Source organism: Hippocampus bargibanti, linkage group LG04, assembly GCF_051943395.1.
Source record: "Hippocampus bargibanti isolate YZ-2025 linkage group LG04, ASM5194339v1, whole genome shotgun sequence".
In the NCBI taxonomy this organism is placed as follows: Eukaryota; Metazoa; Chordata; class Actinopteri; order Syngnathiformes; family Syngnathidae; genus Hippocampus; species Hippocampus bargibanti.
The window spans coordinates 21,351,085-21,470,785 of NC_142737.1; the positions used below are offsets into that span (position 1 = coordinate 21,351,085).

Below are 119,701 nucleotides of genomic sequence, written 5' to 3' on the forward strand. Positions count from 1 at the left end.
TCTTAAAAAAATTGTTTTCCAGAAAGCCACACATAACCAAATAACTCTTTCCAGGTTCTCTACAAAAAAAAGTCAGGAAACAAATAACACTATTAATGAAATAAATAACTAAATAACCCCCTCTGAGTTCTTCACATAAAAAAATCAGGAAATAAATATCACTATTTATGAAATAAATAATAACTAAATAACTCTCTCTGGGTTCTTCATAGAAAAAAAAGCCATGGAACATTAACTTTCTGTTGTGCCATGCACAATCTTAACAGATACAAGTTCAGCTCAGTTGTCAGAGCAGAATCTCTCTGACACATACGAGCAGTCGCTTAAAGTTCTGGTGTTCCTTCCTTATAATCCTTTTGTAGGTTCCAGTAGGCTTGTAGACACCGCTGTTTTGCAGCTCTCTCTCATCAACTTCCCTGTGAAAACCACAAAGGAAGCAGGTTGAGAACGTGAACTAAGTGATACAGCACCTACACGGCAAAATACATTTCACTACCAGTATGGCTGTAAAAATGGATTTTATCCCAGTAGATTTTATTAAGATTTTATTTGTTTATGCTCAGAATGACTCATTCAAGTCAGAAAAATGAGTTTACCTATGTATGTTCATCAGTGTGAACTGTGGGTCTGCATCTGGCTGGTGAGAAGTTGAATGTCAGGTTCCTTTCTAGTTATAGCCAGTCTCAAGCACTGATGCAAATGTTCATCTGTCAATCTTGATATCATCGGAGATTTCAGCAGTTTCATGCGAGAAAAGCTTTTCTCGCGGATATACGTGCTGCCAAAAACTGTGGACATTTTAATTGCGTGTTTTTTGATGTTTGGAAATGTGTCGTTGGGGAGGGCGGCATAGAAGTCAATGAGACTGTTGCGCTTGAATGCGTCTTTCCGAACATCACAGTTCTGTAACTCAGGTCCAGCTTCTTTATGGTTTGGTACACTTGGTCAAAATATCCTCTCCCGTGGTAGTCCCTTTGAGACGTTGGTGGGCTGGCAGCTCCTCGCATATCTCAAAGTTTACGCTAACTCCACGAATAAAAATGAGCAGTTGCGCTGTCTTGCACGCCCGTCCTCTCATCCAGTGCTAATGAAAAAAAGTCACATTCTTTCGTCTTCTGTTGCAGCTGGGCATATACATTCATCCCGATTTCTTCACCGCGTCTGGTGATTGTACTGGCCGACAGACTTACGGCATTATGTGCATCTTTCTTCTCGGGACACATCTCCTCCTTTCTTAACAAACCCTCCGTCCGTGAAAGGTTTGCCGCTGCCGTTTAGCAACCCGAAAGCTGGCCCGAACGGATGCCTTCTTCAGCTGAGCTTGGCGTACAAATGTATTCTGCTGAGATAGTAGTCCACTTTTTCGCTTTGAGAGTTTATCTGCTCGTATTTGGCCTTGCAAGCTATCGTACTCGTCTTTGTGACGGGATTCATAGTGTCGGCGAAGATTGTATTCTTTGAATACCGCCACCGCCTCTTGACAGATGAGACAAACATCCTTTTCTTTGCATTGAACATAAAAATAATCGTTTGTCCACTGCAGGTTAAATACCCTGCATTCTGAATCAATTGTTCTCTTACCTAACCTTTTCGCCATTACTCCGTTCTCTCTTTGACAGGAAGCTTTACAAAAGAAAACGGGTCTGGGACCAAATAGAGCGCCAAACTGAGCGCTCCTGAATGTACCACCGGACCCCCCTCCACTTCCTCAGACGTCACTTTCTTGTGTCGCTTCGCATTGTGACCGACTCCATTAGCGTTCTATTGTGAGCAGGCATGTTTGTATTGCTCAATCACGATTATAAACAACATACATTGATTACATTGATTAAAATATAATAATAATAGATATGCCCTGGAAAGGAGAGGAATGAAGATCAGTCGCAGCAAGACGGAATACATGTGTGTGAATGAGAGGGATGCCAGTGTAAGAGTGATGCTACAGTGAGAAGAAATAAAGAAGGTGGAGGATTTTAAGTACTTGGGGTCAACTGTCCAGAGCAATGGAGAGTATGGAAAAGAGGTGAAGAAGCGTGTCCAGGCAGGCTGGAGCGGTTGGAGAAAAATGTCAGGTGTGATGTGTGATAGAAGGGTTTCAGCTAGGATGAAAGGAAAAGTGTATAAAACAGTGGTGAGACCAGCCATGATGTTTGGACTGGAGACAGTGCCACTGAAGAAAAGACAGGAAGCAGAGCTGGAGGTAGCAGATAGCAGAAACAAATAGTACAGTGTATGTGTTCATTGCTGCCTGTCAGTCAGCAAAAGTTGAGAAATAATTTGTAAAGATAAATGAATGACTCGCAGGCATCATGATAAGAGACTACTCAGCCCCAGAAAATATTCTGCATGAGCTATGGCGCAAACAACCATTCTGTTTGTTTTGTAACTAATCAGGGCAGTCAGAGAAAACACAAAGTTTGAGATTTGGTATACTATGCGGCATCGGAAGAAGTAAATGCTTGGTTATATAAACATCTAAAAAAATTAGGCTTTAGTTTCAATGAAAGAAAGACTGAACATTTTTCATAAATATACATTTTTTTTCAATATCTTGTAAGTCAACACAACATGCTAGGGAATTGGATTGGATTGGATATGCCTTTATTAGTCTCACAGTGGAGAAATTTACATTTCACAGCAGCAAAGTGATGAAAGGAATGAAAGTAGAAAAACAACATACATCATAACCCCATATCATATCATTATCATCACTATATATGTATATATATATATATATATATATATATATATTATCATATCAATCATAACTTTGAAATTATGTGGATCTCCACTCATGAAAAAAAGTCATAATTTTTTTTCATTTTTTTTTTCATAAATACATAAATAAATGTCTTCTGACGTACGAAAAAAAGGCATAAAACAAATGTCAAATGTCCCTGACTGTGTTTATTAACAATCAGCTCACGAACTTCTCCCCCACCAATCACATAGTTGATAATAAACAGCACGCAGTTTGATCACAAGGTTAAAAACAGCATGCTGTTTTGACCCAATAAGGAAGCTGGCACGGGGTTGGATTTCAGGTGAATCCGATGTGGATCACACACAATATGGCAATATTTTTCGAGGAGGATTCAACAGTAAGACAGTCACAGCATGCAGTCTTGTCATTACATAAATGAAAATTATAGAAAAGTTGCTCAAGGTTGAGCTCAACATGTAAGATGAGCTGAGCGTGGAATGACTGTATGATTAGTTTTGAGGTTGGATGTTTGCTTGTTTTTATTGTTTTGTTTTTATCATTTTGAAAAACAAAAAAAATGGTTCTCATTTATATTTTCAAGGATTGCTGTTGTTGTTGGGGTACCAAGGAGTGTTTTTCATGAAAATAAAGTAGATTTAGCCCTTGTTTTATGTGACAATGTCCTTTTGGGGGCAGAAAAAAAGCTCACAGTTTGAAAAGGCTTCACAGGATAGGTGTTTCTTTTCTTTCACATACACAAAATATGTTGTCAAAACAACTGTTTAAATGACTCAAAGAAAAATATATCTAATCAAAAGGAATGGTGCTTAGGGAAGGAAAAGCATAACCATGTACATCAACCGCATTTCCTGAGTAGCTTTTGTTGCAGCCGATGTACGGAAAAGGAAGACTTTTGTATCTAATCCATTTCTACAAGACACAATGGCAGGACAATGCATCTGCTAGAGACAAATATACTCAGGACAATTGTTACAATTAAAAAAATGTATTTAAAAATGAAATGTGTTTTTACTACTATTATTTCTAGACGTTATTGAGTAGGTTGTGAAATTCCTCCTTATGTGTTTTAATGTCTGTATTATATGCCCATGAGCCAAAAAGAATGAAAAAGGGGAACGTGTCAAGTTGGAACATTTTAATGGCATCTGTCTTAATTTCAAAGGAGAATGCTTATTTGCGACATGAGTGAGTTGAGTTACGGTTTGTGACGACTGAGAGAACATATAAGTAAATGCACACCTTAATATAGACACTGTTTCCAGCTGTAATTACTCCTTCACTTCCAAGACATGCACAGAGGAAAAGCAATTCATGTACTAATGTGATTAACTTTTGACCTGGTTTGCATGGTTGTTGTTTTTTTATTTATGTCACAATGGACACCGATTTTTTTCCCCATTTTACTCGGTTGTTGCTGGATAGACATTCCACATGCTTGTTCAAAATCGGTGTGCTCAATAATGGATGAGATATTTATATAGTGCATGTATTTGGCCCCTCGTTTGTCTTGCTCTGTCTTTATACTTGTAGTTTCCAGGTGTTGAAAAATGAATTTCAAACAAGGAAATACTTTTCAGGAATAAGCCTTATCTTGAACATGTGTAGAGTTGACGAGGGAATATTACTCAATATAGCCCTCTGCGTGATCTCGCCATAGCAAGTGTAATCAAGGAAAGCGGGGAAAGCATGGTCAGTATGCCTGCGTAAGGCTGCGTCATCAAGAGGCAGGGTTTAGTTGGGGGTGGGATTTGGCTCCCTCAAGTGACAGATTACAGCGGAGGGGCGTGGCTTGTCCTTGCAGACAGAGAAACACGTGGCGGGGCCAGTCTGCACGAGGGAGCACCAACAAAGAGCAGCTAGCTAGTCTTGAACAGTACACGGGACATCTGCTGCAAACACGCCCGCGCACACCCTTTGCACAGGCACAATCACGTTCGCCACACACATGCGTGCGGTCTCATATGACGTTCAAGCACCCACAATGAAGCACGGAAAAGCAGACAAATAATTATTTTCTAACCACGTGAACAGTTCGATGCAAATTCAGCACATTTGACCTTTAAGTCAATGCACACACACACACACACACACACACACACATATATATATATATATATATATATATATATATATATATATATATATATATATATATATATATATATATATATATATATATATATATATATATATATATATATATATATATATATATATATATATGGATTTGCCTTTATTAGTCTCACAGTGGAGAAATTTATATTTCACAGCAGCAAAGTGATGAACGGAATGAAAGTAGAAAAACAAAATACATGAGCTGCTGGAAAGGCAGCCACTCTCGCGGCGCCATCTTGAGGTCAAAAGAACAAAAAAAAATATGACAGCACATATGTCTGTGTAAGCTCTCAGTCGTACAGGAGTGGTCCATCGATGAGAAGGTTTCTTCAGCCGTCATCTGTGCAATTATAGGTTTCGGACGTTTCGCCTCCTATCCAAGAGGCTTCGTCAGCGAACTAAAGTCTGACTGGTCGTATCGGCCCTATTTATATATCCCTAATGTCCAGGCATGGCGGCGCCGGACACAGCTATGATGGGTCACTACTCTCAGGTTGGGGGGAGCAGAGGACCCCTCCCTGTGACCCCACTGATTGTTCCTACATTCCTGACTAACGACTGGCCTATTTCCCCCACTCCCACCGGTATCACCTCATCAGCATAACGAATGTTGCCTAACCTAAGCAGGCTATTGTATGAACGATCCAAATTGAACCTCACCCCACCAGACCGGTTTAAAGAAGGATTTTGTTGTTTTATAAGAATCGCTTCTTTTACCCCCCTTTCAAACCATCTATGTTCTTTCGCTAAGATTTTAACCTCATTGTCGTCAAATGAGTGGTTGCTAGCTTTTAGGTGCAAATGTACTGCCGATTGAGGCCCACTTGTATTATCCCTGCGATGTTGATAAAGTCTTTTTTTTTTTGAGAATTTGTTGAGTCTCCCCAATGTACTGCTCTTTACAATTTTCATTCTTACAATGTATGGAATAAACTACATTACTTTGTTTTTCATTTGGTACCCTATCTTTTGGATGCACTAATTTTTGCCTTAACGTGTTTATCGGTTTGAAATAAGTTGGAATTTTATGTTGCCAAAGGACTCTTTGTAATTTTTCAGAAACTCCTGCAATGTAAGGTACTGCTACTCCTCTCCTTTTTGTATCTAGAGAATTATTGGTTTCATTCCCTATTCTTTCTTTCTGACATTTGGTCATTTAACAAATGTCAGAAAGAAAGAATAGGCAAAACAGGTTAGGCAACATTCGTTATGCTGATGAGGTGATACCGGTGGGAGTGGGGGAAATAGGCCAGTCGTTAGTCGGGAATGTAGGAACAATCAGTGGGGCCACAGGGAGTGGTCCTCTGCTCCCCCAACCTGAGAGTAGGGACCTATCATAGCTGTGTCCGGCGCCGCCATGCCTGGACATTAGGAATATATAAATAGGGCCGATACGACCAGTCAGACTTTAGTTCGCTGACGAAGCCTCTTGGATAGGAGGCGAAATGTCCGAAACCTTCAAAATTGTTCCATGCCCAAGATGGCGCCCCCCTGTGTGGCTGCCTCCACAGCAGCTCTTTCCCTTTCTTGTCTACTTTTTCCGTTTTTGCTTTGCCTAATTTCGTTCCATAAACCTCCGGAGAGGAGATGGGCATCTTTTCTTTTGCTCATCGCCGTTATTTTTTACTTTTTCATCGCTCCTGTGAACGGGGAATCCACGCGCACGCGGAATCCCATTGTTTACAGTCGAGACCAGCTACTAGCGTGGCGGGCTAATAGCGGACTAGCGGCCGCCGCACCAGACATCCCCGATGAACTGAAGAGGAGGAAACGAGGATGTCGGGCCGGGAAAGATCGCCGCAAAAGAACGAGGAAATCAACAATAAACTGGACTGGACAACAAACACGGATGCCCTAATCAAAAAGGGACAGAGTCGCCTCTTCCTCCTCAGGAAACTGAGGTCTTTTGGACCGACTGCTGTCAGGCTTCACAATTCCCAATGATCACATGTGAAAAAAAAAACAAAAACAAATGGACACTTGTAAATATGGGTTGTTGCAATATATCTAAATGCATTTCTTGATTCTGCACTATGTACAGTCTTGTTTATAGAACGGTTTTTGCACATCTACATTTGCACAGTATACAGTTGACATTTTTATTTTGTTATGCTTAGAATATCTTGTTTTCTATCCTTTCACTCCCACCCCAACCCCATCCCTCTTCAATTGCTGCTGTGGACTGCAAATTTCCCCATTGCGGGACGAATAAAGGTATTCTGATTCTGATTCTGATTCTGATTCTGATTCTGAATTGTACAGATGACGGCTGAAGAAACCTTCTCATCGACAGCACATATGACTCCACAAGAACAACATTTGAGCACAGCTAGCTGTGACGATCGCTCGAGTGCTAGGAGGCAGACCTCGAGCGACGGACTTTTGGTGTTAGGGAAGGACCCGAAATACACGGCGTGACAGGCTTGGGTGGATAAAGAGTCTTTACTGGAAACAGCATCAAATAATAACAAACAGGGATGAGTGAAGGAAGAATAACTGAATGATAGCAGACCTGGCAACACGGACGTGGAAATGGCAATGACCAAGAATACTCCGACAGAAGACGGTAGTGAGCGGCAGACAGATATAGGCAGAAGGCACAATCAGTGAATGACAATCAGCTGTGGGAACCCAGGTGAATGATGATTGGAGGGGCCGTCTCCCAAGAATGTCGGAGGAGGTGACAGGAGGGGCGGGGCGCGCCCCGGATGGCAGCGAGATGTGACAGTGCCCCCCCCTCAAGGGACGCCTCTCGGCGGCCCCCCAGGTTTGGATGGGTGAGCCGCATGGAAGGCCCGGGTGAGGGATGGGTCGAGGATCCAGGCCCGTGGGACCCATTGACGTTCCTCAGGTCCATAGCCCTCCCAGTCGACCAGGTACTGCACTCCTCTGCCCCTGCGCCTGGAGTCCAGTATCTCCCGCACGGTGTAGACTGGTCCGTCGTCCAATATCCGGGGGGGAGGTGGGGGGGCGGGCGTGGGGGCTAAGGGGCTGGTCTCCACTGGCTTGAGGAGGGAAACATGAAACACGGGGTGGATCCGCATGGTGGGTGGTAGCCGGAGCCTCACCGAGACCGGGCTGAGGATGGCCTCGATGGGGAAGGGACCCGTGAAGCGTGGGCCCAGCTTGGCCGAGGACCCTGCCAGCCGAAGGTCCTTCGTAGATAGCCAGACCTCCTGCCCGACCTGGTAGCTGGGTGCTTGCCGTCGATGGCGGTCTGCCACCCGCCGGTTCCGGGATGCGGTGCGTGACAGGGCGTCCCTGGTCTCCTTCCAGACTCTGTGGGCCCGTCTGAGGTGATGGTCGATAGACGGGACCTCCACCTGGCCTTCCTGTGTGGGAAATAAGGGCGGCTGATAGCCACAGGCGGACATGAATGGGGACCGACCTGTGGCTGCGGAGACCAGGGAGTTGTGGGCGTACTCCACCCAGGGTAGGTGCAGGGCCCACGACGCCGGGTTGTGGAGGCACACGCACCGGAGGGCCGCCTCCAGGTCCTGGTTCTTCCTCTCCGTCTGTCCGTTGGTCTGGGGGTGGTACCCAGACGACAGGCTCGCCGATGCCCCTAGGGACCGACAGAAACGCTTCCATACCTTGGACACGAACTGCGGTCCCCGATCCGACACGATGTTAGTCGGAATCCCGTGGAGACGGACGACGTGGTTAACCAGGAGTTGAGCCGTCTCGGTGGCAGACGGCAACCTGGTTAACGGAACGAAGTGGGCCGACTTGGAGAATCGGTCCACTATGGTGAGGACGACCGTCTTGCCACGGGAGGGGGGGAGGCCTGTCACGAAGTCGACGGAGATGTGGGACCAGGGTCTGGACGGAACCGGTAGGGGCTGGAGGAGTCCGGCCGGGGGCTGGTGGGAGGCCTTTCCACGGGCGCAGGTCGGGCAGGCCTTCACGAAGAGGGTGATGTCCCTCCTAAACCCCGGCCACCAGAACCGTTGGGCGATGAGTTGGATCGTCCTGTTGACCCCCGGGTGGCAAGCTATCTTAGATGTGTGCCCCCAGATGAGCACCTCGGTGCGTAGGGGGGGGGGGACGAACAGGCGATCCTTGGGACAGCCCCTGGGGATGGTGGTGGTTCCCTGGACTTGTTGGACTTTTCTCTCAACCTCCCACCTCAGGGCGCCCAGGATGCGCTGGGCCGGCAGGATGTTGGTGGTAGTCTCCTCCCTTTCTGCCGGCTCATGGATACGGGATAGGGCGTCGGGCTTGGTGTTCTGTGACCCTGGGCAGTAGGTGAGAGAAAAGTCAAAACGGGTGAGGAAGAGTGACCATCGGGCCTGCCGTGAGTTAAGTCTCTTGGCCGACCGGATGGCCGCCAGGTTCTTGTGATCCGTGTAGACGGTGAAGGGGTGTTTAGCTCCCTCAAGCCAGTGTCTCCATTGCTGCAGGGCCAGGACGACCGCCAGCAGTTCCCGATTGCCGACGTCGTAATTGGCTTCGGCGGGGCTGAGCCGGCGGGAGAAGAAGGCGCAGGGGCGTAGCTTCTGGTCGGTGGGAGAGCGCTGGGAAAGGACGGCCCCTACTCCGGACTCGGATGCGTCAACCTCGACCGTGAACGGAAGATCCGGGTCGGGATGACGCAGAACGGGGGGGTTGGTGAAGGCACGACGGAGGCGGTTGAAAGCCCCCTCAGCATCGGGAGTCCACCTGAAAGGGAGCTTGGTGGACGTGAGGTTAGTGAGGGGGAGTGCCTTCTGACTATACCCGCGAATGAAGCGGCGGTAGAAGTTGGCAAACCCCAAAAACCGCTGAAGCTGCTTGCGCGTCTTTGGGATCGGCCATTCCACCACCGCCTTGGTTTTGGCGGGGTCGGCCCTGAGCTGCCCCTGCTCCACCACAAACCCCAGGAACGACAGAGAGCGGACATGGAAGTCACACTTCTCTGCCTTCACATAGAGCCGGTTTTGCAGGAGCCGCGCCAGGACCCGTCGGACGTGTTGCCGGTGTTCTTCTGCAGAGCGAGAAAAAATAAGAATGTCATCGAGGTACACAAAAACAAAAACATTGAGGAAGTCCCTGAGCACATCATTAATTAAATTCTGGAATACGGCGGGCGCGTTCGTGAGCCCGAACGGCATCACCAGGTATTCAAAGTGCCCTAAAGGCGTCTTGAAGGCTGTTTTCCATTCATCCCCCTCACGGATTCGGACCAAATGGTAGGCGCTGCGAAGATCTAATTTGGAAAAAATGGTGGCGGACTGAAGGGGCGCAAAGGCCGAATCCATGAGGGGGAGAGGGTATTTGTTGCGGATGGTGATGTCGTTCAGGCCCCGGTAGTCAACGCATGGGCGCAGGGATCCGTCCTTCTTGTCGATAAAGAAAAACCCTGCGCCCAGCGGGGAACGCGACGGCCGAATGAGTCCTGCCGCTAGAGAGGAGTCTATGTAAGTGCTCAGGGCTTCCCGTTCCGGTTGAGAAATATGGTAAAGTCTGGAGTCCGGTAATGGAGCCCCTGGCTGCAAGTCTATAGCACAGTCATACGGTCGGTGGGGCGGCAGGGATTGGGCGTTGTCTTTGCTGAACACCTCCCGCAGGTCGTGGTAGCAATGTGGCACGCCTTTGAGGCAGATGGCCTCGGGCGGGCCACCGCGGGAGGGGTTACGCCCTGCCGTAGCCGACCGCAGGCAGTTAGCGTAGCAGTAGGGGCTCCAGCCCTGAATGGTGGGGCCCTCCCAAGAAATGGATGGGTCATGGGCCTTGAGCCAGGGGAGACCCAAGACCAATGGCGCGTTCCGGGAGGGCATAACAAGAAATTGACGGTGCTCCACATGGTTGCCTGCCACTCGGAGCTTAAGTGGGGCTGTGAGGTGGGTGACCCGGGCTAATAATCGGCCATCCAGGTCGACGATCTCCTTAGGGGGAAGGAGATCTAAAAGTCGGCAGCCCAGCAGGTCGGCCAGGTGGGGGTCGATAATGCACCCGTCGGCCCCCGAGTCCACTAGTGCCCGCACTCTTTGGGAGCTGGAGGGGCCAAATAGTTCACTCTCCAGCTCCAACCGTGTGACTCGTGTCGTGGACTTAGCCCCCAACGGATTCCGTTTCGGCGGGGACTTACATTGGCCGTGGGTCCTAGGCTGGGGGCCTCGGGTGCGACGAGCCCTCGGGTTGGAGCGGTCGTCTCCCCCCCCTATCACCATCGGTTCCCAGAGTCCCTCCTGGGGCTGCGCGCGGTCGCTGCCGGGTGTGGTCGACCGGGGTCGGCTTCGGGGTACCTCGGGCCGTCGGTCGCTCAGCTCCTTTCGCCGCTCTCGAAGACGCTGATCCAAGCCGATGACAATCCCGACGAGGTCGTCGAAGGTGGTGCCGGCGTCGCGGGTAGCCAACTCATCCTTTAGGTCGGAATTCAAGCCGCGACGAAACACCCCCCTCAACGCTCGGTCGCCGTAGCCGCTGCCAGCGGCCTGGATCCGGAAAGCGACGGAGTATTCTGCGGCCGAACGGGCCCCTTGGACGCAGTCGAGGATTCTCCCTTCCGCCTCGACCTCCGTCACTGGATGGTGAAACACCCGGCGAATCTCGGCTACGAAGTCCGGATACGAGGCGCACAGCTCCGGTCGGGACTCTCGTACCGCCAGCACCCATGATTCGGCTTCACCCGCGAGCAGGCTGGTGATGAAGGCTACCTTAGCCTTATCGCTAACGTAGGCGTCAGGATGTTGTTCAAACACGAGCGCACACTGCATTAGGAATTGAGCGCAGCGCTCGGTTTCGCCTGCGTAGCGAGAGGGTTGGGGTAGCGGGGGCGTGCGCCTGCCCACGGGCGGGGGGGGAGGAACAGAGAGGGTGGCGATGCTCTTTTCCATCTCCTTGAGGCGTTGAGCCAGCGAGGTAGTGGCGTGGCGCATTTCCTCAATCGCCTGGGCCAGCTGGCTCGAACGCTCCGCCTCTTGTACAAGGGCGGTAAAATACCTGTCAACGCCGGCGGGGTCCATGGGTGGTCGGAGTATTGTGTGACGATCGCTCGAGTGCTAGGAGGCAGACCTCGAGCGACGGACTTTTGGTGTTAGGGAAGGACCCGAAATACACGGCGTGACAGGCTTGGGTGGATAAAGAGTCTTTACTGGAAACAGCATCAAATAATAACAAACAGGGATGAGTGAAGGAAGAATAACTGAATGATAGCAGACCTGGCAACACGGACGTGGAAATGGCAATGACCAAGAATACTCCGACAGAAGACGGTAGTGAGCGGCAGACAGATATAGGCAGAAGGCACAATCAGTGAATGACAATCAGCTGTGGGAACCCAGGTGAATGATGATTGGAGGGGCCGTCTCCCAAGAATGTCGGAGGAGGTGACAGGAGGGGCGGGGCGCGCCCCGGATGGCAGCGAGATGTGACACTAGCAACCACTTATTTGACGACAATGAGGTAAAAATCTTAGCAAAAGAACATAGATGGTTTGAAAGGGGAGTAAAAGAAGCAATTTTCATAAAACAACTACAGTTTACTTAGGCAAAATAGGATTAGGAATACTGATGAGGTGATACCGGTGGAAGTGGGGCATTCAGGCCAGTCGTAAGTCAGTACAATAGGAACAATCAGTGGAGTGGCAGGGAGTAGTCCTCTGCTCCCCCAACCTGAGAGCAGGGACCTATCATAGAAGAGTCCGGCACCGCCATGTCTGGACAGTAGGTATATATATATATAGGGCCTAAACTACCTGTAAGACTTTAGTTTGCTGACAAAGTTTCTTGGATAAGAAGCGAAACGTCCGACACCTTCAAAGAAGTACAGATGACGGCTGAAGAAACCTTTTCATCGATTTGAGCACATGTTCTTGTTTTTGCAGCAATCACCGTCTAAGGCTCTAAGCTATGTTAAGGAGAGGTTTTGTGCATGAAGACTGGGGGGTAAAGTAAGAATTTAAACAGAACGTGACAGGAAGGTTGGGTGACTCCTCCGTGGCCAAGGAACAAGAAACGCATTATGAAGCACAAGAGATTGGATTGGATTGGATTTCCTTTATTAGTCTCGCAGTGGAGAAATTTACATGATTAGATGGGTCACAGTATGAAAGTGGGTATGAATGAATCATGAGCCGGTGCTAAATTAGCTGGTTTCCGCTTCCTTATTGTCATTAATTTTCATTCACTTTCAAAATTTTTTTCAATTTGACATCAAGTACTCAACTAATTAAAAGGTTACTGAATTTACAAAGAAATGATGTTTACTTGCCATGTTAGTCATGCATAAGCACAGTCTTTATTTTAAAATAAATTACTCAACCAACAAACAAAAGTTCATGATCCCGCAAAATATACAGGCAAACATGTTCTTGAAACATTACCCAAAAGCCCCTCATCTGGGGGCTCAATATAATGTTGAATGTTCACTGTGAACAGAGGAGGGTGGGATCAACTTTTGAAGCAATAGTTTTGGTCAACCCCTGTGCATAGTTTATCGTGCACCACACACAGCTTATGTAAATGGATAAGCTGCTCTTTCCAATGCTAGCTTCTTATCAACAGTGTTTTGCAACACAGAAGTACATGCTGTGTGCTTGAGTGTACAGTATTTGTTTATTTGTGTGATTGTGTGTATGTGTGTGTGTGTGTTTGTGTACGTGCGTGTGTGTGTGTGTGTGTGTGTGTGTGTGTGTGTGTGTGTGTGTGTGTGTGTGTGTGTGTGTGTGTGTGTGTGTGTGTGTGTGTGTGTGTGTGTGTGTGTGTGTGTCTTCTGGCAGGCTAGTAACTAGATTCATTCTGTTTCATATTTCCAATAGTAATCCACACCGAAGAAAACTCCCCCAAAATGTGTTTCAGTTTCTTTGACAACACTGTCACTATCAACTCCTCACGCATATCTATCATAGTAGTGCAAAGGAAGAGCTTTTCAATATAACCAATACCTTTATTCAAACAGATCTCTCCTCCCCCACCAGCACACACTGGTACAGGAACTTCAGAACACACACTCGATCCTCAACACCTCCCACTTTCTCCTCAGCCACCCTCCTCCCCTTATTGAAACCTGTGAACCTTTGCATCCTAAATCAGAATCAGAATCAGAATACCTTTATTCGTCCCGCAATGGGGAAATTTGCAAAACAGACATACATTTCACTTACACAGGGTCCGTCCTTTCTCCTCTGTACATATCTGCGTTAACATAACACTCAGACTCACAAAGACCTCAGTGTCAAGGGCAGAGTAGTATTACTCTCCCCCATCATTCGCTGTGCTTGCATTACTGACATGAAAAGCTCACATCTATCAAACGATCGGCCAACGATGTCTTTAACACCTAGCATAAATACACAAGAATGACACAATGAGCTCACTCTATACTCATGGATGAATGCTTCCTAGTCCAAACAGTGAATGCTGCCTTCTCAAAAGGTGTCAACATTTACAATCATTCAATTTTATTGTTCTTTCACTTCAGTCATAGAACGGTGTCTCCAGTCACCTGGGTGGTGATTCACTCATTTATTAGCCTCTATACCAGGGGTGGGCAAACTTTTTGACTCGCGGGCCGCATTGGGTTCTAAAATTTGACAGAGGGGCCGGGCCAGGAGCATTTGGAGGGAGTGTTTGGGCCGGAAATACTCCGAACAAGTTATGTCCATAATTTATAAAATCACTTCAAATGACTTCGACTGAGCGTATTTTACAAAGATTCCACAGCATATAGCTATAGTTTACGTTTTAAGACTTGCGCTGAATATATGAAGTCTTGTTTTCGAGTTGATGACGATCCCCATGTGACGTCACGTTTGGACCGCCCCTGACCGAGAAAGCGACATACAATGCATTTTGGGTACTTTGTTTGGTCTGAAAACTTCGTGTTAATCCGTGTTGATCCGTGTTGATGGCGAAATTAGAAGGAAAACACATAAATAACGCCATGGTGAATCGTTGTGTGTTGCACCAAGACAACTATTTGATATTCGCTGACACAAATTCCCAGCTGACAAATCAGCCCATTTCCAACGGAGCTTGGGCGCAATCTTCTGCTTTTTCTGGGTGCTACATTGCTGTCATTGACGGCTCGAATTGATATGGGAGGACTCCTAGAATCAATTGCAAACATTTATGCTTTCCTCTTCAGAAGAACAAGAACAAGAAAACATCTTCTCCGAATCTGAAGCCATTGTTTTGATTCTCGAGCAACCTTCTGAAACTGGCCATTTCCGGATTCATTTTGAAGTCATTTTTATTGGTGTTTTTCATTTAACTAAAAATATCAGCCTGCCTGATTTGGGTATTTTAGATGCTATAAAACGTTTTTCTGATGTCAGTGGGAAACAAAAACAAAAAATGGTGCCGGTTGTCCTTTAAATGTAGTATGTACAAACCTCATAGCACAGTAAAAACACTACAACCCAATTTATTAACTGTCTTTCAAATGTGAAAAATATCCCTGATCAGTTAATAAATTTGTCTCAAGGAATATGCAAGATATGGCATTTACAAACTATTTCGCAGATACTTGGAGGAGGAAATGGAAATAGATTAAAATAACATATGCACTGTGATTTATCAAGATTGCGTCTGTTTTTAAGTTTCCATCGAAGGGGCAAAGAAATCAACATTTATTGAAAAATGGAATCACTTTCAACATTCAAAACATATTATTACACAACGAAATATTCAAGCTCAATAATACCTACTTGTGTTAAATTCCGCCAAATCATAGATGGTTTGTTCTGACCGCGCGCTCAACAAACTCCTCACTGACGCTCTCGCCTTCACGCGCTAACAAAACACGTGTACCGTCGCCGAGCACACAAACATAGGCTCCCTGCATTTGAAATTTGCATACTCGGCACGGCAGCCAATCAGAAGCCTGCTTCTTTCTTCCGGACTTTCGCAAGCGTTATAAAGTCGTGCAATTGCATGTCATTTTCCAAAATAGATGCACAGAACCTCAAACTAGAAGAAAGATTCAAAAGAAGCTAACAACATATGTGACGCTACAAAACGTAAATTTACATTAAACCGTGACTGTAAAGTGTACGTGAGACTTATGAAAGGGGCTTAGTGGCTCGTAGGAATCAATGCAAACGTTGCATTGTGCACCACAATGACAATCGACTACTGTAGCAAAATTTACAGCCATACGCATTTGCCGTAAATTAAGCAAGGTAGCATTTGTAGTTGGTGCATTCTTGATTTAAAAAAAAACTTTATACTTTGTGACAATGTTTCTTAATGGGATTGGTCTCATTTTGCTTCAAGTTGGGAAAAATGGGGCAGGCAACTTTTCAGTTATCTGCCCTGTTGTTCGCTAGCTTTTTGTCATGAGTTTTAGACACTGTTTGTACTATAATTTGGGCAAGTTCGGCGGGCCGGATTGAAAAGCCTAACGGGCCGTATGTGGCCCGCGGGCCGTAGTTTGCCCATGCCTGCTCTATACTGTATATGCATATCAAAATAAATGAAAATGGAGTAACTCCATGATGCTGTCACGAACAAAGTACATTTCAGAAGAAGTTGACATCAACAGCTTTAACTTGATTGTTGATGAACTTAGCCATCATACGAAGCAATGATGAAATCTTAAAAGCGGCCCTGAGCCTCTTACACAGATATTCCGCAAGTTAGCCATAAAAGAAGGACAATGAACATGCTAAATTGTTTACAACTACAGTATCAACTTTGCCAAAGAGCCACTGCAGCTTGTCGATTTGTAGAGATCACATATTTCATAATGGAAGTGTGTCAACACTATCAATACTGTATTTCAAATAAGCTACAGTAAAGTTGCCATTCAGACACTAGGAAATGGTTTTAAAGCACCCATAGCTGCCAATAGCCTTGATATGTTGTGTCAGTTTGTGGGAAGATTTCACAATAAACATTGGGGGATGCTTTCGCTGAAATTGTGATGACGATTAGCAGGTCCCTTGTACCTATTTTCAATTCTCCAATGTCAGTATCGATATCCTTCCAGACTGAGACAGACTGAGTTCCACGAATCTAGTTTTAGACAGCATGTTCTGCATGAAGCCACACACACACACACACACACACACACACACACACACACACACACACACACACACACACACACACACACACACACACACACACACACACGCTCATGCAGTGACATACACACCAACCAAACAGTGTTTGTTTTTTTTACAAGGCTGTGCCAGAGGATGCCTTATGTGTGAATGACTGAAGGAGTATGTTGAGGCTTGTCAGACCTGCAGGGCCAACTGACAGACTGCAAGTGAATGGAAGGAACATGTTTTTGTGTCCCCGAAACTTGGCAAGACTTTGAAAAGGAATCTTGAAGTGAACTGGCACATTTTCTTAAATAACTTGGAGTTTTGGTTCTTATATTGTATTTTTTTTTTGTCTATGCAAAAAATGTTGATTTGCTTTACACCTTTTCCCCATGTTTAAAAAAAGTTTAAATCATTCAATGACTGTACTATATTTGACTCAATTACTATTTGTTTCATCAAGATTAGAGCATTGTCATCAAATGGTGAGTATAGTTTTGCTTTTTGAATACTGCTGTGCCGATGCCCATTTTGTGTTTGGGAGCCTTTTAATGAGCATCTTCATCTTTATTAAGTTCATAGAGTTGCTTGTTCTGGAGCCTCAAGGAGACATAAGCCAGTGTCTTCTTGTGCTGGTCCCAAGCCCGGATAAATACAGAGGCCTGTGTCAGGAAGGGCATCCGACGTAAAAGCTTGGCCTAAACAACCATGTGAATCGAACCTCTGAAGATGGAGGACACTGATTCGCTGTGGCGATCCCTTGAAGGGAAAAGCCAAAAGGAAAAGAAGTGAAGCTTCATGAAGGGAACACGCATGATTTGTTGTTTTTTCATGTTTCCCTCCATACGCTGTCAAATGGCAGTTGGATTTGACAAACAGACTACTACTGTAAGTCCAAGAAAGGTTTGACATTTTCGAAAATGTAATTATTTTATCGCATTTGAATAACTTGACCAGTGACATGAAATAGACCACCGTAATCTAGTATCGATGTATTTTAATGAACCCTTTCATCTCACTTTTTTTCACTTCAACTCTTCAAAGAATGTTTGAACTTGATATTCCTTTCAACTCTAGAATAGCAAATTTTAAGTGGGGGGGGGGGGGGGGAGATAATAAACAAGATATTCTAAGACATTCTTTCACATTCAATTGACAGTGATCACATTTCTCTGCTAACATAAACATTAATTCATTTGGAATGTTTCTGGCATTAAATACTGAAAAAAACAATGAGTAGCCCAGATGTGTTTGACTCTCACGGACACATTTTTAACTCTTAAAAACTAACACGATTTTTTTTCTCATATTGTCGAGGCTTTGGGTGTATTTATGTGTGAAAGTAACCCTTTTAGTTCAACAGATGATAAACTGCTGTGAAAAAATGACCACTCTTGTATCTTCAATTCGGTTTTATGAACACAGCACCAGAATGTACAATCTCGACAGGTTACTCAATAAAAAGGTTGTTGTCCTAGTAGGTTGATGACGATAGGACGTGTAATAAAGGCTCGACGCGTTGTGCGCTTGCGCTTGGCGGAACTGTAATCTTGGGCTGCGCGAGCAGCCAATAGCGACACGTTGTTTCACCCGTGACACCATCCGCCACTCCTCTTACTAAAGAAGGAAACAAACATGCACTCAGAAAGAGCAGGAGATCACCAGAGACTGAAAGGGTGGCCGTGACGAGGCCGAGGAAGGGATAACTTAACTAATCGGACCACCCTAGAAACGGACAATCACCACAAGAAAAGGCACGAAAAGGACGCCCAACAGGAACCGACAAGTCGCCTATTTCCCCCACAAACCGTTGGTTTCCCCCTGACGCCTGGCGTGACATTCATCGAATTTCATCAGGTGATTTCCTTGGACTCAGAATTGCTTACTCCTTGAAAAGAGCTGTTGTGAGTTTTTGCTGGGCGTGGTTAAATAAAAGAATATCGTTGTGATCATCAAGGAACGATTGGTTATCGCGACCTTTAACGATGGATTGAAAGGTCAAGTGGAGTGTGCGTGGTGGTCGCGTGTGTGTGTGTGTGTGTGTGTGTGTGTGTGTGTGTGTGTGTGTGTGTGTGTGTGTGTGTGTGTGTGTGTGTGTGTGTGTGTGTGTGTGTGTGTGTGTGTGTGTGTGTGTGTGTGTGTGTGTGTGCGCGCGCGCGCGTTACTGAGGAGGAAAACCGAGCGAAAGTATTTACTCTCTTCACGCGTTGTAAGTGTTTGCCAGTAAAATCGTGAACACTATGCATCCGCGTTAGCAGCCTCTGAACGTGATCGGTCTGGTTTGAGGAAAAACATGGGGGGAGATATGGCTGTGCTTGTTACTGTCTCTTGTGGTTCTACATCGGCCAAGCTGGGGGGATGGGGGAACCAAAACCAGATCATTACTGTTGACAAGTTGAACATTTATACGCCGAATAAACAAGCTAATCCAGACAAATGAGGCGAAGCACTCGAGTAATGGGCTAAAAAGCTATGTACGGCGTTACCAAGTGGTTAAAGTAGTTTCTGCTTTTGGGTAATTCGATGTGTCGTCGATGTTGCCTTCGAGCTATTTTGGTGGGTCTAAGTAATTACTTTTATGGATATATTAATTGGCTGAAATCGTATGAGAAATGGTAGCTGCTCTCAATGTCCAAACAGGAAACAATGAAAATGCAGACAAAGGAAGAAACAAAGGCAACTGAGAGCACACTGTCTAGACACACTGTTTGACTAAACATCATATCTTCTCGCTTCCTGTCGCTCACGGTTTCTATTACAATTCTTTCTCAAAATATAGAATAATCAGGTGTTTGTAACAAAACATTTCTTTCGTTCTGATCTGTCCAATGTTACTCGGTAGTTTTTAGCAGGGCCCGAAATATGAGCTCAGCTTCCTGCTGATACTCTCGATAGTTAATATGAGAGGAAGACCAACCCAGGACTGTGTAAATACGAATCACTAGAATTCGGTCTTTTATGTGTGTTGAGAAAAGGCATTTGTTCGCCAACGCTTTTGTTAAAACTAGTGTACCTTATCAGAAAACATATTTAAATTGTCAATATATCAGTGAATCTAGCAAAAACTCCAAGCTTAGTTGAACGGTCATATTGTGCACCTTTCTGTCTCAAAACGGTCATAGTTTAACATGTCATCACGTCTTTTCCAAAAATGCCTGGCCAGTATGTGTGATTGAGAAATCCTATCCTTTGTTACCATAAGTGCATAGCTTATACGTGTCCAGTCATGTTGACTAAGGTTAGTTTTATACTTAATTAATCCAGAGGCAATTCTCAAATTCTAAGGTACTTCTTATTGATTAAAGTAATTCTATTTTTTAGTCTGGAGGATTTGGCCCTGGGTAAAAGCGCCTCTACCTTACCGAGTTTATGAGGGAAGAATTTTCTTCAGTCAGCAGACGAACACGTGACGCGGAGGCAGGGAAGGTCACCTGTGGGGGTTTCCGAGGAAACCCTTTCCGTGCATAGCATGCACAAGGAAAGGAGTAGGAGGCTGTATTTTAAGAAATTATATTGTTGAAATCCGGAATATATTTGTTGTTGTGTGACATTCTAATACTATTCTGCCAGCCCCTTAGTAACATAAAACTGTCCCAACGCAGTTTGTGACCAAAATATTGACAAGCCAATTGCCTGTTATGTAATGGAACTGTATCAAAGGTAAATTAGAAGGATGTGATACTTTTTGCAGCACTGGGTGATTTTTGTTCTGTATTAGTTGATTAGATCAGAACCGAACACCTTCTAGGCTAAGCCTTCCTTTCTCTTGTTCATTTATCAGGGACAGTTTGAATTGTTTAGTTTGCCATTCCACAATCTCCCTTTGTATTTCATCACTGCAGTCATGTGTCAGTCATGACACATCAGTGTCACTGAACGACATGGTTTGCCAGGAGAACATGAATGTTTACTGGATATGTGTGTAAGGTGGTGCGGTGTTTGCGTCTAAGTGAGGAAGTTTTGAAAGGCCTTATTTGGTAACTAAGTCTCAACAAAGAATTGAAGAGGCTGGAATTTCCATGATTATTTTTGCTGAGAGTGAAACGGCAATGTTTGTCTAATAAGGGTGTGCAATTATTGTAATTAGCACATGGTGATGAGTCAAGTGATTATGCAGTACAAATTAAATTATTAAAGAACCGTATTGACACAATGTTCTATGAAATGGATAAAAGTAAAATGGTGTCACCACGGTGATGGATCATAAGGGGTGAGGTTTCCTTAATGACAAATGGAGCATCAACTCCGTTGAGAGTACTTGTAACTGTTGGCACACTCACTGAAGGGAGGGTGGTTAAGGTTTAACAATGTTTCTTTCCACATTCATCTGATGTATCTGGTTTTCAAAATGATGTATTCACACTGTGTCATTCTCACCTTATCAGCAATGGCCCAAGAGACAAACCAGAGTCCGGTGCCCATGCTATGTGCCACAGGCTGTGGTTTCTATGGCAACCCAAGAACCAATGGAATGTGCTCTGTATGCTACAAGGAACACCTGACGAGACAACAGAACAGCGACCGGATGAGCCCCCTTAGCCCTATGGGTATGTTAAACCACAACAAAATATGAAAAGGTGTACTCTGTTCCAATTTTAGCTAAACGATGTAACCCTAGTGCTCCAAGTAGCTAAAGTTCAGGTCTCTAAAGGAGCAAAAGGAATTGTTTTGAAATTCATTCATGACTGTCCTTCAGGCAAGTGTGTATTTCCAGCACACCCTACTAGCCTCCCACTCTGGTTTTCCACTCAGCGTAATGAAAGACAGCTGTTTTCCTTAATGGCATTATTTAAGGTTACATTCACTTATAAGGTCAACCATGAAAATATTAACAATAGACTACTTCTATAATTTTAAGTGGAGAAAAGGGCATGAAACAGATCTTATTAGCATCTGACTTAACGTTCTAATGAGTTCAATGATCATGTTATGCCGTGAGTGCTGTCTAACGTTATGAAATGTGTGCTCATGTAGGTTCCACTTCTAGTCCTACCTCAGAGGTGTCTGCAATCCAGAGACTAGAAGCTAGTTTAGCCAAGGTTGATGCCCGCCCTGCCTCCTCGCCAGACATGTCTAGGTCGGTACAAAGTGATTTTCTCTTACTGTCTGACTGGATAGCTTTTTCCTCATGTTCCCCTTTTCCCCACACACCTACAGAACTATTCAAGGATCTCTTCCTGTGACTCAACAAATGACGGAGATGAGCATCTCGACAGAGGACAAGCCTGAATCCCTAGAACCTGGTATACACGCAACCGCCCACATATTTGAACAGACATTTGGTGCTCTGGCAGGTGACAGCTCACGCGCCGGCTTCTGTGAGGCCATGTTACATTCCACCCACTAACCGGGGGTGGGGGGTTCTTTCTGCATCTAAGAAAGCAACACTGTCTAAAATTAGACCAGTTTAAAAATAAGTCCACACCAGAAGAATTTTTTGGATTACTGTCTAGCAGAAGCCCACTCAACAGAGTAGAAAGGAGTAATTTCAAGGTAAAGCTTACACGAATTACTGTCTGGCTAACATGGAGTGATGACAAGGAAAATGGTGTTCAATAGATGAAGGATTCAAGTGCATTCAGGTTTTCGGTGTAATTTACTGTGCTGGTATCACATCAAAGAAGTGTCCCAATTCTGCTGGATTTGCAACTTAGATTAGAACGTTTGTCCTTTAAAAAATATATATTTTTTATCACAGTTGTAAACCAGCCTGCTGCCTCGAGCTCAACTCCCACAAATTCTTCGAGCAGCGACGACAGCAAGGATGACTCTTCCAAGCCGAAGAAGAACAGGTGCTACATGTGCCGCAAGAGAGTGGGCCTTACAGGTGCGTGGTGGGAACGGGGTTTAAAGTGGTCTTTCTGTCATTATTTTTCTCAACCGTTGTCAACTTCCCTTGCTTCCAGGATTTGACTGTCGCTGTGGAAACCTTTTCTGCGGTATCCACCGGTACTCTGACAAGCACAACTGTCCCTATGACTACAAAGCCGAGGCGGCCGCCAAGATTCGTAAGGAGAACCCTGTGGTGGTGGCTGACAAGATCCAGAGAATATAGATCATGGTGCAAGTGGCAATGATGAAGATAACACTTTTTTGAAAAAGACTAGAGTGTTTCACCTTTGGAATTGAACACTGGCATTTGTGGCCAAGTGAGGATGGCAAGGACTCAATTTACAAAATGAAAACCTCAAGAAGACATGAAAAGAAAATCCTGTCTTAGGGAGATGCATGAATGATCATTTTGCTTCCCTTTTGTTTCATCCATTTTGTTAGTTTTATCATTTCTTCCTTTCTGTGGTGTGACTTTTTCTTCCCAGGATTACATATTGTCTTAGAAAGAGCAGCCCAGAGTAAATGTCAAACAAGCTGTTCTAGAAAGAGCATCCCAGAGTAAATGTTGGAGACAAGCTGCGCTCCTCTCAACCTATCCAGGCGTACAGTGTGCCAAACTTCTTGCTCACTACTTGTCATGCATCCAAAACCACATCAAGAATTGAGACCCTGCAGGAGGAGTGGATCCCCAAAATGTCGCGCAAGGAGTTCTGTTAGTTTGTCCTTTGCCTTCCCCCAAATTGACCTACCTCACAGCTGCTCTGTTAGCTTTCTTTTCTCTCTAACTGTGTGTGCTATTCCGCTGTGACGTCGACAGAGGAGCAGGGCACTTCTCTTTCGCCTAAGTGACCCCTCAGATCAGCTTTTTATATTGACTGTCAGGTTTGATTGTGATGAGGCTCGGTCTTGTTTCGTTGTGGAGTTGTAGTGCAGGGACAAATACCCATTCCACTTTACTGAATTCAATCCCCAGCAGCAGACATTCAGGGTGAAACGGGCTTGTACATGAGTGACAGGCCGGAAGGAAGGGTGGATGCCTCACAGATCACTTTTGTCTACAAAGAAAATAATTTAAGCCTAAAGTTCTATTTGTCTACAGAAGTGTTTCTAGAAAATATGGTGTCAATTGTGTCGGTTTGCAGGCATTTTTATTTGCTGAGACAATTGTTTATTTTTTCCCCCTGGCCCCATGCATCCTCTCACATATTGATATTGTTCTGATGTTGGCACATGTATTCAATGCATTTGTGCTGTTAGAATATGTGAACTATGATTTTGTCTTTGGTTTTTATTCATTTTAAGTGTGCTAACAGAACATCCATGTGAGCACAGCGTTCGCGCAGAAACTAGGTTTATCAGCACATGTTTACAGAAAACTACAGGAGCATGCCAGAGCTAGATATACATGAAATAAAATTACTAGACTACCACAATTATATGTAGCGTGTGTGGGTGTGTCGGTGAGTGTGTGCGCGCGCACGTCTATGTGCATTTTCATGGCTACCTGACTGTATGTACGAGTGGCTCATGTTCCCAGTGTGTTTCATTTAAGACAACTATACATTGTATATCTATTTTGATCCCCCCCCTTTCTGAATCTTAGTTATATGCAAATTTGTACAAAAAAATGAAAAAAAAAAAAACAACAATCTGTTGATATTTATGTATTGCATATAATCCTGCTGTCCAGCATTACCACACAATAGTATCTTGTAAATAAAACTGTACAGAGAGACATTAACAATTGTTTTGTGTATGCTTTGGTATATGGTATTAGATTGTGTTTCACTGTGCAGAGCACAGTCATGCAATGCCTTTACTGTATTCAAGCATATAAAGATAAAGTTCCAATCAGTTTTCTCATTCAGGCCAGAAACATGCGGTTGTGAATAAAATGACATCACCAAGGATGACTCAGCAAAGTAGGGGAGGAGTTGCCAGGAAAACAATAGAGTTGCACCTTCTGTGTACACTATAATACCTCATCTCAGCTATACCGGTTGCTTAAACGTTGTGTTATCATGGAGCTGTGACAACACATCGAATGACACCGACAAGAGTCATTCAAGCCGTGACGGTGTCACACAGGAAGTGGTAGTGTTGCATTCTTAATGGATGAAGGTCATACTGTATGAACGTAGTGTGTATTCTTCAAAAACAATATGTTCTTTCACACTCCTGTTGGGAGTGAGTTCACAGATGGCGTCACCGCAACAGCTGCTCAGACAGCTGAGGCGTGCTCATGTGGCGTTCTTATCACAGAGAATAGCAGAGATCACATTGTTTGGACACCGGGCGGGGACAATAGAAGATTTGGACAACATGTTAGATAACAGCTTGGATCAAGGTGTTGATTAGAGTCGGGGTCACCAATCTTTTGGAAACTGAGCTACTTCATGGGTGCTAATTAATGCAAGGGATGATCAGTTTGATACCCACTTTTGGGCTAACTAGATAACTTTTGGCGCTTTTAGTTCTGTGATTATTAATACTTATGTTCATATTTGTGATAACCTTAATAATGTTAATGATTTCTAGGAAATCACACCAGTGAGATATTTTTAGAATAGGCCTGCAAGCGAAGAAGTCCTTGGGAGCCACTTGGTGCCTCAAAGCACCATGTTGGCAGACCCTGTGTTTTGCATGTGAGAGAGTTACGAAGAAGATTCAGCACAGCGAAAGTGTGGAAGAAACACTTTGTTAACAGTTACTTGCCACTACAAACAAACTACGTACAGTATTTCGCTTGTGTCACCCTTTTTTTTTGCAAATTTATGAACAAAAAAGAATCACATGTGTTCAAGTCACATGACATCTTTGTGGATGCCCTTCAGTGACACAGCCAGAACCCATGATTCAAAACAAACCCCTTTGGAGAGCTCTGAGAATGGCTGTGCATGTATAATCTGCATCCTATCTGTTGGAGCTTCAGAGCTGGACAGGAGGACCAGCATGAACCAGAATATTTGGTCTAGTTGATGCCAACAGCACCAGCCTGCTCCCTGTTATTAAGTAAACAAACAAACAAACAAACAAACAAACAAACAAACAAACAAACAAACCCAAATAAATAAAACCAAACAACAATTTAAGAGACCATTAGCGGTTTGCTCTTGTCACCATGGCCAACGTCACAGTGCAGAGGTCACGTGTTCAATCCCGGTTCCAGCCATCATGTTCTCCCCAGGCCTGCATGGGTTTTCTCTGGGTCCTGTGGTTTCCTCCCACATTCAAAAACATGCATGACAGGGTAATTGAACATTCCAAATCGTCCCAAGATGTGAGTGTGATGAGATGTTCTTTTCTATGTGCCTTGTGAATGGCTTGTAACCGATTCAGCATGTCCCAATGATAGGCTCCAGCACCCCTGCGAACCTAATGAGGATAAAGCGGATCTTATCATGGGTGGATGGATGGATGGAACTATCAGGGGTGTTGAGTGAACGTGTGTAAATGTGTGTATGAGGCAAAGACATGATTGGGGAAATTTCACTGATTGATATCACCTGCGAAACGAGCTGATCATGTGATACCCGGAAATTGTGAAGCCTTTTTAAGAGCATGCGCAGAATTCAACAAAAACATTATAACGCTGGTTTATTTTTACCAGCGTTGGCATCTTCTTTGGAGAGACTCGTGGCTGTAATGAAAAAAATAATAATAATGTATTTATGAAAACGTTACGTTGCGCCCGGTCACACGTAACTGCAATGCATGTAATGCCATTAGAGGGCGGTATAGTTTGTCTGTGTTCGCCGCACCAGCAGTTGTGACCTCTGACACCGGAAACTAAAAAAATAGTCTGGAAATCGTCGGACGCCTGTGTTAGCGCCGTCTCGCAACGTAACAGGAGCGTGGATTTGGCTGAAGGGGCATCATTTTTACGAGAAATTTTTCATGATCCACGTCGAAGTTTCTACACCGATGAGTCCCACACCCACTTGCAAGAAGAGTGTGTAACGAGTGGTGTAGTAAATTTGAGCCCGTATCACGTTATTTTTAAAACTACACTGAAAGCTAACAAAGTGGCACAATGGCGGATGTTACCGCTCGTAGCCTGCAGTATGAATACAAGGCGGTGAGTATATTTTTGCTGCATCCCTAGGTGATTGAATTATACGTGGGCTGTCATATTTGTTTAACTTGTTTGAATGAGATATTAACTATGCTGACTGAGTATATTGGTTCTTATATGTGACATTTTATGTTAGCATTCCCATTAGCGGTTAGCCTCACTTGGACCAATTCATTGTATATATTTTGAACCACAGAATTCGAACTTGGTCTTACAAGCTGATCGCTCTCTGATCGACCGTACACGGAGAGATGAACCTACGGGAGAGGTGCTGTCTCTGGTGGGGAAGCTGGAGGGAACCAAGATGGGAGACAAAGCTCAGAGAACAAAACCTCAAAAACTGGAAGAGAGACGCGACAAGTTAGTACTGTCATGATACATTTCTTATATTTATGTATATCAGATTGAGTCTTGCACACCATAGTTTCCCACGTGCATTGTCAGCTTTTGATAGATGTGTAATTTATATATATATATATATATATATATATATATATATATATATATATATATATATATCAGCTGTCGTCGGGCACGAGGCGGGGATACCCTGAATTGGTTGCCAGCCAATCGCATATATATATATATATATATATATATATATATATATATATATATATATATATACATACATCAATTTTCTTCACGGTACGCATCAATTGTGTGTGTGTGCGTGTATGTATATATATACAGACAGACACGCACACATTTTTGCTTTAGTTCAGTGACACTAAGATACTCGGTTTCGAGGTTTTAAAACGTATTCAACGTGTATCAGCTCAACATGTTCCTTAATGACAGACAGCGATTTCACATTCTCATACAATCAATTATAACACAAAGAAAATGGAGATATGAAAATAGGTCATCTCAAATTGCACAATTTTCACTGAATGATCTCGAAATGTAACCAAAGACTCCAAATATTTTTTTTTCTTTCCTTAAAACTTTCTGTAATTATTAGAAACTCTCAGATAGATGTATTGTGAGTTCTTTAATTTGTTTTATACATTTAAAATATTATTCAGATCTCTTGTTTGGTCAACTCATTTTTTTGATTGTTCACGCAGGAGACGGAAAAGAGATGAGGACAGACATGATATCAACAAAATGAAGGGCTTTACTCTTTTGTCAGAGGGCATTGACGAAATGGTGGGAATTGTATACAAACCCAAAACAAAAGAAACCAGAGAGACTTATGAAGTTTTACTCAGCTTCATCCACGCTGCTTTGGGAGATCAGGTGTGGAAATGCAACTTTTTGATATCTGAACTTTTGTTTCGAAATAAATGTCCAATAATAATTTCGGAATAAACTTGACTATTGTCTCCCAACAGCCGCGTGATATTCTGTGTGGTGCAGCAGATGAAGTCTTGGCAGTGCTAAAAAATGATAAAATGAGGGATAGGGAGAGGCGACGTGAGGTCGAGCAGCTTCTTGGACCTGCCGATGACACACGCTACCACGTGCTGGTCAACCTGGGCAAGAAAATCACTGACTATGGGGGTGACAAAGATTTGCAGAATATGGGTATGTTCGAAAGAAGCGACTGGTTGTTTTGATCTGGCTGAACTATGTTGATTACGCATTTTCTTAACAAATTTTCACTATTTGTATAGATGACAACATAGATGAAACATATGGTGTTAATGTCCAATTTGGATCTGATGAGGAGGTAGGTTAATCTTGTGAGAGAATTTCAGGAAAACCTCAGTTGTGCATGCAAGTAGTTATGATGTTTTACTGTATTTCTCTTCAGGAGGGTGATGAAGACAAGTATGGAGAAGTGCGTGATGAGCACTCAGATGAAGACAGTGAAGGAGAGGAAGCTGATGTCGGCTGTGCTCTTTCTGCCAATGTAAGTTAACAATCTGCTTAAATAGGTGAGATGAATTCAGCCTGACTGTGTACGCATGACTCTCCTCGTCCCATTTAGCTTGGCGTCACAGGCGATGTCATGACCGTGAAGAAAAAGGATCTCCACCCTCGAGACATTGACGCCTTTTGGCTCCAACGGCAGTTGAGTCGCTTTTATGATGATGCTATCGTCTCTCAGAAGAAAGCTGATGAGGTCCTAGAAATCCTCAAGGTCTGTTAAACCTCTTGTGCTTTGACATCTCCGTGTGTTGTTATTTTTACAAACTCCGTTTTTGTCTCTTTTCTCCAGACTGCCAGTGATGACAGGGAGTGTGAAAACCAGCTTGTATTGCTTCTTGGCTTTAACACCTTTGACTTCATCAAAATCCTTCGCCAACATCGGCGCATGAGTAAGTGCTTTTTGCTCTAGTCTTTTTGTTATTCTGGCATGGAACTATGTGCATAATGGCATAATTAACATTCGTGAGTCCAAATTTAGTTTGCATGCTTTTTTTCTACACACAGTTCAGTATTGTACAATGCTGGCAAGTGCTCAGAGTGAGGCAGAAAAGGAACGAATCACTGGAAAGATGGAGTCTGATCAGGAACTGTCAAAGATTCTTTACCAACTGCAAGAGACAGAGAAGGAGGATATTATTCGGGTAAGGTGTAGCTCTGGATTTATTAGTCTGCAATTATTCTTGATTTATATATTTTGACATATTTTGTTGGGTTTGTATTATTATTATTATTATTACATTCTTTTAGGAGGAGAGATCTCGCAGGGAGAGGGTAAGGAAGTCACGCGTGGATGACATGGAAGCTATGGACACAGGCCATGGAGAGGTAAATATGCAGCAGTGTCAATATACAGTAAAGTCTTGTTATATCGATATCGGATATATCGATAGTCCCGGTTATATCGATACTATTTCTATGCACGCACGGAGAAAATTACATGCAAACAGGGTCGGATATATCGATAGTCCCGGTTATATCAATATTTTTTCGGACTCCCTTGAATATCGATATAACGAGACTTTACTGTAGTTGTACAATACATTGACTTAACATATTATGTTGACAAATACTGTCCAAGGCGTCACATTTACCTAAAAAATATCTATTGCAAAATTACATACTACTACTTAATACTACTTAAACTGGTCTTCTGTACTAGGGCTGAGCGATATATTTATCATATTGATATAAATATTTAAGTTATTCATATTGACATTTACATTTCAGATGTTGACTGTGGATAAGTTCTTATTAAGAAGCTGTTCTGTCCACATCATTTTAGCAACATTCTTTTCATTGAACTCATGGCAATAGTAGTTGTTGAAAAGTTATCAAATATTTGGTACCACTATGGAGATTTTAAATTTTGCGTGTATCCCTCACTCCTAACATGTACAATTTGGAAATGTGTTTATGATAGTTGTCCTTGTCCGACAGGCGGTTGCCCCTCGACAACTGTTGGACCTTGAAGACTTAACCTTCACCCAGGGAAGCCATTTCATGGCCAACAAGCGGTGCCAGCTGCCAGATGGTTCTTTCCGTAAACAAAGGAAAGGTTATGAAGAAGTGCATGTGCCTGCACTCAAACCTAAGCCCTTCGCTGATGATGAGGTTTGGTTTTGCCTGCTGTGCCCCATGTTAAACACTGGAAGAGTTGGATTCTTGCCCTCATTTTCTTTCTCATTGTTGGTTCATTAGGTGCTTGTTTCAATTGAGAAACTGCCCAAATATGCACAGGCTGGATTTGAAGGTTTCAAAAACCTGAACCGTATCCAGAGCAAGCTGTTTAAATCTGCCATGGAGACAGATGAGAACCTGCTTGTGTGTGCACCAACGGTACGTTGAATTAGTGCACAATTGAAGGGATGCATTGGATTCTCCAATCTAGACATTCTTTCACTACTGCTCTCTCTAGAAATTCATTTGGATCTGTTTGTGTGTGTACAGGGAGCTGGTAAGACAAATGTTGCTCTGATGGCAATGCTTAGGGAAATAGGAAAACATATAAACATGGATGGAACCATAAATGTGGATGACTTTAAAATAATCTACATTGCACCCATGCGCTCTCTCGTACAGGAGATGGTAGGAAGTTTTAGCAAGGTAAGCCTTACCACCTTCCAACATAATTCATGGATCATTGTGTTTCAACCATCTTTCAAAAAAAAAAAGTTCAACCACTTCTCCTCCTCCAGCGGTTGGCGAGCTATGGAATTACAGTCTCTGAGCTGACAGGAGACCACCAACTGTGCAAGGAAGAGATCAATGCTACTCAAATTATTGTTTGCACACCTGAAAAGTGGGACATCATAACTCGTAAGGGTGGCGAGCGAACCTACACACAACTAGTGCGCCTCATCATCATTGTAAGTGGTGTCCCTGTGTTTTGTCAACTGTGTTGAAAACGTTTGATAGAACAAATGTGAATGATTATCCTCCGCTTTGATTATGCAGGATGAAATCCACCTGCTTCATGATGATCGTGGGCCCGTGTTGGAATCTCTGGTGGCAAGAACAATCCGCAACGTGGAGCTGACCCAGGAAGACGTGCGTCTGCTTGGTCTCAGTGCCACACTCCCCAACTATGAGGATGTGGCAACCTGCCTGCGTGTTGATCCTGCGAAGGGCCTCTTCTACTTTGACAACAGGTATGCCATACAAGTGTGTAATGGTTAGCTAAGGCCCCCTGCTCAAATAAATATATCACCTGATGCAAATAGTGACATGTGTCGTGTTATCTATCCAGTTTCCGACCAGTTCCCCTGGAGCAGACTTATGTGGGCATCACAGAGAAGAAAGCTATTAAACGTTTCCAGATCATGAATGAAATTGTTTATGAGAAGATAATGGAGCATGCTGGGAAGAACCAGGTATATTTTGTATTACTGTGCATTTGGATGAAAACACTCTGGTGTGACCATTCTCACTTTTAACGAATCCTATCTAGTTGCAAATTCGCCAATTCGTGGTTTTTGTACCATTTTTTTAAAGCAGTTCTGTAGCACTCTAAGATGCCGCCAATGCCCTGGCTTTTACTGGTATCAAGGAAGTACGCTGACATGATATGTCTCAACTATTTGACTTCTTTGTAAGTTACTGAAAAGCTAAATTTAGCCTGGGTTATTTATTTTATATTTATATCGTGTTTTTGCTCTGATCAATTTGAAAAGCCCATGCGGATGGTGGAGGTTTTTGGTATTTGCAGCAGAGCTCGATCTTAATTGCGCCGGTCGACCGCACACCGACGTTGAATCACATTTCACCGGCATCTAACTTTGGTTTCTTTTTGCCAGGTGCTTGTATTTGTTCACTCTCGGAAAGAGACCGGAAAGACAGCCAGAGCCATTCGAGACATGTGTTTGGAGAAGGATACTCTGGGCCTTTTTCTTCGAGAGGGCTCAGCATCTACTGAAGTGTTGCGCACTGAAGCAGAACAATGCAAGGTAACAAGTCCAAAGTATATAACATAAAAATAGCAGCTAATAACTGCTTCAAATCCTTGTGCAAAATTCTGAAGGCCTTCATATTGCCTGGATTGCCCTTTATAGAATCTTGAGCTCAAGGATTTGCTACCTTACGGCTTTGCCATCCATCACGCTGGAATGACCAGAGTGGATCGTACACTGGTGGAAGATCTGTTCGCTGATAGGCACATTCAGGTTCTGGTGTCTACGGCAACCCTGGCTTGGGGTGTCAACCTGCCAGCACACACGGTCATCATCAAAGGTACCCAGGTGTACAGTCCTGAGAAAGGCAGATGGACTGAACTCGGCGCCCTGGACATTTTGCAGGTCAGCGTTGAGGGCACACAATGAAGCAAAGGCACTTCTGACTGGCAAATGACAATGGTGATTATAAATAACCCTATTTCAGATGCTTGGTCGAGCTGGCCGTCCTCAGTACGACACTAAGGGAGAAGGAATCCTTATCACATCCCACGGAGAGCTGCAGTATTACCTGTCGCTGCTCAATCAGCAGCTGCCCATCGAGAGTCAAATGGTGGGCAAGCTTCCTGACATGCTTAATGCAGAGATTGTGCTGGGCAATGTTCAGAATGTGAAGGTAAGTAAGTTGCCATTATGTACACCTCCGCCTACCTTATTATTGAAACAGTCACTGAAGGTTTTGAACATGTGGGTGCTTTGTTTTAGGATGCAGTGAACTGGCTGGGTTACACCTACCTGTACGTGCGCATGCTTCGCAACCCAACACTGTATGGCGTCTCCCATGATGACCGGTCTGCAGATCCTCTCCTGGAGCGGCGCCGAACTGACCTAGTGCACACAGCTGCCAGCGTACTGGACAAAAACAGCCTTATCAAATACGACAAGAGGAGTGGCAGTTTCCAGGTATCCACCTCTGTGTTTCGTTGATCTTTTTTTTGTAGACTGCTTCTAATTGGTCTCTTTATCTCATCAAAGGTGACCGATCTGGGCCGCATTGCCAGTCATTTCTACATCACACACGACTCTGTTCAAACCTACAACCAGCTACTCAAGCCGACCCTCAGTGAGATTGAGCTTTTCCGTGTCTTCTCACTATCGTCGGAGTTCAGGAACATCACTGTGAGAGAGGTATGATGGACTCCGGACAAATCCAGTCACAGTTTTCTGTCTTGATGCTTGGATGTTTACAATGCCGTCTTTTTAGGAGGAGAAGTTGGAACTTCAGAAGCTGCTGGAGAGAGTCCCGATTCCAGTGAAGGAAAGCATCGAGGAGCCCAGCGCCAAGGTAGCTAGCTGTCAGTCATACATGAACAAGGCCAGGCCATAAAAAAATCCAAACCTAGTTTGGGAGGTCCAAAAGACAGACTGCATCTGTTTTCTTGAAACCAATTCTGATTTATCATTTGTCATCATGATAGTCATTATTTTTACTTTTGACAATGTTTTGTCTTTCCACAGATCAATGTGCTGCTTCAGGCGTTCATCTCTCAATTAAAACTGGAAGGCTTTGCCCTCATGGCAGACATGGTGTATGTGACACAGGTATATTCTATTACACATTTATTTAGGTTGTCATGTGTTGCCTGGTCATGTTTGTCCAAGGAAGTACGACCTCATATAACCATTGTTTTTCCAAAACAAGTGTGTTGACATACTCTTGCAGAGTGCTGGAAGGCTGATGCGAGCTATTTTCGAGATCGTTCTGAACAGAGGCTGGGCTCAACTCTCCGACAAAACCATGAATCTGTGCAAGATGATTGATAAGAGAATGTAAATCTTTCACACAATCTCAAGTGATTGTTGTTGATTGGTTTGCAAAGGCTATATACGAATATGTATTGTCATTTCTTCCAGGTGGCAGTCAATGTCTCCATTGAGACAGTTTAAAAAGTTGCCGGAAGAAGTGATCAAGAAGATCGAGAAGAAAAACTTCCCCTTTGAGCGTCTCTATGACCTCAATCACAATGAAATTGGTAAATTTCACCCTTTCTAAATTCTATACTTGATCTCCAGTCAGACTCATAATTGCTGTGCCACCCTCCCCCAGGGGAATTGATTCGAATGCCAAAAATGGGAAAGACCATCCACAAGTATGTCCACCAGTTCCCTAAACTGGACCTTGCCGTCCATCTGCAGCCCATCACTCGCTCCACACTCAAAGTGGAGCTCACCATCACGCCTGACTTCCAATGGGATGACAAGGTAATTAATTTCAATATCATAAACGGCAGATGATTTGCAGCATCGTACACTCGGCCGAAAATGTTTTTATGCGGCATGTTTTAGATTCACGGTTCTTCGGAGGCTTTCTGGATCCTGGTGGAGGACGTCGACAGTGAAGTGATCCTCCACCATGAGTACTTCCTGCTCAAGGCCAAATATGCCCAGGATGAGCACCTTGTGACCTTCTTTGTCCCTGTATTCGAGCCTCTACCCCCACAGTACTTCATTCGCGTGGTTTCTGACCGCTGGCTCTGTAAGCAAATGCTGCTTTTATACAGACTCCGATTTGTGTCATCTCAGGACGCCTTTCCAGTAACTTTTTGAATTGCCGTATTTGTGGTTGTTTCAGCATGTGAGACCCAGCTTCCGGTGTCATTCCGTCACCTTATCCTCCCTGAGAAGTATCCTCCACCCACAGAGTTGCTTGACCTGCAGCCTCTTCCTGTTACTGCTCTCAGGAACTCTGCTTTTGAAGCCCTCTACCAGAACAAGTTCCCATTCTTCAACCCAATTCAAACGCAAGGTACAATAAACATGGCAATGTGGACCGTCTTGAATTGAACCAAAGGGAACATTTTCATTTGGAATTGATCTTAATTCTGTGTTCCTTCAGTGTTCAATGCAGTGTACAACAGTGATGACAATGTGTTTGTGGGAGCCCCCACTGGCAGTGGAAAGACAATCTGTGCTGAATTTGCAATTCTGAGGATGTTGCTTCATAACGCGGAAGGCCGTTGTGTCTACATCACCCCCATGGAGGCACTTGCAGAGCAGGTATGACAGCATTGGAAGGTCTGACAGGACAGTCATTTATGGAATAATTTGGGTTTATATGTCTGGAAACTTTTTTTTTTCAAAAGAATGTTTATATTTCAGCCGCTTCTATAGTTAAGTGTGCCATTGGTTTTGTGTGCTCATTTACAAAATACGGTCCGCCTTGTAAGCTTGTCAATTTTTGGTGGCCTCATTTAGAATCAGAATCAGAAAACCTTTAATAAGCAGCAATTTGAAAGGGGATTGGGGTGGGGGGTGAAAGGATTTAAAAAAGATATTCTAAGCATAGTAAAAATGTCAGAAGACTGGGATGCTTCTTCAATTGCTGCTGTGGACTGCAAATTTCCCCATTGCGGGACGAATAAAGGTATTCTGATTCTGATTCTGATGTTTACTGTAAATGTGCAAAAATGTTTCATAAAAACTGTACATAGTGCAATTATCAAAGAAAATGTATATTGATATATGTAGCTGTATTGCATCAACATAAGGCGACTGTGCTATTTACAGTTCAAGAGTCCTTTTTTTTCCACATGTGATTATTGAGAAGCCTGACAGCAGTCGGTAGGCATGAGCGGCGATACCTCTCCTTACCATGATACCATACATTTATTCGTCCCACAATGGGGAAATTTTGGTTATATCGCTAGTACTGCCTATTACGATACTATTTCTATGAACTGAAGGAGAAAATTACATGCCCGCAGGATCGGATATATCGATAGTCCGGTTATATCGATATTTTTTCCGACTCCCGAGAATATCGATATAACGAGACTTTACTGTATATGACTGGAATCTCTTTCAAGCTGTGCATATGACAATCATTAGTTGTTGTTTTTTTGTTCTTTTGACTTCAAGACGGCACCGCGAGAGTGGCTGCCTTTCCAGCAGCTCATGTATTTTGTTTTTCTACTTTCATTCCTTTCATAACTTTGCTGCTGTGAAATGTAAATTTCTCCACTGCGAAAGGACAAAGCGCAGGCACCTAACTTGAAGGCCAGAGTTGTTTCAAGTCCTACATCTCTTCTTCCCCTCGTTAGGTGTTTGTTGACTGGCACCAAAAGTTCCAAGACTTTCTGAACAAGAAGGTGGTGTTGCTGACAGGGGAAACAAGCACAGACCTGAAACTCTTAGGAAAAGGAGACATCATTGTCAGCACACCGGATAAATGGGATATCTTGTCTCGCCGTTGGAAGCAGAGGAAGAATGTCCAAAACGTCAGTCTTTTTATTGTGGATGAGACACATCTCATTGGAGGAGAAAATGGAGTAAGAATAAAGTCACGACTTAAATTACTTTTTTTTTTTATGGAACATTCAGCATGATTCTGAAACTTTTGTTTTTCAACAGCCTGTGCTGGAGGTCATCTGTTCACGGATGAGGTACATCTCCTCTCAGATTGAGCGGCCCATACGGATCGTGGCCCTCAGCTCATCTCTGTCCAACGCCAAAGACGTTGCTCACTGGTTGGGTTGCAGCACCACAGCCACATTCAACTTCCACCCAAATGTCAGGCCTGTGCCCCTCGAGCTCCACATCCAGGTGTGGAAAAGTTTATGCCGTTTGTCCGGGGCCTGCTTGACTTTCAGGCAGTTAGTAGGAAGTTCAATACTCCACTCTGAAGTTTCCCTTCTGCTGTTTCAGGGCTTCAATGTGAGTCACACTCAGACTCGCCTGCTCTCCATGGCCAAGCCGGTGTATCACGCAATCATGAAGCACTCGCCCTCCAAACCAGCAGTGGTGTTTGTGCCGTCCCGCAGGCAGACTCGCCTTACGGCCATTGACATCCTCACATTTTGTGCAGCTGACGTTGTTCCTCAGAGGTCAGTCTGTCTTCCCATCGGTACACAGTCCCATTCACAGTGCAAAGTACTCTCCGCTCCACACAAAATCAAAGTTCTCTTATGGTTCATCGCAGAATATGTCTTTCAAGGAAGCTTTTAGAATACAAATCTATATCCTATAGCGATAGTTTTTAAAAGTTACAATTGTAGATGGCTTTCCACACACACCATCTTTATTTTTCCCTCTCGGTCCTCACTCCTAGATGGCAGCAGGCAATGCCACAACACCCCGTTAGGATCTCCCATCTCATCACAATATTGTCCAAAAGAAATTGAACTTAAATCTCATATGGAAAAGAAGAGCCCCGGTTGTCAATGCACTTTTCAGTCATTTACTGAACCGTTATGCATTTAAACACAATTAGCATACGGATGCAGGGACCGCTGTTGGCCATAACTCATGCACAGACACTTGCATGCACATTTGCATGCATCACAGCCCCCTCCTCTTAAAGGAGCATAGCTAAACCATGGGCACTGTTATACTACAGTACTGTATTTATATACCATTTGACGGCAATCTTTTTTTCATGTGCTTTATAAGTTTAATAGTTATAAAGCAAGCAGGTCATATTGCAGGTCTTTATACAGTATTGGTCTCAATGAATGTGGGTTCATTGTCATCCTTTAGGTTCCTGCATTGCACTGAGAAGGATCTTGAGCCTTTCTTGGGTAAGATAACCGATGCAACCCTGAAGGAGACTCTTGCCAACGGTGTGGGCTACCTCCATGAGGGTCTGTCTGCAACCGAGCGGAAAATAGTGGAGCAACTCTTCAACTCGGGTACGAACGACCACCGATGCTCTGTACTTTCACCGCTTATTTGCCTGTGAATGTGTCAAGTTTCCTTTGTATTTTGACCTTGTTTTCCAGGAGCTGTTCAGGTAGTTGTGTCATCTCGCTCCCTCTGCTGGGGCATCAACATCTCCGCCCATCTTGTCATCGTCATGGACACGCAGTACTACAATGGCATCATACATGCGTGAGTTCAAGGACAACCGACATCACTTTTTTTGTTTCCTAACTGACATCAGGAAAACGTTTTATAGCATCTAAAATACCCAAAACATGCAGTATGATATTTTTAGTCAAATGCAAAACACCAATAAAAATGACTTAAAGTGTCTAAAATGTACTTCAATTTGAACCCGGAAGTGGCCAGTTTCAGAAGGTACCGCCCCCTTGTTCGTGGTGTCACGCCAAGACGTCTTGCCTTGCTCGATAATCAAAACAATGGCTTCAGATTCGGAGAATATGCTTTCTTGTTATCCATCCAGTTATGAATATTATTCAAATAGTTCTGAAGAGGAAAGCATACATGTTTGCAATCGATTAAATAATTTATTCCCTGTCATTTTGAGTTATCGGGGGGAATGTAGCACCAAAAAGAGACAGAAGATGGCGACAAAGTCTGTGGAAACGGGCTGATTAATTCCTTTTTGCCAATTTTTATGATCCATTTAATTTCTAAGCGCCTTTCAAAACTTGTCAGCGAATATCAACTAGATGCTCGGTGCAACACACAAGGATGTTATTTATGTGTTTTCCTTGTAATTTCACCATCAACACAAATCAACACGAAGTTTTCAGACCAAACAAAGTACCGCAAAATGCATTGAGTGAATGAAAGGACTACTACAATGTGTCCTTTCTCGGCCAGAGGACTCGTCACCAACTCAAAAACAAGACTTCCGCAATATTCAGCGCTAGTCTTAAAACGTAAAATATAGCTATATGCGGTGGAATCTTTATAAAATCCGCTTAGTAGAAGTCATTTGAAGCGATTTTACAAATTATGGACACAACTTGTCCGGAGGCGTCAGTTGTCCTTTTAGATGAAACTCGTGTAATCGTATTAGATATTTGTTGACACAACAACTTTGTAAAAAAAATCATTTCATACTGTCTGTGTGTATTTAAAAGGTCAACGCACAAGATGAGCATATGATGAAATCTGTCATCTGTGTTAATTGTCAATCATTCTTGCAGCTACGTGGACTATCCCATCTATGACGTCCTCCAGATGGTAGGCAAAGCCAACAGACCCATCCTTGATGATGAGGGGCGCTGTGTGATCATGTGTCAGGGCTCCAAGAAGGTATGCGCTTTTTCTTGGACTAAATAAATGAATGGGGTCAACACCAATGAAGCTTGTTTTTTTCTCCTCTTTTGTTAGGACTTTTTCAAAAAGTTCTTGTATGAGCCCCTGCCCGTGGAGTCCCACTTGGACCACTGTCTCCATGACCACTTCAATGCAGAGATTGTCACCAAAACGGTGGAGAACAAACAGGACGCTGTGGACTACTTGACTTGGACATTCCTGTACCGTCGTATGACACAGAACCCCAACTACTACAACTTGCAAGGTGAATGAATATGTGATTGTCTTGTCGATATAGAGAAGAACAAAGCAGGCGAGTGAGCCTTGATTGGAACCCACTGACTCGTTGCTGACCTTGTGTCAGGCATGTCCCATCGCCACCTGTCTGATCACCTGTCGGAGTTAGTGGAACACACACTCCATGACCTGGAGCAGTCCAAGTGCATCAGCATCGAGGATGAGATGGATGTGGCGCCGCTCAACTTGGGCATGATTGCAGCCTACTACTACATCAACTACACTACCATCGGTTTGTGCCATCGTTTTGGAATTCAAATAAATCAATTCATCACGTCTTCAGTAGATGCCTTACATCAGTGGTGTCAAAGTCATTTTTTGCCGAGGGCCACATTGTAGTTATGGTTTCCTCTCGAGGGCCGTTATGAATTTGGGGAAGCCATTAGAATGTTTAATCCCCTCCACATATTACGTATAGAGCGCACAATAAATTAATGAATAACTAGTTTTCAAATCTGAAGTCAAGAATAATGACTGTTTACATCCAAAAATCTGACATTTTGGTTAGGATTTTAGCACACATCATGGAATTTCACAAGATTGATTTGCTTTCGCGGGCCGAATAAAATGATGTGGCGGGCCGGATTTGGCCCCCGGGCCTTGACTTTGACACCTGTGCCTTACATGATGCAAAACATGACATGATACTGAAAGTCAATATGTGGACTCGCCTTTCTTCTGTAAAAACCCATACATTGTTGCTTTCCAACTGAAGTGTTGTTTTGTTGGGTAGAGCTGTTCAGCATGTCCCTCAACGCCAAGACAAAGATCCGTGGCTTAATCGAGATCATTTCCAACGCCGCAGAGTACAAAACCATTCCTATCAGGCACCATGAGGATACGCTCCTGCGACAGGTAAATGCATCTTGTTAAAACCTGTGCGAATGTAAACGAGTATCAAAAGTCACCAAGCGTCTGATTTTGTCAACTGCAGCTGGCTCAGAAGGTACCCCACAAACTGAACAACCCCAAATTCAACGACCCCCATGTGAAGACCAATCTGTTGCTCCAAGCGCACCTCTCCAGGATGCAGCTGAGTGCTGAGCTGCAGTCCGACACTGAGGAGATTCTGAGCAAAGTGTGCATTTAGAAGCAGGTTTGACTTTTCACGTGCTGTGGGACAGCTTCAGTAACATCCCCCGGGGGGTTGTGCTCGCCAGGCAGTGCGTTTGATCCAGGCTTGCGTGGATGTGCTGTCCAGTAACGGTTGGCTGAGCCCCGCTCTGGCGGCTATGGAGTTGGCCCAGATGGTCACACAGGCCATGTGGTCTAAGGATTCCTACCTCAAACAGCTCCCGTTCTTCACATCGGAGCACATCAAGCGCTGCGTGGACAAGGTAAACAAACGTCTTGTTTTTTCTTTCTGAACACCCTTCCACGTACAAGCTTTGGAGTCATGAGCCGCTCTGCATGAACTAGGGTGTGGAGAGCATATTTGACATCATGGAGATGGAGGATGAAGACAGAAGTGCTTTGCTACAGCTCTCTGATGCTCAGATGGCCGACGTGGCCCGCTTCTGTAATCGCTATCCCAACATTGAGCTGTCTTACGAGGTGGCCGAAAAGGACAACATCAAAAGGTTTGCCTTCTAACTTTTCGCGTTGAACTTCATCTTCATTGAGGATTTTATTGTTTCGAATTGTACTGTGTATTAATGACAAATTATCAACTGAATAATTGCAATTTTTCAATGAACGGCACATTTTGTTTTTTCTTTTGCCTCAGTGGAAATCCAGTTCTGGTTCAAGTTCAACTGGAGCGAGAGGAGGAGGTCACTGGGCCTGTAATTGCACCTATGTTCCCGCAGGTATTTGTTTGAAGTTCTTCAATATTTAACAGTAATATATCATGAAATAAATGAGTAATTGGAGTTTAGTTGTCTAAACTGTACTGACTCGTCATGGAATGTTGAGCTTCCTGACGGATTTGGTCAAATCTGAGCTATAAAGGCTTATTTTATTTTTTTAATTATTTTGAATTGAATGATCATTGTGCTAGTCCACCTCTTCTTCTTCTTCTTTTCCTTTCGGATTTTGCCTTCAAGGGGTCGCCACAGCAAATCAGTGGTCTCCATCTTTCGAGGTCTACCTAATGTTACAGCAATGTATTTCTAATCTGAAAATAAATACAATTCCCCAGAATCGCGAGGAGGGCTGGTGGGTTGTGATTGGAGACCCCAAGTCCAACAGCCTCATCTCCATCAAGAGACTGACTCTCCAACAGAAAGCAAAGGTCCGTTCGCTGCACTCTCCCTGTACGAAGCCTATGAGCACACACAATGTTAAACCAGCCCTCCATCCCTTCCGACAGGTCAAACTGGACTTTGTTGCACCGGCAATGGGCGTTCACAACTACACGCTGTACTTCATGAGCGATGCCTACATGGGTTGCGACCAGGAGTACAAGTTCAGCACAGATGTGAAAGAGGCTGACAGTGATGCAGACAGTGACTCTGACTGATCTGAGCAGCACAACAGATCCATGGAAGTCTGATTTTTCTGTATATACGACATTGTGTTTATTTGCCCTCAACTCCGATTCTTCTTTTAAAACTGTTGGGTATGTGTTAAGGTCAGCTTTATTATGATCTACACTCATCTAGAAGAAAGGAATATTTTTTTCTTTTCAGAACACACACAATCATTCAGATTTCATATTACCTACAGGCACTTTGGTGTTGTCAGCACAGCATTCAAGTTTGTCTTGCCACAAATAAGTTAAATTCAATGACTCAAGTTAATTTTGACCAATCGTGTTTTTAGTCAGCTGAGTTTTGCAATAAAAAGATGCCTTGTAGTTGTGTTGCTGTGATCATTTATCAAAACATTTGAAACCTATAAGGCAATTTGTTGGATGGATTGTACTTTTTTTGAACACCTAAAGTAAATTCATGAAGATGAATGAGACTGGAGCACACACTTGGGATTGTAACCTTGCAGCTACAATGATCATCAGTCCTGCTCTTGGAACCTCCAGATGACAATGTCACCGCTGTCGCTACAAGAAGCCAGCAGTCCTTCTTCTTTTGGATTCCATGCCACACAGTTGACGTCCTGGCTGTGAGCTTTGGGCATGTGTGCAGCCAAGGAGAACAGCGGTTGGTCAGGGTCAGTTGATACCTCCTCCTTAAACACTCGCACCGCATCGTCACCGCTAGCTGTTGCCAGGGCCCCAGTCAGGCGACACCTGAGAGGGACACAAAGTGACTTCAATGAAATAACTCCAAAAGAAAAAACACATTTTATTCAATCTACTTTCATAGAAAAAATAATTGACAAAGAGACCAAACTTACCAGTCAACGTCATACACTGTGCGTCCATGGTAACCAGAGAGCGTGCACACACATTTCCATGATATGTCACCTGACCACAGCACAAAGGTTGAGGTCAATTCCACAACGAGAACACAAAAGGAGGCTCACTTTGCCAATCAACTCACCTTGACCACTTTCAGCTGGATACTCCTTCCAAATCTTGACTGTGCGATCATCGCTGCATGACGCCAGCCTCTCTCCAGTGGGGCTGAATGAAAGATTCCACACGGTGGATGTGTGGCCCTGCAGTGTGGCCTGACACTCCCAGTCGTCATCCACCTCCTTGTAAATACAAATGTTGTTGTCGTAGCTTGCTGAGACCAGAAGCTAAATGTACATTAAAAAAAAAAGTCAGAAGCAAGGAATAAGAAAATGGTCAAGTGCTAAGACTCACTTCCTGCGTCGGGTGCCATGTGACATGTTTGACATCTTGCGTGTGGGAGTTCAGTACTGTAACACACTCATAATCGTCTTCCTCATCCACTATGAAATAAAAGAGAGCAAGCTGTCAACTGTGCTATTTGTACAGAAATATTAGTCTTGTCAGTTAAGCTTACACTCAGATAAAGGCAAAGGAATTGTGACAGGATAGTTAGCCACTTCAAACTGGGTTAACTGAGAAACATCTAGACACTTGGTCTTTTCAGCATTTACTATGACAGCTGCACAAAAGTTTACCAAACAAGTCTGGCCTGGACATACATGAGTCAAAAATCACTATCCATCCAGTTTTAATGCAAAAAAAATACAGTGTTACCTCAGCTTACGAACTTAATTGGTTCCCAGAAAATGTGTGTAAGGCGAAAAGTTTGTCTGCCAAACATTTATTTCCCATAAGAAACCATTAAAAGTGAGGATATTCCATTCCCAGGTCCCCATAAAACATAATTTTCCTCTAAATAAGCCTTAAAACTACACAAATATACCTTATTTTTATGTATAATAAATGTGCTATTGGATTGTAATTAAAGAAAGAAACTGTCCTGGATAATAAAGTCCTTTTATTTACCTTTGTGATGGTAGTTGTCAATGGGTGGTAGCAATGGTCGACTTAGCGTAATGGTACTGGGACAGCTAAGTAACAGAAACGCACACCTCGTTCGTGTTTTTCAATGATCTCCTTCGACAGCATTTTCTTCGTTCGTGTTAGAGTACAGTACTGTACTTTCAAATTCTATATAATTCTTGTTTTGCCAGCACGTTTGGTGACGATTATCGCTACAGTGGTTAAGAGAGAAGAACAACTTTGTTTCTTTTCATTCCAAAACTGACATTTGACCTGAAGCTGCGTCTCACGTGTACACAAATATACCTTATTTTGTGTATAATAAATGTGCTATTGGATTGTAATTCAAGCAATAAACTACTGTATCATAAAGTCATTTTATTTACCTTCGTGATGGTCGTTGATGTAGTTGCCTCTTGATGATATCAGAGTGAAGTTGCCGTGCTTTCTCTGTGATAATACCCTCACTCACGCTGCTTTTCGTTAATCCAAATCAAGAGATGTTTTTCGACCTCTTCTATTGCCTGAGACCGTTGTTTAGACAACACAGAAACACCCTTAGCCACACGTAGCAATGGTTGACTTAGCATACTTTGTTTCTTTTCATTCCAAAACTGACATTTTGTGTCCTCTTCGGCTTAACACTAGCCTGTGGTGGGGTCTTTGTCGGTCCCATAATCGCAAATGCACTCCACTCGATAACAAACCATGTCTGCACTCAAAGGAAGTGGGTGTGGAAAAGTAGTCCGCCAGCTGTGTGGTTTGGTTCCTCTGCCGAAAACTAGTTTGTATGCCAAGATTATATTCTTGTGAATTTAATGTTCGTAAGGCGAAAAGTTCGTGAGCTAAAGCGTTCATAAGCCAAGGTATTACTGTATATGTATATCCTGTTCAGTCACTGAAAATCTAAATGTAGCATGTAATACACACCTTCCCAAATCCAAACACTTTTGTCCCGGCTGCATGTTGCCAGAAGGTTCCCAGAAGGGGCCCAAGCCACACATTTCACTTCATTCTCATGCCCTTCTAAAACGGTCAAGCTCTGAAAGGAGAAGAGGAGAGTCTCTGTGATTTCATCACAGGACAAACATTTACAACAGTTTTAAAAATTCAAACGTACCTCAAATTCGTCATTTTTCTTCTTCCAGATGCATGTTGTGGCATCAAAGCTTGCAGAAGCCAGGTAATTCCCACACGGAGACCATGCCAACTTTCTCACAGTGCGCTGGTGGCCATCCTCCAGCACTCCCTTACAGACCCACGAGTCACCTGCAAGTACAAAACTGTATTTGAGGATGTCTCATATAATCAAACATGAAGAATAGAAAATAGCTCATGATTATGGTATACCAATATGCACCTTGATATTTGTGTTGTGTTTTTTTTTATAATTATCATGTGAAAATGTATTTTAAATGTATTTTAGAGGTGATGCCGATATTTGAATGTTCTGTTTCTGTGAAATGACCCAGTGGACATAAGATTTTTTCACATGATCTGCAGGAGCAGAAACCAAATACTGTACAGGTATAGAGTGTTGGTGAAAGAAGAGGATTGGAGGGAGAAGAGTGGTGCTACAAGAGAAAATGAGCATACCGAAGGAAGGGTGCATTCGCCTTGACAGTTTTAAACATGATGGGATGGGGGATACTCACCCTCTCGTCCCCAGATCCGAATGGCCTTGTCGCCCCCGCACGAGGCCAGGAGAGTCCCGTTTGGATTCCAGCCAACAAACCAGCACCTCGAGTCTGGGTGCGCGTTTAATCTTTGAATCAGAGTTAAATTCTCATTCATGTTTCAAGTGTCAGCTCGGATATTATAATTTGGTTTGGCTGATGCCCAATGTGACAGAATACCCGCGCGGAACTTTACGAAGAAAATACAGCACGCCGCTAATAAATAAAGAGGTTGTCAAATAATTTGGTCTTGTTTCATGAGCAGAATATTACTAATAATATGGATGTATAATGGCAATCTCCGATTTATACCGCCAGACAAAGTGCGAAATTACAAAAGCAGAGCTAATCCGGAAACGGCGCCATGTTGGTTATGGGCATTTACGCAATCGTTTTGTGTCGTTCGCGAACCAACCGGCTCTTTGAGGTGAACGACTGAAGACGGTCTTAATAGGGATCCGTTTATAGGAGTCGAATCCGCCACCCATTTGGTTAAAGTCGCACGTGATTGGTCAAAATCTGTGGTAGAAGCCACACACGCACACACACGCACACGTACACGCACACACACACACACACACACACACACACACACACACACACACACACACACACACACACACACACACAGGAATATAAATAAAGTCACATATATGTTAAAAATGATATCATGTCTTGTATATTTTTGGTAGTACATTAATTTAAGCAACAACAAAAAAAGAAAGACTAAGGAACGATTGGGAGCCAAAAGACCCAGATCTTTTAAGTGAGCTGAGCCAAAAGAACCGGCTCTCCAAAAAAAGCCGTAATTCCCATCACTACTTGGCTGACGATGGCAATAATACGGAAACAAATCATGTGCATGCTCAAGGGTACTTCCTTGTTTTGTGAAGTCACAAAACCCCGTGGTTTATATTCCGCTAATCAAATCATACACGGAAAAAGGAACACCACCCAGAAGTACAAAAAAGCCGCGAAATATTTGTACTGTAATCTAAAGAACTGCATGAAAGAACCAAACTTAAAGCGGATCACATCTGCAAATTATTGGAAATCTGCCTTAACACTACGTATTTTCAATTTCGGGAGAAATTCTATAAACAAATTCATGGTTGTGCTATGGGCTCACCAGTTTCACCCATCGTGGCTAATCTGTACATGGAAAGATGGAGAAACAGGCCCTCACATCCTTCCCAGGGACAAAACCTAGACACTGGTTTAGATATGTGGACGATACTTTTGTCATAATTAAAAAACAAGAAATTCAATCCTTCACAGATCACCTCAACTCTGTAGACATCAACATTACATTTACTCGTGAGGACATTAAAGAGAACCAACTAGCCTTCTTGGATTGTAAAGTAATTATAAAAAAGGACAGAGCGCTAAAAACAGAAGTCTTTAGGAAGGCTACGCACACTGACCAATACTTACTGTTTGACTCTAACCACCCTTTACAACACAAATTAGGAGTTATCAGAACCCTCCAGCATAGGGCTAAACTAATACCAACTAGCATTGAAGGTAGAGAAAAGGAGTCAAAACATACCAGGCGAGCACTCACTAACTGTGGGTACCCTCAGTGGTCATTCAACAAATGTCAGAAAGAAAGAATAGGGAATGAAACCAATAATTCTCAAGATACAAAAAGGAGAGGAGTAGCAGTACTTTACATTGCAGGAGTTTCTGAAAAATTACAAAGAGTCTTTTGGCATCACAAAATTCATACTTATTTCAAACCGATAAACACGTTAAGGCAAAAATTAGTGCATCCAAAAGATAGGCTACCAAATGAAAAACAAAGTAATGTAGTTTATTCCATACATTGTAAGAATGAAAATTGTAAAGAGCAGTACATTGGGGAGACTCAACAAATTCTCCAAAAAAGACTTCAACATCGCATGGATAATACAAGTGGGCCTCAATCGGCAGTACATTTGCACCTAAAAGCTATCAACCACTCATTTGACGACAAGGAGGTTAAAATCTTAGCGAAAGAACATAGATGGTTTGAAAGGGGGGTAAAAGAAGCGATTCTTATAAAACAACAAAATCCTTCATTAAACCGGTCTGGTGGGGTGAGGTTCAATTTGGATCGTTCATACAATAGCCTGCTTAGGCAAAACAGGTTAGGCAAGATTCGTAATGCTGATGAGGTGATACCGGTGGGCGTGGGGGAAATGAGCCAGTCGTTAGTCAGGAATGTAGGAACAATCAGTGGGGCCACAGGGAGTGGTCCTCTGCTCCCCCAACCTGAGAGTAGGGACCTATCATAGCTGTGTCCGGCGCCGCCATGGCTGGACAGTAGGGATATATAAATAGGGCCGATACGACCAGTCAGACTTTAGTTCGCTGACGAAGCCTCTTGGATAGGAGGCGAAATGTCCGAAACCTTCAAATTTGTACAAATGACGGCTGAAGAAACCTTCTCATCGATGGACCACTCCTGTACGACTGAGAGCTTACACAGATGTAATCTAAAATGTAAAAAAATCATATATGTAAGGTAGGTATGCATATAGTCGCAGAAAACAGTTCAACATACAGTGAGACTTCGGTTTATGAACACCTTACCTTACGAACTTTTCGGTTTACGAATGTCAAATTTATGAAAATTAAACCTTGGAATACGCACTACTTTTCGCGATACACACCCACCATGGCTGGCGGAGTCATCTTCGGTTCTGGCGGAGTGATCTTCGGATCTTCAGCGGAAGCACACGACCGAACAGCGCTCCAGCCGGCGCGCCTTTCCACACCTCCTCTCTTTGAATGCACACGTCGACAGCCTCAGAGGAGCTTTTTGCAGATAATTTTGCTATTATGGGACTGAAAAAAAACCCACCACAGGCGCGTGTTCAGTCGAAGAAGACACAAAACAAAATCACCGTAGAGGAGAAGAAGGAGATAATTGAAGAACACAAACGAGTTGTGCGTTTGTGTGATTTAGCGGCCGAGTACGGCTATGCTAAGTCAAACATTGCTGCCATCCTCCGCAACCGAGAAGCCATCAAAGGTGCGTCTGTTGCAAATGGTGTTTCCGTGCTGTCAAAGCAACGGTCTCGGGCAATCAAAGTTGAAAAACGTCTGTTAATTTGGATTAACGAAAAGCAGCTATCCATCGACAGCGTGAGTAAAGCAATTATATGCAAGAAAGCACGGCTAATTCACGTCGATATCGCCAAAGACTGGCTATGAGAGTCATCAACATGATGAACGATAATGTGATGCCTCAGTTTCGTAAGACCTTACAAGTCAGAAAGCAACAGGTGTCAATTAAGAGGTTTCTAATCAGCAAAAATGATGAGGAGTTTACAAAGAAGCAAAGAAGAGAAGCCACACCAGAGGTTGAGTTACCAACAGTCCTTATGGAACGTGACTCTCCTTCCATAAGCCATCAACGACCATCACAAAGGTAAATAAAACTTTATTTTACAGTACAGTTTATTTCTTTAATTACAGTCCTCATGGAATGTGCCTCTCTTTCTAAACAGCAATTCCCTCTGACCTCCGACCTCCAACGCCATTCCATCAAGCCATCAATGACCATCACAAAGGTTGTTTTCGTGTTCTGGAAAGTGCGTTGTTGCAGCTAGAAAATGCTATATCAATATGAATTTGCATGCTGGGTCCGAGAGGACAGTAATTTCATCTGTGCTGTATGTCATGCATATTAGCATATTTGACAATAAAGCTGACTTTGACTTTGAATTTAGTTGAATTGTGTGTTCAACATATATCTCCAGAAAAAAAAAAATCACAATTTAATTGGAAACGTGGCGGTCCGGTCAAGTGGTTAACACACCGGCTTCACAGTGCAGAGGTCGCCGGTTCGCGTCCCGGTCTGGCCTCCCTGTGTGGAGTTTGCATGTTCTCTCTGGGCCAGTGTGGGTTTTCTCCGGGTCCTCCGGTTTCCCCCCACATTCAAAAAACATGCATGGCAGGCAGATTGAAGACTCCAAAATGTCCCTAGGTGTGAGTGTGACTGTTGTTTGTCCTTGTGTGCCCTGCGATTGGCTGGCAACCAATTCAGGGTGTCCCCCGCCTCGTGCCTGAAGACATCTGGGATTGGCTCCAGCACCCCCGTGATCCTAATGAGGAATAAGCGGTACGGAAAATGGATGGATGGATGGATGAATTGGAACCGTTGCATACTGTATTTAGTTCATATTATAAGAGATGCAAGAGAAATTTACACTTGCTGTTTTGACAGTTATTCATAGAGGTCAGCACTCAAGACTGTGTATCCAAGAAGCGTGTTGGGGCAACGGCGAAGAAGAATGTGGTGAACAAGGAAGTCAATAAATCTACCGGAAGCCGTTGTAGCTTGTCTTTTGTTTTGTTTGTTCTTTGGTTTCGTTTTTGCGTCTCAATCGTTATTTTGACTGGACAATTGTTTGGATTGATCGAAAAAAATCAGTGGTGTGTTTTTTTGTGTGAATTTACATGGTTTTGTTTTTCGACGGTATTTGATGTTAGTTTATGACTATCTCTAGACGCTAATAACAGCTAACAGGCCTGAAATCCGTCTCTGCTCATCGTTTGTCGACGATACATTCTCTTTATTAATTGAAAGATTTTGGGACCGCGGCGATCGAGACATTTGCTTGCTGTTCACTCGATACGTGTTGGGAGTCGTCCGTGCTGTTTAAAGCAACAAGGACCGGGCCAGCATGTATGCCACGCCGGGTTCGACCGGGCCTAGTGGCCGGAGAAGGAGAGGGGGTACTCCTTTGCCCAAGCAACCTGAGCGGAGCCTCGTCTCGGCTCTGCCCGGAGCACTTTCCATAACTGCCCTGTGCACGGCTCTGGCAGAACCAGCATGGCTCCGGGTTCATGGAGGCATTTGCCCCCGACAAGAGCTCGGGGTGGCAGATGTCCTGGGCTACATCGACCCCAAGCTCCTGAGTGGTAAGGACAAGGACTCGTGTCTACACTCTGCTGAGAGACACTGATGTTGGTGTAATTGGTTGTTCTGATTTGTCTTTCAGATAACTGCCTGAACCCACAGACCATATTGTTGCTGCGAGTGATCGCAGCCTTTTGTTTCCTGGGCATCTTTTGCAGCCTGACTGCATTCCTCCTGGATGTGTTTGGACCGAAATACCCTGCCCTCAAAATCACGCGAAGATATGCATTTGCACACATCCTCACAGGTCAGCCTTCCTATCGTGACTTTTGACTGACTTCCTGGTAGTGATTCACAGTACAGCATTAAATTGACAGTTTGACAGAATATATGCTTCCAGATTCCGGTCAAGAAACAATACCATGGCTAAACATTAAAATATTAGCTTACGACTCATCGAATCTCTGAGGTTTGGACCGGGTGCCCTGTATGACTTAATTACTAACAGTATTGGTGACTTATCTAGTCAAATGTTACAAGTAGAATTTCCTTGACACCAAATAATTTACACTTCTTGGACTTCTATTTGAAGGGAAGCTCTATCCGCTGGCCTTTAGTGTTGGGTGTCGAAGGGACATATTTCCAGAATTCACGCCCTGCTTGTTTCTTTCTGCTAAAGTTGCAGTCTTTGGGGGTTTTGGAGTTTGTGGCCAATACTCTTGATTTGTTTCCTTTTTCTAATAGGGTCCCACTTTTTCAAAGTACAATAACTTACTTTTGTGTATTGACAATACTTGTATTCTTTTAATTGGATAGTGTTCAAAAACAGAATGTTTCAATTGCTACTCTGTGTTCAAAGGTGGATATTGCACTTTTAATGCTTTTCGTTAGCCTAACTATGGGGTTTCACATTTGATGTTAGAACTGAGCTAGTGGAAATTTGCAAGACATAGTTGTATGCTTGCATGAATAGGTATGTCATTCATATATATATATATATATATATATATATATATATATATATATATATATATATATATATATATATATATACACACACACACACACAGTAAAGTCTCGTTATATTGATATCGGTTATATCGATAGTACTGCTTATTACGATACTATTTTTATGAACGCAAGGAGAAAATTTACATGCCGCAGGATCGGATATATCGATAGTCCGGTTATATCGATATTTTTCCGTTCCGTTCCATAATCCGTTCCAGAACCCTGTTCGAAAAGCGATTTGTTCGAACACCGAAACAATTTTTCCCATTACAAATAATGTAAATCGTTTTAATCCGTTCCAACACCCTGAATGCTTACATTTTTAGTACAGTATTTTATGCATGAAATTGCACATTAAAATGCTGACCATCACATAAAAAGCAATGTATATCTCGGAATATGTTAAAGCAGAATGGCAAAGACACAAATAACATAAACATAAATGTAACCCAGGCTAATGGTACGTTCATAAAGAAAATAATTATGAATAGGATTTTTTACCTTTGTGGTGGTCAGCAGAAGGCGCAGGTGGACAGACGAAGGAAATTTATTGTTTGGAAGGAGAGTCCACTTCCATAAAAACTTCGGGGGAGCTCTTCTGTCTGAGGGGTGCTCACACGTTCAAATCTCTTTGCTACGGATGACTCGGCTATAGGATGTTCTTTTCTCTTAAAATATCTATACAATGACACTTGCTCTCACTCCCATAGCCCCATAGCAAAGTGAACAAGGATGTCATTAGTTACATCCAAATTTTTCGCTCGGTTTTTCCCCTTAAACGTAAGCTACAGTATAAAAAAGTGGAAGAGCTGGACCAAGTAAGAAGGGAAAACGTATCACTTTGATACGGAATGAGTGGATGACTTTTTTCACGATGACATTTTCAAGTGCGGTTGTCTCGTCTGCCAGTTATCAGAGTGAACTCAGGTAATGGCAAACCATTGACATAATTTTGTTGTGTTGTGCAACATGCGGATATACATCAACATAAATTGCAATAATCTTCACTATATTTCTCAATAAATATAATGAGTCGATCATTTTGACTTGGTCATTTCAAAAGTAACTCCCTTGCTGAAAAAAAGTGTGAGCGCCCCTGCCCGAGCCAGATCAGACACTCGCACATCTCCTTCATATTTTGCTATTATTCCTTTCTTAAATGCAATAGTTGTACGCACTACTTTTCTTTTTTCACTTGTAGCAAGATTTTTATGTGATGGTCAGCATTTTAATGTGCAATTTCATGCATAAAATACTGTACTAAAAAGGTAAGCATTCAGGGTTCTGGAACGGATTATGGTCGAGAACCGAGTTATCACTGTATGTGTGTGTATGTATATATATTTATATATATATATATATATATATATATATATATATATATATATATATATATATATATATATATATATATATATATATATATATATATATATAAGTCTCGTTATATCGATATTCAAGGGAGTCCGAAAAAATATCGATATAACCGGGACTATCAATATATCCGACCCTGTTTGCATGTAATTTTCTCCGTGCGTGCATAGAAATAGTATCGATATAACCGACAACAGAAAGACACAGAGTCATTCATTCTTCAGGACTTGCTGTACCCTCTTTGTGATGACATGAAGCAGTTCTCGTTGAAAGAGGAGAGGATCAAAGCATCCATGTCAGCAGTGGATCAGGGACGTCATGGTGGAATTTGTACGTCTACTACAAGCTAAATGTACAAGCTAAATGTTGAAAGCAAACACGAAGCTGTAGCATCCATTGACGAAAAGACATTGTCTCACATCTCCTGTCCCACATAAATCTGCTTCAATTCCAAGCCGCGACATACGCATCGGCGCTCTGCGCTGACGCTACTTTCTTCTTATCGCGGGCTCCTCAAGCCATTCATCCATCCAACCGCAGACTGTCCAACAGCACTGACCTTTCCGCTGAACAAAGCGGGGCTGTGAAGATGCTGCCCATTACAGGCGCAAAAAAGCACAATGGCCCCAGAGCTGTCCAGCGATGGCAGTCAAATGGCTCCGACATTCCTCCCATTCAAAAACAGTACTGGCATATTCATGCTGCCGAAAAGGCGCAACCGCTCAGCACAGTCTCCTCCTTGATGAACGTTGTGGTCAAAAATGCTGAAAAACAATCCATATCCGTTCCACGTGACGCACAACAACATAAAGTGACAAAAGAAAACACAATAACAAGACAAAAGCAACAAAAAAGCAAGGCTCGTGAGAGCACTTGCTGATGGCTGTCTACTCAGGCAGTATGTATGTATGTATGTATGTATATATATATATATATATATACTTTACTGTATGTATATATATATATATATATATATATATATATATATATATATATATATATATATATATATATATATATATATATATATATATACAGTAAAGTCTCGTTATATCGATAGTCCCGGTTATATCGATACTATTTCTATGCACGCACAGAGAAAATTACATGCAAACAGGGTCGGATATATCGATAGTCCCGGTTATATCGATATTTTTTCGGACTCCCTTGAATATCGATATAACGAGACTTTACTGTATATATATATATATATATATATATATATATATATATATATATATATATATATATATATATATATATATATATATATATATATATATATATATATTCGATTCCATTTGCCTTTATTAGTCTCACAGTGGAGAAATTTACATTTCACAGCAGCAAAGTGATGAAACGAATGAAAAAAAGAAATACATGATATATATATATATATATATATATATATATATATATATATATATATATATATATATATATATATGTTAAACTTTTAAGTGGCTGTCTCAATAAACTGCTCAAATCAGGCACACATCGTGTCTTTGATAGAACTGTTTCTCTTCCAAACTGCACAAGAGATGACAGAATTGTCAAATACAGTGGGACTTTGGCTTATGAACTTAATTGGTTCCCAGACATAGCGTGTAAGGCGAAAAGTGTGTATCCCAAAAATGAGAATAACCATTAAAATGAGAATAGTCCGTTTCCAGGTCCCCATAAAACATAATTTTTTACTTTCTAAGCCTTAAAACTACACGAAATATACCTTATTTTATGTATAATAAATGTGCTATAGTATTTTGATTACAGAAATAAACTGTAGTGTACAATAAAGTCATTTTATTTACCTTTGTGATGGTCGTTAAAGGACAACCGACGTCTCTGGAAAAGTTGTGTCCATAAATTGTAAAATCCCTTCAAATGACTTCTACTGAGCGTATTTTATAAAGATTCCACCGCATATAGCTATATTTTACGTTTTAAGACTCGCGCTGAATATTCCGGAAGTCTTGTTTTTGAGTTGGTGACGAGTCCTTACCCTACGTCACTAAAGGACCGCCCCTGACCGAAAAAAGGACACGTTGTAGCAGTCCTTCCATCACGGCAATGCATTTTGCTGTACTTGTTTTGTCTGAAAACTTCGTGTTGCACCAAAAAGAGGCAGAAGAGGGCGACAAAGCTCAGTGAAAGGAATTAATCAGCCTGTGGAAATGGGCTGATTAATTCCTTACACAGAGCTTTGTCGCCATTTTCTGCCTCTTTTGTAGTGCTACATTTCCCCCCCTATTGCCTCAAAATGGCACGGAATACATTCTTTAGTCGATTGCAAACATGTATGCTTTCCTCTTCAGAACTATTTGAATCATATCCATAACTGGATGTGTAACAAGAAAGCATATTCTCCGAATCAGAAGCCATTGTTTTGATTCTCCAGCAAGGCAAAACGTCTTGGGGTGACGCCACGAACAAGGGGGCGGGACCTTCTGAAGCTGGCCACTTCCGGGTTCATTTTTTGGCAGATTTTGGACACTTTACGTCATTTTTATTGGTGTTTTGCATTTGACTAAAAATAACATACTGCGTGTTGTGGGTATTTTAGATGCTATAAAACGCTTTTCTAATGTCAGTTAGAAAACAAAAAAGTGATGTTGGTTGTCCTTTAATGGTTTGATGGAATGGCGTGTCCGGTTTCCTCAGCATTAAACACTTGATGAGGAACATAGTCTTCTTTCACCATCTTAAGGAATGATCCCTTGTCGGTGCTTTCTCTGTGATAATTGTATCTAGTTCCTCATCAATTGTGTTCTGTTTAGCTGGGTTGATAGCTTTTTGCATCAAGTGTACAGATGACTTGTGCGGGTTTTTTTGTGGAGCCTGATTGATGGGATATTTAACCTTCCAGTCTACACTCTGCTTTTGAAATATCAAAGTTGAAATGGATCCAGATGTCACTGCTTTGGATTGGATTGGATTTGCCTTTATTAGTCTCGCAGTGGAGAAATTTACATTTCACAGCAGCAAAGTTATGAAAGAAATGAAAGTAGAAAAGCAAAACATAGGAGCTGCTGGAAAGTTAGCCACTCTCGCGGCGCCGTCTTGAAGTCAAAAGAACAAAAAAAACTAAATAACAAATAACATGACAACACAAAGACACAGAGAGATATTCATTCTTAAGCACTTTCTGTACCCTCTTTGTTACATGAAGCAGTTCCAGATGAAAGAGGAGAGGATCAAAGCGTCTCTTCACCAGTGGATCAGGGACATCATGGTGGAATGTGCACGTCGACTACTAGCTAAATGTTGAAAGCAAACACGCAGCTGTAGCATCCATTGCCGAAAAGAGATTGTCTCACATCTCCTGTCCCCCATAAATCAGCTTCAATTCCATCCCGCGACAGTTCCATCTACGCATCGGCGCTCTGCGCTGACACTCTTTCCTTCTTATCGCAGGCTCCTCAAGCCATGTATCCATCCAACCGCAGACTGTCCAACAGCACCGACCTTCCACTGAACAAAGCGGGGCTGTGAAGATGCTGCCCATTACAGGCGCAAAAAAGTACAATGGCCCCTTTGGTGTCCAGCGATGACAGTCGAATGGCACCGACATTCCTCCCATTCAAAAACAGTACTGGCATATCCATGTGCCGAAAAGGCGCAACCGCTCAGCACAGTCTCCTCCTTGATGATTGTCGTGGCCAAAAATGCTGAAAAACAATCCGTATCCGTTCCACACGACGCACAACAACACAAAGTGACAAAAGAAAACACAAAAACAAGACAAAAACAACAAAAAAAGCAAGGCTCATCAAAGCACTTGCTGACTGCTGCCTACTCGGGCGCCATCTTGGACTCCTTTCTATCAATTTTCTTACCATTTTACTTGTTTTTTTTCCACTTTTTTTTTGTTTCAAGCTCTGTCCTCTCCCTTTTGTGTGTGTGTGTGTTTTCTCACACTCTCTCTCTCTCTGTCTGCCTGTCTCTTTAATGTTGCTGGGTTCTTGACCAATCACGTGGCTTTAACCAAAGACGACATTTTGTTTTTTGAAGAACGGCCTCACTCGCTCTCTGTCTGTAACCCCATCCCCCACTGCTGCTTGAACCGACGACTGGGGACGGGGAATAGAGGACAAAAAAAGTCCTCTGCCATTTCCTTGTTTGGAGAACGGGCTCGTTCACGAACGACACATCACTCATTGTGGCAGCTCCGTGTGTATCCCGAAAAATAGTTTGTCTGCCAAGGTAAAATGTTCATAAATGTAACGTTTGTAAACCGAAAAGTTTGTAAGCCAAGAGGTTTGTAAACCGAGGTCCCACTGTACGTCTTTGACAGCATGGTATCGAATCCTGTATTGTCAAAACAACGAAGAGAGCTTTGGCTTCAGGTGTAAGACACTTTACCTGCTCTTTTGCAGTCAGACTTGTTACAAAAAACAAAACATTGTGTAGCCTTATTTGATGATGAGGTTTCAATACTTTTCGTGCATTGGTGTATCATCCCCAACCTTTGTGGTTGGGGATGATTTGTTTCCACGTGTCTCGTTTCCCTAACAGTGTTCACTGTGTTGCTTCCTCCCAGTGTTGCAGTGTGCCACTGTCATCGGCTTCTGCTACTGGGCCTCAGAACTCATCTTGTCGCTGCAGCAACAACACAAAAAATACCACGGTTCACTTGTGTACGTGACCTTCGCCATCAGCTTCTACTTAGTGGCGGGTGCCGGCGGGGCCTCCATCCTCGCCACGGCCGCCAACCTCCTGCGCCACTACCCCACCGAGGAGGAAGAGCAGGCTTTAGAATTGCTCTCCGAGATGGAGGACAGCAGCGAAACCTTCCCCGTCGACTATGACATTAGCAACCAGTTTCAGCCTCCGCCGGCGTACACGCCCTGACGGGGCGGGCAACGTAATTCGCTTGAGGAGTCAACATGCTCGCAGTCAAATGGATATACATATTTGCAAATACTCTCAATAGCCGAATGTGGTGCGTGCAGCAAATGTGCACATTCAACGACTGACGACTGAAGTGTTTGGTTGCATGAGAGCTAAGAAATGGTTCTTGCTTTCACAGATGTTGATTTGCATGTAAATGGCTCGTAGGACTCGCCTTTTCATCTAAAGCAGAATGTATTACCCAGCATGGCTGGTAAAGTAAATGATCAAGCAGCCTGATCAATGCTGATTAGTACAATCAAAGCTGGCCGATGACCACTGTTTGATTGGCTTCTTGCATATTGTTTGTCATTTTTTTTCCTCCCGATGTTTTAACAAAACGGACGTACTTTGATTAATGATATAGTACTTAAAAAGTACAGAGAAACACTTGAGGCATTTTTTGACATTGCTTTTTTACACAAACTAACAAACAATCTTTATTTATTGATTCGTAAGCTGTATGGTGTTTCTTTTTCTGTTGCTGTTTCGTCTTACATGGTTACTAGGCTTGAGATGATAAGGAAATACATTTTCTATGCCGCGACGACAAGCTGTCCGCCACCGATGGACATTCAGTAAACTGCTTCGCTATCAAAATAAGATTCACCCTGTACAGAAACCTCACTGCATTACTTGGTGTTATGTCCATACTATTCAATTTGTTTCAATGCAACTTTATTTGTATTGTGTGAATCAGTAGCGGTTCAGTTAATGTGAGAAATGTGTGTTAATCTTAAAAATCTTCTCATGGCATTTGTGCAAGGATTCAAATTGTGATTATCCAAGTTGATTGTGTGGTTTCACAGTTGATTCTTTTTATCACTTGATTTTGGATTATATGTTCATCTTCGCTTTGTAAATACTGTTTATACATTAAAAAAGTAGTAAAATTATAGAACAACAACTTGTCTTTTGTTTTGGCATTTACCGCTCCAAATTTGAGATTGTCACCAGATGTTGCACATACGATACATATGTATGACCAGACCTGTTTTTGTGCCTCCTTAAAATTTCATAACGTTGTATATTTTGCCTGAATATCATTTTAAATACATACGCACAAACTATTAATGTTGTGGATGGTGTATGAAAGTTTATATTTAGTGAAGAATGGTGAAACTCCATTGGAAAAGGGAAATGCGGGAAACGTTGGTGCCTTTCCACTGAGATTTATCAAGATGACTGCTCCCCCCCCCCCATTTTTTTTTATTAAAGTTGCAAATTTCCGCAGCCATTGATGCTATGGGATGCATGTCAGGTACAGGTCCCTTGTCAATGACGCGTTTTGCAATCATTTCAATCCAGTTGAAAATCTTTGGTGGAAATTGAGGAAAATGGTTCATGACAAGCCTCTAACTTGAAAAGGGAATTAGGCCAAAACAATCAAAAAATGTGAACTCCAGACTGAATACGAGTACTGTTTACAATCAATATGCTGTTCGGAGTGGAGCTGGGCGTAAACAAAGTACAGTATTTGTGCTCAGGGCTGGAGAACTATCATACAGGTGGGTGGTGAGGTCTGGTCGTTACAAATAATACAACATTTCAGAATCATCTTTATTACGGAACATTAAAGATTTATTTATAAACCAGCTATAACAATGTTTTCCATGACTGTCTCCCACATGGGATAAACATAAAATGGACAAACTTTTTTATTACTCCAATAAATCATTTTATTCATTACAAACATATAAAACACCAAAATAATATAAAACATTTCATTTTTCAAAATCAACACTCCAGTTGCTTCTCATTTGGGGTTGGTTATTTTAGTAGAAACCATTCGCAAAGTACCTTGCAATGTCACAAGTTGTCGTGTGACCAAATCAGCTTTTGTCATTTGTCACCTTACAATAAAAAATGAGCACAGTTTATAAAAAATTCAATCATTCACAGTGCTGTCTTCACATCAGTGAATTGTAAACATGTTTGCATATCAGAACTAATTAAAAAACACGAAAGCATAGCTCAAGGGAGAAAAAGGCAAGCAAAATTTTCCTTTATGACTTATTCCATCCAATTACATTTTTACACCAATGCAAGTAAAGCTTTGTACACCTCAATGGATAAACACGCCGAGAGTTAAAATAATTTGAGGGAAATTGGAGATGCAAATGAAACTAAAATACCTCTACCAAGAAGAATAATTAACATCACTCACAGCCCTGAGGTGCTCGTACTAGAGGTTAAGAACATTCATTATATTAGATTTGAGAACAAGAATGTCAGTAGTTGGGCAAAAGGTAGGACAGAAGACATTTAGGCTAGGAACATAATTGTCATTAGCTTTCTTCTTATTTAATCAAAACAAAATAATCTTAATCTGAAATAACACCTTCATTGTTGTCAGCTGCTGGTTAGACGAAGGGACATCGCTCAGTGGAATGTCACAGTGATTAAACACTCATATGCTGCGCAGGGCTCTACCACAAAATTTCACACGCAGAGTCTGGGCCACTCGTTTTGTGGTGAGTACAAAATTTGAATTGCAGATTCAGTCCTCGCCTGGTTTGGAAGCATCGCATCGGGTGTGGCAGCTCTAAAGCGGTTTGGTTGCAGTTTTCTTTCAATTACAGTCAACCCTCGGTTTTCGAACATCTCTGTTATTGACCAAACTGGTTTTTGACCAGAAAATTTGAGATTTTTATGACTCAGTTTACGACCAAACTGAGCAAACCCGAAAACGCCACTTGACTCCTCTGCTTCCTTACAATCAGTAAGTGACGCTTCCTCAGTGCGAGCAGACATCTTTTGTTGTGGTTTATGCAAATCTGACTTTTGTTTTATTTCTGCATGGAGTATTAGCCCCTAATCATGGGCTAATAAAATAGTATCGGATTTCAAACAAATCGCTTTTCGAAGTACCTTCTGAAATTGATTATGCTGGAAAAGTGAGGTATGACAATTTGCGTTTGTGACTGATTGTCAAAAAAATAATCAAAATTGTTTGCGGAAACTTTGAAAACTTGACTCTTTCACTGTCATTCACAAATTTATTTGGGAATTGAAAATATGACGTAGAGCGCCATTCCCAAATGTGTTCGAGTTTTGTTTTTTTCATGCGTGGGTGCCGATAAAGCGCTGGCCATGGCCTCTGGCAATGTTTTTTTTCCCACAAGGGGCAGCATTTCCCCCTTTCTATGTTAGTGCTTTGTTCCTGCTTCAGCTGTTGTTAAAGCTCTATATAAACCAATACAGTCTGTATTTTGGACAGCCGAGCTCATTTCAAGCTCATATAACTCCAGACCTATATCATTTAGGAATTAACTCTCTGTTTCTGATGAAAGAAAAGAGTCTAAGGTTTCTAACGCCATATTGAATGTTTATGTCGTCCTAAAACTCAATATTCTGTGGGTCCTGGAATTCAAGTGACAATGACAAATACCCTGGCACTGGAGTGGACACATTTTTGCACATGTCTGGCAGTGAATGAGTTAAATAATCCCTTCGAAGATGAAAGAAAAAATATTATTTCTACACAAGGTGAAACTGTTCATGCATCATCCGTTGTTTTCTACCCGCTGTCTTTCTCAGACACACCTGTGGAAACAAAGAACATGACAGCATTCAAGTATAGCTCCGAAGAGAATGAAGAGATTTTTGACTGAAGAATTTACATGCGAGCACAAGTTGACGAAACATAAAAAGGCGTGAGTGACAGGCAAGAGGCAGGCAGGCCAACAATGAAAGGAAATCAAGGAAAAGAGGGAGCCAGGGAGTGACGGACCGAATTCTGCTTTTACAACAGTGCTGAGTTGATGTCCGAGTCCGAATCGTGTCCAGGGATGAGGAACAGCTCGTGGGAGAGAGAGATGCACTCCTGAGCCCGCCTGTACTGATGGTACTCCTGCCGGAGAGCGTTGAAACGCGCCTCGCTAAGTGATTGGCGGTACTGGCTGCAAGGTGTGTTGGAAACAGGTGGGCAGGCTGGGGGAGGTGAGCCTGAGGGAGGGCATGGGGGACAGGAAACGCATGGATGGATGTCATGGGAAAAGCTCACCATCATCACAACACTTATGGGGCAAGCACATGCAGCACCGTCACATTCAATGTCAATCCCAAAGGCGCACGCATGCCGGACACGGACACGGACACATCCAGAAAGTGACATCACCTTTCGTTCCTTGGTCCTGGAGGCCAGCGGGTTGATCGCAAACAAGCCTCCCTCTGTTTCTCCGCAAATCCGCTTGTGACGCATCAAACCTCAAGGCCTCCAGGACTTCAGAGTCCACACATGCCTCTGCAGTATCCCACTCATAACTTTCATCTACTGACGTGTTCCTTCTAGCGGGATACACAGAAGCAAAAAGTCAGAGTGATGCAATGCCATATACAGGAAGTGAGACAAAAAAACACAGCATTATTTTGGTAACAAGAACAAATCCCTCCACCGTGAGAAAAAGTCGTGTTGGTTGTTTAACTCCCAGTGAGGAAATGTTTCACCTTTTTGATCTCCTCTCAGACGGATCTCGCTCAGCTCTGTGCCGCTCGCTCTCCTCGGTGGTTTCGGGGGAGCTGAGGAGTGTGGGCGTGATGGAAATGGACTGGCGGAAGAGACCGGCACTGCCCCTCCCGCTGCTCTGACTGGCATAGCTGGCCCTGCCCCCTTCTCTGACCTCTCGAGGCTCTGTCTCTGCCGCCCTCCTCATCAATCTGTCGACCTGTCTGTAACTGTCAACCTCCCTCTGAGGAAAAGGCATGCAGATGGGGGAGGGCCAACTGATGCCTCTGGGAAGGTAGGACCTCGGAGGACCCGTTCTAGCGTACATCAGCCTCATGTTCTCCGTTCTGGGTCCGGGCCAGGGGTTATGATTGGGCATCGGAATCCCGGTGGACATGGGGACGTACTTGTACTGAGCAGATCTCAGCATATCTTGGTAAGAGGGGGACCACCTTGATGAATCAGAGAAAACGGCTGCTTGCCTTTGTGGATCGCAATGTTCCGACACTGGGGAGACTGGCCTTTCTCTGGGTGGGTACATGGTAGGAGTGAAGAAGGAGGGACTAGATCTTTGCGCACATTGGGCCCTATCCAAGCTACCCACGGCGGGGCGCCTCAGGGGGACATACTCTCTCCAGGAAGGACCCGGAGGGAGAAAGGAAGAAGGAGTGCGACCTAAGCTGTAAGAGTTCACCCTGACGTCAGGATTTGGGAGCTCATCCCAGTAACATTTTTCAGAGATGTAAGTCCTCGGGCTCTCAATGTGCTCCCATCTCGGGGAGCCAAAACTGATAGATTTCTTAAGGAAAGGTCGGGGGGGTCCCATACCTGAGAATGTTCTACATGGTCCCACACTGAAGGATTTCTTAAGAAATGGCACAGGGGCTTGACTTATTCGTAATGCAATGTTATTGGCCCTATTTCCCGGAGACCCTTGTCTCGCTCCTTGGGATTGCTCTGAAAAAGATTCAACACTATCCATGAAGCTGGGAGAATGTTTTGACACAATGTCTGCCATGCCTCTGGCGGCACTGAGCAAAGCGTGCGCCGGTCTGGAACCCAGTCTTGACTCACAGCTTTTAGTTTCAGCTCGAATCTGTGTTTTTTCATTGTATAGTTGTTTGCTGGTTTTTTCTGGAGCAGGCGATAGGGTTCTTATGTCGTCTGGAAACCTGACGCGGGGCAGAGATTCCCGTGCCTCAACCTGAGGCCCAACGCCATGTTTTTCTCGAGAATGCGGTGGTTCAAAGCAACCCTTCATTTTGCCCGATTCCGTTTGTGCAATTTCCTGGACATGAACTTCCCAGTTTTTAGGGACTACGTCAGGCTTAGCCACGATGGACTGGACAGATTTTTGGTCCAAAAAGTGTCCAGCAGCAGCTGGAACTTCAGCTTGTTCCGCAGGATCGTCGACACTCATCTCAATAAAACCCGGAAGGCTTAGATAGTCCAGAATTGAACTTGTCTGCAGTGGCGACATTTTAGGAGGGGACACCACTGTCTTGGTCTTAAATGACCCTGACATTCTGGGGATAGAAAATTGGGATCGATCACTTTGAGCTTCTTCAACAAGATTCAGTGTCGACGTGGGGCTGGGAATTAGATATTTTTCGCTCCTCCTCGAGTGTGCTCGGATACCTTCTCTCTCTGATTCAAAACTGTGATGTTCATCAGAACCTTGATGTTTACTCTCTGTGCCATTTGATTGAACTTGATGCTCACAGAAGGAGGTTGGGAGACCCACGGGACCGGGATCCCTTGTGAAACCAGGATTTGGAGAGCACTTGCTGAAGACTAAAGGACTTTGAGAAGCGGAGTCCCAATTTCGAGTGCCATACGCGTATGAATTTCTGGTCCGTGACGCAGCACCTCCAACGCTAAAATGTTCCCTTCGGCCCTCCGTCATGGACTTACTACACAGATCTGAATCTCTGTGGGGACTCAGTGACTTGGCACTGGGTGTCATCTCCAAACATTGAACTGTGGAGTTTTCAAATGTCACATCCGTGGAAGGCATGGGAAGGGAGGTGTTCTGAGTCACTGGAGAATGGGATAAATTAGCAGCGAGAAAGTCTGTAGTTTGCGGATGCTGTAACTTCTGTAATCCTGTTGATGTGGTCTCCCAGTGGCTCTTTCCTGGAACAAGGTGAGTTATGGCTGTAACAGGACTAATGTCCCACTCAATGTGAGATGGAGGAAATCGGTCCGTAGGACTACTCGTGCTCCCAAAGTAACACGCCCTTCGATAGTCTGCGACCCGACTCGTGTGGCCAGAGGGCTTTTGTTTATGACGGAGTGTAACATCTTGTAGTTTCCATACAGGTTCTTCATCGGACTGGGTTACGCTACATTTAGGGCTCTCTTTTCCATTGTCTTGGTTTCTGTGATTGGTCGTATAGCGTTCTAGCTCACGCTCCATTTCCTCCCTTTCCTTGGCCAGTTGTAAGCACTTTTTCATGCTATCGCTTTCCAGTTCACTGTCAAGTTGTGTGAGAAGCGTGCTGTCATCTGTCAGGTGACTGGCAAGAGGTTGATAGGCAGAGGATGGTGCTCTGTCTGCCTCTGTATCCAAGATATAGGTTCTCCTGGACAAAATGGGGAAAAGGTCTTCAGTGCGGACTGGCATGCGATGCCTTTTCAAAGAATCACTCGTTTTTTTCTCACTGTTGTCCGAATAGAAACTGGCTCTTTCCAGGAGGTTCTGCGAGCCATGTTCATCATCAGAGTAAAAGCATCCATGACGGGAGAAGGTCCGAGCAATGGCCCGTACTCTACCTGGGGAGGACGTAGACCTACTCAGCTCCAGCACATCCACAGTAAGTGGCGAACCTTTCTTCTCGTCCTTGTCAGAACTCGGGACACTTGATTTTGGGGAGTCCCTATAGGATGTCCGATTGCTTCCTGAGCCACTTGCGCCTCCGTTACTTTGCAATATGTCCTTGAGATTTTTTGTATTGGAGGGACTGGAACTCTCAATTAGAGGTTGGATTATGAAACGTCCATCTGGGCCTCTGTGAATAGACTCTAAAGAAGTTGGGGAGGGAGCCTGGGACCCCAGGTGGCTCTCAAATAGTGTGTAATGCGGGGGTGGAGATGAGTTGGCTAAAAGGTGCTTGCGCTGGTCTTGGTACTCTCCTCGACTGGCTTTATCGAAAGAGGAGCGACCGTACTGTGAGGAGGATGTGGGGAAGAAGGGAATGGATGGACACAGCTTCAGTTTCAACACACTGTCTGGGCTGCGGGGAGGAGATCGAGCTCTGAAGGGGGAAAAAGGACACGGGTAAAGAAAAGAATGTGATGATGATGATGACAATTATAGAAATGCAATACTGTTTGTACAAACAGTGCAGAGACAAACAAGAGTAAACATGAACTGCAGGAGTTGGTACATTCGTTAATTTATTTGCAGCTTTTTTTTCCAGTTCCATATTTAATACAGTATTCAATACAGGACACTTACTCTGAAGATGGTCTCTTCTGAAAGGCGGATGGGACATCTAAGAGAAGAACAGCAACATTCAAAATGTGCTCTGCTAAACATAATGAATAAGGATTTCAATTCCATTCATGAATCATGTTTTACCTCGTTGTCTCTTCCTACGCCGACGCTCTCTCCAGGTTCTCATATAGCAAGCTGTTACTAATGAGAGCACAATGGCCATGAAAAGGAAGCACACCCCTCCTAGCACACCTGCCAGGAGTGGCATGGGAACGAGCTCCAAGAAACTTGGGCTAAGGGGGTAAATCTCCATCCCTGTAGCCCAATCAGACAGAGTGCAATTAGTCAAGAAATCATACATACTTTTCAAAATGTAAACCTCAACTTTTGTCATTTACCTGCTGTAGATATAGTGACAAAATCACTTGGTTCACTTCGCACTTGATTGCTGCGGGACATTAGCCTCAGGTCATAACTTGAGTCCTGAGCAACAGATAGATTGGATTAACTCATTAACGACTCATTTCCGCTATTTATTATTTATTAAAACAGCAACTGTAACATTGAGAAACGAGAACCAGAAGCATAAATGCACAAAACATTGGATGATCATAAGAGCCAACAAATACAAAGAAATCCGCCTTACGCGAAGCAGTCCCTGTACAAGGATTTCACTCTCATTGGCACTGATGTTGCCGCTAAGGATGACCCACTGGCCCTGATTCCGTCGAGCCTGAAGTACATAACTTGTCAGCGGAGAGGATGGAATGTCAGGGTGTGACCACTGGAGAAGAACACCTTGTCCGGTCCGGTTAGCAGACAAGCTTACAGGGGGCTCGAGTCTTAGCACAGTGGTGATGACTGTTGGGGCTTCTGTTGGTATAGCTAGAAGGAGAAAACAGATTGAAATGCATGCCAGTACAAAAGAGGATATAAATGCCAAGAATCCAAAACTAATCACAAACCTTGGGTTCTTACAGTCACAATTTCACTGAAAGGCCCAGAGCCCAGTTTATTCTGAGGTAGGACACTGAACTGATAACTAGTCGCAGCCAGAAGACTAGTGACCAACAAGTATTTTTTGGATGTGGGCACAGGTAAAGAGGCCCATTCATGTTTACCTCTGGATGCTTGTTTGACCCTGAAAAAAAAAGAGAAATATTCGCTTTTGTGGTTGTATCTGTAAAGATGACACCATCCATGTTCTCTGCTATTTACCACACAGTGAATTTCTGGGTATATCCCCCATCAAATCCAGGCACCCATGATACATTAGCTTGATTTATCTCTGCGTTGACATATAGTGAAGACACAGCATGAGGACTTGTACCTGAGCAAAAGACAGGAGTTTTGGCCGTGTAACATATGTGAAAAGACGGGCAAATATATGCAGATTAACCTCCCTTGACACATGTGTCAAATCTCGATTTTTTTTCTCTTTTCTGACATGGAGCCACTTACCTAGCACCATTACCACAGTGCCTACACTGACAGTTGCTACACGATTAGAAGCCAAGCACTCCCAGCCCCCTTGGTGGTCTTTACTGAGAGGCTGCAGCAGGAGGGAACCATTAGCCAAAACAAAGTACTGAGAGCGAGGACTTGGACCAATCTGCTCAGGAAGACATTAAAAAAAGCATGACAAACATACTTGTATATGTTCTTTATGTTCATGAGCATTACATCTTCACCTTGCTCCATGTTATGTTTGGCGTGGGATCTCCTTCGGCTTCACAAGGGATGATCAACTCCCTGCCAACCTCCTGAAGATACTCAGGCCGAGGAGGTTCCTGAAATGTGGGTGGATCCTGGAACACAGAGATATCCCTTAGTCAAATTTGTCTTTCTGCGAGACAAAAACCTCTTCAACAAAACACAGTGGGAGAAACCTTGCATACCTGGACAATGACCTGGGTGGGCTCCGACTGACCCATGGTGCCGTAGCTGTTATACGCAGTACAGCTGTACATGCCCACGGCATTGTCATTTGCCGTTGCTATAAAAACTGAGCCCTGAGAGTTCACCATCCAGCCCGGGAGCTACATTACATAGGTTAAATGTGGAAAACAATATATGGCCCATTTCTGTTTTGAACAGGAAGAGTGCGCATTACAAAGAGAAACAGGAATGAAACACGTCTCAACTTACATTGTCAAGATTTAAGTTGTTCCCATCTTTGGTCCAGTTCACATATAGAACAGGAGGATCCGCCTGGACAGGACACACAATGACACCCTCCATTCCGGAGGGCAAGTAGGTTTCTCTAGGCATTCGCACAACTCGAGCAGGGTCTACAACGGAGGGTGGTTGTTTTTTTCCAACAAAACAAGCATATATAATACTCTGAGGTTTGGCTTTACAAGAAGATTAAATTTCTTACGTTTCACTTTGAGATGTGCCGAGGCTGAAGGTGGAGTCAATATCCCATTTGTAGGGATACAGGTGTAATTTCCAGCATCTTCTGGAATTAAATTAGGGATTAAAAGGGTTCCGTCCACCAAAATCTTCACTCTGGATTTTAAAGATCTAAAACAAAAAAAACAAAAAAATTATTAATACATTATTCTCATCGTTAAATAAACACAATTTCAGTGAAGTCAGTAATTGTGTTATCAATTCTTTTGATCATCTGGACATGGTCGACAATGATCTGGTCACGTTTCGGTTTGCGACCAACCAGTTGTACTGTCGTGCCCTGCCTGCAGCTGCACAGGTGTTGGTCATTGTAATCATTGGCAGTCAAAAGGACTTCCGGCATGACCAGTCAGTGTCAGGTCATTGTTTGTTTCACCCTGTCAGGTTTGTTTCATCTTGTCATGTTTTACTCATGGTTTTGTTTGCGACTTTGAACCTTTGTGTTCTGATCACTTTGTTGATTGAGATTTTGCCCCTATCAGAATCAGAACGCCTTTAATAGTCCCACAATGGGGAAATTTGCAGTCTACAGCAGCAATTTGAAAGGGGGTGGGGGGCGAAAATATAAAAAACAAAATATTCTAAGCATATTAAAAATGTCAGAAGACTAGGGTGTACACTGTACACTGTAACGGTGCAATTGTCTTCATGCGGACTTTATTTAATAATATTTGTCAAATACACCCTACTCCTCCCTCATGCCTGCATTTTTTGGGTTCATCAAAACCACCTTGCAAATTGTGACAGATCTTATTTACGTATATCTTTTCTGCTGAATCAGATAAGGGTATTGTGTTGCTAAAGATTAATGCGACTCACTCGATATGGTAAACATTCTGTCCTTGTTTCACCCACTCATACGTGAGGTTGGAAGGATAAGCGTCAGCCTGACACTGCAAAACAGCATCCTGGGACATATTGAGAGTGGTGTCCTCTGGCGAGATGATGATGATTGGGGGACCTTCATTGACAAAGTAAAAAAAAAAAGCTGAACACAACATACACGGTAAATGTAGAGAGTTTTGTGCACAGATTAAGATGTTCATCATTGATTCAGGCACAAGAGATGAACAGAAGGTCGCACTATAGTTTGATTGATTCAAATACAGTGATACCTCAGCTTACGAAGTTAAGTGGCTCCCAAAAAGTGTGTGTGTAAGGCCAAAGGTTTGTCTGCCAAACATATATTTCCCATAAGAAACCATTAAAAATTAGAATAATCCGTTCCCAGTTCCCCATAAAACATAATTTTCTACTAAATAAGCCTTAAAACTACACAAAACATACCTTATTTTATGTATAATAAATGTGCTATTGCATTGTAATTAAAGAAATGAACTGTCCTGGATAATAAAGTCCTTTTATTTACCTTTGTGATGGTAGTTGTCAATGGGTGGTAGCAATGGTCGACTTAGCGTAATGGTACTGGGACAGCTAAGTAACAGAAACGCACACCGCGTTCGTGTTTTTCAATGATCTCCTTCGACAGCATTTTCTTCGTTCGTGTTAGAGTACAGTACTGTACTTTCAAATTCTATATAATCCTTGTTTTGCCAGCACGTTTGGTGACGATTATCGCTACAGTGGTTAAGGGAGAAGAACAAGTTTGTTTCTTTTCATTCCAAAACTGACCTTTGACCTGAAGCTGCGTCTCACGTGTACACAAATATACCTTATTTTATGTATAATAAATGTGCTATTGGATTGTAATTCAAGCAATAAACTACTGTATCATCTATATAATCCTTGTTTTGCCAGCACGTTTTAGCACGTTTGGTGACGATTATCGCTGCAGTGGTTAAGAGAGAAGAACAAGTTTGTTTTTTTTCATTCCAAAACTGACCTTTGACCTGAAGCTGCGTCTCATGTGTTAGGTTGCCCTCTGAATTGGAAACATGGCATTTATATACTCCAGAAATGCTTCTTGTGGCTGACGTCAAAGTCAGGGAAGCATTGTGTACCTGAAATTGGCCATCGGCAAAAAAACAAGAATCATGGATAGAAGGTGAAAAGTTGGGAAACAAAACGATTATTGAATGGTAGATAAAGCAATTTGATTCAGTGGAATTGAAAGGTAGCACATTTGATATGAGTTTCCATTCAAAGACATGAATGCAAACGAGTCATCTTCCTCACTTTGATTTTTTCATGTTTCTCAATCGGGCTCTCATCTTTGTGCCACACAACAGTTGGGCGAGGGTTGCCATGAGCTCCACAGCTGAGCGTCAGCGAGTCTCCAAGCAAAACCTCCACAAAAGTCGGAGGCATCTTGATAAACACGGGAGGAGCTGAAACAAACAGAGTGCAAATGAAACACCAATCTGTGTTTTTTTCATGCAATGTTACGATTATGTAATGAAGTACAGCTTTGGTTAGAAGCTGATTCACAAAGAAAAAACAGAGCAAATGGTCTCTATTACCTTTTGCGTCATTTGTTTCTTTGCACCGGACTATCCAAAGTCACGATAAATGCAACAGAATCCAAACACAAGATTCATTCCATATTGGGATTATCTCACCAATTCTTTTGTGGAATGTGTTCCAGTGAAATACGAACTACTATCGTATGAATGATTCGTGTCTTGTGGTTACTTGCAACCTGATGCACCAAATGCAGGCCTTTCATTGAGTGAAGGACAACAGAATGAAATCTACTTTTCACACTCAACTTTTCTTCTTCTGTGGCACGATTGTGGCCCTGATTGCCTCGTTGATATACGTGACAAGTATTTTCATCTGTCACATTTCAGCAACTAAGGAAAACCTTAATGACACAAAATGCAGCAAACTGCATTTCGTAAAGGCAGCAGAGAAGACACATTTAAAGATCACTCATCGTTTACATGTCATGCTGTGGAAGTATGATTTTGGTTTGCCTCTACCAGCGATGAGCTGACAAATGAGCAGCTCTTATTTGTCCACAAGCCTGCGGTGCTGCACCTGTGATGGAGAGAAAGGTCCATGTGCCGTTTTGAAAGTCGTCCGTTTTGCTGTCCAGGAGCAGGATGCGGCACTCGAACCAGCCCTCATCCTCAAGGGTCAGCCGTTCCACCAGCAGGGAGGCGCCACGGGTCAGTGAGACCCGCCCTGTATGAGGAGGGGATAGGGTCAGAGAGATGAGGGGGGTCAGTGCGCTCTGGCAGCCAGATCACCGCAGCCAGCACATGCAGGAAACAAGCTTACGCTGTCGATGACACAAACGTCCCAGCCAGTCATGAATTTGATGTGCGCAAAAAAAAAAAAAAAACAAAACACACACACAGAGCCACTGATATTTGTAAGAAATAATTATTTTCAACATCAGGAGGGGTAGTAAGTACGGTAGAATATTCTGAGGATGAGGGGCTGCACAAATTGAAGTGCACTAATAAATTATGAAAGGAATGATTCAATTGACATAAAATGACAATATTTTCGGGTGATTAAAAAAAGTAATAAAAAATATATATTTGGGCAAAAAGGAAACAGATTACCAGAGAAAGTGGCATCACTACAGATGCACCCATGCCTGGCTACACACACACACATTTCCTCTGTGGCTGTCGTAACTCCCAGAATTCCACCCCCCTTCCTCCTCTGTACTTTTTCCCTCCCTTTTCGACTTTGAAACTTGATCTATTGGTTGCCTGGTGACTGCAGCCTGAAGTTTCCCCTCCTCACTTTCTTTCCTTTTATTCCTTCTCTCAATGAACTCTTTTTACCCCCTACAATCTCCGCCATTTTAACGACAGGAGGGTGTGTGCAGGAGAAGGGAACACAAACGTTGTTGATACCAAGCTGTGGCCAAAGCACTTTGAAAGTAAACAAGAGTTTGGGATGTCCCCGGCATCACGGCATTCTTGTCTGATTGACTTATGTAGGATAAGAGCAAATTCAGTTGATTCCTTTTATTATTCTTCTTTGCAAGATACTCAAACTCCATTTTAAAATATTTAATTTAATCTACACCTCAGCCCGCAGTACCCCAAATTAAATCTCAAAGCAGGGATAACACAGTCAGACAGTGAATACAAGAAGAAAATGATTACAGAATGCCGGACAACCTTGAAACAAGTATTGCAGCGGAAAAAATAATACCTTGCCTATTGACTTTCCTTTCCAAAGCCTGGTCCAGAATAGAGCCTCAAAGCTATGAAATTCATTTAACTTTTGACATGGCATCCAGACAGGGTGAAACGCATGCTGTGAGCAGAAGACAGACAACAATGGCTTATAATTAACCCCGCATTCCTGGCTGGGGCTGTTGCTGTGCTTAATGGCTACGTTTAATGATTGACTCAACTCTGTCAAACCCCGGATAGGCAATACTCTCATCTGAGATGCTCCATCAAATTAATGCCTCGAATCACAGGTCAGAGAGGGAAGAAGGAGATATGATAACCTTGGGCATTTCCATCCCTTGATTTCCCTTGCAACAATATCAGTGCGGATATTCAAAATCAAAGAACAAACCGTCCCCGTATGGCTAACAACTCCTGAATGTGCATTAACAAAAAACAGTGCCGCCATTTGTGGCTTTTTGTGTCACGTGGTAACGTGTTAGTTTTCAAAATTTGATGCTTGCACAGGTTCGCCACTGGGATTGCAGCTCCTCTGTTGGACGTTTAACCCTTCCCCGCTGCTTCACTCTCGTCCATCACTACAAAGGGACGACCCCCCCCCCACTCTGCATTCTCGCCTGTTACCATAGTGATGAAACCAAGGAAAACCCGGACGGTATGTTTAGATTTGAATTCATTTGCTGAAGAAGCATAGCTGCGTGGAAAGCGGAGAGTTGATTGCACAGGGGTGAAAATTAAGAAAATGGCACAAAGACAAAATATGTTTAGGTTGAAAATGTGCTGGACCGGATCACGTTGAGGCACATAAGAAAGCGATAAAGGCAAGGCATCCGTTTTCTATTCAGCCTTGAGACAAATAAAAGGGTGACACTGACTGATAAACGTTTTTCAAGACTTAGTCTCCGAACTTGAACTCACACTGGCAGGTGCTGTGCTTTGAGCCCATGTTGCTTATTGGCTGATGCTTGCACACAAGGAAATACTTAAACACAAGCACTAAAGATCATCAATCATATGAGTAGGACAACAACCAAGGAAATGAACGAGAGGTTATGGCGAGGTTACTCAAATTGTGAGCATCCATAATCCACTGACAACCGATAAGAGGCAAACCCTCTTGACCTCTACGCTCTGTAACTCCCCCACAGACATATCCATCATTCCCTCTGCTTCAAGGAACAAACATCATTTGACCATTTGGTGAACAACAGAGAGAATGGCCAACACAATAGCTGCGTCGACCCTAAGGGTTCCCGCAACCTCGTAGCTCCTCTTCTTCCGGATTGTTTTCCTCCAGCAGCTATCACATGACAGGTCCACCCATCCTTAAACCAAAAAACAATTGTTCCAACAGGTCAGTGCATCCAAGTGGGATAATGGAGGTGCCTGTTCACTGGTGCTGTATGCACATCTACTACATAGCTCAACTCAAACTTGCACAGCGTATTCTACAGGTGGGAGAAAAAGTTGCATAACTGAGCAATAAATTCCTCACTATTTTATTTGTGAATTTATCGAACATGTGCACGACACGCTGTTGTCACTGTTGTGTAAAACAAACGCTCCATTGCTTTGGGAGGTCCAAAAAGTGCCAACAAGTAAAAATAAAATGCAAACTGGTCTCAGCCTTTTCCAGAAAAACACATTCACAACCATGTGGGACGAATACACGTTTTCTGATTCTGATTCCGATGAGATAATGACATGAGATACACTATGGTAACAGAGGAAGAAAGATTATTCCGTTTGAAATAGCATCAGTGCTGCTTTTCTTTGTCCATCCGTATGTGTGTAAGAGAGCGGGGGAAGAGGTGCATTGTGGGATATGTTTTGAGTTGAATACAATCATAAGTCTGGGATCTGGCCCCGTGCTTCTGACGCCCCCCACCTCAATCACTCGCGTTCCCCCAAATTTCCCTCTTCAATCCTCCCGTCCCCCTAATCAGTTTAAGCCTCTTATGAATAGCTCTTTGTCGTGATATAGATTACAGTTAACTCTGCCGCTCTCACTCTGTCCAGCGCTGTTAACTAGTGCGCCATTAAGCACACTCGCCTCACGTGCCCAGCTTCACCACAAGCACTGACACTCTGACATGATTACAGAATATTTATTATCCTTACATTATAACTTCCATGACTTTGATGTATGCTCCTCATCCGGAATGTGATCGGCGACCAACAAAAGGCACGGAGTAACTTGCCTCGTGCCTGAAGCCAAAGAACACAACTTACATCAAAGGTTGTAGCAGGAAAAAAAAACAGGTTGTTGCTGGATAATGTGGGCCAATTTCACGAGTTTCCCGTGCAAACTCCACACAGGTAGGCCAGACCATGTCTTGAACTCACAACCTCTGCACTGTGAAGTGCACATGCTAACCATTCAACGACCAGGCCACCCCAGAATTAGTATGTTTATTTCAATCTGGGGAAAATGTGTGTTTTGAATTATCGGTAAAATGTATAGAACAGCATTCTACCTCCAGAGCAGCTTCTTATTAAACAGGACATAATCTATGATAATCACAGTTGGGGTATGTACAGGTTCTTCTAGTAGCACGGGGGATTTGCTGAGAAATTCACATATTTTCTATCTTTGAGCTCAGGCTAAAGAAAAATACATTTATTTGGTGCCATACTGTGGCATCTCATTATCAGAAAATGATGGTGAAATAATTTCAAGAGCTTCATTTTGACAAAAGCCATGCTTTGCTATGATGCTGTGGTATTTTGCTCACAGTGTACATGTTTGCCACCTTGAGGCAATTATCCATATTTATAAACCTTTTTAGGTAGGAGATTATTATTCATGGATTTTGACATTGTACAACAAATTGTCATTATCACAGCTGCAGGGTAAGGAATGTGCCATACAATGAAGTGTACAACTTGGCAAATAAATGATCCACCAACTCTCTTAAAATAGGTTCGTAATTTCCGACCACTGTCACAATTTGGCAACAAAGCAATTACAAAGGGAGGATCATATTACCGATGAATTTGGAATGATTTATTTAGAGGGGTCTGAAACACCAGTGACAAAGAATAACCAGCCAAAAACGACTTTTGGATACTTCTGACTTTTGACATGGTGCATTCAAAGACTTGCAACAATACAGGACAAATACAGCAACCAACAATAAACTTAAAAACAACAATGCCAAGATTCCACGAGACAGCATCAAATATTTTATTGCTTTGGCCTGAGCACTCAAACGGCAAATAGGCGAGCCTTTCAAGCATGACATGCAGATGCTTGCCTGAGATTTTGCTTACGCTTTCCGTTTTCCCCTGTTGGGTTTCTTGTTTTCTTGTCTGAGGTAAACAGTAATCATTTCAGTCACTGACAGTGTATTAACATATAATAACAGTGCAAATGCAAGTGTGAATGATCTCCATGGTCGATGGTTTTGTCTGCCTTTCACCCAAAGTCATCTTGGACAGTCTCCAGGGCCCAACAACCTTCAAGGAAATTTTGGTATCGAAAGTGGATGTACGATGCTGCCGTGTTTTAAAATATTTATGACATATTTGGTACTCTCAAGGTGCCCAACCAACAATACAAGCCTGTGAGCATCTTAAGCAAATGAGTAAACGGATGCCTTGGTTGATTTTCCATGGATTACAATCACAATACCTTTCAGAACATCTAAAATCTAAAATTCACTAGGTTGAAGTGAATGCAGAAGTGAACGGAATATGTCCATGTGAAACACCATTAACCACGGCAAAACAGCAGACAAAAGGATGCCAGCGCACGGCCAACTAAGATAATCTTAAAGAAAAACAATGGTTTTGTCAGCCTTTCACCCAAAGTCATCTTGGACAGTCTCCAGGGCCCAACAACCTTCAAGGAAATTTTGGTATCGAAAGTGGATGTACGATGCTGCCGTGTTTTAAAATACATCTCAAATGAACAAGTTGAAAACTTCCAGCAAGTAAGCTATATAAATGATGATCCTGGATGTACTTGAAGCTGCTGCGCTAAGACTGTGATGAGGTTATGTGTTGTGTTTATTATTTTACTTGATGGTAACTGTTTTGTTAAGCGCTTTGTTATAGCTGCAGCTGCTGTGAAACCGCGATAAAAATCGATATGTATTGCAGTGTTTGAAAGAACGTCTGCCCGGAGGCCCGGGGCGTACAACTTTTACGTTGGGCGTACAACTTTCAAAACGTCTCGGCCCGCGTGGCCAACTTCTTCAAGAAAAAAAAAAGATTGTTTTCCAAATCAAACGTTTGTTTTATTCAATAAAGCAAAAGCTACAAGAAAATTGCTATAAGTCACGTGGACTCCTCTTTCTAAACGCCTTTCAAAACTCTCAAGTACACTTTACAGTCACGGTACAGTCCGAAGCACGAAAACGTTCGTATGGCAATTTACATACTCGGCACGGCCAACCAAGGTGTCGTGGCACATTAGTGTGCCCAGGGAGACCATTGAGTGCCATAGAAAACAATTCCACTTAACTTCAGAAAATTATTAATCACAAATACATCTTTGTTGCATCTATGCCAGCAATATCATGACAACCATAACACTTAAAAGTAATCTTCCATTAGATGGCAGGGGGTAGAATAAATCTGAGTATCCATCAGTCACAAATAAAAATATACACTAAGCTTCCTACTAGTGCTGTCAGGCGATCAAAAAAAATCAGTGGTGTCTGCAATTAATTGATCAAATTATTTCTTTCCCCTCTCATCTGAAAATTACCGCGGTGTGAGTGTGTGTATGGGTGAGAATGTGCATGTGTTTGCTTGTGAGTATGCAAGCAAAAATGCCTGAACCTCTCCCATGCTTGAAGGAACCACTACAAGTATAATGAAGGGCTACAGAGACTTGGGGGTTTGCCCATTGTTGCCCGGGCCTCAGGTCAAACTGTCCTGCTCACCGTCTCTGATGATTTTCCTTCCTCAACACACGGGAGCCATTTAATCTCTCCTTGCAACAGTAAACCTACATGACACGAACGGAGCCCCAACCCCCACCCCTGCCACACTTTTTTTTTTCAAATAAATTCAGCTCAGACAGACTATAATAGCATGTCAGGATAAAGTTGCCCTTGCTGTTTCCTCTGTTATGTGTTCACTAATGTTCAGGCCTGCAGGGCATGACTGAATGTGAAAAATGAGAGAGCTGTGGGATACTAATACCCTTCGGATTCACTTCAAGCAGACAACGAAGACTAATGTCTTAAGAGAGTCAAAGGAAGGATGCCATTCTGAAGTCTTGTCAAATAGCTGATATTATATACAGTGAGACCTCAACTTACGAACTTAATTGGTTCCCAGACAGAGTGTGTAAGGCAAAAACTGTGTATCTAAAAAAACATTCCCATAGGAAACCATTAAAATGGGAATAATCCGTTCCCGGGTTTCCATAAAATATAGTTTTTAACTAAATAAGCCTTAAAACTACACACAACATACGTCTGTGTAAGCTCTCAGTCGTACAGGAGTGGTCCATCGATGAGAAGGTCCTCTGCCCCCCCAACCTGAGAGTAGGGACCTATCATAGCTGTGTCCGGCGCCACCATGTCTGGACATTAGGGATATATAAATGGGGCCGATACGACCAGTCAGACTTTAGTTCGCTGACGAAGCCTCTTGGATAGGAGGCGGAACGTCCGAAACCTTCACTTTTGTACAGATGACGGCTGAAGAAACCTTCTCATCGCTACACACAACATACCTTATTCTATGTATAATAAATGTGCTATTGTATTGTAATGAAAGAAATACACTGCATTGTATCATAAAGTCACAAAGAGAGGCAAATTACATGAGGGCTGTAATTAAAGAAATAAACTGTGCTGTAAAATAAAATTTTATTTACCCTTTTGATGGTCGTTGATGGCTTATGGAAGGAGAGTCACCTTCCATAAGGACTGTTGGTAACTTAACCTCTGGTGTGGCTTCTCTTCTTTTTTCTTTGGAGACTCCTCATCATTTTTGCTGATTAAAAACCTCTTAATTGACACCTGTTGCTTTCTGACTTGTAAGGTCTTACGAAGCTGAGGCATCACATTATCGTTCATCATGTTGATGATTGTCATAGCCAGTCTTTTCTGGATGGAACTGTTCAGTAAAAGCCTGCACATCATTCCACTTTGCCAACACTGCCTTCTCCTCCTCGCCCTCAGATGTTCTCGAACTATCCGTTACTGGTTTTAAAATCATCAATAAGCGGCGAACTTCCAGGTTGGCGCATGGCGATATCGGCGTGAATTAGCCATGCTTTCTCGCATAAAATAGCTTAGCATAGCCGTGCTCGGCCACTAAATCACACAAACGCACACCTCGTTCGTGTTTTTCAATTATCTCCTTCTTCTCAGCGACGGTGATTTTATTTTGTGTCTTCTTGGGCTGAACACGAGCCTGTGGTGTTTTTTTTCAGTCCCATCCTAGTAAAAATATCAGCAAAAAGCTCCAAGTAGGCGATCGACGTGTGCACTCAGTGAAAGGGGGTGTAAGGTAGGCCGGCTGGGGCGCTGTTCAGTCGTGTGCTTCCGCCACTCCGCCAGCCGTGGTGGATGTGTATTATGAAAATAGTGCTTATTATAAGGTTTAATTTTCATAAACTTGACGTACTTAAGATGAATAGTTTGTAAGATATGGTGTTTGTAAGTTGAGTTTATATATATATATATATATATATATACCAAGGGCTCAGAGAGGAGCTGGAGAGAGCCTGGAAGGTAAAGGTGACAGTCGTGCCTGTGGTGGTCGGAGCACTCGGGGCAGTGATCCCCAAACTAGACGAGTGGTTGCAACAGATCCCGGGAACAACATCAGATATCTCGGTCCAGAAAAGCGCACTGCTAGGAACGGCATTCTTTCGGGGGCCGCGAGTTTGAGACCCCTGATATATATATATATATATATATATATATATATATATATATATATATATATATATATATATATATATATATATATATATATATACACAGTAAAGTCTCGTTATATCGATATCGGATATATCGATAGTCCCGGTTATATCGATACTATTTCTATGCACACACGGAGAAAATTACATGCAAACAGGGTCGGATATATCGATAGTCCCGGTTATATCGATATTTTTTCGGACTCCCTTGAATATCGATATAACGAGACTTTACTATATATATATATATATATATATATATATATATATATATATATATATATATATATATATATATATATATATATATATATATTTTAACATACAAAAAAATGAATTAAATGATGACTGGGAAAATGAATAAAAAATAAATTAACCAGCAATAAATAAATCAAATGATTATAATATCATAAGGCAGATACAGACGACTGAAAAAACCACAGGAAAACTAATTATTATAATAAAGTTTCAAACGTCTGTATTCACAGTTCTTTAACCTGTAACTTTTTTAACATAAATAAAATATTGAACATGAACTGTCCAAAACATGGCTTCTATTGCCTACTTGTTCAGCTCCACACACAAGTTTCATTCATATCAATCACGCGGGCCGCACTAACATTAATCATTTCATATATCTTTTCATATCAAGGCGGGCCGCAAAATATTCTTGAGGGGGCCGCGAGTTTGAGACTCCTGCTATATATATATATCAGAATCAGAATCAGAATCAGAATCAGAATACCTTTATTCGTCCCGCAATGGGGAAATTTGCAGTCCACAGCAGCAATTGAAGAGGGATGGGGTTGGGGTGGGAGTGAAAGGATAGAAAACAAGATATTCTAAGCATAACAAAATAAAAATGTCAACTGTATACTGTGCAAATGTAGATGTGCAAAAACCGTTCTATAAACAAGACTGTACATAGTGCAGAATCAAGAGATGCATTTAGATATATTGCAACAACCCATATTTACAAGTGTCCAGTTTTTTTTTTTTTTTTTTTTTTTCACATGTGATCATTGGGAATTGTGAAGCCTGACAGCAGTCGGTAGGAACGAGCGGCGGTACCTCTCCTTCTTGCAGCGCGGGTGTAATAGTCTCTGGCTAAAGGAGCTACCCAGAGCTGTCAGGATGGGCAGGAGGGGGTGGGAGGGGCTGTCCGTCATAGCTTTTAGTTTAGCTAGCGTCCGTCTGTTGCCCACCTCCTCAAGAGAGTCCAGCGAGCAGCCCACGACAGAACTGGCCCGCTTGACAAAGCGCTCCAGTCTTTTTCTGCATATATATATATGCATTGTGTTTACCAAAGGTGGCCCACAACATTCTATGCAGTCTAGTCTGGCGCCATAGCATGACTTAACTGCCAAGATAGCACTTTGTATGACTCCACATCTGAACTCCAAAGAGATCCTAAGTTTATGATTATATTTCAGGAGTTTATAATTGAAACGATTAGTAAGATGCCGTTTTAAGTTTCTGATCTCAGAGGAGAAGAGAACATGTTCTTGAAAATGTCCTGAAGTCAACAGTCATAAAACCCACGGCACTGTAATTTGAGGGGAAGATACATTAGAGCAGCAACGCTGACACGCTTCACATGCTGCCATCTGCTTCCAGTGGGGGGGAGACATAAGGATCTGACACAGATGGGGGGTAATGCTCAACACAGATAACAACACAAACGGGATGGCTGTGCCAAAACACCAGGATATCCCAAACAGCACCCGAGAATGTTCTGTAGTCTGTTTGGGCTGCAACAAAATCAGATGAGTGCCTAAAAACAAAAGAACGGTTCGTGGCCTAACATGCATAACACATGTAGCCCAATTGCTCAGTTGAAGCAGCCAGTTTGTAGCTGACCCTACAAATAATCAATGCAGGGTGAATAAATTCCACCAAGGTGCACTTTACAATACCCCGAGGGTTTTTATTCCTGGCTGAAATTGTGTTTCCAAGATGGATGCAGTACATATAAAGGTGAGCAACCCAGCACAGTTTCATGACGTAGTTGGGACAGTAAGGGATTTTGGGTGTCCTAGTGGTCCTTGCGGTTTTTGTAACGCAAAGGGAGGTGGTGATACCCCTCTCTGTCTTTTGTTCAGAGGTAGACAATGACAGGATTATGTCGCTCCAGCATGAAAACTCCCATTATTTGCCGTGCTTCATCCTTCCTGCTCCACTCACAATCTCTTAGTGGGTCACCCCTCTGCATACTAATAAAAACACTGTCACTGGACCGCCGAACCCCCACCTGCACTTAATCCCACTATGCGCATTGCTTTTTATACCCTCCCCCTTAGTGCTTGCATAGCCCACCCCACCCCCTAGCTGCCCCCATTTGAACGTAGCCCCCCCCCCCCTTTCCCACTGCTTGTGCTATTATGGCAGACAGCAAATCCGAAGACCTGCTGTAGTTGTAAAAGTGTTTGCGTGTGTGGAAAATAAAAGCCAAACTATTGGGGAAAGTTCTCAAGGCCAACGTCAAAAGTTTAGAAATTACCAGTTAGGGGCAAGATTCACTGCTTTGAAAGTCAGACATTCTTTGTTTGCTGAATGAGAATGCAATTTAACAACTCTTACCCTTGTATGTGGGATGAACTCGAGGAGCATACACTCCAAATTTGATAAGGATCGGAACGTTGTAACCAAGCCGCACCCACTCCACCACATGTAAAGGGAAGAGGTTTGGGCTGGTGGCGTCGTGAGATTTTGGAGTGAGACTACAACCCAGCTCAGCAGAACCTCCCTCTCTGCCACGGACAACCGATGGCAAACCTTGAGATGCACCTGCAAGGACAAGGACAAATGACAGAGATAAAGCAAATGGGTTCATTCTGAAAAAAAGGGATACAAAATGTCTGTGAGCCGCTTGAACCCATTTATTGCCAGACGTGCAAAAACGTGTCCACTCCAGTGCCAGGGTTTTTGTCATTGTCACTCAAATTCCAGGACCCACAGAATATTGAGTTTTCGGACTATATAAACATCCAATGTAGCGTAAGAAACATTAGACTCTCTTCTTTCATCAGAAAAAATAGTTAATTTCTAAATTATATAGGACTGGAGTTATATAAGCTTGAAATGAGGGTGGCTGTCCAAAATACAATGCAATACATACATTGGTTGGTTTATATAGCGCTTTAACAACAGCTGAAGCTGGAACAAAGCGCTAACATGGAAAAAAAGTGAAATGCTGCCCCCTCGTGGAAGGAAAAACATAGCCAGAGGCCATGGTCAGCGCTTTATCGGCACCCAAACGAGAAAAAACAAAACCCGAACACATTTGGGAATGGAGCTCTACTTCATATTTTCAATTCGCAAATAAATTTGTGAATGAGTTAAAAGAATTGCTGGATTTGGAATCAATTCTGATCAACGTTACCATTCAATTGAGTGAGTTCTGGTTTTTTAGTGTTGCTCGTTCAGTGTGTGGTGAGTGCCCTTAAAAGTAATGAAATAGAATGCTCATTTGTAAAAACAATACACCCAAGGGTTCATTGTGGCGAACAGAAAAGTTATTTTCAATTGCCGGGGGATTGTTTGACTCTTGAAAGAAAATCCTTGAGTCATTGTTGCTAAATTATAAAGAAACACATCAAAACATAGACAGGCACTAAATGTTTTGTTTTTACCCATTTTCTAAATCACAATAATCTTTAAACTTTAGAATGGTATCGTAACATATTTATTTCTTATACAATATTTATAAGGGAAGGCGTACTCGCTGATGTCAGTCGATATGACATGTGTCAGGGCAATGGCCTTATTAACAACACACGCAAATTGTAATAATACATTTTATTTATAACACCCTTTCAAAACTGTCAAGGACACTCTTCAGTCGCAAACAACAAAGAAACAATAAACACAAGAATAATAAAACCATAGATAAAATTAGGAATAAAAAAGGAGATTAATCTCATCTCATTTTCCGTACCGCATATTCCTCAATAGGGTCGCGGGGGTTGCTGGAGCCTATCTCAGCTGTCTTCGGGCACGAGGCAGGGGACACCCTGAATTGGTTGCCAGCCAATCGCAGGGCACACAAAGACATACAAGTCACTCTCACACTCACACCTAGGGACAATTTGGAGTGGTCAATCTGCCTGCCATGCATGTTTTTGGAGTGTGGGAGGAAACCGGAGGACCCGGAGAAAACCCACGCGGGTCCGGGGAGAACATGCAAACTCCACACAGGGAGGCCGGACCGGGACGCGAACCGGCAACCTCTGCACTGTGAAGCCGGTGTGCTAACCACTCTACTACCGGGCCGCCCTGAGGAGATAAATCTAAACGGCAAATGTGATTTTAAATAGGTGGGATTTGAAGGTGGGAAGAGAATCAATAGTTTGGATGTTGTGAGTTCCAGAGTTTGAGGGCAGAGCGGCTAAAAGCTCTGCACCCTATCGTGATGAGATGGACAGAGGGAAATACTGTTGGGGAATTATTTCTTATTTGACCAATGAATGAACTACCAAGCCCACTAGATAAAAATCTCTATTTAGTTATTTTAGTATTTAGGAAGTCGGGAATGAAGGAACGATTCCAAAGACTACCTGTGAGCCTTTTAAAGAGAGCAATGGCTGCCAGACCTGAAGGTGAAATGCTTTCTATTGTGCTCATGTGGTCTTCAAACGTATTCAGAGTAAGAGAAACTTTACCAAAAGGAGAGGTTGAAACAGAAAGGTTAAAGCAATTCTTTTTAAGTGGAACTTGGGTGAGTACATGCACCCAGAGAACTCCCTGTGAACAGTCGGGGGGCATGTAAAGCGTGGATGTAAAACAACCATGTGCCATTTGGTGACAAGATCTTATGGTGACAAAGGCTGCAAACACACCCCAATCCCATTAGTGACACCTGGAGTAGCCTCTCCTCTCCATTTTGGCAAACTCCCTCGCTGCCATGTGCTCACATGGGCGTGCGCACTACTGGGTGCCAGTGTTTGCTCTACTGCTCATCTGGCTGGGTCATTACTTTAATCCCACAGGGCGGTGGGGGTTAAAGGGCAGGGGGAGGGGGGTGATACTCTGATAGAGGGCAGCAGGCCTCTCAGCGCTCCCTCCAGTCGACCTCCCGCCACCCACTGGGGTACACACACAGTTCGAGGACCAGCACAATCAATCCCAGACCCCCTCCTTACACACACCCGCACTAAAAGAAGCGTGCCCGCGGTTGAGAGCAGCATAAATCCCAGATTGATCTAATTCCACACCCAGAAACGTTATTTAAGTTGCATTTTGGCCCCAATTCTCTGTCATTAAAGCGAATAGCTGTGCTGTAACCCTTCCTCTTACCAGAGGGAGCTGTGCCAGTCTCTTCATCATCCTGCCGCGTAGACTGAGTGCAGATTGTTTAACAGCAATATGTGCCAACTGCAAAGCGATGCTTTGAGAGGCCAAGGTGCAAGCAAAACTAGTGGTGGAAAGAGCTAGAGAAGGCTTTGTTTTATCATTGACACTCATAGAAATGATAAATTCTTCATCTTCAATTCGGAAAGCTTCCAGTTGAAATGAGGCTCTTCTTATTTTCAAGTGTGCTTAAAACGGACTTAATGGGCTTCACCGATAATCTAATGTAATACGCTTAGTTCCCGATTTACAATGAAGTCGATTATGGTACGATGTACTTGGGTTTCTGTCGTTGTTGTAGGCTAGATGGCACAATCCAGCTGTTTGAATTACTGTATTTTCCGGTGTATAAGGCTAACCCAAAAGCATAGGTTTTCTTCAAAAGATGACCCTGCGCCTTATACGCAGCTGCACCTTTTTTGTGAAGTAACATTGAGCAATTGCCACACATAAACAACTGGTCTCGCAACTACTGTCAGCAGCCACCGACTCCATTTCCCCCTGTAGGAGAAATAATGTGTAAGCCCTGCCTCATAATGTGGTGTGCCTTATACAGGTAACATCCGACTTACGACCGGGTTCCGTTCTGACAAAACGGTTGTACGTCAAACGGTCGTGAGTTGAAATGCATTCAAAATGGCCGATGCAAGGTTTATATGACAGAATAGTATACAATGTCAATCTGTCGTTTTTGAAGAACATTTTCTATTGAATACTATCATAAACCAAACTGCTTACAGTTCAATTATAAATCTTATAACTTGTAGTGTCATTTTTATCATTTTATATTTCGTATTATCGATTTTTGTTACTGTGTCGTTCTGCTGACCCAAATACGCACAGCTTCCCACGCATGCGCGCTGTTGACAAATCGCTCTCCTTGCTAACGGAGAAGCCAGAAGAGGTCGCCCAACAAACACGCTCGGACTTAGGCTCAAAAGTCTCAAAGAGGCGGTGGCGGCGTGTGCCCGACACGGCGTTCTCGTCGCGCCAATCCCGCGCGCGGACGGCCGACTCGCCTCAGCTTTCGCCCTGGCTGGCGTCGGGGGACCCGAGCACCGACGCCCACCCGCCTCAGTGGACACTCCGCCCCGCCGGTGCCATCACGCAGTGGCTGGCCAAAATTGTTGTACGCGTTTGTGAAGAAACAGTTATTTTGTATCCTCATTTTGTGTAATGCTGTAATATTCTCTGTTAAGATAAATGAGGCATGCTGAATGTTGAGCGGATCAGGCAATGCAGCCACAATTGTTCTTTGACAGCGATAAAAAATAGTTCTTATACAATGCTGAGAGAAGCGGTTGCTCTCTGTGCTCCAGCAAATAAACATCCTACTTGTTCAATCTAAACAAGAAGGGCCATTTGGAGTTTTTATTCGACCAAATGCATCGCAAACACGCTGAAGATCTCAACAGCGTTGCCGGGCTGCCATTGTAACGGTCCCAGCCCTAGGAAAAAAAAGGGGGTCTGGCAGTCGTGGTCCTAAGTACGGGTGGTCGTAACTCGCACCGGTCGTAAATCGGATGTTACCTGGATCTGGAAACGTTGATATATTTCTATATTATATTTGGAAAACTGCTGGCCCGTTACTCAAGTGGTCAGCACGCCGGCTTCACACTGCAGAGGTTGTGAGTTGAAGACACGGACAGGCCTCCCAGTGTAGAGTTTGCATGTTCTCCCCGGGCCCGCATGGGTTTTCTCTGGGTCCTCCAGTTACCTCCCACATTCCCAAAAAACATGCATGGCAGGCTGATTGAACATTCTAAATTGTTCCCAGGTGTGAGTGTGATAGTGACTGGTTGTTTGTCTCGATTGCCCAAAGATGGCTGGGATAGGCTCCGGCATCCCTCGCAACCCTAATGAGGATAATGTGGTCTGGAAAATGCGTACATGGATGGATATTTGAACAAGTTTATTAATTCATTGAAGGCACCCCTTATACTCTGGAAACCAGAAAATACGGTACTGATTTCATGAATCCTTGAACAACAGAAATGAACATTGCAAAATATGTTCAACTTTTTGTGTGTAAGCGTGAAATCCATCATGTTTTATTATACGCACTTAGCAGAAAGATGGCTACAGTGGTGGGGATCGCCTGAAGCCACCGTCTCTCCAGTCCCATGGCCGTCCGTCACGCTGCTTCACACATCTTTTGACCTAAGAAACAGGACACATCATTCACAGCCATTTAAAAAAAAAAGGAATCAGTCAAACGAATTATTTGGTCATAACTTGCCAAGACTGCTGGAACAAAAATTGTACATCTGGCTTGTGGTTGGATTAAGTAAAATACATTTCCAGTCACTCCTACCAATGTTTCCAGTCAGTTTTACAGATATCTTAAAGAAAAAAATATATATCTTGTGTTTCACTCTAAAAATTCTGCAGTCTTTTAAAATAAGAAACTTTCTTCTTTGAAAGTAGTTAAAGTCCTCAAAATTGGCTGTACTAAATTCCAATATTACTCTCAACAATTCACTTGAAACTAGACAGCTAACAGATGCAATTTACTGAAAGGTGAGTAAAACTTCCAAGTCCAGGACTAGACAATTAATTAGCAAGTAAACAAATCAACAAACAAACAAATACGTACCATAAATAAATAAATAAATAAATATTTTTTTTGACATTTTACACAGAATCATAGATTCAAAACAAAGATTAGGAGACTATCCGATATTGGTGCTGGAATAAAACCAATCAGATAATTTCAATGTCTTTTTTAAGAAGCTAAATAACACACCATCATGAACACATTTTTACCTTTTCTAAACAGTTACCGAACTCCATGAATGTGTTAGAGATGATCATTCTCACTTGTAACTTGTAAAAATGTAAATTTCTCCACTGTGAGACTAATAAAGGCCAATCCAATCCAATCCAATCCGGACAGGTCTTGTTATTGGAACATGCAGGCAGGTGCAAAAGTAAAAAGAGGCAATTTTGCTGTTTCCTCTGCATCTGCATTTGAAAGGATCACACGATGAAAGCGCGAACGACTCTGTGTTCTTTTTCTCTAATTCAAACCGACAAATGCATTTATGGACCTTTTGGTACCACAAACAGCTTGAAACCCAACGTAAATACATCCCAAAGTACAAACATAATACAAACAACTGATATACCAACAACACGTGCTAACGGTGCTCCCATGTTACACTGGATTTCACTGACACAAATTGCTTTGGATCGAGTCATGACTTAGCCTTCTGGATGGTACATTTGTAGCACCTCGAGCACTGTAATCCTACCCTTGGGTCTTAGTGTTCATCGTCTAATCGAATTAGAGATGAAATGTTGAGCTCAATCAAGGACGCTGATTTCAGTCACAAAATACTCATTTTTGCAGAATTATATGAACGTGATTTAATTGATATGTTGCAAGTAACCCTGGTTGTTAAGCCTATGCAGATGCCAGATTTTTCATGTCGAATGTCACTTTATCCTGACTATCAACTTTCCAGAGAAGTATTTTCCAAACGTTATTCATCTCATACTCTCGAACAAAAATTTCACAAAAGTATTAATATTTACATAATACTGATCTTGTCTTTATTTACAGATAAATTGACAGATTCAGTGGGAATCTTTAGACTACTTCATGGAACAAAAAGCTGAAGTTATAAATTATTTAGTTGAATGAATGCCAATGGGTTTGCCCTCAAAAGGAAAAGCAATTGCCTGTTCTGCATGCTACTGTACATCCCTGACATAGATAGATGGATGAACACAGATACAGTATCTGTGTGATTAAGAAATAATAATTTTCCCAGGGCAACCCTTCTGCTCTCACGGCCCAGCAGTGTCCCGTGGCACTCTGGCTGGAAATCAATGCAATGGAGGAGCATTAACTATGCACTCAACTGTATTTAAAACAACCAATGCTGTTTACAAAGTGCATTAATCAAAAATCCGGTTGAAAAAATAGGGACCACAAATTAAGGAATGAATGAATAATAATGACTTTAAATAAAGTAATGCACTCGAGGACAATGATTTTTGTACACATAACCGCTGATGGACTTTGCCTCTCCATAGCCTTATAACACATGACTAAACTCATGAAATGAATAATGCAAACAGTCAAATACAATCCTGTGACTGTATAGTGTCCTTGAGAGTTTTGAAAGGTGCTTAGAAATTAAATGTATTTTTTTTTATATTATTAATAGCAATGGGTTACTGCTACTGAGTAATCAAAACTGTCCACGGCCTCTCAACCTCTACATATTAGGGCAGGAGGGGCACGCCCATGATTGATGTTAGTGACAGTAACAGGCATGATCAGAAGTAGCAATACAGTACTCTGTTAATCCTTGTTAATCCTGACAGAGATGCCAGTTTTAATCAACCACCCTTAGTGAGGAAATGCAAGTGTCATTTCAGTAAACCCTCTCACAATTGCACAAAAGAATCCCACACAGATGCAACCCAAGCAATATATCACTGAAACATATCATTTACATTTATTATTTACAACACAAAGTCATTAACATGGGTGTATTTTAATAAAAGAAATGAAAGTATTCTGTTGTGTCGTATGTCGTTTTAGGTGTATGGGCAATCACTCTCAAAATGATTAGTCCTTCTATTTTCACCCATCCTGTTTAATCAGAATCAGAATCAGAATCATCATTATTGCCAAGTATGTAGAACACACAAGGAATTTGTTTCCGGTAGACACGCTGCACTAGTATCGTCGTCAAAAAAAACTGCTAAGTGGCACTATACAGTTCCATTTTGGCTTTAAGGTGATGGGCAGCTGGAGTTCAGTCAAGATGACTTTGTGCTAAAGGCAGACGAGAGACAGACGTGCTGGCAGACGTGAGTCCTCCCACACTCCAAAAACATGGATGGCAGGCAGATTGACCACTCTAAATTGTCCCTAGTTGTGAGTGTGAGAGTGACTGTTGTACGTCTTTATGTGCGATTCAGGGTGTGTCCCCGCCTCGTGCCCGAAGACAGCTGAGATAGGCTCCAGCACCCCGCGCGACCCTAATGAGGAGTAAGCGAAAATGGATGGAAAAGTAAAAATGATCAGGACTCAATGGTCTCACAACTTGCCATATTTCCTCCTCGGCTGACTTTCTCCTTTGCATTCACAGCACACCATTCGTCTTCCTAGTCTTTTTGACTGCAGTACAGATGCAAGATCTGCTCTTTTGTGAACCCCCCCCCCCCCCCCCCAAAAAAAAAAAAAAAAAAAAAAAAAAAAAAATGTTGAAGTCACACCTTTACTTCCCAAACCCCAACTTTAAGAACTGTCACCCAAGCAGACGTTTAAAGTTCCAGAATTGTCTGACTGTGCCAGATTCCATCAGCTGAATCAGAATTGAAAAAAATCTCTAAATGAAAACAGCCAAAAATCAACAGTGAAAATTTAAAATTTGAGTCCCCTTATTATTTAAGTGTAAATAAAACTCCAGCCAGAACTAGTTGGACAAGCTCATTCAACAATCAATCACTGGGTTCTGCACCCTGGCACAACAACCCACTTTAGTAACTCTATTGACTTTTTTCTTGCACAAAAGGAAATGAACTTGTGGTGGGCACATGAGTTGCTCCCTGGTCTCGTGAGCGGGAAAGCATGCTGTTTATGGATTAACACAGTGAAGCCAAAGGGTCCATCAATAACGGCTAATGAGAAATAGCTGAATGTCCATCCGTTTTCTGCCGCTAAATGATGAATGTTGAGTGAATGAATGAAAAACAGTCAACAATTTAAAGTTTTTAACATCAAGTACAATGGCAGAAATTGAGTTTACAGTCCTAGAAAATATACACACAAATCACACAAATCATTCAGACTATGTTTTTTTGTTGTAGATCCCAGAGTAGGGAATGCCACCACTCGTAACTCCCTGTCCCACCTGCTCCCGAACCCCAGGGATCAGCTCAGTCTCATTAAGCTACTTTACAGACTTGATCGGGAGAACTGAGAGTAAAAAATCTGGATCTACACAAGGACATTTCTAAGATAATGAAGTGTTGTGCCTAACATCCACACATTAAGTTTCTATCTTGCTTGTCATTGGGATCACAGGGTACACTATAGACTGTTTGCCACTTGCCAGCCTATTCGAAGTTACAAACTAACCATTCATACTCATGTTCACACACCATAGAGTCCTTAATTAACACGTATACAATATTTTCCTGGACAAGATCTGAGCAAGCACAGGAAGAACATGACAACAGCACACAAGTTAGCCAAAGAAAAGATTTCAAACGTCAGAACTGTGAGACAGAAGCATTCACCAGTTTTGACATCTTGCTGGCCATAAAGAGATTACAATGATTTAATATACCAGAAGAGTACAGCGCCTTTGCATGCTGCGTCCCTATTCTTTCAGTGGATCGTGTCACCAACAGTGATAACCCAAGAATAATATATTGGGTATTGCAGTCAGATGTCCCTCCCCTCCCACCCACACACCCAAACACACCCCACTGCAATCAAATCCTGTGGTACAACACAAAGGATTACAGGCGTTTGGAATGATCTCTGTAGCACATTCCACATCTACACTGGCAATGTGTGTCTGGATTGGTTTGGGGATGGGGGGGGGGTTGATTCATGAGTGTTCTGTGTAATAACTGAACCATAAAGTCAAACTGTGCTGCAGTAGATAAATGACTAAGGTCCGTGTGAAAAAGACAGCAAGTAACAAGGCTTTACATCTGCACCCCTACAATCCATTGTGCAGGTCAGTGGTCGTTGCCACCACCCATTCAGACCTGTAAATCAAAACAGCCGCATCTTTTGTCTGACTCAGTCAACTGGAAAAATGGACCAATGAAACACAATTCCCCTTTTTCTTGTTTCTCACGTTTTCAACACAATTAAGCAACGTGGTCACTATGGAGGTGTCAAAAACACAGCCGTTGTACAGTATTTCAAATTGAAATTATTGGAGATTACTAGTGCGTCACAAGATTAACAATCATTAACATAAAAAAGTATACAATGTGAACATTTATGCTAGATTTCAGAAAGGAAAACAAATGATGAGCATGATTATATGTATATTAATAATAACTGTAGAAAACAAACAAAGCTACATTATAGTGGCATACACGTGTCACAATTGTGCGACAAAGCTACCGTTGAGATACAAACATGCGATATACAAATGATGTCACATATTCAGGTTATATGTGTTTTTTTTACGTTTACTATAAAATGAATGGCTGCAGTGGACGCGACGTGCATATTGATGATCTTACCTTGCTTGAGGCACTTCTGGAACTTTAACATTTCAATCCATGGATGTTTAGAATCTTCTCGCGGATCAACTTCATTTATTTTATCACTTTGACAAACTATTCCAAGGACCTTAGCAATTGTCGTCACATTTTCAAAAAACGTAATCGCTCATTTTGATAAATTTCCCAAGGATTGAAATTCCAGGCAGTTTAAATTCCATTCAAACTTATTGCGCGTCTGTTGCGGGACTCTACATTCAGTGTGGCTGGAAGTAGTTCAGATAACTGAGAATCTAAAATACAAATTCTGAGAGGAAGATTCACCATACAATGCACCTTCACTTCAGATGGCCGCTCACTTCATCAGGAGACAAACACACCAGCAGTTTTTGCCAAAACCCGATGTTGATACTCTGAGTCCCTCCCAACAGAGCGCCCTAGCAAATTGCACTCGAAGTCCATTGAATAAAATTACACTTCCGGTTCAAAATTCCAAAATAATCTTGAGTATGCATTTCTTTTTACAAAGGTCTGCGATGATAGGACATGCTTATCATATAAGTATTGATGTTATTATATACTACGAATTTTTGGAATAATTCAAATGTGCTGTATGTAAATTACATTAATATTGTGTCGAGTCTTTACTCCAAATACATTTTATGTTGAAGACTAATTTATACATTTTCCGCCACTAGCAGTTAGTCAATTTGTGCTTCACGAAGAGTCTATTTAGGCGCCTCACACGAAAACCCCATTTACTTTTGTCAGAACGAGTCCTCGTTTGGACGAACCAAAGACAGTAAACCAAAAGGCCCAAAATTCTCAGTGCAGCCCGGCCTTCCCAACATGTACTACGTATATGTAACGTATATATTTGAAAAATCTACCCCACCTTCAACAAAAGAAAAAAGAAATAAGTTCCATGTTCTTAGAGCCCTTTCTTGTCAGCCTTGTACCCGTGATTGTATGCTGTTGAAATTAGCAAATAACATTTCATCATGATGTTAGTAGGTCAGTAGGCCGATTGTTAGATTGAAGCAAACATGTTTTTGTGGCACGTTGGCTGAACAACCACTAGAAGGCATTAAAATCCTTTAAAATATGTTTTTACAATCACAACAGACATTGACAAAAAATGAAAAAAAAAAAAAAACGAGAATATGTATATAGTTTTATCGGCGAGCCATATGCAATCATCAAAAGAGCCATATATGGCTCGCGAGCCATAGGTTCCCGACCCCTGGTATACAGTAACGTGCAGTCAGGGGACTGCACGACAATATTTATTTAGTGATTTGTACTTAAACGTTCTTTTCCATTTAACTTCACCATTTTTGGATTTTTTTTCTTCAAAATCGCCAAATTTTCAAAATCGCCAAATTTTCAAAATCGCCAAATTTTCATTTACCGTTCAAATACTAAGTGGAGACAAGGGGTGAGGCAGCAGCTGGCTGAGCCTCACCATGGATTGCGCAATGACTATGCAAACTGTGCTGGTTTGCTCTGCAGTGAGACCGCATTGCTGTCCCTCTGCATATCGTTATTAAAATGTTCAAACACTTTTAGTATATGAACTAAATGTCTGCAGTTTAGCTGGTGTATACAATGTAGAGTCACTTTACATTATAAACACTGTACTACAGTGTTTATTTTATTTTATTTTTATCAAAACTGTGTGCACATGTGAGGCACACAGTTCTCCTGCCTCATGACAGGGGGCCCTGGTCATTACAGATTCTTCTTGCGCCTCCTTGGCTGCAGAATAATAGAATTAGTGAGAGCAAGCTACAGTAAACAGTTCGCAAGTTAAGTGCAACCATGCAGTCATTTTTTCGTGTTGCTTGGCCTTATTTTCAGAATGGAGGATTACATATCTAAATTGAAAGAAATAGAGATACTTATAAAACTGAAGATAAGGAAGGCTTCTACAAAGAATGTATAGCTGCCTTTCTTCAGAAGGAGCGGCACATGGACTTCATTTATAAGTAAAGGTAACACGAGAATATTTTTTTTTCTATGCTACAGTTTATATAAAGAATGTGGACATAACATGTTAAACAAAACACATTAACTGTTGCCAATCAAATGGTGAATAAGCCACTCTATAGAGTTCATGTGTTTGTAAATCTGACTGTGATGACGTCAGTGCCTCACCAGCCATGAACCTCACCGCACGTCACTGAAAATATGTTTTTCTGATTAGCCATTTTCAACCCCGGGAGCTCAGTTTTTAGGCTGGCACAAAACAACAGATTTACCAACAACCATCCATGTAGCAGACATCAAAAACATTTTAAGTAAGGCAGTAGAAAGAGGAATATTGTCCATCTCCATATCTGCTGCGTCATTGTCATAAATGCTTCCTATTTTCAAATTCCAGTATTTTTTTTCTGTCTTCAATATTCTAATTACTCAAATAGAATACACAGTAAATGCATTTCCCCCATCATGTTGCCATGGTTGGCCATCCAAAGTAATGAAGGGTATTTTGACAAAGCAATTGAAATGATAGTTAACGGTTTTCAAATGCTGGGAGTTAAAGTGCAAAGCCTAAAAGAGATGAGCTGAAAAATCTACTAAAGTACAGTAGATAAGTATTTACTTATCCTACCACAGCTAATTTCCATCAATTTTGCAATCCGCTTATCCCAATGAGGGTCGAGGACGTGCAGGACCTATCTGAGCTGTCTTTGGATAGAAGGCAGGTTACACCATGAACTGGTTGCCCGTCATTTGCAGGGCACACGTAGACGAACAACCATTTATGCTTGTAATCACATCTAAGGCCTATTTAGCGTGGTCCATTAACCTGTCATGCGTTCTTTTTTGTTTTTGTTTTTGGAGAATGTGAGCAAAAGCTGGAGTACCCGGGAAAAAAAAACGAGAACATGCAAACGAGAACATGCAAACTCCACACAGGAAGGCCAGAGCCAGAATGAAACCAGGCACCTCTGCACCATGAAGTGGACGTGCCAATCAGACGACTATCATACAGCCTAAACCTAATCTCATGCTGAGTAAAAAAAAACAATAAAAAATATTGTAGCTGTTGAGGAAGGAGCACAAAACGACTGAATGTGGAGACGTGTTTATTCGAACGGCTAACAAGTGGATCTACTTCAAACAGAAAATGCAGTGAAATACATGTCACATGCACCCGCCCCCTCCCGTGCACCTGCTGGGTGAGATGCCTGGTCCTAGTGCCCGCCACACAGCCCCCCCAGAACACCCACAAAAGTCTTTTCACCGTGTTCGAGCACTCTAAACGGGCCATCGTACGGCGCCTGGAGGGGAGAGCGGTAGGCATCGTGACGCACAAAGACAAACCGGGCTGACCTAAGAGCCGACGGAACAAATACTGGGGACACAGAGGTGAAATGGTGCTGGAGTTAGGGGCCCTCCTGGCAAATAGGGGAAAGAAGGTGCACCCGAAGCTTCAGGTAGAAATTCACCAGGGACGCGGAGCGGCTGGCCGAGCACTAACTCTGCCGGAGCGGCGTTAAGGTCTTCTTTTGGGGCCAAACGTAACCCGAGCAGGACCCACAGAAGCTGGTCGACCCAGTTACCGTCCGATAGCGCGGCCTGTAGCGCGGCCTTAAGTAACCGGTGGAAACGTTCACACATCCCGTTAGCCTGCGGGTGGTAGGCCATAGTGCGGTGGACCTGCACACCGAAGGACTGCGCCATGGCCGACCAGAGCTCGGACACAAACTGGGGGCCCATGTCCGAAGTGATATCGGAAGGCGTGCCGAAACGTGCGACGCAGGACGACAGAAATGCGCGGGGTATATCTGCCGAGGTCGTGGAGGACAGGGGAACTGCTTCCGGCCACCTAGTGGTCCGATCGACGATCGTGAGGAGATGTGTGCAACCCTGCGAAGGAGGGAGGGGCCCGGCCAGATCCACATGAACGGGTCAAATCTCCTGGCCGGAATTGGAAAAGTTTCCAGGCTTGCCCAGGTGTGCCTGTGGACTTTGGCGCGCTGACATGCCATGCATGCAGCTGCCCACTTCCTGACGTCCTTTCGTAACCCAGGCCAGACAAACTTGGCCCCAGGTAGTTTGACTAATGCCCGGACGCCAGGGTGTGAGAGGGAATGAATAGAATAAAAAATTTGCCGACGCCCCTCCTGCGGAACCACGGGACGAGTGCGAGCCGTAGAGACATCGCAGAGGAGAGCGGGAGCCCCTTCACACAATGCCACCTCCTCAAGTTTCAGGGCCGTGCCTGCTGCCTTGAGTTTGTGGATGTCCGGATCCTCAGATTGGGCGGTGGCCATTTCTGAAAAATCCACCCCGAGCTGGACTGGACACACGATCGCGCGTGACAAGCAATCGGCCACAGGGTTACATTTGCCGGCCATGTGCTGAATGTCTGTTGAGAATTCCGAAATGGTCGCTAAATGTCGTTGCTGTCGGGCCGACCACGGTTCAGTCACCTGCAACATGGCGAATGTGAGTGGCTTGTGATCCACATATGCGGTGAACCGGCGCCCCTGGAGGAGGAAACGAAAATGGCGCGTTGCAAGATAGAGTGCTAACAACTCTCTGTCGAAAACACTATACTTGCGTTCGTTATCTTGCACCTTCCGAATGAAAAATGCAACGGGCTGCCATTCGTTCTTAACAAGCTGCTCGACCACAGCCCCTACGGTAACATCAGACGCATCGGTAGTCAAGGCCACCTGTGCAGTTGAGATTGGGTGGACCAGAAGAGTTGCACCCGCGGGAGCTTCCTTGGCTCGTTGAAAGGACTGTGCTCGTTGCAGGGCCCACTCGACGGGGTTTCTTTTTTTCTCAAGGTGCCGTAGAGGGGTTGTAGGAGGTTGGCTGCGTAAGGAAGAAACCGGTTGTCAAAATTGATCATGCCCAAAAACTCCTGCAGAGCCTTAACTGTGGTCGGGCTGGGGAAATCCACCACTGCCTGCACTTTGGCGGGTAAGGGGATGGCGCCCTGTGGAGAAATACGGTGCCCCAAGAAATCGATCTTGGACAGATCAAATTGGCACTTCACAGGGTCAACGATAAGGCCGTGTGAATCAAGACGCTTGAAAACCTTAGTTAAGTGCGACGTGAAGGGCTGGCCACAAGGATGTCGTCTGGATAGACAAATACAAAATCAAGGCCCAGCAAGACTGAGTCCATCAGTCTTTGAAAGGTCTGTGCCGCCCCCTTCAGGCTAAAAGGCATGCGGAGAAATCCAAATGGGGTAATTACAGCAGTTTTTGGCACATCCTCTGCTTGTACAGGCACCTGGTGATAACCGCGAACTAGATCTACTTTAGAAAAGATCACGGCGCCGGCCAAACGTGCGGAAAAATCTTGAATGTGCGGGATGGGGTCACGGTCAGGTGTGGTTATGTTATTAAGCCGACGAAAATCACCGCACGGCCGCAAAGAACCGTCACTTTTGGGCACCATGTGTAATGGTGAGGCCCACGGGCTGTTGGAACGCCTCACCATGCCCAAGCGCTCCATCGTCGCAAACTCCCCTTTCCCCATTGCCAATTTTGCCGCGTCGAGGCGACGAGCGCGGCCAAATACTGGCGGGCCGACCGTGGGGATGAAATGCTCAACCCCGTGTTTTGTATCGGAATGGGAAAAGGCGGGGGCAGTTAACGACGGGAAATCGGTCAGCAGACGTTCGTAAACGTTACCTGACGTTAAATAATGTGTCTGTATTAATGGTCCGAGCACCCCAGCCTCACACGGGAAAGTCTCGAACGATATGGCGTCAACGTCGTCTGTGTAAGCTCTCAGTCGTACAGCAGTGGTCCATCGATGAGAAGGTTTCTTCAGCCGTCATCTGTACAATTTTGAAGGTTTTGGACGTTTCGCCTCCTATCCAAAATTCAAAATTGTACAGATGACGGCTGAAGAAACCTTCTCATCGATATGGCGTCAATCAAACGACGGTTAGCAATGTCCACAAGTAGTCCGTGAGCATAAAGAGTTTGATGTTTCTCTTTATTTGTAAGTAGGTTCGTTGTCAGATCTTCCAGGCAGATGATGCGCAGAGCTTGATCGTGGCGTAGAGTCGAGCAAGTCGTGCTGTGAAACTCCGTGCGATGCTGAGCAGGTCTCTGCGAGCGGTGCGTCTGTCTGGGTCTGAGTCCGAGATGAGTCTGAATCTCCCTGTCCCACGACAGCTGCTTTTATACCATTGTCAAGCCTGTGATATGCGTCAGGGTGAGACGCACATCAAGGAGATCAAGAAATTGAAAGACATTAAAGCTTAAAGCTGCGGTGCGCACCGGTGACGCCACAGGGCTCCCCTCCTGGATCCGAAGTCGGGGAAATCGACGCAGGAAAAAACGAGCTGGACGCACTCAGAAGAGCCGGTAGGAGGCGAGACGTTCTGGGAAATGCACACGTCTGCCGCTCCGGGTCATTCGGCCACACGAAGAGGCCAGGCACGAAGAAGGTCGATCACCGGACACGGGGGACGTCGTTGGTGGGGTGGCCGACGTCGATGTTCGGGAGCACGGCAACGTGTGCTCTACGACTGCCGGTTTGAGTCGGTCGATGGAGACTGTATCCTCGCGGCCGTTGATTTGAATCCGGAACGTCTTCTCACCGCGGGAGAGGACGGGATACGGGCCATCATAAGGGGGCTGGAGGGGCTTACGCACCCGATCACACCGCAGGAAGGCATGCGTACATGTTAGGAGTGCGGGATCAACGTGCGTCGACTGGTACGATGTTCGCGGTGACTGGGGCCGCAGAGCCAGCGCAAACTGCCGGAGGCGGGTGAGCAGATCATTGACGTCAGCAGTCGTAGGGTCGGTCGGGTTGAGCAGCTCACCAGGCAGGCGTAAACTGGTGCCATATACCAGCTCCGCTGGAGTCGAGTTGATGTCGGGCTTTAGCGTGGAGCGGATGCCCAACAACACCAGAGGCAGGTTATCCACCCAGTGTTCGGCATTGTCGGCAGACATTAGGGAGGCCTTCAGTTGACGATGGAGGCGTTCCACCATGCCGTTCGCAGCTGGGTGATAGGCAGTCGTCCGGTTCCATTGACATCCCAGAAAATTGCACAGCTTGCCAAATAGTGCAGACTCGAACTGGGCTCCACGATCGGTGGTGATGGTCTTCGGTGACCCAAAGCGGGCGACCCAATGTTGGAGGAAAGCACCGACAACAGCTTCGGACCCGCAGTCGGACAAGGGAAGGGCTTCGCCCCATCGGGTGAAGCGGTCAACGCAAGTCAACAAGTACCGAAAGCCACGGGAGGGGGAAAGGGGTCCGACAAGATCTATATGGACGTGACTGAACCGGGCATCTGGCGTGTCAAAAATTCCCATGGGTGACTTCGTGTGGCGCTGGACCTTTGAGCGTTGACACCGTAGACAGCCGCGCACCCAGTCTCGCACGTCTCTTTGCAGTCTCTTCCAGGAAAACCTTTTCGCCAGCATCTTGGTCGTGCCACGAATTCCAGGATGAGAAAGACTGTGCAGAGAGTCGAACACCTTTCGCCGGAAAGAGTCGGGAACCAGTGGTCGAGGGACGCCGTTGGACTGGACACACAGGATTGTGCAGCCAGAGTTATGTAGAGGGACAGCGATGATGTTGGAATCGGTGGCATGGTCGGCCAGACCTTCTCGTACCTGAGCTGCTGCCATCTCATCGTAGTCAAGACCGTCGGGAAACTGGATCGCGTTGATCTCAACTCGAGAAAGGGCATCTGCGACCTCGTTCTGAGCCCCCTGGACGTGGCGAAACTCAAGGTCAAATTGCGAGAGGTAGTCCAAGTGCCTAACTTCTCGCTCCAGGTACTTTGTCGACGCCGAGGGGATGGCGGAGAGGAGTGGCTTGTGGTCGGTATAGATGATGACGCGTCCACCCTCGATGAAGTGCCGGAAGTGCTTCACGCTGAGATAGACACCAAGAAGTTCCCGGCCAAAGGTGGAGTATCGGCGTTCGGCCAGCTGGAGGGCCTTGGAGAAAAAAGCGATGGGTCGACAGTCACCATTGAGGCCGTCGTGGAGAACCGCACCGATTGCAACCGTGGAGGCGTCAACCATGAGAGACAACTGACCATCGGGGCTTGGGTGGGCTAGGAGTGTTGCATCAGCCACGAGATCCTTCAGCCGTTGAAAAGCCTTCAATTGCTCGGAGGAGAGGTCGACGGGAACGTGCTTCTTCCTGTTGCCAGTCAGCGAGTTTAGTGGCAGGGCAACCTCAGCACAGTTCGGGATGAAGCGTCGGTAGAAGTTTACCATCCCGAGGAATCGTTGTAATTGGGTTACCGTCCTGGGTGTGGGAAAGTCATGGATGGCCTGCACCTTGCCGGGTAGAGGGCGTACTCCTTTGCCATCGACTAGGTGACCAAGGAACTTGACCATGGATTGGCCAAAAATGCACTTGTCGGAGTTGACGACCAGACCATGCTCGTCCAGACGCTTGAAAACCGTTTCCAGGTGCTGCGGGTGCTCGTCTTGGGAGTTGCTGGCGATGAGGATGTCATCGATGTAGGCACAACAGAAGTCAAGGCCGCGCAGGACCGAGTCGATGAAGCGTTGAAAAGTCTGCGCGGCGTTCCGCAGGCCAAATGGCATGCAGAGGAACTTAAACGAGCCAAATGGGGTGGTGACGGCCGTCTTCGAAACATCCTCTTTCGCGACAGGGATCTGGTGGTAGGCTCTCACCAGATCGATGGTGGAGAACACCGTTTGTCCGTGGAGGAATGAAACACAGTCGTGGATGTGAGGAAGAGGATAGCGGTCAGGAACTGTGACGAAATTCAGTGCTCGGAAGTCACCGCAGGGACGCCAGTCGCCTGCCTTCGCCTTGGGGACCATGTGCAGCGGGGAGGCCCATTTGCTGTCCGATGGACGGATAATACCAAGCTGAAGCATGTGGTTGAATTCGGCTTCAGCAATCCGTTGTTTTGCCGGGGCAAGGCGGCGAAAACGTTGAAACTTCGCGGGACCAGTGGTCACAATGTGGTGAACAACGTCGGGAGCAGGTAGAGTCGTCCGACGGGTTGGTCAGGTCGGGGAATCGTCGAAGGAGCGTGAGAAATGGAGAACATGGTACATGCGAGAGATGAAGAAGCGCAGGGTTGCCCGTCCTACCATGCACGGACAGGCCGGTCGTCTCATCAGTCAACCTCTTCCTGCGGATGTTGACGGACAGATCAAACCTGTGCAGGAAGTTCGCGCCAAGGATGGGGTGAGGAACATCGGCAATGGTGAAGATAAAAGGGAAGGAGCGATCAAACGACGGTTAGCAATGTCCACAAGTAGTCCGTGAGCATAAAGAGTTTGATGTTTCTCTTTATTTGTAAGTAGGTTCGTTGTCAGATCTTCCAGGCAGATGATGCGCAGAGCTTGATCGTGGCGTAGAGTCGAGCAAGTCGTGCTGTGAAACTCCGTGCGATGCTGAGCAGGTCTCTGCGAGCGGTGCGTCTGTCTGGGTCTGAGTCCGAGATGAGTCTGAATCTCCCTGTCCCACGACAGCTGCTTTTATACCATTTTCAAGCGTGTGATATGCGTCAGGGTGAGACGCACATCAAGGAGATCAAGGAATTGAAAGACATTAAAGCTTAAAGCTGCGGTGCGCACCGGTGACGCCACAAGCACATAGAAAATCTGTGTCGATTATCGGGACTGTGATCGAGGCAACAATAAAGTTCCACTTGAATTCCCGTCCGTGGAAGCGCACAGTCAGCGACCTGGAGCCAAAGTTGGCGATGGGCGAGCCGTTAGCTGCGCACAGGGAAGGCCCGCATCCACCTGCCGTCTTGTCCGCGGTGGTGGCCGTCCGCAGGCTTACTTGTGCCCCGCTGTCCACAAGAAAACGTCTTCCTGACGAGCAGTCCGACATGAAAAGCAGCTCGCTTTCGTTGCCGGCGCCCACGGCTGCTACTGGGTGCCGGCATTGGGAGTTTTCCGGAGCATCGTGGCGGCAGGGGGTACGCAGCGTCGAGCCTTGGCGCCAAACCGCTGATGGAAAAAACAGGTGATCTTCCCGCGCCGCTTCTCCGATACCACTCCTGCCACGACGGTCGGATCGATGCTCGATGCCCATTCACCGAGGGGTTCGGCCGTCACGCTTTGCACGTCGAACCGCCGTGTCGCCAGAAGCACTCGATCCGCTTCTTCAGCCAAACCTTGATGGTCGCCGGTGGCTAAGCACGTTGAGTTGGCTAGCACGGCGCGTGCTGAGGCTGGTAGCTGACGGAGGAATATATGGGGGAAAAGGAATCCGGCCTCATCCAAACTTACGAGTGACCGCATATGGTCCATGAGATCCACTGCTGCTGCGTCGCCGAGTCCGGGAAGGGAAAGAAGCCTGTCTGCTCTCTCAGAGGCCGATCACGTGAACCTATTGAGCAGCAGGTGTTTGAGCGCCACGTATTTCTCGCTCTATGGAGGTGCGTGTAAGAGCGGCAGCACACAACGAGTAGTCTGCTCGTTGAGACGCCACGAACAGGTAATATTTCGGCTCATCCACCGTGATGCCTCGTAGGTGGAAAAGTGCTTCCACATGCTGGAACCACGAAGCCGGATCGCTGTGCCAGAACTCGGGCAGCTTCGTGGCGTAGGCGGGAGCTGCGAGTTGGGGCGCCGGTCGTGGCGACATGGCCGTAGAAGACACCTCTTCGTCTGTTGCCATGAACATTTCCAACATCGGGGTGACCAGTGTAGCCGTTGAGGAACCGTGCACCTGCTGGGTGAGATGGCTGGTCCTCGTGCCCGCCACATTATAATAATTTTAACGAGCTAAAAGTGTGCAGCTCATGGGCCTGCCTAACATTGAACAGTGAAGTTATTTCTGGCAACTGTAACGGTTCCATCCACTCTTTGCAGTGACGTGCGGTGAGGTTCATGGCTGGTGAGGCACTGACGTCATCAATGACGTCACCACTCGTCTCTACTTAGTATTTGAACGGCAAATTCAGCGATTTTGAAAAAAATCCTAAAACGGTGAAGTGAAATGGACAAGAACTTTAAAGTACAAATCACTAAATACATCTAACTGTTTAATTTATTTTTTCATTTGATATTTCCATGACAGCTTTCCATGATGACAGGTGAGGCACTGCCTCCCCTGCCTCCACTGACTGCACGTCACTGACTCTTTGGCACCAATTAGTCCTTGGTATCTCTGGTAGTGACTTGTCCACAGGCCCGATGAACAAGATCAGAGCGGTAAGGTGGGGCGAGGCCATTTAAAATTTTGAAAACATTTAAAAACACCTTTACTATTGTTCTTGCAGTAGTAAAGTCATAACCATAGTCTATACTAGAATGAAAAAGACTTCTATGTCATTCATTCATTTTCCAATCCGCTTTATCCTCACTAGGGTTGCAGGGGATGCTGGAGAAGTGGGTGGGGGACACCCTGAACACCCTGAACTGAATGGCAACCAATTACCAGGCATACAGAAACGAACAACCGTTTGCGCTCACACTCACACCTCAGGACAATTAAGAGTTTTCAATCAGCGAGAGGAAACCGGAGGACTTGTCGAAAACCCACGCAAGCATGGGGAGAACAAGGCCACATAAAAAGACCGCTACATGAATAAATGAATCAACAATAAAACATCAACTGCAGATGAACCAATTTACTGATCAACAATATATTTACACTCAAGACCATATTGCATTATGGGAACAATATGAGAAAACAGTTTTATTACAAAAAAAGAGACACTTATCAACATACTTAAATTTAATATTTTTTCCATGGGGGTGTACCATGTATCGGAAATATGAGGACTTAATTACTGTACGCATCAAGGAAAATTTGATCTAGTCATCGAAGTCAGGGATATCGTCATAGGAGTATCCAGGGTATCCTTTTGATGCATAGTAAGCTATTCGCAAGTGGTATATTCCAGGAAGAAAAACAAGGATTCCAATGACCAGGACTGGAATGGTTCGGTCGGAGTGCTGAAAGTGATTTCAAAATGTGTAAGTGCACAAGTGGCAATTTGAAACACATCATCAAATATTATGTACTGTGAAAACCCATTTACTCACAGTCACTCCAAAGTATCCAGCAAGGAGAAGAGAACCAATGATAATTAACAGTGAACCAATCAAGAACAGGACTGCAGCAAGCGCGATGGCTTTGTACGGGACTTTGGGTGGACTTCTTTTGAACTGTAACACAAGAATCTGGAATTAATGACACAGTTCACACTCATACTTCAAATGCAAGTCTATACAAGTGTGGTATCGTTCTTTGTCGGTGTGTAAAAAGAGTAAAGATAGGAAAGTGATTGTAAAGTGTACATCACGTGAGATGTCCAGTTAGTTTGATTTCAAAATAAAAATACCTAGTGTTACAGGCAGCATCAAAAATGATACTGAACTTTTCTTTCTTACCAGCAGTAAAAAAATGTATTTTTCTTGTAAATTTGAAAATAAGGTGAGTTTTTATTGATCATAAAACTTGAAAAAAATATTTAAATGCACTACAGGCTACCATATTTATTGTAACCCTCTGGATAGACGTCACACAATTATTGATAATGCCTACGGCAAATGCTTTGATTGTTGGTCCTGAAAGGATTATGTCGCATCATTTGGCAGTAATATGACCAAATAGGCCTTGGACGAGCGTGTTCAAGTACAATATTGCAATGTTGTGTTTTCAGGCAGGGACAAGGGACAAGTTGGGTGCCAGATCAATTGCTCAAAACTGACACCAAGGCAACGTGCTGACGAATAATAATAATAATAATAATAATAATAATAATAATAATAATAATAATAGGCGGCCCGGTAGTCGAGTAGTTAGCACACCGGCTTCACAGTGCAAAGGTCGCCGGTTCGCGTCCCGGTCCGGCCTCCCTGTGTGGAGCTTGCATGCTCTCCCCGGGCCCACGTGGGCCTTCTCCGGGTCCTACGGTTTCCTCCCACCGTCCAAAAAAACCTGCATAGGAGGCAGATTGGCCATTCCAAATTGTCCCTAGGTGTGAGCGTGAGAGTGACTGTTGTACGTCTTTGTGTGCCCTGCGATTGGCTGGCAACCAATTCAGGGTGCCCCCCGCCTCGTGCCCGAAGACAGCTGAGATAGGCTCCAGCACCCCGCGCGACCCTAATTAGGAATAAGCGGTACGGAAAATGGATGGATGGATGATAATAATAATAATAATAATAATAATAACAACCACAATAACATGGATTTCAGCACTTGATGTCCATGTTATTCTGTTTAATAACACATTTCCATTTTGTAATTTTTGAAAATGAGCAACAAGAAGAAACCCTTGTAATGCCACGTCTGTAATTCGCTGCCCATATGGAAGTTAATACAATTGTGTATTTCTTAGTTTTTGGGCACTTTTTGGCAAATGTGTGCACTGCTGTGGGCACGTGACTTTTGGTAAAAAGTAATTGCTTGTGTGCCAGTGCATGCTTCAGTGACATGCAGTGAGTGGAGGCTGTCATGGAAATATCAAATGAAAAAATAAATTAAACAGTTAGATGTACAGTAAAGTCTCGTTATATCGATATCGGATATATCGATAGTCCCGGTTATATCGATACTATTTCTATGCACGCGCGGACAAAATTACATGCAAACAGGGTCGGATATATCGATAGTCCCGGTTATATCGATATTTTTTCGGACTCCCTTGAATATCGATATAACGAGACTTTACTGTATTTAGTGATTTGTACTTTAAAGTTCTTGTCCATTTAACTTCACCGTTTTAGGATTTTTTTCAAAATCGCTGAATTTTCACATTTACCGTTCAAATACGAAGTAGAGACGAGCGGTGGCGTCATTGATGACGTCAGTGCATCACCAGCCATGAACCTCACCGCACGTCACTGGCATGCTTGTACACTTGCTTGTGCTTCTAGCTTCAGGCAAACACTGATTGGGACTGGCGTGTTTTTCCAACATAAATATAAAATAGTGGGGGGATATTTGCTGAGTAACTTAATACTTTTATAAGACAGTAATTGAATGTGTGTCTCAATTAGTTTTTGGAAGAGGTAATTTGCAATTATAACTGCTGTAATTACTTGGTTCAAGTGACAAGCCCAACACAGGTACCCCTTGTGTGCGAAGTCCCTATGTCAGAAATAAAATCAGGCATCAGCAACAAAATGCTTCCTTTTTAGAAACTCGCTTATCACCGTCGTGCTGTCAGCAAAGGGAATCTAATGTTGTATTATAGTAGGTGTTTTTGGGTGACCATTTTACATAGCAATTGAAATAAAATTACACTTGTTAGCATTACCAAAACAAGACATAGACGTCAGCTCATCACACTAACGGCAACCCAGAAACTTGAAAATTATAAAATAGGACCAAAAAACCCTATGTATAAAGTGTTGTCTAGGCCGTTTTACCTGCAAATCAATGTAGCCGTCGTCATGAGTTGCTAATCGGGAGTACTTCACTTTACTGACAGGAACGCCATTCACAACGCTACGAGCTGGCATCTTTGGTTTACTACTGTCAGCTTGAATTAATAGCACCGAGTTCTGTCTAAAATAACTCTGATAATACCGTGACCATTCTTTAGTGGATAAACTAGCGGCAAACGATTAAATAAAGCCTAAAGAAAAACGAAAACATGAGATTATGTGACTGTCACGTCCGTTCTCGCGCGGGGACTTCCTTGTTTTCAGTACGCATGCCCATAATGCACTGCGTTGTCAAGGTTGTTGTTCATAAATATGTTTTTAAATGTCAATCCTTTTCATTACAAACAACATCGATATTTACACATGTCCACACGTACAACACATTTACCTAAAAATATCATTTCCCCAATTGCACAAGCTACACTTTTCCAGTTTAGCCGCTAGAGTACGCTGCCGATCCTTCGGCAACAATGACAAGGAGTCACAATGCATGTACCGCAGATGATTAAAAAAAACTGTGAGGATTTATATTTGTGCATGCTCATTTCCGCAGATGCAGTCTCTTTTCAGTTTTGTTATCACTATAGTCTTAGGCAGGCAAGATAACGTTTCTGTCCAGGCCGTGTGCTGGCTAATGAATCACATGACAAATGATGATATTCTAGAGATTGTGTCAGAATGTTGTTTTGAAGAAACAGATTAGTATTACACAGCAGTATCACCGGTGACGTGATTACTAACCTTTTGAAATTCTACAGATCTTTTTCATCATATCCCATGAAAATGCAGATTATGCAGATGAATCCCAATAAATTTGAATACCATTACCGTTTTATCGTTTCAGTAGTTCAGTTCAAAAGTGGAACTGGCGTTTGCACGCTCATTGTGAAAATAATTTCCATCTCATTTTGTTCCTAAACATATTTTTATATTTGTTTATTCGATAATATTCTATTTTCTTGAGGGTTTCATGGCGAATTTATGTGAAGTGAATACATGTAGTAGATATATAATCAATAAATGTCACTTTTACTTATGGGTTGATTGTTGTATGCTTTGTTTTTATTGTAAAGTGTCCTTGGATGTTTTGAAAGGCGCTTGAAATTAAATGTATTATTATTATTATTATTGAGTTTCAGGACTACATAAACATACACCCAGACATGAAAAAAACAAAACCTGAACAAATTCGAGAATCACGCTCTACATCATATTTTCAATTCCCGAATACATTTGTGAATGGCAGTGAATGTGTTAATTAAATGACTAAAAACAACGACATATCCCAAGTCGCAGTAAACCAGCAGGGTCGAGTTGATTAGAGAGAAATTAGTAATTTTAATACATCAACATTTCCCTGATCATACCAAGAAAGAAAGAAAGAAAGAAAGAAAGAAAGAAAGAAAGAAAGAAACAAACAAACAAACAAACAAACAAAAGAAGATGTCTAAAAATATTCAGTGGTATAATGTCCAATAAAATATATCACTGGGACAATTTTTTTATGGAATTAATGTATTCATCATCCATCCATTTACAACACAACTTATCATGAACAAAGAGTTTCTGGAGCCTATCCTAACTTACTTCAGGTTTATTACACCAGTCAACCACAGGGCACATATTCACACCCACATCCACACCATCTCTGACTGGGAACTCACCCCACACTGCCCACTCACAAGTCAGGTGAGTATGCCACTACACCATTCATTATCTGGACCACTGAAAAATGGATGGCGGTTTACAAACGGCCCCCTGCCATAATTTGGACACCGGCCCCCTGTTATAGTTTGGACAACAGTGTGCTACACCATATGCATGGCATCACATACTGTATTAAAATGTATGAATAATTAAAGCCTTTGTGGTCGGTGTAGCACTGACCCCGCTACCCCCATCTACCTTTGCCTTGGTAGAGTTAGAAAATTGGTCTGTCACATAGACAAATATAGACTCTGCTGTAGGCGGAATTCAGATTGCTGCTTTGCCCTACAGGGGCCTTCATAATGATCCAAGCTCTCCGACAGATCCGCAGTCGATGATGAATGTCCACAGTTTGTAAATAACCCAGAGGCCACCACCATTTCCTCAGCAGTGATAATACACCAAATGCATATTTGTATGATAATTGCTAGCGGCATCAATAATAAACTCTCAAAGCGCTGCTGCCGCACTGTACGCAGTGAGTCTTGAGTGATCATGAGGGTGTTGGATGACCTTGGCCATTACTACACTTTCAGAGCTCGAGCGGAGGCAATTGAGCATTTGCAAATGGCCTCAGACAAATAGAGAGTGTAAACGACATCATGAAATGTGTGAATAGGGGTTATTTGCTATTCCCCTGACCGAGCTTTGCCAAGATGGCCTCAGTGGGGTCAAGGGGGTCAAACGACATAATCACTGAAAAATATAGACAATGACAGATTAAACATGCCGAAGGAATGAGGCCTGCAAACAGACATAACACTCTCAAAAGGAATGTAAGAACACACAAGTATCCTTTTGTTTCCTATCCCCACAGTGCTACAGTTAATACATCTAGTATGAATCATGTGTTTTAGGCAGGACTATACAGTACATTATATATTGTTAATTTTTCTATGGTGTTGAAATGTTGTGTACGAATGTGTTCTCAGGTCGACAAGTTTAGTGAATTAGCCTCACAAGATGGTTTTGTTTTACAATGCAGAATTGCATTCATTCTTTCTTAACTCTTAATTAAATCTGAATTATTTCTTACTTTCTTTATTTATTCGATTCTTAATTGGATTGGCAGCTCAAACCCATACACATCTCTAATGTAAATCCACTCTCTTAAAGGACAACCGACACCTTCGGACAAGTTGTGTCCATAATTTGTAAAATCACTTCAAATGACTTCTACTGAGCGTATTTTACAAAGATTCAGAATCAGAATCAGAAAACCTTTATTCGTTCCACCGCAAATAGCTATATTTTACGTTTTAAGAATCGCTCTGAATATTCAGGAAGTCTTGTTTTTGAGTTGGTGACGATGCCCGAAGTGACGTCACATCTGCAACGCCCCTGACCGAGAAAGCGACACACAATGCATTTTGGGTATTTTGTTTGATCTGAAAACTTTGTGTTGATCCGTGTTGATGGCGAAATTAGAAGGAAAACATAAATAATGCGATGGTGAATCGTTGTGTGTTGCACCAAGACTACTATTTGATACGAGCTGACAGAAATTCCCAGCAGACAAATCAGCCCATTTCCAACAGAGCTTGGGCGCCATCTTGTGCATTTTCTGGAATGCTACATTGGAGTCCAGATGCCTCAAAATGACACGGAAGGACTTCTTTAATCGATTGCAAACATTGAAGCTTTCATCTTCAGAACTATTTGAATCATATTCATAACTGGATGAGTAACTAGAAAGCATCTTCTCCGAATCTGAAGCCATTGTTTTGATTCTCGAGCAAGGCAAGACATCTTGGCGTGACGTCACGAACAAGGGGGCGGGACCTTCTGAAACTGGCCACAATTTGAAGTAGTTTTTGGACACTTTAAAGGACAACCGACGTCACTTTTTTGTTTTTTAACTGACACCAAAAAAACGTTTTATAGCATCTAAAATACCCAAAACACGCAGGCTGATATTTTAGTCAAATGCAAAACACCAATAAAAATGACTTAAAGTGTCCAAAATCTGCAAAAAAAATGAGCTGCGAATTGGGCATTTTCAGAAAGTCCCGCCCCCAGTTCGTGACGTCACGCCAAGACGTCGTGCATTGCTGGAGAATCCAAACAATGGCTTCAGATTCGGAGAATATGCTTTCTTGTTACACCTCCAGTTATGAATATGATTCAAATAGTTCTGAAGAGGAAAGCATACATGTTTGCAAGCGATTAAAGAATTTATTCCATGCCATATTGAGGCAACATCGGGGCAACAATGGATCATCAAAAAAGAGGCACAAAATGGCGACCTCGAGTGGCCAGCTCCGCTTCCACAGGCTGATAAATTCCTGATATGGAGCTTAGACTCCCTCTTCTGGCGGCTTTTGGGTGCAACACGGTTCTCAGACCAAACATGTACAGCAAAATACATTGACGTGATGGAAGGACGCTACAATGTGTCTTTTTTACGGTCAGGGGGCGGTCCTTTCATGATGTCACGTACGGACTCGTCACCAACTCAAAAACAAGACTTCCTGAATATTCAGCGCGAGTCTTAAAATGTAAAATATAGCTATATGCGGTGGAATCATATTAAAATTATCACGTCACTTGAGGCTTGAGGGCAGGGCTCGAGTGACGAAAGGAAAGCGGGGAGGTTGGATCCAAAATACACGGCGAGACAGATACTCGTGAACAAAAGTCTTTACTGAGACACACATGCAAAAATGACAGCAGGATGAGGTAAGTGAGAGTGATCGGTGACGGCAGACCTGACGGCACGGAAGTAGCAAGGGTGGCTTTCAGAATACTCCGACGGAGACGGTATTGTGCGATCGGCAAATATAGTCAGAAGGCACAATCAAGGGAATGACAAACAGCTGTGGGAACCCAGGTGCGTGATGATGGGAGGGGCGGCGACGACATGTGACAGTGCCCCCCCCCCCTCAACGGACGCCTCTTGGCGGCCCACCAGGTTTGGAAGGGTGAGCCGCATGGAATGCCCGGATGAGAGACGGGTCGAGGATCCAGGCACGTGGGACTCACTGTCGTTCCTCCGGTTCATAGCCCTCCCAGTCGACCAGGTACTGCACTCCTCTGCCCATGCGCCAGGAGTCCAGTATCTCCCGCACGGTGTAGACCGGTCCGTCGGCCAACATCCCGGGGGGAGGTGGGGGAGTGGGCGTGAGGGCTATGGAGCTGGTTTCCACTGGCTTGAGGAGGGAAACGTGGAATATGGGGTGGATCCTCATGGTGGGTGGCAGCCGGAGGCTCACCGAGACCGAGCTGAGGATGGCCTCGATGGGGAAGGGACCCGTGAAGCGTGGGCCCAGCTTGGCTGAAGACCCTGCCAGCCAAAGGTCCCTCGTGGACAGCCACACTTCCTGCCCGACCTGGTAGCTGGGTGCCTGTCGCCAATGACGGTCCGCCACCCGCTGGTTCCGGGATGCGGTGCGTGTCAGGTCGTCCCTGGTCTCCTTCTAGACTCGGTGGGCCCGTCTGAGGTGATGTTCAATAGACGGGACCTCCACCTGGCCCTCCTGGGTGGGAAACAAGGGCGGCTGATAGCCACAGGCGGACATGAATGGGGACCGACCTGTGGCTGCGGAGACCAGGGAGTTGTGGGCGTACTCCACCCAGGGTAGGTGTAGGGCCCACGACGCCGGGTTGTGGAGGCACACGCACCGGAGGGCCGCCTCCAGATCCTGGTTCTTCCTCTCCGTCTGTCCGTTGGTCTGGGGATGGTATCCAGACGACAGGCTCGCCGACGCCCCTAGGGACCGACAGAAACGTTTCCATACCTTGGACACGAACTGCGGTCCCCGGTCCGACACGTTGTTCGTCGGAATCCCGTGTAGACGGTCGACATGGTTAACCAGGAGTTGAGCCGTCTCGATGGCGGACGGCAACCTGGTTAACGGGACGAAGTGGGCCGACTTGGAGAGTCGGTCCACTACCGTCTTGCCACGGGAGGGGGGGAGGCCTGTCACGAAGTCGACGGAGATATGGGACCAGGGTCTGGATGGCACCGGTAGAGGCTGGAGGAGTCCTGCCGGGGGCTGGTGGGAGGCTTTCCCACGGGCGCAGGTCAGGCAGGCCTTCACGAAGAGGGTGATGTCCCTCCTGAACCCCGGCCACCAGAACCGTTGGGCGATAAGTTGGATCGTCCTGTTGACCCCCGGATGACAGGCTATCTTGGAGGTGTGCCCCCAGATGAGCACCTCCGTGCGAAGAGGGGGGGGGGACGAACAGGCGATCCTTGGGACAGCCCCTGGGGATGGGGGTCGTCCCCTGGGCTTGCTGAACTTTCCTCTCAACCTCCCACCTCAGGGCACCCAAGATGCGCTGGGCCGGCAGGATGTTGGTGGTGGTCTCCTCCCTTTCTGCCGGCTCATGGATGCGGGATAGGGCATCGGGCTTGGTGTTCTGTGACCCTGGGCAATAGGTGAGAGAAAAGTTACAACGGGTGAGGAAGAGTGACCATCGGGCCTGTCGTGAGTTTAGTCTCTTGGCAGACCGGATGGCCGCCAGGTTTTTATGGTCCGTGTAGACGGTGAAGGGGTGTTTCGCTCCCTCAAGCCAGTGTCTCCATTTCTGCAGGGCCAGGACCATCGCCAGCAGTTCCCGGTTGCCGTCGTCATGTCATGATCTGGTTGGCGACCAACGGGGGGCGCTATTGGCCCCGCCTGCACCTGCACAGTTGCTGGTCGTCCCAATCAGATTGACAACCAACGGGTAGCGACATCAGCCCTGCCTGCAGCCTCGCAGGTGCTGGTCGTCTTAATCAGTGACACTTAAAAGGACACCCGGCACGACCATCCAGTGTCGGTTCATTGTTTGCTGCTTGTATGCTGCATGCATTGTGTATGTGTTTGTTTAACCTTGGCGGACTTTTACTTTTGGTCTTCTTTTGATACTTTGTATTTTTTCCATTCAGATGATTTTGATGTTTTACATTTTGTTCCTGCTGACCTTTATTTTAATACAATTTGTCAAACAACCTGCTACTCACTCCTGCCTGCTTCTTGGGATCCGCACCCGCCATCACCACCTCGCAAAACGTGACAGAATGAACCGACCAACCATCGGATCCTGCAGGTACATCGGACCCGTCTCATTTCCACCCTGTGCCTGGCAATGCTACGTCCAAGTTAGCCCGAGCCTTGTCGAGTTTGAATTGCGTCACTCGACGAGCCGTAACCTCCACGTAAACGTCCGGCCGAGACCTCCTTCCAGGTGGCCGTCCAGGGTGACACTGGGTGACTGGCAGTGCACGCCCACGTCCAGCCACGCTGTCGTCGTGCATGACGAATTGAGTCTCATCCACGACGAGCCGTGCAACGTCCGCATCAACGTCAGTCCGAGACCCCACTCACCGCTGGATCCCGGAGCGGCTCTGGACTGGTCTCGTTCCCCCGGAGCCGGGCAGTTCACGCCCAAGTCGGCGTCCGGCCGAGACCTGGTCCCATACGGCCGTACGGGGTGCCATTCTGCGCCTGGCAGTTCGACGTCCACGCAGAGCCATGCGCCGTCACGTGAACGTGCGAGAGGGATCGCACTCACGTCCACGACGATCCGTGCCGCGTCGTCGTCCACCCCAGGCCGAGTCCCGTTCTCATCAGGCCGCCACCCGTCGTATGCTGGAGAGGCAGCGGTTGCCCTCTCCACTGACCGTTCCCTGGCGAGTGGACCTTTTGGGAGACTGTTGGGACTTCTGGAAGCAGCCCCTTGAAGGGGGGGTACTGTCATGATCTGGTTGGCGACCAATGGGGGGGGCGCTGTCAGCCCCGCCTACACTTGCACAGGTGCTGGTCATCCCGATCAGATTGGCGACCAGCGGGTAGCGACGTCAGCCCTGCCTGCAGCCTCGCAGGTGCTGGTCGTTTAATCATTGACACTTAAAAGGACACCCGGCACGACCATCCGGTGCCGGTTCATTGTTTGTTTGCTGCTTGTTTGCTGCATGCATTGTGTACGTGTTTGTTTAACCTTGGCGGACTTTTACTTTTGGTCTTCTTTTGCTACTTTGTATTTTTTCCATTCAGATGATTTTGATGTTTTACATTTTGTTCCTGCTGACCTTTATTTTAATACAATTTGTCAAACAACCTCCTGCTCCCTACTGCCTGCTTTTTGGGATCCGCACCCGCCATCGACCACCTCGCAAACCGTGACAGGTTAATTCGCTGTCCAGCTCCAACCGCGTAACGGGGGTCGTGGATTTGACCTCCAGAGGTCGCCGTGGTCGCCGTTTTGACGGGGACTTGTGTGGGCCTGAGGTCTTAGGCTGGGGGCCTTGGGTGTGACGAGCCCCGGGGATAGTGCGGTCGTTCCCTCCCCTTATCAGCATGGGTTCGTGGGATTCCTCCAGGCGCCACACGCGCTCGCTGCCGGGTGTGGTAGACCTGGACCGGCTTCGGGGCTCGTCGAGCCGCCGGCCGCGCTGCTCCCTCCGTCGCTCCCGAAGACGGTGATCCAGGCCGATGACTATGGCGACCAGGTCGTCGAAGGTGGTGCCAGCGTCGCGGGTAGACAACTCGTCCTTGAGATCGGCGTTCAAACCGCGACGAAACACCCCCCTCAACGCTCGGTCGCTGTAGCCGCTGCCAGCGGCATGGATGCGGAAGGCGACGGAGTATTCCGCGGCTGAACGGGCCCCTTGGATGCAGTCTAGTAGTCTCCCCTCAGCTTCGAACTCCGTCACCGGATGATGGAAAACCCGGCGTAACTCGGCGACGAAGTCCGGTCCGGGTACGAGGTGCGCAGCTCCGGTCGGGACTCCCGGATGGCCAGCACCCAGGTCTCGTCTTCTCCCGTGAGCAGGCTGGTGATGAAGGCTACCTTCGCCTCATCGCTAACGTAGGCGTATGGATGTTGCTCAAACACGAGCGTGCACTGCATTAAAAACTGAGCGCAGCGCCCGGTTTCGCCTGCGTAGCGTGAGGGAAGAGGTAGTTGTAGAGCGTGCCTACTCACGGGCGGGGAAGACTTGGCTGTGAGGGCGGAAATGCGTGCCTCAGCCGCCTCGAAGCGTTGAGCCAGCATGGTGGTGATTTGGCTGACTTCCGCGATGGCTCGGGCCAGCTGGCTCGAACGCTCCGCTTGCACGGTCAGGGAAGACAGATTCCTCGCCGGCGGGATCCATGGGTGGTCGGAGTATTATGTCACGTCACTTGAGGCTTGAGGGCAGGGCTCGAGTGACGAAAGGAAAGCGGGGAGGTTGGATCCAAAATACACGGCGAGACAGATACTCGTGAACAAAAGTCTTTACTGAGACACGCATGCAAAAATGACAGCAGGATGAGGTAAGTGAGAGTGATCGGTGACGGCAGACCTGACGGCACGGAAGTAGCAAGGGTAGCTTTTAGAATACTCCAACGGAGACGGTATTGTGCGATCGGCAAATATAGTCAGAAGGCACAATCAAGGGAATGACAAACAGCTGTGGGAACCCAGGTGCGTGATGATGGGAGGGGCCGTCTCCAGGGAGCAGCGGAGGAGGTGACAGGAGGGGCGGGGCGCGCCCAGGACGGCGACGAGATGTGACAAAAATACGCTCAGTAGAAGTCATTTGAAGCCGTTTTACAAATTATGGACACAACTTGTCCGGAGACGTCGGTTGTCCTTTCAGTCATTTTTATTGGTGTTTTGCATTTCACTAAAAATATCAGCCTGCGTGTTTTGGGTATTTTAGATGCTATAAAACGTTTTTCTGATGTCAGTTAGGAAACAAAAAAATGGTGTCGGTTGTCCTTTAACACTGCTGCATCACTGGCACACACTCCTTTGGGTGCCAAGTCCATCATTATTTGTCCTTCATTTGTAAATCCAATTATGAGACTTTAAATCATTCATGTCAAAGCAGATTAATCATCCACTGAAACATTGTCTTAAATGCATCTGATGCATTGCAGTAAAAATGTGCTTCCAGTCCGCAGACATTCTGACCTCTACTTGCATCAAATATTTATTCATTCATCCATCTTCCAGACCGCTTAATCCTCGCGGGGGGTGCTGGAGCCTATCCCAGCCGTCTTCGGGCACTCGGCGGTTGCCAACCAATCGCAGGGCACACAGAGACAAACAACCAGTCAATTTCACACTCACACCTAGGGACAATTTGGATGGAGTGTTTGATCAGCCTGCCGTGCATGTTTTTGGAATGTGGAAGGAAACCCATGCACGGAAAAAATCATTGGCACCGCCCTACCCACTCTCGAGGACTTGCACACTGCAAGAATCCAAACTAGGGCACGGAAAATCCTACTGGACCCTCCGCACCCTGCCCACCACCTTTTCCAGCTACTCCCCTCAGGCAGGCGCTACCGATCCATGCGCACCAAATCCAGCAGACATTTAAACAGCTTCTTCCCCCAAGCCATTAACTCTTTGAACTCTTTCAACAGTAGCCAAAATGGAACTGTATAGTGCCACTTAGCAGTTTTTTTGACAACGATACTAGTGCAGCGTGTTCTACCGGAAACAAATTCCTTGTGTGTTCTACATACTTGGCAATAAAGATGATTCTGATTCTGATTCTGATGCGGACCAGGTGAGAACATGCAAACTTCACACAGGGAGGCCGAGCGGGATTTGAATTCACGACTTGAGTTCAAGTTTGAACTCACGACCTAAATTCAAATTTGAACTCATGACCTGAGTTGAAATCCCGCTCCAGCCTCCCTGTTTGAAGTTTGCATGTTCTGCACTGTGAAATTGGCATGCTAACCAGTCGACTACTACTGCATACAATTTTGAAATACAAAATAAATGTATTATACATTACTCTCAGTATGACAGTTCTGTTTGACTGCAAGTTACATATATTAAACAGAAAAAAATGCACAATCCATTTTAGGCTGGGATTTTGTCGTGAACTGTCACTTGCTGTTAACTGAAAATGATGTCACAGTGCCTGAGGGCTGAGTTTGTTAATGCTACATCACCAAACCCAAGAAACGGTGACCGATAATGTCCGTTACCCAAGTCCTTATGCCATGATAGAATTTGTTCTTTTGGTCAACAAGTTAAAAAATGGCCAACCTCCAAAGTTTGTAAAAACAGGTATGGTCAAGTAAAAAGTCAACAATATATATATTTAAGTAACGTACAGATACAGTACTTGAAAAATCCTCTCGTACTGTAATTAAGTTATTTTTAAATACAGAGGGTTGTGTCAGGAAGGGCATCCGACGTAAAAGTTTGGCCAAAACAAACATGCGAATCAAACCTCTGAAGATGGAGGACACTGATTCGGCGTGGCGACCCCTTGAAGGGAAAAGCAGAAGAAGATTGGTGCTGGGAGTTCACACAACCGACTTGGACCCTGACCATCACCAGGGTAAATTAATGACAATTCATGGATAAAATTCATCCATATCCAGAATTTTATTGTATTTCTTTTCTTGTTTCTTGTAATGATCTGTCTAAAAACCTTGCGGCTAATTAATCCGCAGCCTATTTTGTGTCATGTTTAAATATTCGCCAGGTATCGACAGCTGCATTCTCCTGGAATCTTCCAGTTCGCAAAGGTTTTTGCATCATCGGGAACCAATGGCCTGTGAGCATCCATGTAATGAACGTGGCATAACAATAGCACTGCTGGAGTGCCATCTGGAGATGTGATTAAATTAGCAGGTGATAGACAGGTCGCCTTTGGTTCGATAGGAACAAAGCATATTGTCATATATACAGGATCTCATTTTTGCCACTGCCACAGCTGAGCACAGACACATTGATTTTTTTTTACAAATGCTCATTTCGATCCATAAATATTACACAGGCTTAAAAGATATACAGTACGTGTGTTTGAGAGAGACAGTGAAAGAGAGAGAGAGAGAGAGAGAGAGAGAGAGAGAGAGAGAGAGAGAGAGAGAGAGAGAGAGAGAGAGAGACTAGTAAGGACAACATACTTTGGGTGACAGTACCCAGAATAGGAGAACCACATTCAAGCCATAATTAGAATTGTGTTCACAGTGGAGATTTGTCTGCTGAGATAATGAGGTCCGCTCTTTATTACAGCTATTGGACATTGTCTCGATGATTGGAGAGCAACAAAAGCCAGCACCATTATAGCACCTGAGAATCCTGAAAATCTCTACATACTTTCATTCCTTTCATCACTTTGCTGCTGTGAAATGTAAATTTCTCCACTGTGAGACTAATAAAGGCATATCCAATCCAATCCAATACTTACATTCTGACTTTTAAAGGGAACACAGGTCCAAACGAAGCGAAAGTGACATGTGGGTTGTACAGATGCAGATCCTACTGATGTTAACATAGACATGCAAATACTGAGATAATTTCTTTATACTTTGGTGGACACAGTAATATACACAGCAGATAAATCATTGGACAGATGGGCCTGCGCCTCTATTAAACATAATGAGTAATGCATATGTGGCTTGAATGTGAATTTGGAAACATATTTCCATTTTTAAGATGGCAGCTTAGTCAAATATATGCTATACTTTACTGAGACTATCGTCACACTTGATGCATAACAATGCAATGAAATTGGCTGCTGTTTTATTAATTATTTTGATTGGTTGCAGTCATAGGTTCGTTATTCCTTATAAGTCCATTATGCTGTACCTAAGATATGACTCATGTGTTTGAGCATGCAGTCTCCATTCCAGGTGCAAGGCTCAGAGTAGAAGTGAGAGTGGAGGTGGACAGCTGTCACGATACCAGGAGCTTCATATAGTGGATGACGTGGCCCAGCACCTTTATTTCACAATGTCAGAACACTCCAAAAAAATGTCACATGCCCAAGGAGTAGTAACTCCTAGAATGTGACTGCAGCAAAACATATACATGTTTTCAGTTTCAGTTTGTTTTTCGTTGTTGTATAGTTTGCACTGCACATGACAAACAATTCTTATGTGCATTGATTGTGAAGATGGGCAATCTGATTAATTGATGCAATTAAGTTGGATGTCACTGTAAATGCCAGCACCAGTGTGAATGCTTGGCTCACGTTGTTGCCTCCATGACAGGGAGTGTTTCCTCCAGTGCAGAGATATTGATTTGGTATCTTTTGAAAATCATCAGCCAAACCAACCGCAGGGCCGGCCCAAACAGGTAATTGCTTTTTCAACAGGTTTGAGATAGCTCGCACGATATAAACCCTTACAAGATGTAAAGCGTCAGCTACTGAGAATGAGAATCTGCTGTAATTTAGGGACACATTGTTTTTGCCACATTTTTAACACTCAAATATTGCTTTGTTTTGGGATTAAATGTTAGGTCAGTGGCTATTTCACAGGAACCGATCAGATGCTGCAGTACATACATGTTTGGGCAGCTTGGGTGTGTGCAAGGCAATCATGCATGCACGAAAAATCAAGTCTAATCCGCATATCTGTTAGTGCCTATATTGCACCCTAATTCCCAACTCAGAAAGGGATAGTCCGACACACAGCGAAATGTAATGTGCTTGAAAAAAAATCGAGGTTTGATTTTCATCATCTTCTGTGACTTCGAAATGTGTTGTTTTCGTGTCACTTTGTTTCTCCATTCAGCTATCCTGTCTTTATCTCGGGGTTCATCTTAATTTCCATTTTGTTCTGCTTTAGAAAGAGTGATGTTTATCCGAACTACGTCTATTGTTAACATCAAATTAGTCAAAGTCAAAGTCAAGTCAAAGTCAGCTTTATTGTCAAACGTGCTAATATGCATGACATACAGCACAAATGAAATTAATGTCCTCTCGGACCCAGCGTGCACGACATGCAAGGCACTTATAACGTGGCTAAAAGACATACAATTGACAACAGACAATACTTGTAATTTCTGTATGTAAAGTGAGGTAGTGTCGTCTGGAAAGTGAGGCAGTGACGTTTGTAAAGTGAGGTAGTGACATATGTAAAGTGAGAAAGTGACGTACATAAAGTGACGTAATGTCGTAATTGCAAAAACAAACAACAAGAAAGGGTTGAAGTGAGGTCTTGCAGAAAAAAAAATGAGAAAGAACAAAAAATAGAGTTCAGGATGATCGTACAGCATGTAGCGTGTATTCAGAGTTCGGTGAGTGTGGCAGTGGGAAGGGGCAGGCTGGGCAGGGCTGGGAGGGAGTTGAGTCTCCGGACTGCCTGGTGGCAGAAACTGTCCTTGAGCCTGCTGGTCTTGGCTCGGAGACTCCGCAGTCTCCTACCCGATGGCAGCAGGCTGAAGAGGCTGTGGGAGGGGTGTGTGGGATCGCCAGTGATCCTGATGGCTCTGCGGGTGAGGCGGGTGTTGTAGATGTCCTGAAGGGGGGGGAGAGAGACACCGATGATCTTCTCAGCTGTCCTCACGATGCGCTGCAGAGTCTTACGGCAGGACACGGTGCAGGCGCCGTACCACACGGTGATACAGCTGGTCAGGATGCTCTCGATGGTACCGCGGTAGAAGGAGGTCGTGATGGGGGTCGGGGCTCCAACTCTTTTAAGCTTGCGGAGGAGGTACATGCTCTGGTGGGATCTCTTGGTGATTGATGCCGTGTTGTGGCTC

At 44.1% G+C, this 119,701-nt stretch overlaps 6 protein-coding genes across 9 annotated transcripts; 3 read left to right on the plus strand and 3 right to left on the minus strand.

Annotated features, from left to right (window-relative positions):
• Positions 1-18,438: 18,438 nt before the first annotated feature.
• Positions 18,439-24,078, plus strand: zfand5a (zinc finger, AN1-type domain 5a). Its single transcript, XM_088994686.1, has 6 exons — positions 18,439-18,671; positions 21,200-21,361; positions 21,789-21,891; positions 21,972-22,057; positions 22,513-22,641; positions 22,721-24,078. Exons 2-6 carry the CDS (start codon positions 21,202-21,204, stop codon positions 22,867-22,869), a joined length of 627 nt encoding a protein of 208 aa, XP_088850812.1. The 5' UTR covers positions 18,439-18,671; positions 21,200-21,201; the 3' UTR covers positions 22,870-24,078.
• A 2,379-nt stretch (positions 24,079-26,457) lies between these two features.
• snrnp200 (small nuclear ribonucleoprotein 200 (U5)) lies at positions 26,458-42,084 on the plus strand. The gene is made up of 44 exons (XM_088994687.1): positions 26,458-26,724; positions 26,918-27,081; positions 27,792-27,963; positions 28,059-28,251; positions 28,341-28,396; positions 28,481-28,579; positions 28,658-28,810; positions 28,889-28,988; positions 29,104-29,240; positions 29,347-29,424; positions 30,037-30,210; positions 30,298-30,435; positions 30,547-30,702; positions 30,795-30,965; positions 31,054-31,247; positions 31,346-31,469; positions 31,893-32,042; positions 32,148-32,390; positions 32,473-32,661; positions 32,751-32,948; positions 33,021-33,173; positions 33,250-33,330; positions 33,504-33,587; positions 33,709-33,815; positions 33,900-34,018; positions 34,093-34,247; positions 34,332-34,521; positions 34,618-34,791; positions 34,882-35,042; positions 36,086-36,313; positions 36,396-36,587; positions 36,690-36,868; positions 37,521-37,672; positions 37,763-37,871; positions 38,879-38,987; positions 39,066-39,255; positions 39,355-39,519; positions 40,021-40,142; positions 40,222-40,365; positions 40,448-40,624; positions 40,707-40,867; positions 41,014-41,095; positions 41,428-41,520; positions 41,599-42,084. The coding sequence occupies exons 1-44, from the start codon at positions 26,680-26,682 to the stop codon at positions 41,746-41,748; spliced, it is 6,411 nt and encodes a 2,136-aa protein (XP_088850813.1). The 5' UTR covers positions 26,458-26,679; the 3' UTR covers positions 41,749-42,084.
• A 1-nt stretch (position 42,085) lies between these two features.
• ciao1 (cytosolic iron-sulfur assembly component 1) lies at positions 42,086-45,680 on the minus strand. Its single transcript, XM_088994688.1, has 7 exons — positions 45,264-45,680; positions 44,729-44,877; positions 44,539-44,650; positions 42,997-43,085; positions 42,728-42,929; positions 42,582-42,651; positions 42,086-42,474 (listed from the first exon to the last, which is right to left on the minus strand). The coding sequence occupies exons 1-7, from the start codon at positions 45,400-45,402 to the stop codon at positions 42,240-42,242; spliced, it is 996 nt and encodes a 331-aa protein (XP_088850814.1). The 5' UTR covers positions 45,403-45,680; the 3' UTR covers positions 42,086-42,239.
• Positions 45,681-49,571: 3,891 nt separating this feature from the next.
• On the plus strand, positions 49,572-58,421 carry tmem127 (transmembrane protein 127). The gene is made up of 3 exons (XM_088994693.1): positions 49,572-50,195; positions 50,276-50,440; positions 57,059-58,421. The coding sequence occupies exons 1-3, from the start codon at positions 49,958-49,960 to the stop codon at positions 57,367-57,369; spliced, it is 714 nt and encodes a 237-aa protein (XP_088850819.1). The 5' UTR covers positions 49,572-49,957; the 3' UTR covers positions 57,370-58,421.
• A 530-nt stretch (positions 58,422-58,951) lies between these two features.
• Positions 58,952-91,620, minus strand: igsf9b (immunoglobulin superfamily, member 9b). Of its 4 annotated transcripts, XM_088994689.1 has the most exons (22): positions 91,239-91,620; positions 86,073-86,168; positions 81,240-81,446; positions 70,650-70,796; positions 69,846-69,997; positions 69,553-69,670; positions 68,529-68,670; positions 67,675-67,820; positions 67,443-67,585; positions 67,193-67,333; positions 66,986-67,102; positions 66,756-66,906; positions 66,513-66,624; positions 66,260-66,435; positions 65,941-66,179; positions 65,693-65,777; positions 65,439-65,609; positions 65,316-65,352; positions 61,858-65,112; positions 61,529-61,698; positions 61,142-61,356; positions 58,952-60,954 (listed from the first exon to the last, which is right to left on the minus strand). In XM_088994689.1, the coding sequence occupies exons 2-21, from the start codon at positions 86,131-86,133 to the stop codon at positions 61,154-61,156; spliced, it is 5,973 nt and encodes a 1,990-aa protein (XP_088850815.1). In that variant the 5' UTR covers positions 86,134-86,168; positions 91,239-91,620; the 3' UTR covers positions 58,952-60,954; positions 61,142-61,153. The 4 variants fall into 4 exon arrangements, with proteins under 4 accessions (XP_088850815.1, XP_088850816.1, XP_088850817.1 ...); XM_088994690.1 differs by lacking the exon at positions 61,142-61,356; XM_088994691.1 differs by lacking the exons at positions 81,240-81,446; positions 86,073-86,168; positions 91,239-91,620 and adding an exon at positions 71,787-71,898 and having other exon boundaries at positions 58,953-60,954.
• Positions 91,621-102,780: 11,160 nt separating this feature from the next.
• Positions 102,781-105,820, minus strand: tmem230b (transmembrane protein 230b). Its single transcript, XM_088995540.1, has 3 exons — positions 105,545-105,820; positions 103,214-103,336; positions 102,781-103,123 (listed from the first exon to the last, which is right to left on the minus strand). The coding sequence occupies exons 1-3, from the start codon at positions 105,635-105,637 to the stop codon at positions 102,983-102,985; spliced, it is 357 nt and encodes a 118-aa protein (XP_088851666.1). The 5' UTR covers positions 105,638-105,820; the 3' UTR covers positions 102,781-102,982.
• Positions 105,821-119,701: the final 13,881 nt, after the last annotated feature.

What these genes read in the sequence shown, in the direction of transcription:
- zfand5a (XM_088994686.1), top strand. Translation starts at nt 21,202, where the DNA reads ATGGCCCAAGAGACAAACCAGAGTCCGGTGCCCATGCTATGTGCCACA. An exon ending in GAGCCCCCTTAGCCCTATGG is followed by an intron (nt 21,362 to 21,788) that starts GTATGTTAAACC and finishes GTGCTCATGTAG; the next exon opens with GTTCCACTTCTAGTCCTACC. An exon ending in TCCTCGCCAGACATGTCTAG is followed by an intron (nt 21,892 to 21,971) that starts GTCGGTACAAAG and finishes ACACACCTACAG; the next exon opens with AACTATTCAAGGATCTCTTC.
- snrnp200 (XM_088994687.1), top strand. Translation starts at nt 26,680, where the DNA reads ATGGCGGATGTTACCGCTCGTAGCCTGCAGTATGAATACAAGGCG. An exon ending in TGGACACAGGCCATGGAGAG is followed by an intron (nt 29,425 to 30,036) that starts GTAAATATGCAG and finishes CTTGTCCGACAG; the next exon opens with GCGGTTGCCCCTCGACAACT. An exon ending in TCAAGCGCTGCGTGGACAAG is followed by an intron (nt 40,625 to 40,706) that starts GTAAACAAACGT and finishes TGCATGAACTAG; the next exon opens with GGTGTGGAGAGCATATTTGA.
- ciao1 (XM_088994688.1), bottom strand. Translation starts at nt 45,402, where the DNA reads ATGAATGAGAATTTAACTCTGATTCAAAGATTAAACGCGCACCCAGAC. An exon ending in CATGGCACCCGACGCAGGAA is followed by an intron (nt 42,930 to 42,996) that starts GTGAGTCTTAGC and finishes ATGTACATTTAG; the next exon opens with CTTCTGGTCTCAGCAAGCTA. An exon ending in ACAGTGTATGACGTTGACTG is followed by an intron (nt 42,475 to 42,581) that starts GTAAGTTTGGTC and finishes TGTCCCTCTCAG; the next exon opens with GTGTCGCCTGACTGGGGCCC.
- tmem127 (XM_088994693.1), top strand. Translation starts at nt 49,958, where the DNA reads ATGTATGCCACGCCGGGTTCGACCGGGCCTAGTGGCCGGAGAAGGAGA. An exon ending in CGACCCCAAGCTCCTGAGTG is followed by an intron (nt 50,196 to 50,275) that starts GTAAGGACAAGG and finishes TTTGTCTTTCAG; the next exon opens with ATAACTGCCTGAACCCACAG. An exon ending in ATTTGCACACATCCTCACAG is followed by an intron (nt 50,441 to 57,058) that starts GTCAGCCTTCCT and finishes GCTTCCTCCCAG; the next exon opens with TGTTGCAGTGTGCCACTGTC.
- igsf9b (XM_088994689.1), bottom strand. Translation starts at nt 86,133, where the DNA reads ATGGGACTGGAGAGACGGTGGCTTCAGGCGATCCCCACCACTGTAGCC. An exon ending in AGTTCATCCCACATACAAGG is followed by an intron (nt 70,797 to 81,239) that starts GTAAGAGTTGTT and finishes CTCCTCATACAG; the next exon opens with GGCGGGTCTCACTGACCCGT. An exon ending in CACTGTGGTAATGGTGCTAG is followed by an intron (nt 66,625 to 66,755) that starts GTAAGTGGCTCC and finishes TCTTTTGCTCAG; the next exon opens with GTACAAGTCCTCATGCTGTG.
- tmem230b (XM_088995540.1), bottom strand. Translation starts at nt 105,637, where the DNA reads ATGCCAGCTCGTAGCGTTGTGAATGGCGTTCCTGTCAGTAAAGTGAAG. An exon ending in ACGGCTACATTGATTTGCAG is followed by an intron (nt 103,337 to 105,544) that starts GTAAAACGGCCT and finishes CTTGTGTTACAG; the next exon opens with TTCAAAAGAAGTCCACCCAA. An exon ending in CTGGATACTTTGGAGTGACT is followed by an intron (nt 103,124 to 103,213) that starts GTGAGTAAATGG and finishes AATCACTTTCAG; the next exon opens with CACTCCGACCGAACCATTCC.